At 26.3% G+C, this 113,414-nt stretch overlaps 3 protein-coding genes across 6 annotated transcripts; all 3 read left to right on the forward strand.

The window, feature by feature from the left end:
• Positions 1–553: 553 nt before the first annotated feature.
• On the forward strand, positions 554–43,214 carry LOC145835445 (carnitine O-palmitoyltransferase 1, liver isoform-like). Of its 3 annotated transcripts, XM_082943037.1 has the most exons (18): positions 554–692; positions 6,336–6,410; positions 9,926–10,068; positions 10,780–10,942; positions 11,057–11,157; positions 12,061–12,210; positions 12,720–12,894; positions 13,149–13,233; positions 16,630–16,841; positions 17,109–17,278; positions 21,222–21,450; positions 21,648–21,812; positions 22,222–22,356; positions 22,607–22,759; positions 32,705–32,830; positions 33,719–33,832; positions 36,221–36,313; positions 42,421–43,214. In XM_082943037.1, exons 1-18 carry the CDS (start codon positions 627–629, stop codon positions 42,493–42,495), a joined length of 2,430 nt encoding a protein of 809 aa, XP_082799163.1. In that variant the 5' UTR covers positions 554–626; the 3' UTR covers positions 42,496–43,214. The 3 variants fall into 3 exon arrangements, with proteins under 3 accessions (XP_082799163.1, XP_082799165.1, XP_082799164.1); XM_082943039.1 differs by lacking the exon at positions 32,705–32,830; XM_082943038.1 differs by lacking the exon at positions 33,719–33,832 and having other exon boundaries at positions 42,421–43,211.
• A 10,636-nt stretch (positions 43,215–53,850) lies between these two features.
• Positions 53,851–64,427, forward strand: LOC145837211 (F-actin-capping protein subunit alpha-2-like). The gene is made up of 4 exons (XM_082944985.1): positions 53,851–54,048; positions 55,913–56,016; positions 59,356–59,611; positions 63,203–64,427. The coding sequence occupies exons 1-4, from the start codon at positions 53,869–53,871 to the stop codon at positions 63,524–63,526; spliced, it is 864 nt and encodes a 287-aa protein (XP_082801111.1). The 5' UTR covers positions 53,851–53,868; the 3' UTR covers positions 63,527–64,427.
• A 31-nt stretch (positions 64,428–64,458) lies between these two features.
• On the forward strand, positions 64,459–99,758 carry LOC145837209 (WD repeat-containing protein 1-like). Of its 2 annotated transcripts, XM_082944984.1 has the most exons (16): positions 64,459–64,508; positions 65,897–66,018; positions 66,286–66,432; positions 69,812–69,903; positions 74,120–74,300; positions 74,858–74,968; positions 76,793–76,935; positions 84,296–84,381; positions 86,322–86,435; positions 86,955–87,037; positions 87,963–88,053; positions 88,911–89,020; positions 89,229–89,333; positions 90,919–91,116; positions 99,232–99,376; positions 99,565–99,758. In XM_082944984.1, exons 1-16 carry the CDS (start codon positions 64,490–64,492, stop codon positions 99,687–99,689), a joined length of 1,872 nt encoding a protein of 623 aa, XP_082801110.1. In that variant the 5' UTR covers positions 64,459–64,489; the 3' UTR covers positions 99,690–99,758. The 2 variants fall into 2 exon arrangements, with proteins under 2 accessions (XP_082801110.1, XP_082801109.1); XM_082944983.1 differs by lacking the exon at positions 64,459–64,508 and having other exon boundaries at positions 65,866–66,018.
• The last annotated feature ends 13,656 nt before the right edge of the window (positions 99,759–113,414 follow it).

Here is a 113,414-nt window from a genome sequence, read left to right on the forward strand (position 1 = left end):
GTTAAATAAGTTCTTCATGAGAGGCACAAACTAAAAAAGGCTAAATTAGATTATTTCACTAATTATCTATATCCTCCTTCAGTTTTTGATCAATTAATTTATAACTTTTTCAGAATAATCTTTAACAAGTTTTCAATAAACTTGTAGGAAACAGGTTTTTTTATTTTATGTTAATTTTTTTTTTCAAAAATTTGCTTCCTTTAAGTTGTTTGTAATATTGAAAGAAATATATCCTGAAAAATTGAAGTATGTTGCTTTAAAAATGAAGAAGGAAATAGTTTTTGTTTTAGTTTTCTAAGAATTTTGAGAAAATAGTCCTTGAAAATTTTTGATTCCATATAGTTAGTTGTATTGATTTTTTTTTACAAGACTGGTTGTAATTCACAAGTTTTAATTGATTTTATTTTAGATTCTCTTAAAAAATTTTGTAGTATGTACTTTAAACTTTCAAATAGAAGTCAGTCTTAATTAAAAAAATGTTGAACTTTTCCTATTGCCCTCAATATAGTTTTAATAGTTTAATTTGTCTTATGCTAACTATTTTAAATTTTATAGACTAAAAGAACTTAATAAAAATTTTAATGTACACTACTCTTCACTAAATCTAAACATACATAGTATCAATTATGGCAGAAGCACATGCTGCTGTTGCTTTTTCATTTGCAGTAACTCCAGAAGGAGTTGATGTTCAAGTAAGTTTTAAATTTAGAATATTTGTTATGATTCAAGTTATATTTACACAGTTGGCCTGAATCGTACTGAAATTGATATATGGAGTAAAATTTTGTATCATTAGATAGTTTTTTTTATGTAGGAAAAAATTATTCCTATTTAGCCTTACAAACTTAGTGAGAAATTATTTTTAAAACATAAGTTATCTTACTTTATATAGTAACTTCTAAAAATGTTTTTTGTGTATATATACTTTTTTTTATTTATTTAACTTAAAATAAAACAAGTTGAACTCATGTTGTTTTTTTTTGGGTTTTAAAGGCTACTTAAATATTTAGTAGATACTTATTATAAAGTTGTGATTATAAAAATGAACTTATTCTAATAAGATTAAGCAATAAAAGTTTAAAAACAAGTTTAATAGCGTATTTTTGAAGAATATAGTGGCTAAAAATGTCTAAAAAGTTAGAAACTATATTTTATGGATTACCTCACCAAAGTTTTACAGCTTAATTGAAATTTACTAAATGTAGCTTTGAAAAAAAGAATATATATTTATAAATATATATATATTACAGAGTTTATAAAAAGTTCTCGTCGATAGTGCTTGAAAAATTGAATTGGAGCTAAATGTTTATCTAATTATAAAAACAATAGTTTAGACAGCTGTTTTGTACATGAAATATAAAACTTCATGTACTCCTCAGTAAGCTACAGTTTATTACAATAGTAAAAATAAATTTAGATTTTCAATTTTTTTTATTATAACTATGATGTAGTAATGATACAGTGTATTGTACAGTTAACTGAATTTGAAAAATACATAGTAGTTGTTAATTTATTCATTTTGGAAAGTATGGGATCATTTAACGGAACAGAAATCTGCTATTTAATAAGGGTTATTTTTACTAAATTTAATCAAAAAAAGTGAGAATTTTATAGATAATGAATTTGGATTTTATAGAGATGACGGACTAGAGATAATAAGAAGCAAATCACCGAGATCAGCTGAAAACACTGCTAAATATTTAATTAAATTATTTAAACAAAACGGCTTTAAGTTAATAACAGAATCCGCATTTTTCCAAATAAATTTTTTAGATGTATCCTTCAATATATTAAACTCAAGTTACCAACCCCACAACAAACCAAACTCACCAATTTTTTACATCAACTACAACTGCAATCACCCCTCACAAACACTAAAACAAGTACCTGAAACAATAAACAGAAGACTAATAAAACTATCTAACAACAAAGAATCCTTTAACAATGTAAAAAGTGAACACTAAAATGCATTAAATTCAGCCTATAATAAAGACACCTTAAAATACAATAAGACCACTTTACCAAAAAGAAATAAAAGACAAAGAAAAAGAGACATAATATTTCAAACGCACCATTTAGTCTAAATGTAAACAATTCTTAAATCTGATAACCACATCAATTGACAAAAACCATCCATACAATAAAATATTCAACCGCAACATAATTAAAATATGATACAGTTGTACAAGTAAATTCAGAAGTAAAGTAAAAGCACACAACAATAAAATATTAAACCTAAAAAAACAGTATAGACGATAAAAGCATCATAAAAGATAAATTTTGCAATTGCAGTAAAGAACCTTGCCCTTTAAACAACCAATGCCTAGTGTCAAATATTATATATAAAGCAACAAAAACATCAAATAAAACAACAAACCAGTATTTAGGATCCACAGGTAACACTTACAAACAAAGATACAGAAACCATAAATCATCATTCAACAATACTAACAAAAAACACACAACAAAACTACATATGGAATTTAAAAGATAACACTACAGACTGCAAAATTAAATTCGAAATATTAAACAGGACAAAATTAAATACTAAATTCGGCTGCTAACTCTGTAACATATAAAAAATAGTACTTGATAAATCAGATAACAACATAACACTAAACAGGAAAAGCAAAAGACAAAACATATGCATTCTTTACCAAAAATATTTTTTTAGCAAAATTAAAACCGACTAAAAATGAAAACAGAGTAAAATTTAAGCCGCAAACACGAGTAGTTTTAAACATTTTTCTAACAGTTAAAAATATATTTCTAATAGTTTTAAGCATTTTTCTAAAATAACCTTTTCAAAACTTTCCAAAATGTATAAATTAACAACTACAGTGTATTTTTCAAATTAAGCTAACTGTATCATTACTACGTCATAATTATTATAAAAAATTTCAAAATCTAAATTTCTGATTACTATTGTAATAAACTGTAGCTTACTGAGGAGTACATGAAGTTTTATATTTCGTGTACAAAACAGCTGTCTAAACTATTGTTTTTATATAATTAGATAAATAAATAAATATAGATATATGTAACTAGCTAATGATTAAAGCTTTTAGCTTTAAGAAACGTATTTACTAGTATTTTTAAAATTGTATTTTTCCAATAAATTATTTAAAAGCCCTTCAAGTAGGCTCTGAAGAAGGTGTTCAAGTTTGAATAATCACCTTAATATATATATAATAATATATAATACTTAATTCTATAAAAAGGTTTATTTAAAGATGTAAAATTCAAAGGACTTGAGTTTCACACGGTGGGCTCAGTGTGAAAAAAATTAAATTATTAAGTTAAATAACTTAATTCTTTATATATATAATATATAGCAGAATTGTCCAAAAACTATCTTAATTTCCAAGCTTTACTAGATTAGCATTTTTTTTTCTTCATTGAAACAGAAACTTTTTATAAAACTACTAATTAAAATTATTAAACAAACTTTACAACACTTTTTAACAATATAAACAATAAATAAGATGTGTACTTATTGCAAAAAGTAGTTTCATTTAGGTTTACAGGTTTGGTTTTTATTAATAAAACAATAACATTTTGATCTGTGCAAAATCCCTTCGAATTGCCTTGCTAACTGGGATATCTTATGTTGTAAACGAAAATTTTGTTTGAAGCTCTAACTGAGTTAAGAATCTTAGCTTTCTGGATATTGTTTTTCCCTATGTCAAGCCCTATGTCAAGTTACTGGCCCACTGTGATTTATTTATGATATTTTTTATATTAAAAATTATTTCGAAGTACTAAAAACTTTTCTTAAAGCACTTAAACATTTTTTAACTAAAATTTAAACTCTAACATCAAGTTTTTTACATTCAAATAAAAGTCATTTTGATGTATTTTATAAATATTTTAAATTTTTTTTTAGTTTTGTTGTTGATGACAAAGTTGAACTTGAATCAAATTGTATGTTGATTTTCTTTATTTCTTTGTTGTTACATTCATATAATATTTAAGGTATAGAATACTTCAAAGGTTGTCTTCTTTTATATATTCTAAAACAAGTTGATACCCTACTACAATGGGTTGTTAAAATGTAATTACAGTAACCTCTCGCATCTTTACGCACTCGTGACCTTATGCACTCTCGTTTAGTTACGCATTTTAGAATTCTAAAAATTCAAAAAATTAAAAATTTTAACTTTTTTCAATACTGCACAAAATAGGTTTATGGTATATTTCAAATTTAAAAAATGTTTTTAATTGCTAAAATACTTCTCTATTTCTTTAGACTTTTTCTATATTTCTTTAGACTTTGTAAACTTATGTTCCTTGAATAGTTGATAAACATTAAGTTATACTTCAGTATATCAGAAATTTTGTTAATAATGACAGATAAATTCTTATACTTTTGTTCAAAAGAAGAAATCCCATTACAGCACCAAATGCATATTTTTGTAAAAGGATATAGAAACAAATTTTAATATATCACTACACCATTTCTTAGTTGTAAACAAATAAGTCACATATAAATAAAGATAAAATCTACTTATTATTAAAATAAGTAAAAATTTTCTACAAGTATTATTGTTTTATATAAATTTAAATCTTTCTTTTAATATATGTATAGTTTTATCTTTTGTTTTCATATTTATTAGTAAAGTAAACAAATTGTTAAAAGTGGGAAAGCCCCCAGTTTGCTTTTAATTAGAAGCAATATCAAAAAACAGCCATTATAGTAAGTATATTTGGTACCTCTCGTATCTTTCCGATCTCCCGTATCTTTACGCATTTTTTCTGTGGACACAATGTGCGTAAATAGAGGTTACTGTAGAGTTTAAAATAATTTTATTTTGAAAAATAAAAATTAAATTTCACAATACTCTTTCTTTATTAAATCAACATATGTTTCTATATGTTAACAAGTAAACGCAAAACAACAGAGCTATGAAAGTTTAAGAGCTACTGAAAAAATTGTTTTTTTTAAATATGAATAATTGTAAATTTTCCAACACATTAAATAACAGTCTAAACTAAGATTATATCTATTGATTTTTTCAAACTAAATAAATTATTTCTCTAAAAACAGAAATAAACAACCTTAAAATAGTAGCTTTCTTAAATGATTTTGCTAAGTGCAATTTAAAAAACTTTTTAAACTAAAACTTTACCCCAAAAGGTCACTTTGATACTATGTACTTTAGCCCACTTGGTTAGACCTCAACAGCAGTTTCTCGCAACTATACCTGCCTGATGAGTCTTTATAAGGATGAAACAGGCCGTAGGTTGCCTTGGATGCTGCTGCTGTTGTTGGTCATGTGGTGAAGTTTATTGTTTATTATTTTAAAACTAAAAAAAAAGACATGTTAAACTACATTTTTGATTTTTATTTTATAAGAAATTTTTGATGTTTATTAAGTGTGAAGAAATATTAAGCTTCTTAACCAAAAAGTACACTCTTATTATATAAAACGTTATACCTGAAATTTTAGAAAAAAATCTGTTTTTATATAAAAGAAACATCATATGTGGTCTATCAGCTTTTAATATTATTAACATATACAAAGAATATAAAAAGTTCTCATTTATTCATACATTTATAGAGTCTGCATTTGTTGTTTTATCACAAACTTTAAATGATTACCAGTTTAAGGACCAAAAAGGTGTAAAAAATACATAGAAATTATTTTTTATTTGTATGAAGTATTACAATTTTAATTAAAATACTAGTTTAGATTTTGTAAGTAAAACTTTGATAAATTTTTTGAAAACTATGTAAAAAGGAAAAATATTTTTGTTTAGAGGAATCCATTATTTTTTATTTTTTCAGAGTGGAATTTTATTTTTTAGATTATCTAAATATTATTTAAGCAAAAACTAGTGTTTATAGATCAGGTTGGATCTGGCCACAACTTGGCCAAGTTAAGGATCTAACTGAAATTTTATTTGAAAAAATTTTTGTATCCAGTTTTGGCTGGATCTTGATTTAAAATGGTTCTATTTGGATGTGGTTGAAGGTAAATTTAGATTAAAGTTCCAGATCAGCTTTTTTTCAAATAAAATTCTGGTAAGATGCAGATTTTTGCAAGTAATGGCCAGATCTAGCGTTTGGATCAGGTAGAACACTTGGAAAAACCTTTGAAAATGACCTTGCAACAATTTTCATAACTTCAGTTGTAAGTTGTAGATGAACTTTTGAAATTTCGTTTGAAGCTCCAAAAAAATTAGAACTTCGGCTTTCTGATATATTAATCTTGAAGATTAGTTCAAAGATGACCTTTTTTTCTTATTTCCAGTTGCATATTGCCAAATGTGATGAGAATAATAAGTTTGTTAAACTTAAGTCTTAAATCTAAGTTATAATTTTATTTTTATAGGTTTCTCAGGAAGCAATTAATGCTGTCTTCTTTTCTGGAGTACGGTCATGGAGAAAGCGCATAACCAGATTTTTTGTTAGTAATTTGTTGTAGTAAATAGTAGAAGACTTTAAGTTTTTACAGATAAATATTGCACGAGATAAAAACTCAAGTAAACTAAATAAAAAATTCTATATAGCCATACTTGGTTTTTAATAAAACGTGAGTTGGCTAATTACGTTTTAATATAAATGTTTAGGGTTTAACTAAAAATGTAGACACTAAACTATGTTAATTCAAAATATTTTATGTACAGTACATTATTAGAAAAAGAATGTTAAGTGGTATTTTTGTTATTTTACTACTTCAATTAAACTAGTTTAGTCTGACTTATTTTTAGTCAAATTTTTAATTTAAGGGTGGGCAATGTTTTGCCCATCAAGTAGAAGTTTTAGATGGTTACATATTTTTTAGCTTGAAACTACTTCTGTAAAACAAATAAAACTAAGCAGTTTTGTTAAAAAGAATTTGAAATATGCAATATTGTTTGCTTTTCAATACACATCAATGTTTATTAAATGATCATTTCATTACAATTTTTGTTGTTTTCTAAATTAAAATTACATTACCTGAAATCATAGAGCAAAATAAATTTTGCTTTTAAAGATTTTTATAGTTTTTTATATGTAATTTTAAATAGTATTTTTAATAAATACTATTTGTTTTTAATACTTTTAATAAATAGTAATTTTTAAATGTAATTTTATAAACTTTTCCTTCCTCCAAAGAAGAAAGGTTGCCCACTGCTAAGTCAATCAGATAGTTTTTTAAGTTTAAAAGCATAAGAGGGTTCAAAATTTTTTTTTAATACAAAAATTAACAATTACCCTTTTCTGACAACTCAAATAATATAATATAAAATACGTTTTATAGGAAATAAACATTTTTATTAACCATTAGAATACAAACAGCAAAAGAAACATAAAAAAAAACCTAAGTATAAGTTTACTGTTTTTTTTTTTTAGATTTATTTCTACTCAAAGGTAAAACGATTTCTACAGTTGAATTTTTATCATTAAATTTGAATTAGACTAACTAAAAACAATTGATTGTGAACTATAAGATTAAGTATATTGTTTTTGAAATTGTCCTTCAGCTTTTTACTTTAGTTATTCTATAAGATACTTATTGAACTCTCAAATTTAAGCCCTTAAATCTCAAAAAATAGTTTAAAATTTAAGTAACAGTAAAAAACAAGTTCTTCCTAAGATAAAAATCTTCACAATAAAATCAATTTGAAAGAAAATTGCCTTACCCTATATGGACTTGGTTTAGGTTATAATTTTACTCAAGATTTGTCTATCACTAAAATTAATATTCTACTTTAAACCTACTGACTAATAACTTTAAACCTACTGCTTAATTAACTTTTTCTAACAACTTAAATATCTTAATCTAAATTTTAAGCTTTTCTGTATTCGTTCTTTGTAATTAACTCTAAAAGTATAGTTGAGAGGTAAGGAATTTTTATAAAAAAACTAATATTGGTTCTTACATGAAAGTTCAGTTTCAAAAACTATAAATTTTTCAACCAACTTTTTTGTGATATAGTCAATTTTGTACATAAATGTAACTCGAGCAAAATTGACCCTTGGTGCAAGATTGTCTTTGTGCAATTTTGTTCCTTCATGCAATTTTTTGCCCTCCTGCAAATTTGCCTTTGTGCACTCGTGCAATTTAGACCTGTTTCCATTAAATATATATTCTCTTAATAAACTTTATAGCTAGTTTTATAAGAGGTACAAGTGTATGAAAAGATAGTTTTAATTGAAGATTCCATTGGAAGTTTTAGGTATAAATTAAATATTTATTACAAATTCAGACACTTGTAAAATTTCACCACAGAACAGATTATCAAACTGTGATTCTTGTTCAACTAGATAGGTTTTTGCAAACATTAAATCTTACTACATTAAAAAAAAACTTATCTGGAGTTTTCAGCAAAATTTTCTTAAAATATTTTGAACATTTTGTAGGAATGTAGTAATTATTTTAATGAAAATAAAAGCTTATAACCGTTAAAAAAGTTGATTTTTATCAAACAAATCTTATAATAGTTGAAAATTATTTTAATAATTTATTCCATTTATTATTATGTCAAAAAACCTGGAATTTGACAATTTAAGCTAAAAAAACCTGAAATCTGAAAAATTTGAAAAAAATCTGGAATTCTGAACAAAAATCACAAAAAAACTTGAAGTCTTGAACAAAAATCACTGAAAAACCTGGAATTTTAAACAACTTTTACATGTTAAGTAGTAGAATTTAGACTTGATGCAAAAAATCTTCTGTATAAATAATTTTTTTGTCATCAAAGTTTTTTCATTAAAAAACACATTTAAAGTAGATTTAAGATATCTTTTCAATATTGATATACTATTTTAAATAGTTTTTTTACCTTAAACTTAGTTTTAAACTTGAAATAGACCCTAAAACTTGTAGTTTTATAAACCTGGAAGAAATTTTGAAAACCTGGAGAAAATTTGCCAAAAACATTTTGCAACCCTGCAGTCACATTGTGTCAAAAACAAAAGTGCGTAACTAAACGAGATGTAAATAATATTCCTACTTTATAGGCTGTTTTCTTACAATAGATTTGATTAAATACAGTTGTGGACTTTCCCACAAATTTTTGTTTACAAAAATTGTTTTCACTCAATTTACATATATGCAAAAATAATTTAATAAAAATTGTTTATGTGTAGACAAAATAATGTTTTTTCTACTATGTTCCTTGCCCACCTAAGATTAAGTTTGTATTGTTTGGTATTATAAAAAAAGATCTTTTTCTAACACCATTCAAGACAATATTATTTTTAGCTGGGCAGGGAACAAATTAGCCCAAAATAAGAGATTTATTGTTGAAACGAAACTTTATGCCATTAATATTTTGAATAAATTGAAAAAATGTACCTTTTTTTGATTTAAATTTATAAAGAGGTGCATAGACACTTGAAAAATAAAGAGCAAAGCCATAGAGTTCTATAAATTTTTATGAAAGGCACAAGCTAAATATGCAAAAAACCCTTTTTTTAAAGTTCATCTCCTCCTATTATTAGCATTTAAAATGAGATATAAAAAGTTAAATATATTACTAACTCAATACACACAAAAAATGTTTAATATTTTTTTTGAAAGTTCTAAAATGTGTACATAAACGAGAGTCCGTAACCAAACGATAAACGTAATTGTACAAAAAAAAATTGAAATCAACTGGTAGCTAGGTTTTCTAAAATATAAGAGTAGATTTGAAGATTTGTGGTTTACCCCTCCATTCGGGCTTTGATTTTAATTAAGAAAACTATTTGACAAAAATTATTTTCAATCACAGTTTTATTCAATAATTTTTGTGAAATAATATGAAATAATTCGGCCCATTTTATTTTTTATTGAGATACGGCCCATGTAAAACCTTAAGTTTAAACTAATTTGATTTTAGTTGTTGTAATTTTAATTGTCATGTAACCTAAATTTATACCTATAGTTGTAAAAAATATAAAATAGCACTAATATTTTACATAACTTATAAACATACTTTTAATTTTACACAGAATCGTTTTAGCACTGGTGTGTACCCAGCAAAGTTTTCAAGTTTAACTGGCTTAACATTAATAGCTATGCTTTCAGAATTTATTTATGGGTATGACCTAACCTATGGAACAAGTAGCTACTATGAAAAGATTCTTTTTAAACAGTTAGTATATATTTAATCCTTTATTTATATTTGTTAAAGTGAGGTGTCCAAAATTATAAAAACATACTTATATTCCTCTCTTCTATTTCGTTTAATTTCGTTTTTATTGCCTTTTTCTGCTAAATTTTAATTTAAAATATAAAAATTAAACTTATCTTATTTGAAATCAATTAAATTGTTTTACCACTTCAAAGTAGTATAAGTATTGAATTTATTATATGTAAGTTAGCTTATTTTTAGCTAAAAGATAATATGACAGTTATAGGTTTTGTGAAGTTAACTCTTAATTACATAGATAGATAAATAATACCTACGTAATATTTTTTTATATATACTTTAGTTTTTGTATGTTTTAATAAGTTATTAAGTCTTTTGATTAAAAAAATTAAAAATTCTACATAAAATAGACATACTAATTTTATATAGTTATTTGTCTACTAAAAAAGATTGCTCAATTTACTGGAATGTAAAGAGCTTATTAAAATAGAGGTGTGCAAATTAAATATTTTAATTAAGACCCGGTTTCAGTGACAGAAAAATTGCGACCTTTTCAAGTAGAATAAAATATTAAACTGCACATAACAATGTTAGTTATCTGTAATACTAAGACTTACTAATTTTAAAAAGTTAGTTAAAAAAAAATTTTTCGATAATTTAATTCAATATAGCCTTAATATTTTTATTTAAAAACAGTTAAAATTATTTCTTTAGAAATTCAATTATTGCTACTGTAACATCAAATATGTTGGCTTGTCTTACATTGTGGCTAATTTTTGTGATCGTAGTGAGACACACACTGAAGGTGCTGTTGTGCTACCAGGGATGGATGTATGATCAGAGAGGTAAAGTATCTCTTGTCACTAAGTTATGGAGCGTAAGTATTTTTTAATTTAATTTAATTTTTTTTTAATAAATTTCTAGTAATTGAATTTTATACATTCTTAAAGTTTTAATGGTTTATTTAGTTTTAAGTAAAATTTAAATATAGTTAGGAGTAAAAGTCTTTGGAGGAAGAAATCCTCAACTGTACAGCTATCAGGCTTCTTTGCCAAGGCTTCCTGTTCCTTCTATCAATGATACTGTCAAGAGGTTTATATATATATTTAATTCAATAGGTGTTGGTAATAAAGTTAGTTTTACATTCGGTTTTTAAATTTGTGACTATAAATACAATGATTTGAATTTACTTATAACAGCCATTTAATACAATTTACAAGAGCTTTTAGGTTTTTACAAAAAACGTTCCTTTCTATCTCACATGTTTCATTGCGACTAAGAAATTTTTATTACTAACAAATTAATTTTTGTAACCTTTATTTATTAACTTAGTTTTTATGAAAAGTTCTATTTGAAAATACTAATTTAATAAATAGTTTGATACTTATTTTTTGTCAGATTGATTCTAAAATTGTTAAAAACGATTACTTAGATGATCTTGTTGAGTTTTAAAAAGTAAAAAATTATGAATAAGTTTAGATTTTGTCAAATATTGAATAATAGAGAACGGGCCTAAATGCACAGAGGGTCACTTTTGCACGAGCTTAAATTGTTATAATTAATGTTTTTTTAATATTGTTTTTCAAAAAAAAAAATCTAATAACTAATTTAAAGTTTTGAGTTTTTGACTAAAATAATTTTGGTTGGTGCAAAAGTGTCGCTACGTGCAAAATAGATGCACTGCAGTGTGTTCCTGACACCTACCCTGAATAATAATATACTTTAAGTCATATGTATTAACTTAATGACAAAGGATCACTTATAGTTACAGTTATATAGTTAATCTTGTCTTTTTAAGAATGTACTTGATTGATAAGTCATAATAACTAAACAGCACTGGTTCTGAATTCTGATTATTGATAGTGCCTTATAGTTACAAACTTCGATTTGTTTTTTTTTTGTAAGAAGTTGAAGATAAACTATTATATACAACATGAAATCACGCTTAATGATACCCACATCAACTATAATCTAGTTAGCTGTTTTGATGTCTAGATACATGTTGAGTGTTCGTCCTCTGCTTGACGATGAGAACTATGAGGAAATGAACAAGCTAGCCGAAGAGTTCCGAACTTCAGTTGGTCCAAATCTCCAGTGGTATTTGAAACTGAAGAGCTGGTGGGCTTCTAACTATGTTACTGATTGGTTGGTTATACTATTTTAAATAAAGCATCAAAAAACCTTTTGTTGTTTGAAATGTATTGACTAACACGCAATTTTGTACATTACTATTGTATTATTTGGCGAAATCTTAAAAGGTCTCTTAGACATCTTACTTATGTATGGATTTTTGTTGTATAGTTTTGCATTTATATAAATTCGTTTTTAAGTTATAAGCTCTTCTACTTCTGAACCAAAAGTTAACGATTCCAAAAGTCTGGTTATATCATTTTTAAATTTTCTTTATCAAAACTATTTTTATTTAAGCAAGAATTAGTTTTCTTGAACTTTTGTTTTGATAGAACTATATTTGTTTTTTTCTACTAAAAAGTACTAAAAAACTTACCATGTTCACTATAAATTTTAACAATTTTTGCAACAAGTAGTTTCATATTTATTTTTCCAGCAACATGAAGATTATTTTTAATACCCTAATAAGATAAATTTTATTATTTTCCATAAGTATTTCTTTTGTAAAGTATTGATATAATTAGGTGGGAAGAATACGTTTACTTAGCTGGAAGATCGCCTATTATGGTTAATAGCAACTACTATGGAATGGATTTACTTTACTATGTTCCCACCACCAGCCAGGCTTCTAGGGCAGCTTCAGTAATTCATTATTTGTTCAGATTCAGGAGTAAATTAGACAAAGAACAAATCAAACCTGTTAGTGTTTTAATACAAGTGTATAAGACTATAGTTTTAAAATTATTAAATTTAAGTCAAGGGTTTATCCCTGTTGCCAAAATTATATTGATATAATTTCAGTTAGTCTAGTTGTAAGATGTTTATAAAATTTTTGCATTACTTTTAAAACTTTTTACTTCTACTAATTTAAACAATTGTTTTTAAAATAATCAAAACTAAAAAAAATATTTGTTTTAAATATGCAATTGACTTAGTTGTAGTTTTGCCTATAGATAATAATGCAAGGAATGATTCCCTTATGCAGTGCTCAGTACGAAAGAGTTTTCAACACTTGTCGAATTCCGGGCGTCGAAAAAGGTAAAATTTAATATTTTATTGAAAAAAAACTTAGTATTTAAATTAAAAATTAATTTTTTTTCGCAATATAGGTGTTGCTTATTGGAACTAGGGGATAGAAAGGGTATAGAAACACATAAATTAGTATAAAAAGCAGATTAAATTGTATTTTATTTACAAGTTAGAAGACACAAAGAATAAACGCATACTACGAAGCACTAAACTAATACTATAAATTATAACAAAACGATTGAACACAAATGAACAACAATGGAGGATTTGAAAAATAATAAGTATTTAAAAACTAAACCAAAAATATTGTATTTAAGTTCAAAATTTTGTTTATACAAACCGAATTCAAAAGCATATTAAGACACTCAACTTGCCACCTTTTTACTGCAAAAAATTATAAGTAAAGTGTTGTTATATCAGCATTTAAAATTCTTTTATTTAATTTTTAATCATCTTTTTTAATAAATAAGTTAATTTATTCTTTTAATTTTTGTTTACCATATTACAAAGTGATAATTTAATGTTATTTATTTTAAGAAAAAAATCTATATTTATCACATTCTTTACATTTATAAAATGAAGTGTTGAATTCATTTCACTATTTTACTTTAATTTTTCAAATTAATGAAAAAAGCCTGGTTTAAAACTATTAAAATCGTTAAAAGCGCGGATCAAAAAAGTCAGAAACTGTATTAGTTATTATATCAAAAATTACATAACATTCAACAATTAAGATAACATTTAACATAAAATTAGAGTAAATGTTAGATTCATTCAATTTTTCTTGATAAATCTCCTCGGGCTTGTTTTCTTCCGGCATCCTCTCTTCCAGCTGCTTCTTTTCTGGTGGTTTGGTAGGCGCAGGAACGATTTCCTACGAACTGGTAATCTTCATTGGAATGGAAAATAGTTATATTTTTTTAGAAAACAGTACTTTCTGCTTCTTGTCTTCCGCCTTCCTGTCTTCGCGCTGGTTTTGTTTAATAAGCAAACGACCGCATTGATTGGCGTTGAAAAAAAAGACGCATACTTGATTTTCTTGATCGTGACGTCTTATTTGAATCGAAACACAAAATCTTCATATCGTCTATTGTCCATTATCGTTTAAAAAATAACCTACATTTTTTCAAAAGCAGACGGTGGTGCTTATTAAACGACAAATAATTTTTAGTATCAAAAAAGTTGCAAAGATAGAAAACGCAGCAATTTCTTTAAGGAGCGACTACGAGGTAAGTTTAATAATCTTAATGTTCTTATATAGGAAAGATTTTAATACAATTTTATACTTAAACTTGAAACGAGTAATAGAAAATTGGAATTACTACTTGCCATTTTACTAGTAAAAAAAGACTTGAAATTCACTATTAACAATTACTTTAAGTCTCAGCAAAATTTTGAATAAAAAAAAAACCTATATCCTATAGCAACCAATCAGTAAATCAAAAGAATCGAGTAGTTTTTACTTTAGAGATTACTATAAAAGTTATCGACCTAAAAATAAGGAGAATAATGTCACTTCAAATTTATAAATTTATTGTCAAAATAATGTTTCACTCGTGTGAAATGATTCAAACGAGATGCTCAGTTGAATAATATAATATGTAAATTTTATATATAAACATGAAAGAAGACATTAGGCTAAGCTGAAAATAAAACTAGCAGTTATGTGTAAAAAACAAACAAAATACAACTTATAGTTTAAAACTATTAATTTAGCAAGATCATAAAATTAACCGGTAAATTCATGCTATGGTTAAGTTAAAACAAATAAACATACTTACAATTATTTGGCTGTAAAATTTGTAAACAAGCAAAACTCTTGTAACTATTACACTATAATAAATTGCACTGCTTTAATCTAAAAAATCAATTATCATATTGTGACGTGATTGTAAGTTTTGCTTAATAAATCTAATGGTATTGTAAATTGATGGTTGCTTTTGTCAATTTTCATATTTACTTATACTAGTTAAAATAAGAATGTATTTATCAATATTTGAATATTAAAATAAAGTGTTTTAAAATTAACACAGAACATATTAACTCATAATGAAATATTTAAAAAAATATTGATGTAGATTTTGTTTATTTAGAAGTTACTTTTAAAATTTGTCAAAAATATTATAATTTTATTTTTTTTGCCTGCGTGATGATTATATAAAGCTTGTCAAATTAGTCTTAATTTACATTGGAATTCAACTCTCGCAAGGTTTCACTCCTCAAAGTCCGAGAGCTAGATGGATGAGCAAAGTTATACACGATCTTACAATAGTTTTGCTATCAAAACAGAGCTCATTAAAAAACATTTTTGATACCTATTGTTTAAAGAAACTGAAACGTTTTGTTGTTTTTTGCATAGGATAGGTAGAACGTACTAAACCTCAAAATAAAGAATAGTTCAAGAAGCAAACTACTGTGATTTCTTTTACCTTCGTTTTTAATAAAAAACTTTAACTCTCAACTAATACTTGTGTTAAATGTATTTTATGAACATTGAACACTATCTATGTCTAGAGTCAAATCTATGAATAATTGTTTAAAAATATTTTTTAGATAAGTAATAATGTATTCTAAAAGTTATTTTAATAGCAAAATTAAACAAAAACAATTTAGTAAAAAAAGAATTGACTCTCTTTCCGAAGATAACATGAAACAAAGTTTTCAAATGTTACTAGAACTAATTAGCTAACAGCTAGGAAGATAATTTTTTTGTGTTACTTTTTTTATGTGGTTTGCCACATAAAAAAAATTGCACTAAGCTCTACTACAAGATTTTCATTTTTTAGGGGCAACAGGTGCACCCGGAACACAAATATACATTTCAATAAACTGATAAGCACATACTTAAAATTTAAGTACATCTTATATATAACCGTTTCAAAGTTTTTTTAATTGTTAAGCTCACAACGCACCACCTGACTGCCGAATGCCACTGCTTTCAAAATGTTGTCTGTTTTATATAGAAAGCAAAAAACATCTCTCTTTTTTTACGTACAGACTTATTTTTTATTTTAACAATAAATTATATCCGTCAATAAAATGCGCTTTTTTTTACATATTTCTGTTATATAATTCGTTTTTTTTTCCATTCAATAAAATTAGAGTCGCATATGAGCTACAATTTTATTTATAGTGATTATATTTTCTAAAGTGTTTAGTTTATATTGAAAGTTGGTAATTTATATGTTTTTTAAAACGTTTATTACAAATTTTATTAAATGTACACAAAAACTACTTTTTACAATTTTTTCTTAACATAGAAATCTAAAATTTATTGATTAGCTTTGAGTAAAAAAAGAAATATATTTCATTCTACTTAAATTCAAAAAACCTACTTCATAGTTTAAAAGCACTTTATTTAAATAATCAAAATATTTTCAGTTAAGCTATTCTTTATTTTTTCAGACACGATCGAGCATTTCGATGATTGTAGACACGTGATAGTAATTCACAAAGGAAGATACTTTAAGCTGATTTGTTATAAGAGTGGAGTCTTACTAAAACCATGTGAGCTGGAGGGTGCAATAAAACGAATAATGCAAGATACTTCTGAACCTAAACCAGGTGAACTTCACCTTGCTGCATTGACTGCTGGTGATCGTGTTCCGTGGGCTAAAGTAAGTTAAAACAGCATATTTACTTGTTAACGACTATGCTTTTAACTATTCATTTAAGGTTTATCATTTTACAACAGTAGTTTTATAAAGTTATATCTAACTCTTACTTAATATCTTGTTTCTACTTTTTAAATAAATAAGTTGCGTAAGTTGTAAATTTGAAAATGAAAAGTATAGTAGATGAACAATTCTTCTGTTAATAGTAACAACAAGTTAGCAAATTTAATTTATAAGTTTCCAAATGCTAATAGTATTTATTTTTACAAGGCACGTGAAAAGTTCTTTAACAGCGGGGTAAACCAAAAATCCTTGCATGCAATTGAAAAGTCAGCGTTTATTGTTGTACTAGATGACGAGTCGTTCCAACTAAGTGACACGGATACCAGTAGTCTGTCTGCTTGTGGTAGAAGCTTACTGCATGGGAAGTGTTACGACAGGTTTTTTTTATTAATACTATAATTTTTGAAATTAACTTTTATTATTTATACTACAATTTTATTATTAAGGGTTTTTTTTACTTAGTTGATTTTTATCTTGTATTTCTAATTAATTCGGTAAATCTTGAAAACGGCATGTATGGGTTTTTATTATTAATATTACTATGCTGTTACTTGAACTGATTTAGAGATTTTGTAAATTTTAAACTAGTTATTCTTATTCAAGGTTGCCATTAAACATAGAATTTCGGATAAACCTTGAATTTTAAACAAAAATCACTAAAAACTTTAAATTTTAAATAATGTTTACATGTAATATAAACGATTTACTTGTGATTAAAGTTTTTTTGCGAAACTACGGTTTCACAGTGGTAACAATACCAGTGATTATCAGTTACAATAAACTTGCTCTTTAAGAATTTTTAATAAACAAAGCTCTTTAATTTTAAATTGAGCAAAGTTTTATTAGCTATTAAAGTCATTAAAAAAAAATCCATGTAAGATAATAAAATTTAGATTTGTATCTAATCAAAACATACAAAAAATCTATCATTTACAATACTTTTTTGTTTAATTTAGACTGTTTTTATTCTAAAAAACATTTAAAGTAGCATTACAATATCTTTTCAATGTATCTATATATTTAAGACAGCTGTATACCTTAAATTTTATCCGATACTAAAAGTTGGCAAAAAACTTGTACTTTCAAAATAACGGAAGAAATTCAGAAAACCTCAAAAAACAATCAAAAAGCCTATGACAATGCTGTTGATTGAAAAAAGGTTGAATCTATCATCTTAAAAAAATTTGTCATGATATTTGATATTTTTAAGTTCTATCATTGAGTCATAAAATTTTGTTCACGTTATATTATAGGAGCAAAACGTCTAACTTCTGAAGACTAATTTTAATTTGAACAAACTATGTTAAATTATTTATTTATTAAAAATAATATTTGTAGTGTTTTTAGTTTGTTTTTAACTTCTCGTATAGATTAAACCAGGGACGGCAAACTGCAGCTCGTGGGTCACATGTGCCCATTAAAGGGTAATCGTAAGCCTCGCGAGCATGTTTTTGTTTAAACTGGATGTGGCCCTCAAAAGATTTTTTTTAATTATATTAGATACTGTTAGGGTTATAGTGATGAACAAAAAAGGTCTGTAATAAAGTATAGGGTAAATTCTAAGTTTACACTAGATATTTTGGGTGTGATATAAAAGATTACAAACTGAAACTACGGCTGCGTCCTGCGAATATTTTTATTTTTGAAATTTGGCCTGCGACCTCCAAATTCCTACCCGCTACCTCCATAATGCCTGGAGTAAACAAACAAAAAGTAAAGTCGGTACAAAATAAATCAATAATGATTAGGTTGCTGCAAATTTGGAAAAAGTATTGTGGTATTAACTAACAGTAATCACTAGTAGTAAGTAATAACTAATTTAGATAATTCTACTGTTTAGTCTTTTTCTATTACTTAAAAATATGATGACCGAATTTTTGAGTAATAAGCTGTTGTTTGTAAATAATGTTTTCAGAAGTATACAATACATAGAGTTCATGCCAATATTTAATGTTCATTAGTATTGAAACTTATAAAATATATAAAATTTACTGTAAAAGCAGACCTATAAACTAAAGACTTAGAGAGTTATGGGCTAAACTGTTTTGCTGTGATACATGATGATTATTAAGAGATTTTTAAAACCTTTTATTTTGTTGTTTTTAAATAAACTACTGTATAGTAGTTTCATTTCTGTATTATTATGGTCAGTTACTTTTTATTGTTAAATTACGGCATCTATACAGAAAATCGAAAATTTCAAAGATTTTATTTTAAATACAGGGTTGCCACACACTCAGGGAAACTCAATTAATTTTCAGATTATAGAAAATATCAGGAAAACTTAGGGATTTTTTTTTTAATTCAGGGAAACTCAAGGCAGTTTTGATTTTTTCTAAAAATTTCAGGGAAGTTTTTTATAGATCTAGAATGAGGTTTAGTTAATCCAGTATCAATATTTTGTTCAAAAAAATATTTTGTAAAATTATTTAAGTGCTTATTTAGAATTTTTTTAGCCTTGCGGCTAGTTCTTTAATATTCTTAGAATTAACATTGCAGTTTTTTTTAAGTTATAAATTTAAATTTATTATGACTAAAGTTAAGCAAAAACAAGCAGTTTAGAGATATGAAAAGTTATGGTTAACTATGCATTGAAAAGTTCTAATAAACTTTATATTTTTAGTTACTTATGTAGTTTAATAAAACTATTTTGTACTATAAGTCCTTATTTTTAAATAAAATTATTTGTTATTGGTTACAACTACTTGTTTTCAGTAAAAAAAATCAAAAATGAGTTTAGATTAGTGTTGTCTTACTTTTACATTAGAGGTTAAATTTTTATTTGTGATTAATTACAAAAGTAGCTGTAATGGTAATAAATTTTTTAGTGTGAATATTTTAATATATTTTACAGTTTTCAGTTTTAGAAATTTCTAAAATATGAGTAAAAAACACCATGGAGATTTTAAGAATTGGTGTAATAATGGTGAGGATGTAATAAAGAAAAATTTAAATGTAAGTCATGTGGTAATAATACAGCAATTGCATTATCAAACATGGGTATCAGAGCATTGAAGTTTCACAGTGTATCAGAAAATATTTTTGAAAGACTCTAAAAGCAAAAATAATGCAATCACTTTACACTATGGTGGGGCTAATAGTTCAACAAGTTTATCAGCTACAGTTTCTTCGATAGCTGCTGAAATTTATTAGGCTCTGAAGTGTACTAAAGAAGACTGGTCAGAAACTCTTCTGAAAATAATAACATTTTATTCACTACCATGTTTCCTGACAGTGAAATCACCAAAAAGTTTTGTATGTATAGAAACAAGTATTCATACGTAACAAACTTTGGCATAGCCCCTTTTTTTAAGATGTTTAAAAAAAACGGTTTTTTGCTCATCTTTTTATTCAATATCATTTTATGAGTGCTTTAATAAAGTTTTGCAAAAAACTCAGTTAGATCTTGTAGTACAATGCATGAAGAACAAAAATTACACTGCCAATATTTTACTTATTTACATTTATAATAGTTTAAGTACTGCCGATAAATTGAAAAAAGTTTACACAAACTTGTACAAAAATTTTGTTTTTTAATCTCAATTGATTTGACCTTTCAACATTGAATTTTTGAAAACTTTTTTTGATAAATTTAGTAAGCATCTAATACAGAAACATACACATACAACCTTCTTTTTATTATTAAAGAAAAAAAATGAGCATGAGTTATTAGTAATTTGCGCCAGAAGTAAAAAAAGTTATGGATTTGAAAAAAATCAGGGAAGTTTAAATTACTCAGTGAAATTTCTGGTCACTCGGGAATATTTTTTGACTCAAAGAGTGGCAACCCTGTAAATATTTGAATAAGAATTTATGAAGTGTTCTTTTTTTACTAATTTTCTAATAAATTAAAATGGCTCTGTTTTTTTAAAAAGTTTTAAAACTAATTTACTTAGTCTTATAAACACTTGTGAATATTGATTTAATGAAAATAAACATCATAGGATTGAATAAAAATCTCATTAATTCACTTGATTGATGTAGTTTTGCACCATTTTTAGACCACAAACTAAAGTTATTTTTTCAGAAAAAAAAATTGTTAGAATATTTTAGGTATTTTAGTAGTTTTAAATGTACTAAAATTATAAAGTCCATGTTAAATAAAGAAATTAAGTCTTAATTAGATCAATAATTAAACTGTTTCTAAAATGATTTTTGTTTATGGAAGTACGCCTGTTTTTAAGTAAATACTCATAATACGTATCTTTTCTTATGAATATAAACAAAGAAAATAAATAGTTTAGGTCTGCGAAGAAAGTTAATTTGCAGTTTTTGGTATAGCAAAAATTTTTTGTCAAATGTGTCTTTTGAAAAATATAGGTGGTTCGACAAATCATTCAATGTGGTAATATATGGAAACGGAAGATTTGGTGTAAACGCTGAACACTCTTGGGCAGATGCTCCTATAATGAGCTACCTTGTGGAACATGTTCTAGGTGCCGAGTTTCTAAACGAGCCATTCGACCAAGATGGTAACTGTAAAGGCACTCCCCGTTTTCATTTGCATCCTTTTCCACCTACAAGATTAAATTTTGAATTAAACGAGGAGGTTAATAAACTTGTATTGTATTTTTTCTAAACAACTTTTTGATTACTTTTAATATTAGGGGACATAAATTACTATAAAATAAAGCAACTATTATTCTTTTAAATACTTCAAGTTATTGATTTTTTTGATGTGGTACGATAAACTACTAAAGTAATATTTAACAACTTAAAATACATCAATAAGTTTTAACACTGTAGTGTCAACAAGTGATAGAATCATCACTCACAACAGCATCGAATCTTGCTAATGATGTTCACTTGCACGTATTTCCATTCAAGCATTTCGGTAAGGGACTAGTAAAAAAATTTAAAATGTCCCCAGATGCCTTTATACAAGCTGCTTTGCAAGTAGCACATTTAAGGGTTAGTTTAAAACTACTTACACTATTTAAAGTTAGTATAATTATTATAAATATTCAAAATACCAAGCTAACGTTTGTTATAAAAGATCCATGCGAAGCAAGTTCACTAAAATATATAATAAAAAAACTTTTACAGTACCTCTTATTTATTGAACTGACATGTGTTTCTGCGTGTTACCTCGCTCGGCACACAGAAACGTATGCCGGTTAAATAAATAAAAAGTGCTGTAAAAGTTTGTTTTTATTATAGAATTATGTTTATTTTACAATTAAGGAATGCAGTTTACTTTTGAACCTAAAAACTTTTAGATGTTTTCTGTAAAATAACGAAGAGGGTATTTTTCGTCCTACATTTAAATTATGTTAAAAATATTTTTAACTCTAAGCCTGCAATAAATACTTTGATAAAGGATAAAGGACACTTTTCACTGACTTACGAAGCATCAATGACAAGATTATTCAGGGAAGGAAGGACAGAAACAGTGAGAAGCTGCACCAATGAAATGGCTGCTTTCGCTAAATCTATGAACGATGATAATGCGAATGTTTGTAATTATTTTATTTGTAAATTTTTTACTAACAACAATTTTTTTTACATATGTTATTAAAAGTTATAAGATTATAACTTAAAACAGTGGCATTTAAAAATTACCTTCAATTGATTAATTTTAGTAATTACGTTCGTTTTAGTAACAGTGGTTTAAATCAACCACCTAGTATATAAAGATGTCAAAGATAAGACATATTTCAAATTCTTTAGTGTTTTTGTGGTTCATCCTTATTAGTTTTTGATAGGGAGAGGAACGTTTATCACTTCTTCGCATGGCAGCAAACCGACATACTATGATGTACAAATTGGCAATGACTGGACATGGAATCGATCGACATCTGTTTTGCTTATATGTAGTGTCTAAGTACAAAAAAATTGAATCTCCCTTCTTGCAAAAGGTTACATATATTCTTACTTATGCATTTTATAGAAAAAAGTTTATTTTACCATTATGGTTTATGCTAAATCATTAAAATAAAAAAGGTAGTATGATAGTTTTATATAAAATGTTTAAATTGTCAAATACTTCTAGATACAAATCCATAGATACAGCTAAGCTAATTATTGTAAATTATCTAACTTGAAGTTAAAATAAATCTAAAAAACTAAGATACGATTTGGTTTAATGAAAGCTTTTTATTGGATCTATAGTTATTATTACTAGTGTTATAATAAATTAAGAAAAGTTAGCAAATTTTTGAGAAATTCTAATACTGCTAGTTTAAGGCCATATTTTATGTAGGAATGCTTTTTCAATTTGGTATTATTTTGCAGTTTTTTATCATTATATAAATGTTTTAACACTTTTTCAATGTTTATTTTTAATTCAAGTGCAATTTAAATAAAATGTTAGTATTTGTCAGTACAAATGCTTGTTTTTTATGACTTGAAATCAAACCACGCCCTTCAACTACTATTGTGTTTAATAAAGGTATAGAACATAATATTAATATTTATTAAAGATTGGTAATAGATACTTCATAATTAGTTTAAATAAAAAATGTGAAATAAATACTGTCTAGATAAGAATTTAGTAAAATTAAGTAAAAAAGACCTTCAAGCATATTTAAGTAAATAGAAACTTAAGATGTTAAAAATATATTACAATAAAGTATATACATACAAGTTTCAAAATTATATAAACGTAAATAATAATAGTAAAAAGGCTATGAAAACGTTTAAAGTAAAGCACAATTATCGGAATTTAGTTAATGTACCTATTTAAAAGGTATAAAGCTATAGACAGGGTTGCCACTCGGTCAGGAAATCAGGAAAAGTCAGGAAAAATTAAAAAAAATGACAAAAGTCAGGAAATTTGATAAATTAAAAAAAAAGTCAGATTTTGTCAGTTAAAATTTACAAAATTTATTGTTTTCCAAAGCCTTCAAATGGTAAAAATTAATTAAAAGTCCTTTAAAATCAGAAAAAAAATCCAAAATTTTCCTAGAAATTTATAAAAATATTTAATTTTATTTCCAATGCTTTCATCTGGTATAAATTAGTAAAATATCCTTTACAAAACTGCAAAAAAAAATTATTAACATATTGAACAAGCAGATTTTGTAAGCTTTTTAGTATTGATGATCTGTAGCAAGGACACTTCCATAGTAAACTGTGATATATACACAAAAGTTTATCTAGCATAATTTTAGAATCAAAGTGTTTTTTGTTTAAGTAAATAATTGAGTTCTTTACAACTAAGCAGCTAGTTTAGTATTTTATGTAACAATTTAATGTGTATACTTTACCTCTTTATAATTTTTTCAAAGTTGTTTAAGTTTATAAATTAAGTTATAAGAGAGGTATATGCCAAGATTAAGTTTACTTATTGTTTGTATTTTTGTAGAGTAACTTAAGTTTTTAAAGTAAATAACAGTATACTTATTTCTTACAAATTTTATACTAAATGATAAGAGTAAATATTTTATAAATGAATGTAAAAATAAATGAGTGCCAAAAGAAAAGAAATGAAGCCCATAAGTTGTGGCTTGATTTAGAGAAAAGATTCTCTTCAACAAGTGTAGGGGGTGCAGATGAAAGCGATTTAAATAAAATGAGGCAAATGATTTTAACTGCCAAGAAAATGAAGCGGAATGCTGTTCAGATGAAGTAAACCATATCTTCATTTGATGAAGAGGTTGAAGTGCTAATAAAAAAACGAGAAAATAAATTTTAGTACATACATTTAAAAAAACAGTATTTTGTTAAGTTCTTTATTGTTTTGATGTTTTAACTGTAAAAGTTCGTTATTGTTTTATTGTTAGAGTTCTAAAAGTTCCTTATTGATTTTAGGTTTTAATTGTAAAATATCCTTATATGTCGTTTCGTTTATTTAGATACATTTATGCTAGGCAATGCTAAAAAATTGTGTCTTTTTTCAGACAAGCTCTGTTTATAAGGTAATAATATAAGTATTTTGCTGATAGAGCTGTTTATTACTAACATCAATCATACACAGATGGTTTAAGTGGTATAGTGGAAGTTTGATGATACAATTCAGCGAAAAACTGTTGTTTTTAACCTGTATTAAAATTAGATTGAAAGCTTTATATAGTTTCAAGTGTTAGATTATGTATTTTAGAATAAATTTAATTTAAGAGTTTGATTTAGAAAAGTCAGGAAAATTTTTGTAAAAAGTCAGGAAATTTGTCTCAACTTGACCAGTGGCAACCATGTATAGAGTTAAAGAATTAAGATTTCAGAACAACTACACTAAAATAAACTTAAGCGATTTGAAAAAATATATAAAGTAAACTGAATAAAAATATTGAAAATTAATTAAATCGAAAAATGATAAATAACTATAAGAGTTTATACAAGTAAGTTTTGAAAACAAACTTTTGTTTACAATGGTTATAAGCTTTTAGGTTTAAACAAAAAGAACATTAGGTTACCCAACGGATATTATCAAGAAAACGACTGACAAGAGCCAAAAAAGTGTACAATGTACCTAAGACTTCCCTATTTAGTTAAAGAAGCTAAGTTGCTGGAAAAAAATTAAGTACAACATAAACAATAAATAGTACATCTAGAGCAGTTAATCTTCGAATTAGTTACTTCACTAAAAAACCTTTCAATATAATATTTAAAGATGTTACTCCCGATCCTGAAAAAATAATGTTAACTATCAATTTAAATGTCACTGTAACAGTGTATACATCGGGAGAACTTCTCAGAGATTCCATCTGAGAAGGATCAGCGTGTATCAAAATCCCTCAGAAACTGGATGGCCAATAGAGGTAATAAACCTACCAAAAGTCCTTCGGCAATTGAAGATCACTCACTAAACTACCCGGAATGCTCCAAACATTATAATAACAAAAAATTTACAATATTAAACAAAGGAAGTAACATATATTATTTAGTGTTTTAGAATCTCTTTTTTTTAAACCTATAAGTCTAACCATTGTAAACTAAAGTTTGTTAGCAAAACTTACTTGAATAAACTCTTATAGTTATTTTTTATTTTAATATTTTTATTTGATTTACTTTATTTTTATTTTTTAAAATTGCTTAAATATATTTTAGTGTAGTTGTTGTGAAATCTTAGTTCTTAAACTCTATAGCTTTATTCGTTTTAAATTAGTACATAAACTAAATTCCGATAATTGTGCTTTACTTTAAACGTTTTTATAGCTTTTTTACAATTATTATTTACGTTTATATAATTTTGAAACTTGTATGTATATACTTTATTGTAATATCCTTTTAACACCTTAAGCTTCTATTTACTTATTCTTAAAAAGTCTTCTTTAATTTTGCCAAATTTTTATCTAGACAGTACATGTTTCACATTTTTATTTAAACACATTATGATGTATCTATTATCAAGCTTTAATAAATAAAATTGTGAACTGGTCAAAATTGCACGAAGGCACAAAATTGCACGAAAACAATTTTGCACCAAGGGTCTATTTTGCACGGAGGATCATTTTTGCACGAGAGTACAAAAAAAAATATATAAAAAACAGAAAAAAAATACTAAATAATAAATTAATAAAAAAGAAAAAAAAAGTTCTTGACTGAGAATAATGATTAGGGATAACAATGATAGTAAAAGTAAAAATAAAACAACAAATAATAAAAATTGTTTTAAAAAAAAATGAATAAATAAAAATTAATTAATTAAAAAGAAAAAAAAAGCTACAAACCGAGGGAAAGGGTTAGGGGTAACAGTGATAGTAAAAAAAATCAACCCGTACAAAAATGTCTTAGTGCAATTTTATCCCCTCGTGCAAATTAGACAGCTACCCGTTTATATTTTTATTCTTTAGCTTAGTTAAACACAGTAGTAGTTGAAAAGTGTGGTTTGAAAGTTTTTTTACTTCAATAAAAATGTAATGTATTTGTCGATATTTTTATTTAAAACTGTTTGAAATGGTTTTAAGTTTTTAAAATTTCGACTAGTAATTACGTTACAATATTGTATTCGAAACCATCATATATTTAAATGCATATTCATTGCATCGTAAGTAAACCAATTAGAAAAAACATTTGGGCATTATAATTAAATAAAGCATTTACAATTAACTTGAATAGAAAATAAATTAATAATTTATGTTTTTAAGTCCAACTGTTTTAATGACCGGTTAAAAATAATCAAAAAGTTGATGCAGCCAGATCGTTCACAGCCTAACGTCTAAGACATTGTTAGCTTATTGTAATATTTAAGTCAACGCGCTTTAGATCAGTTTTAAACAATATTTATTTCCGCCTTTATTTTTAAATTTATATGCCAACAAACGGTAATTTGCACTTAAACCTCCTTGGTTAGAACTCAACAGCAGTTCTTCATGACTATGACTTCATGATGAGTACTAGTAAGGACGAAACCGGTCGTAGGTTGTTTCGGATGCTGTTGTTGATGGAAAAGTGGTAAAGTTCATTATTTATTAATGATTAGATAAAAGTTATAATCTAAGTAAAATACAAATCAAAATATAAACTACTTACATGCAGAAACAAAAGATACTACAGCACAAAAACTTAAACTGTTGCTAAGAATTTAAAATTATGACTGATAGTTATGTTACAATATTGTGTTAGTTTATCAAACGAAAAGTACTGTGAAAATTTGTATTTATTATAACTATTTTATAGTTTTATTTTGCTATCAACAATTTTATCCTATAATAAATAAAAAATCTTAATGTGCATTTAAAAAACAATTTTTAATGATGTTTTAATGAATTTTACCTACAATTTAAGCTGACAATGTTACTACTAGCTTCTTGAAATTCATCGAAAGTTTGTTTTTAAAAGAAAAAAATCGTAATGTAAAAAACAGAAACTTTAAAGATATCTAAAAATCACAACTAGGTAGAAATACTTTATATCAATGAAAGCTTTAAAACAATTTTTTGTATTGACAAAGAATAAAAACTTGACTAAAAATGCAGGTTGTAATGGAATGAAAAACATAAGGTAGCTCTACAATATCTTTTAAATAATTTAAATCTTTGAAACCACCTCTTTACTGTTAAGTTTAAATTTACATCAAAAAAATAAGCCTTGTGTTTTTAAAATCATGAGTTATAAGAATAAATCATGGAAATTCAAAAAAAGTCACCTAGTGTATAATAATTAATTTTCCATAGCAGTATTTCTTTAACTTAAAATAATGCTGTGCTAGCTATGTATTTTTGACCAATTTAAAAGTTATTTTTTCTTAGTTAATATAAATACTTATTTAGTTTTTTATCATTGCATTGTTATAAAATGTTAATTTTAAATAAAATCTACTGAAATGAATATTTTTCTTTAGTTTTAAAATATTTTACTTGTGTTTTGCACTACATGTTAGTGTAAAACGATTAAAATATAGTTAAACGAAGTAAATTAGTTATTTGTTATAAGAATTATTTATAGCTAAATATTTATCTATGTTTAGTTAAACGTTTAACAAGCTTAAAAAACACAATTGTTTATTGTTTGATATATCATAATATATCTTTAAATAAGTTTTCAAAAAAGTTTTGCAATTTTTTTTCTTAAACGTGTATCATACAATTTAACTTGAAATGTTTTACATAAATGTTTAACTTCTTGTCGACCAATGTAGGTTTTTTGTTAGTATTTCAAGAAGCTGATCTTGTCTTTTTTATTTTCTTAAAAAATATTGTTTTAGGGTGGCCTCAAAACCTGGAATTTTGTACAAAAACAGTAAAAAGACTAGATTTTTTTTAAATTTTAGTTTTTTAACAACTTTGTTCAATAAAAATTGTAAATTTTGCTATTTTTACACTAAAAAATATTACAAATATTTAATTAGTAATTGTTAGATTATCATTAAAACTATTCCTTTAATTCATTTAACTAATTTTTTACTTTTGTTTTCATTGTTCTTATTGTCTTGTAAAGCCAGTCAACAAGAACCTATTACTAACTGATGCAACTTAAGGGTATAGGAAGATGGGTCCGACATTTTTTTTACTAAAAATAACATTGGATCTTATATGAAAGCTTTAAGTACAAACTACAAGCCAGTTTTTATAGAATAAAAAAAATAATTTAACTTTTAAATATTGTAATTTTTATAAAAAGTTTCCGATACAAATATATGGACTGCAAACTTTTCGAGGTCAATTTTCTCCTAAATTTTAAAAAATGCTAAAAATCTTCTAAAATGTATCTTCTTCCCTTCATTTTTTGAGCTAGAGACCTCAAAATTTCAGGAAAAGTTCATTTTATAGTTTAAAAGACTTTGAATGTTGGAATTTAAAAAATATTTAAAAAAAAATATTTTCTAAAATTAAAAAAAAGTCCTGCGTTCAATATTTTTAAAATTTAGTATTACACTTTCTGTGAAAATTTGAAGAAGATTGCTTAAAAATGAAGGAGGAGATAAATTTTTAGTGAAATGGTCTTTTTTCGTCTTTTAAGTTTGCGCCTTCCATTAGGAACCTATTGAGGTCACCGACTTTGATCGCTCATATCTCAAAAAAATACTTTGAAATTTTTCAAACGTTTAGAAATATTTGACAGCTGAGATAAAACTCTATAAAATAAGATAAACTTGTTAAAATCAAGGTGGACCCCCCAATGCCCTTAATAGAGTTTAGATTAAGAGAAAACTTATGAGCAAGATCAAAATAACAGCAGAGCCAAATAAAAATATCTGATTCAATGTTTTATGCCCAATGTGTTTAAAGCAGCTATAATAAGTCTTAACTTTTTAGTACTAGTATGAATTATAAGTCATTAGTTGTGCCTATTTTTTTTTGAAGTAGCTGTAATAAGTATCATTTATTTAGGTTTGATGGTTATATGGTTAATATAAAAATAAATATGGTTCATAGTTTAGATTTAGACTATGATAAAACCATCAGGGTTGCCAAAAAACCTGGAATTTTAAATAAATTTTACATGTTAAGTAGTAAAATTTCGATTTGACACAAAAAAATTATTGTATAATTAAAAAAAGTTGTCATCATCAAAAGTTTTTTTCATTAAAAAATATATTTAAAGAAGCTTTAAGATATCTTTTCAATTTCGTTATACAATTTAACACAGTTTTTTTTCCTTAAACTTTATTTTAAACTAAAAATAGACCCTAAAACGTGTAATTTAAAAAACTTGGAAGAGATTTTGAAAACCCGGAGAAAATTAGCCAAAAACATTTGGAAACCCTGAACCATACAAGTTTTTTAAATTTAAGTAATCTAATATCTCTGTGTGGTTATAAGACTTTTTGGTAAAGTGCTTTTGTTACCTTTTGTTGGTTAATTTAGTTTTTTTAACTTTGTTTCATCTATACATTATACACTTTAAGCTTTGTTGTTTTCTATTTCAAAAATTGTATTAGTACATGTTGCAATAAAATGAAACAAAGGTTAAATAATAGTAATAATGTATCGTAAAAGTAGTTTTATCTTCTTCTTTATTTTTAAATTTTGAATTTAGAAATTTATAGAATATAATAAATAAATTGTTAATTCATACATACAATAAATTTACAGTAATAATTATTTTCAAATTATTTTTTTATTTTTGAGAACTCTAAAATGCGTAAATAAACGAAAGTGCGTAAACAAATGAGTGCGTAGATTCGCGATAGGTGACTGTAATTGTATTTTTTAATATAAAACAAGTTGTTCCTGGACTTAACCTCATAACCATCTCTTTGCATAATTACTTTATTGTGAAATTAAAATTCAGAACATCTACATATTGAAAAAAAAATTAAAATGTTTTTTATTACTTCTAATGCTATCAAAAGTCATTTTAGTCCTCCTGGTCTGGTGTGGGGTACTACTGTATTTTTTTTTTGAGTGTGTATAGTACTATCGTTGCTTATCAAAAGAGTTTGATTACTGCTTATGGGTAGGATATTATCAGACTTACCTGTTTTTCGCTTTCCAGTCAAGCACTTCGAGCGTTTAATAATACAGTAACCTTCCAACTAGGTACGAACTGCAGGTATAGTACGCACTTTTGAACCAAAAAAAAGCAGTGTTTAAAAGCTATTTTTATTTGGTTTGAAATTAAAAATAAAAACTTAAATTATTAATTCAAAAGCATTATTTAAAAAATTAAGTTTACTGTATTAAACTAGAATAATTTCAATTTAAAGGAACTAGAAAATAAGTTATAAACTTACGACCTGTATATCAAATCGATTATCTTAAACAAACATGTTAAAGTTCATTTATTTAAATAAAATACCGAACAGTGCAATTTAAATTTGTATCTCCTATGATTATAATATATGAATAAAAACACTTAGAAAGTTGTAGAAAATTTAGATAAAGATAATAAAATAATGAACAGTGAAGTTAATGTTTACATACCAAAATTGAGTCATAAATGTAAAAAGCGTAAAAAAAGGATACTATATAAAATAAAGAGCATTACAATTGACACTTATATACCCAGTTATTGAAACATAAATTATAAAACTGGATAAAAAAGCAATATTGATGAAAACAAAGATTATTTCAATTGAGATTTATTTAGAACTAGATGCATTTGAAAACATTTCAGTTAGTGTAGCTTGTCTTTTGGGTTTAGCAGAATTTTTTGTTGTTAAAAATATATATATAACCCTAAACCAGCATTTTAAAATAAACACAGTTTAATAAAAAGCATGATCAATGTTTTCATAAATATTTGTTTATTTGAAACTATTACTCACATTAATAATGTGTACTAAGTTAATTTTAAAGGTACAAAGAAGTACAAGATAGACTAAAAAATTGTGAATTGAGTATACCTTACATGGAAACGGGTCAAAACTGCACGAGGGGACTAAATTGCACGAAGATACTTTTAGACGAAGACAAAATTGCATGAAGACAATTTTGCACGACTAACAATTTTTGCACGAGAGTAAAAAAAAACAGAAAAATAAATTGATAAAAAACAAAAAAAAAGTTACTGACCGAGGGTAAGGGTTAGGGGTAACAGTGATAGTAAAAATAAAGAAATAACTACTACAATATATTTTTTTTAAAAGAAAATGATTAAAAAATGAAAAAATAAAAAGCTACTGAACGAGGGTAAGGGGTAGGGGTAACAGTGATAGTAAGAAAAAATAATTAAGTTACCGACCGAGGGTTGAGGGTAAGAGTGATAGTAAAAAAATAATTTAATATGAATATAAAATAAATAATTTTATGCTAAATTGTCTCCGTGCAAATTTGTCCCCTCGTTCAATTTTATCTTCGTGCAAATTTGACAGCTAACCACCTTATAAACTTAATCAATATTTAATTTTTTTCGAAAATTTAAATATAAAAAGAACAGAATATATGTTTTATAAAAACAAAACAATTGTTTTTAATCAACAGTTGTAGGTTCTAAATGAATTGCACTTTCCTAAATTTAAAAGTTATACAAAAACATTGTGACGAAATTATGAAATTTTGTAGAGTACAAATTTTCAGTGCAAAAATTAATCTTCGATCTTAACAAATAACTAAATTCACAAAACTACAATTAAGTGACTATGAAAAATTTAAATACTTTAAGAGGAGCTTTTAATATGTGGACTAGACGATATAAATTCACTTCTTTTATTTAAGCATCCATCTTTTTTCAAAGCATACACAACGGCCATAGATTCTCTTAATAACAGCCTAGAAGTAGGGTTATTACCATCTGCTATAGGCTGGTGCTCTTTTTATCACTTACCAAGTTAACCTAAAATCAATATTTTTGCGCTTTAGGTCACAAACATTCTTTAAAAGCTCAGTCTTATTTTCATAATTAACAAAAGGCTGTGCTTAAAAGAAACAACGGCAGTTGTGTATGCGAAAAATTTTATGTTTATCAACAAACAAGTTTTAAGACTAGTTAGTTTATTGACTAATGTTTAGAATATTTTTATTATAATGTGTGCAAAGGTGCTGCAAACTCCTTGGAGGCTCTCTACTTCCCAAACACCAGTGGATCAAGCTGGTGTGGTTCGCTCTCTTCCAAACGATCACAAGTTTAAAAATGCTTCAGGCATTGGAGGCGGATTTGGTCCGGTGAGCAAAAATATTTTATTGTAACATTTTGCCTGGGTAAAGGGTACTATTTTTATGGTGATTTGATTTTTACTAAACTTATGATTTCATTGTTATGTACTGTTGTTGGCTTTTGTTGTTATTTTTTTGGTTTGTTTTTCTAATGTTTGTAGCTATTAGTTGTTTCTTGTCAAAGCTTTTTTGTTAACTTACAATTTTTAAAACAAGTATTTTGTGGATATTTGTATTCACAAACCCTATTGTGGATATTAGCTTATTCAAAATTATTGTTTTGAACCTGACTGTTTGAGTAAATTTTATTTTTGTATTTATCTTATTATTAATTTTAATGAAAAAAGATGCATATTTATTAAGAAGGAAGGATCATATGAGAACTGGTGTTCATCCTGTAGATTAGAAATATCCTGTTGATTCTTGATTCAGTTGGTTGGTCTTTTTTAACATATGCATAAGTATGCTAAAAATAAAATAATCCATTTAAAGGTTGTGACTAAGAGTTAGTTTATCTGCAGAAACTATCAAAAGTAACTTGAACTAAATGTTTTAAGCTAAAAAAGAGACCGTCAATCTATTCAACATAAGCTTATAAAAAATAATTAGTGATAAATATCTAAAAATTAGTAAGTTCTTTTGCTATAGAAAGTACTTTAAATTTCACTATTTAGTTCAAATAGATAATAGCTAGCATAAATTATAACCATAAGATTATCTAAAATAACCATAAACTAAAATGTAGTCACGCTACTAGCTGTTATTAGAAGTTTTGAATTTAAGTTATTTACTATTTTTGTTTTAAAATCATTGTTAAGTGTCACCGTAAATGTATTGTGGCAACCCTGAAAGTTTTTAAAAGTTACCGCTATACAAATGTGATTGGTTCATTTCTAGGTTCTTCAAGCTCCGTGGAGACTTTCAACATCTCAAACTCCTTTACAACAAGCTTTTATTGTAGATCTCAACAAACATCCTAAACTATTTTCTGCTGGAGGAGGATTTGGTCCGGTATGTTATTTGACGTCTTTCTTAAGGCGCTATGAAGTTACCAAAATTTCAAAACTTTTTACTTCCTGCATGTTGTGCTGTTGCACTTTATTTAAATATTATATGCTTGAAAAGGTCGAAAATCTGCAAAAATGTGCATCTCTATTGCAGTGTGGAGTATGCAAATGTCTTTAGATTCTTGACTTTTAATTTTATAACTTTGTTGACAATGTTGTTTTCTGTAGCTGTTCTTAGTATTAATAGTGTAATTTTTTACATAATTAAGTCAATATTGTAAAAACTGAATAGTATTTTGTGACTATGGTAAATTTAATATTTTTCATCAAATGTTACTTTTTTAATACCATACTATTTCTCTAAAGAACGCGTTTATAGTACGAAGTTTACACTTGTTTTCGTTAGTGTTAGTCGTTGGTTAATAATTGTTACCTATAAAATTTAATATATTTGTTTTATTTCTGAAAACTTAAATACTTTTTTAATACTTCAATTTAATAATTGAGTTATATTAGTTGTTTATAAATAGTTTTCTAAGTAACTTATATTGTGATTTAATGTTTTAGAACAATTTTTGCATGGTACTCCTTAATTTGCACGCATCTATGCATGTTTAGTTTATTACCGTATGATTGTTCCCTTAATTCTTTACTTTTAATTGAGTAATATACCAAATTAGTTACAACATTAATGAAAACGTTGACAAAGCTCTATCAGAGCCAAAGCCTGGACTTACCTATGCCGTAATACAAGCTTAAGTTAACAAACTCTTAAGATTATACCACTTCGACTTGTCTCACGGCACATGTAAGTCTAGGTTTGGCTCTGAGTCGAAAAGGTATGATCGAACCTTTATCTTAATTACAGCATGATTAATTTTTAATACCTTATGCAATCTACTTATATTAAAAATTGTTTCATAGTTTTATTTTAAAACATACTTAAATTTTATTTCAAGCTGTTTTTTAAGTGTTAATAGATGTTTTGTTTTACACATTCTCTTAAAATCAGTTTTATAAATGTTATATTCATAAGTATTAAAAATTTTGTTCAAAAATTATTTTTATTATAAAGAAAGTTTGCAAGAAACAAATAATTTTGATTATTGAATGAATGTGTGTTTGTTTTACATTAAAATGTCATGATCGGATAGTTTTTGGCAGTTTGCTCAAAGTTGATTTAAAGTTATTTGTTTCATTTCTTCCTATTTTAATTATTACGTTGAATATTTATCAGGTTTAACGGCTAAAACTTTTTTAAGTCAACTATTATTATAAAGTTAAAACAATTTTTTTTAATAGTTAAGGTAACTCTAAGTTATATTTTTTTTTACAAAATTGCTTTGATTTATTATTGTTATTAGTGTTTTGTAAATTTTCTCTATTTATTGTATTGTTTTTAATAGCTATAAGTTAGATATACTTCAAAAGGTATTATGTTTTTTACTGGTTTACATATCTCTTGACTTTTTATGATTGTTGTAAAGTTTGTTTTCTACAATTTGTGCGATCTTGTAACTTGATTAATTCTATTTTGTCAGTTTAATTTTTGCTAATTGATAAAGTCTTGCTCTTATTTTTTGATTAAGTTTTTCGATGATATTGTAATTTATTGCTAATTTAAACCATAAAAGATTCTCAACTTGTATACATATAATAAGAAAAATTATCACTTCGAGATCAAAGTATTAGAGATCGTAACTGAATTAAATCTGAAAATAAAACTGACTACATCTTGAACATTGTATTGCTTTTTATTGTCTGTTGAATAAAATGTTGATGATTTTTTTTAATGGGTAATGGTACTGATGAAAGTTGATAAGAGTTCAGTACTTTGGATTAAGAAAAACATTCTGATTTGTTGTTTTTTAATTAGATTACTTATATTTATAAACATCAACTAAATCAAAAGATTAAGTTTAAATATGAAAGTCTTTGTCAAAGCTTTGTAGTATATTAGTCTTATGTTAAAATTGAAATTTTTATTGAAAGTGATTTTTTTCTGTCTTTTAATTAAAGTTCTCTATAATTTAGATGTCTTTTATCCCTAAAACCTGTGCAATTAAAAAACAAAGTTGTAATTTTTTGTCGAGTTTTGTCGTTTTTAATTAATTTGATTTTAAAACAATTTTGTATTTCGAATTTAGCATGGATTTTTTTTCTACCTATTTAAGTAATTTTTGAATTTAATAGATGTTTTATTAACATTTTTAATTGCAACTAAAGGTTTTTAGATTTTGTATCTTATCAAAGTTTAATGAAAAAAAGTTAAATTCCAGTCAAAGTTTTCATATACTTTGAATTTTTTAATATATCAAACTATTGTGATTTTTTAATAAAATATATATAATAATTCAGTAAGCAAAATATGTAGAAAAAACTTAACTATCAGGTCGCGGACGATGGATACGGAGTTTCGTATATAATATGTCATGAAGATATGATAATGTTTCACGTTTCCAGCAAAAAATCTTCTCCTGAAACTGTTAGTTTACTAGTAAGAATAAGTAAGCTGCCTAATAAAAAAAAGTATCTACAGTAACCTCTCGCTTATTTACGCACATTGTGTCCACAGAAAAAGTGCGTAAAGATATGAGAGATCGTAAAGAAACGAGAGGTACCAAATATACTCACTATAATAGCTGTTTTTTAATATTGGTTCTAGTTAAAAGCAGACTGGGCACTTTCCCACTTTTAACTATTTGTTTACTTAATTTATAAATATAAAAACAACAGATAAAACTATACATATACTAAAAAAAAGGATTTGAATTTCTATAAAATAATAATACGAGTAGAAATAGTTTTACTATTTTAATAATAAGTAGAAATTATCTTTATTTATATATGACATTTATATTCTTTTCTACTTAGCAAATTCAATTTATACTTAAGCATTTCAATTATAAGATGGTGTTTATTAATATATAGGGCAAAACTGCTGTATTATTTCTTTGTTTTTTAAACTCTTATTATTTTATTATACTTTTATTATTAAACACAGTCATGTTTATTTCAGAATTTTGATTTAATCTCTTATTGTTAACAAAATTTCTGATATACTGAGGTATAACTAAATGTTTATCAATTAGTCAAGGAACATAAATTTACAAAGTCTAAATATAAAGAGAGGTGTTTTAGCATTCAAAAAAATACATTAAACCTAATTTGTGCAACATTAAAAAAATGAAAGTTTTTATTATCTGAATTTTATAGAATTCTGAAATGCGTAACTAAACGAGAGTGCGTAACGTCACGAGTGCGTAAAGATCCGAGAGGTTACTGTACTAATTAAATAAGCTGTCTGTAAACATTGTAAACCCATAGGTGTAGGTTACTTAAATAAATAATAATATTAACCTAACTAATACTGATATTAATTGATATTAAGGCTACTCTATATAAAACTAGGCATGACAATGAATGGACATATTTTATGTTAAAGAACAATTGCAAATATAAAGAACTATGTACAGTATAAAATACTTCATGCTTTAAAAATTACTTTAAATGTTATTAATACCTTTAAACACAATTCAAATCTAAAAGATTTATACTTATAGAATGTATAAAATAAAATTTAACTACTTATAAGTAAAATAAAAAACACTTATTAAATAATATTGCTAAATGAATACTTTATATACATAAGAAAACAATATAAATGTCTAACTGGAATTACATGTTTACTGCAGCAAGCTGTGGCTAGAATTCTCTCTACCACTCTCTGTGTCTGGTTTATATAGCTTTATTCAACATTACATCAGGAATTTTGACTCTTTATTTCCTCCTTACTTAAACTGTATTGAGATTACATCAGTATTTGCATGCATTTCATTCTGGGATTTTCCTTTAAACACAAAACTGTTTGAAATACAATTTGATGTACCATTACAACATTATCATTAATAAAGTTTGTTCTCAAGTTAAGAAATCAACAAAATCGGCGAAAGTCTGCAGAACAAGTCCGGACTTTCGTTTGCCGTGAGACAAGCTCAAATTTAACAAAAGGGTTGATCATGCCAATTCGATCATCAGACCACAAGTTTCGGTAGACTGAGACCGGTTTCGTCCTTATTAGGACTCATCAGTCAGTCACAACCGAAAAACCTGTAGTCGTCAATCTACAAACGGTTTATCATGCAAAGACATTGCTGACGCTTTTGATTTTATTATTCACTTAGGCGGCTGAATCCTAAGTAATTTTCAAATTAAGATCCAGGTATAAAAATGCATTATCCGGCCAGATCCTGGATCCAGTAGATCACCAAAGTTGTAACTAACTGAAAATAAACTTTGTAAGCCCCTTTATCAAATCAAACGCTGATTATAATATCTTAAACTTAATGTAAAACTGTAAAGGATTTTCTCTATAAAATTTTGCATAAAAAAATTATGTCCACTTTTTACATCTAAAATTTTTAGTTGTTAAAAGTATCATCAATAAGTAAGCAACATTTTTATAAAAATTTAAATCAACAAAAATATAATTATAGATTAATAATTTTCTACTAGTAAAACAGCTCAACTATTTAAAAGTATAAAAGTTTGTTATATTTTAAGATTAATTATAGATTTTTGTTTCTTGAAAAAAATCTTGAAACGTTAATTTTGTTTTTGTTATTAATTTTGTTATATGTAATAAGTTATTTATATTATATTATAATGAATTTGTTATTTATAATTAATTGTAAGATTTGTTTTAATTTTTTATAACTGTTCCCGCTGATAAAAATATTTCAAGAAGAGCTTAATACGTAATTATATAAACTGCATTTAATGAGAAAAAGCAATTGTATAACCATTCCACAATCATTTAATTATTAAACTAAATATAAAAACTTTAAGTATATATTTTTTCTTTTATTTAGTTTTCAAAACCATTATATTTACACAGTAAAACCTTCATTTCATCAAGTTTTTAGCAATAAAATAGTAATGCGGAAAATAATAGTATAAATTTAAATAAACAGAAAGATTAATAAAAAAATACACTCTTAAAGCGTAATGATAACAGTGCATAACTAAATAAGCAGTATACATGATTATATTTAACAAAATGAAGAGGAAAAAATGGCTTTTGTTTCAAATTCTTAAAACGACGATGTTTTTTTCTTTTTTTCTTACAGAGCTCTAGCTTATACAGGTGAATCTTGATTGCTACCATTTTGGTATGATAAAACTTATTTGCTCATTGTTGCATAACAATAAACATTGGTTTGTCATTTAATTACGCACATTTGACTATGTTAGTTAAGTGCTCAATAATTGCAGATCTTTATAACTCAACAGTAGAGCTCAGTGATATACTTTTATTAATTCATTGTACGATAAATAAAACGTTGATATTAAATGAGTTTTTTGAGCAATGGTGGTTTCTAGGTGGATTGTGGGTAAAATATTAAAACTAAAATTAAAATGCAATCAGAAAAAGAGAAAGATTTTTCTTAAGTTGAAAATATCTAATAACATGAAGATTGGTGAATAGAGGGGTTTATAAATGTTTTCAAAAATAAATTTTAATTAGTTCATTGTGAGAGATAAAATATTTATTAGAGAGATAACAAAAACATAAACAAAACACTTAAATTAAAGAAGAAGATAAAGTTAAATAAATTTAAATTTGGGTTTCTTGGAAAACTATACATAATGAATTTATCCTTCTATGAACTGAAAAAACAATGCGTAATCTTTTGCGCAAATTTCTCTGTTCCACCAAAAAATGTTATTAGAGAGGCAGTATTTTTTATATTTAGAAGTTAGAAGCAAGTTAAAATACAAAACTCTGGAATACGAATTAAGAAACAAGTTTCATAGCAAATAGTGCAGCTTTAGCGCATAATTATTGCTTGGTTAATCCTGATCATATAACACCAAAGAGGAGATAGTAGAGGTTGTGCGAAAAGATAGAGAAGAATTATAATAGTTAATCGTAGTTAAGGTTCTGGTATAGTGATTATGTTTAGGCATGAGTTCTTATATAAATTTAGTAAGTAGTATAGTTTAGAATAACTTAAAATTTAAAGAGCTTGGGGCTATAAGTGGTTTTAACAACACTTGGAAAGAAAATAAATGATATGTTCAGAGAATTGATTAGCAGTGATTAGCTTCCGCAAGTAGTTGTGAATTAATTAAAACATAGAGGCTCAATAAGACTATATGGTTTGCCCAAGCTACATAAGCCATATAAACTTACGCCCAATATTGTCAGTAATAAACTCCCTACAGCATAGGCTAGCGAATTTTTTTGTTATGATTCTGAAACCAGTTTTACGCACTTTCAACATTTGTGGTAAAATATTTGTTTGGAATTGTTCGTAAAATCAAAAACAAATTTATTATCTTGTGGTATAGGAAAGTATTTTAAAAGTTCCTTCACAAAAGAATATACAATTTAATTCAGATATGTTATTTAGTATACAAAAGCCAACTATTAAGAAATTAAGTATACAGGTCTTCTTATGTACGCCATAAGTGAAGTTGAGTTAACCTTCAGCAGATAATGAATAGCTAGATTATTGGAGTCGCTATGGGTTTCCCATTCGGCACAACTCTGACAAACATTTTTATGTTGTACTTGCAGTGTCAAGTTATCCCGAATCTATTGAATCAAGCTGTATAAAGCACAGCATTAAATAAATTGTAATAGATAGTTTTCCTTTGTTTTAAAAATTTGAGTAGTGATGATAGTAAGCTTTTTAATAATTGCATAAAAGAAGTAACATTTTAGCAAAATGATAAAATATTTATTACTAAAAACAGTTTTTTTTAATCTAGATGCGTTTATTACTTATTCAAATTTATTAAAACCAAACTAATAAATCATCATTTGCCTAAGAATAACTAACAATCATAAGTGAGATGGAAAATTAATTACCTACTATACATGGATGATTGTATAGTAATTTCAAAAAGTAATGACACTTTATTCAATCAACTCAACAGTTTTTATGAATAAATATCATATACTAAAAAGGCAGAAAGTAACAACACTACCGTTTTTTAACATCATATTCCCAACAAAACCCAGAATAATCGTTTTACCTAAGCTTCAACGTGAGGACTCAGTATCAAACTATGACAAGAGTTGTATTGTATACAAATTTAGTTGTTCCTATGACAGGGACTAGATTTAGTCAAGTCACTCGTTGATTAAAATCAATTTTATTTTTAACATATTCCTAGCTAGTTCAAAAATTTTACAAACAGACAAAATGTTTAAGATTTCAAAAGCAGTGATAAATGTTGCAAAAAATATGTGCAGTTGTAACGAATTCGATTCTCGATTTCGTTGTTTTATACTTTTCCGCCAGTTGGCGCTATATTCAGCCGAAATTGTGTACTTATTTCAAGATAACGATAAGAAAATGCTCATTAGCCTGTAGCTCGCGCACTACGCACAGCTCGAATATGTTGTTAATTATTTTGTTTTTGGCTCAGTTAGCCATAAGATCGTGCAAAACGCACACTAATTATAATAAGAACTTAAGACACTGATTGAATTTAAGAACTTTGTTATGATTGTCATTTATAAGAACTTTATGTATATTTGTATAACTGTATTGTATTGGCTCAGTTAAGCCATAAGACCGTGCGAGAGGCACAAAATTGATTATAAGAACTTTTTATTATTTTTGTTTTATAAGATCTTGATGTTTATTTGCATTATCGTATTATATTGTGCTTAGTTTTGCCATCGTTGTTCATGAAGCACGATATATATTAAGACTCTGTATTATTAGTAGTATTTTTAGTAAGACCTATTTTGTGTTTAAGATTGTGTCATTCAGACACTTTAAGAACTTTTTTAAGACATTTTAGTTTGTAGAATTTGGTGTTTACTTGTTGTATTTAAATTCGCAGTTTTATTCTACTGATAAATTGGCTGCTTTATTATTTCTACTTCCTAATTTTCACATTAACATCACGTTTTCAATAAACTCACTTCATTAAAGAAATTGTATATATTAAGTTTATTACATACTTATTAATTACTAAGTTAAACCTAATGAGTAAGGTAAATTCAGTAAAAACCTTAAAAGCTAAACGCGCTAAGCGTTTAGCACAAAAAGGGGACTTCCCCAAATTAAAGGTAGTTCCTACCTCAGGCCCCGGAGGACTACACAGTTAGTGAGCACTTAATAAACATCGCAAATTTTGCCGGAAAATATGACAACTCGATGTACAGTGTCTCATGCAACAACGTGAAATAAGTTTGATCTGATTAAAATGGAAGTAATTAGGATTCACCTGTATAACCTTGAGCTCTACAAAAACATTATTTATTTTTTATAACTGTTTAGATAAATTAAGTAATATAATAATTTTTTTCAATTAGTTATACTCTATTATTTTTACGCTTTAAGTGTATATTTAGTGAATTTAACTTGTAGTTTATTTAAATATAAACCATTAGTTTTCTTGTTATTATTTTACTAGTAAAAACCCCGATGAAAAGGAGAGAGATACATGTATTCTGAAATCAAAAAAAAAGTTTGGTTTCATATACTTTTTGTTAATTTGAAAGAACTTATGTTTGTATTACTTATTGAACTTCTTTTTTTTTTCATTTGATAAAAAATATTTTTTCAGGACTCTGAAAGATTTGCAAAAAATATAGAACAAGCAATGTTAGATATGCGTGATGTGTGCATGAAAAGAAAATAACTTTGCGTATAATTAGGAAAGCTAGCAAAAATTATTTTTTCAATTCTTTAAATGTTAAATAGCATCCTTATTTAAAAATTTATTTTTACTTTGTACTATATAAAATGCTCAATTTTTTTTTTGCTTTTTTGTTTAGTTTTGTGTAAAAGAAAACAAAAAAGTAAGCAGCTGTACGTTTCAACTATAGTTAAACAAAAAACACTAAGTTAGAAAATTTAATAGTATTGTAAATTTTACTGTTATGAAACCTATACTTTCAAAATATTAAATATTCTTAGCTATCCCTTTAATTTTACTTTTTTTTACCTGGTGATCTATGATTCGTAAGTTTTGTTGAAAATTTTATATTGTAAACTTTTCATACATCTTTTTTTTTCTGTCCAAGTATACTTATAATCAGGGTTTAAGATAATATCATAAATAATTATTTACTGGCATTCGTATTCAATATACATTTACAAACATTTTTATTGTATAATGATAAATATAGTTAAAGGTTTAGAAAAATTTCAATTGATAACAGCGGTTCTAGTAAATTACTTGTTTTAAACAGTGTACTTTTATTTAATTCTACTTATAAAATAGTAATATTTGTATGTTTTTATTATTCTGTATACACAGTTATCTATATTAAAACAACCTATCAAGTACTTATAAGTTTCAAGTCATTTTTTTGAATTTTTATTCGTTATTTAAAAAGTTGTGTGATTTGACTTTTAATCACTCTACTGTATAAACAAACTTTTACTGAATTTTTTTTTGTTATAAATTTATAGTTAACAAAAAACGATAATACTTATAAGCAATTATTTAACTATCTCTGAAGCTTAAGTGATATATTAGTAATTTTATGAAGTATTTTCAATTTAAAAAAGTTAGAATCTTTCTTCAACTTCGTGTATAAAAATGGTGTACGAATTGTTTTTACATCTATGAGTTTATACTTATTATGCTCTGATACTTTGTGCATATTGCTTTCATTGCACATGCGTTTTATCTGTTCTGTTTTTATTAGTTTCTTTATCATTTATGCACCAGTTTAAATAAAAAAATATATTTAGCTAAATTTTGTTCTAATCTTTTACATAAATACTTATAGATGCAAGAATTTTTGCATAAAAATGTTTCACTCAGTTATACAATAAGATAAAAGAAATCCTCAGTTACAATTAAAACAAACATATAAAAAGACATTAAGACTTGAATTAGTTTACAAGCTTTATTTCAACAGATAAGAAAAAAAATAACGAAAACTTGTGAAAAAGTTTAAAGCTACCTATAAAAATAAATTGTATTTGAAAATACATTAAAGATCTCATACTAGATAATGAAAAAAATCCAAAGTTGTTCAGAAATAAAAAAAAAACTCAAATAATCTTACTAAATAGGGTCAGTAAAACTTATTAATAACACTTATGATATATTTTATCTAGTAAACTAAATTCAGGATGCTCTATTTGTATTCGAATTTATTTTTATCATAAATTTACGAAAATATTCTTTTTCTTCACGTTAAAATAATTTAGCTGAAAATCAAAAACAAATTATACTTTAAAACAAACTATTTTAGCAGAAGTGAACAATTAATTTTTAAATTTGATCAAAAAATAATATTTGTTAAGCTACGGTTTTTCTAATGTTGTAAAAATAAAAACTTTGTGATTTGGTAAAAAGTTAAATATGAAACCCTCTTAGTTCTAAAGTATTCAAAAATAGTTTTTTAAAACACATTTGATTGGCTATTTAAAAAAAAAGTTAGATTTTCTAATATAAAATCATAAGTGTTCAGTTTTGAAGTTTATACAATTTTTCTACGAAAAAACTTTAAAATTGACGTAGTTCTTTCAAATATATGAACTTTACTTTGTGTCGAAAAATAAATATAGTGGTATAAGTATTTAGTAAAACATTTCAAAAGAAATTTTTTTTCTCAGGGGTCGCACAGAAAACCAGTTAAAACACCCCCTGACATAAGCTACCAAAAAAGTGTCTGATTATTTAAAAATTAAAAGCTAGAGTTCAGAAATTTTTGACGCAAATGTCACATATAAGTATACCTACTCTGTAGACAGATCTCACGTCAAATGTTTAGAAGAGTTTCTGATCACAAACGAAATGTGATTCTGATCACTTGCATCAGTATACAGTGAAAAACTCACACAAAGATAACAATTTCAAAGTCCTAAAGGAGTGATCTCGAGGTGTGCTTTATAGTTTAGATTTAATGCTCATCAAAAAAGAAAAACTAATGTTGTACACGCAGGTATCTGCAAATGTAAAGAAATCCCTTCCAACAGTATATTAACTCAATATTGTTATCAATCTAGTTTGAACAGCCTGTTTTTATCCTGTATAATAACGTCATGAACAATTTAAATTCAAAACTTTAACAATCTATAAAACTGTTTTACATTTCGTTTACTTTCTGACGAAAAAATCTAAGATAACATTTGAAAAACTGTAAATAAATAAAAAAAATAAATAAAAGATGTAGTTATATTAAGTTGTAAATAATATTTAATTTTTTTGCTACAATAGAATAATTGTTTTGCGTGATATATATTTTAGTCATTTTGTATCAGTTGTTTTTAAGCTAAAATATACATCGCGAGCAGTAGTTTTTACTTGGTGGACCGTACGTTTTCCATTTATAATCTGTAACTAAATCTAGTTAATCTTTAGCAAAACTTTTAAGAAAATTATATATTCAAATTTTGGTTTAATTATTTCAAAATAAATCAATTTTTTACATAGAATAAGTGTGGACAATATACAGTCTACAGGTAGGGTCAGGTACCGAGTCACTATTATTTGTATACATCCTTTAATACATCATGAAAATGACACAGTATTTTGATTAGAGTAGAGGTTCGTAGTAAATTTGAAAAAAAAAGAATTAACTTTAATTAGTTTTGGCATCTTCTACTAACAATTTCTTAAAGCAGAGCAGTTATAAATAATTTTTCTACTTTATGAACTTTTTAAAGTTTTTTAGTCCTTGATTTGTGAAGACTAGACGCTAGACGAATTAATATAAGAGTCCAATCCAAAGATTTAAGAAACGATTGATTGATGCCACATCCAAACTTTAGCAACTCTGGTGCAGGGCGTGTTTTGACTGGTTTCCTGTGCGATTCCTGAAAAGATGGAGTAAACGTTACATAAAGGCAATTGAATATGATTTTTTTAAATACTTTACTTTTTAATACTTAGATTTTATTATTTAAATATGAAGTAAAGTTTGTTTCATATTTTAAAAAGAGAAACGTCAAAAACGACGTAGTTTTATAAGTGTTTTTAGAAAATGTATTAACTATGTAAAAAAATCTTAATTACAAAACCTGCAAAATTTGAGAAATAAAACTTTTTGTTCATAACTATCCAATCAAAGTTGTTTTAGAAAACTATTTTGAATGGTTAAATAACTCGAAAGGTTTCGTTTTTTAGTTTGGAAATTTTTTAACGAGATCTGATACTGTTTTTTTTTTTTGCAACATTACAAAAACCGTAGTTTTACATTTGTTTTTTTTTTTGACAAATTTTAAAAGAATTATTCACGTCTGCTATTTGTTTGTTTCCAAAAATTTAATAAGTGATTGATTTAAATTTGATTTTAGCTTATTTTTTTTAACTGAAGCTGTTTGTCTAAGTGATATATTTACATATAATTGTAATTGTTTTTATTTTATTAAGACAAGTTAATTACTAATTTTGATTAGTACCTCGCTTCTATTTTCTTAAAACTTTAAAAGGTATCCATGGTGTATGAATCGATAACCGAAAGGTGCTTCGTGCACCAGGTCTAACGACAAAATACTTTGAGCGCTTTTTTTGTCGTTCAATAAAATAGTATTGTGTATAACATTTTATTATTTATGTTAGCTTCACAATGTAAGGCAAAGTTTCCACAATGTCAATAAAAACAGGACCGAGGTTTGTATTAAAATTATTTTACTAAAAATGAATTATCTATTAAGATGTTGCATTCTGTTTTGCTGGTATTTTAAAGCTGTTTATTTTTTGTACCAAAGAAATTTTAGTCAGTTATGTAGTAGAAAGTTATGCAATTTTCTAAGGTTTATCATCTAAAAATACTTCTTATCATTAGACCAAATAAAAAAAGTCAAGGCACGCCCTTGCAATTGTAACCGTCTGTACTCCGTAGTCCGTTCCGTACTACAGTGTTTTATAATTCAAAGCATGCTTTAGTGTGCCAAAAAAGTTTTATTTTCAATCAAAAGTGTGCCAAAAAACCATTAACAAATCACTGTAAATATTTTTTATAAAATTAAGAGCCTAATTGAAAGTTTAAGTTAAAAAAAAAAAGTTTATTTGTTTTCAAAAAGCATGTTAGTAGCTGAAAAGTGTATCGTAATTTGCAGGTTTTCGATTTGACGAAAATAGTTTGCTAACCCATTTTTTAGATAGTTTCCTCGTCTAAAAGTTAGTATTTTAAAATCAACTTGAGAAATTACCGACTAGCTGAGACGAGTAAGTGTTGAAATTTAAAACAGAATAACAAAACAAATGGTAAATAATATTCATTTTTTAATTTATAAGTTTACAACAAAGTGTCGCCATCTATACAAACAAAAGTATTATCAAAATAAATTGCATATTTCTGAATTTTGATCTTAACTGCTGATCATAACACACACCTAAATTAAATTTACTTCCCTCTTCCATATATGGATTTGCTGGTAACAAATCACTTCTCTTAATTGTTAGATAATTCAAGCTATCAAAAAACTATCTTGTTCATTGTAGGTATCAAGATATTTAAATTTTTTTTTGTAGGATTTTACAATATAAGTTTTAGCTTTTCGAACTCCAAATAATCATTATAATAGTGACTATAGTTTTTACTTGAAAATTAAAATTAACTTAAAAAACTAAACAGTGAAAAATAATATTATGGAAGTATAGTAACAGTAAAAATTCAATATTCCTTAATCTGAACATTTTACATTCTATCAAAAAGAATATAATTTCATTGTTGCAGGTACCACAAGAAAATGAAAAAAACACAACATATATAAATTAACATCAAAATGCACAATAATTAACTCTTATGCTGAGTGATAGATCTCATTAATTTTGTTATAAAATTGTGTAGAGTTCTATTTGAATAAGTTGTTACAATACTTATAGTTAATTGTGATATTAGTTTAATTAATAAACATAACAACAACAGTTCTTGAAAAGTACTCAGTTAGTTGAAGCTAACCTTGTTTCTTTGTGCTACAAATAGCACATTTCAACTAAATTCTGAAAAAAAAAAAAAAAAACTGAAATAAAAAAGTCCTTGAAAAGAAAAAATGTGTTTTCTACAAAATTAGTTCCAAATAAACTGTATGTTTCACACTTCTAACCAAAATAATAACTAAAAGAAATGATAATTATTATATTTGAAGAGTAATATTTCAAAAAACATTAATTAAAATTATGTGTCATGACAGGGTTACCACACACCAGGGTACTAAAGCTAACTTAAACTTGTTTGAAGATTTATTTAAAAAACTTAGTCTGGTATTGATACATATTTAATCTAGTTTTCATATTTTTAACTAATTTTAACTTTAAAAATGTAAATTGTTCAAAATAACACATTTTTTTATAGATAGCCTGATGGCATAGGGGATTTAATGACATTTTTGAAAACTCTTTGTTTTGAACATTGCAAGATCAAAACCCATAGCCAAGCACACACAAAAAACAGATTTAAGTACTATTTTATCATTGTTATTAAGTATTTATCACTTCCTAGATGTTCTTATATTTCTATAGATAACTTCTTTGTTACAAAAAAATGTCTGGAATTTACTTATAATCTTAGTTCTGGGCCAACTTAAAATTATGTTTACATATTTATTCATAATAACAAATTTGGAAAAAAAAATCTTTATGTAGCTTTTTTCAAATAGTATAGCTGATAATTGTGCCAAAAATCTACATGAAAATTATGACTATTTTTTTGAACTTTTCTTTTTAAAGTAAATTATTTAAACGGTCTTATGAGCTGGCTAAGTGAAAATAGACTAAGTTAATTAAATCTTATTATATTTTATACATATAGTTAAACTGTTTATAATACTTGTTAAACAAAACATGGTTTCCACACATTCAGGCTACTCCATAAAGCTTTTATTATATGCTATAAACTTGAATTTGAGAAATTGTGAAAAACCTGGAGTTGAGAAATTAAAAAATAAACTGAAAACACCTGGAATCTGAACAAAAATCACTAAAGAACCTGTAAAATCCTGAAATGTGAAGTAGTAAAATTTTAGTTTTACACAAAAAATCTATCATAAGACAAAAAAATTGTAATTATCAAAAATATTTTTTATTAAAAATCACATTTAAAGTGGCTTTACAGTATCTTTTATATGTTGTCATACTACTTGACCCAGTTTTAAATCTTATACTTAACTTTTTAAACTAAAAACAGACCTAAAAATTTAAAAGAAATTCAGAAAACATGGAAGAAGTTTCTCAAAAATTAGTGGCCACCCTCTAAATATGGGCAGTCATGCAAAAAACCTAGAATCTTGGAACTTAACAGTTTAGACAAAAAAATCTTGAACAACCCAGAACTGCAAAAGTTTGTAAAAATCCAGAAAAACCTAAAATATAGAACAGAATACACTAAAATATGGAATTTTTTAAACAATTTTTACTTGTTAAGTGATGAATTTTAGGTTAGATACAAAAAGTCTAACATTTAAAGTTTTTTTATCCATTATGAAATATATTTTTATAGTTCAGGATGTTGTGATTTTTTTCAACTCAGGCTGACTAATTGAGGATTGTTTTTTTTTTTGTTTATTAAATCCGGATAGTTTTAAAATTTCCAAAAATCTCAAGATAGATTTCTTTCTAGATCTTGAATGAGATTTATTTGATCCAGATAAAATATTTTATATAACCAATTTTGATAATGAAGAACAAGAATATGATTTTAATTGCTTTTGAAATGCATTTTAAAAATATTTTTAGCCTCACAGCTAGCTTTTCATTTTATATAAGCTTTTAAGTTTTGTTTTAAATTAGAAATAAAAATTAATCATAATTTAAATTTGTATTGAACAGTAACTGTTTAGGGATAAATAAGTTTAACTATGCAGCATGTAGTTTTGTTAAACTTCATAACTTTAGTTGTTTTAAAAGTTAAATAAAATTGTATTGTTTTATATGTTTTTAATAAAAACTAAAATAAAGTTAAAAATATAACTATAAAGTTTAAATGTAAAATCTACAAAAACAGTATTTTTCAATAGTTTAGTAAACATCAAATTAAGAAGTTATGTTATATGTACTGCTTTTTTTATTTAGGAGGAAATTGATTATGAGTTTTAAGTAGTTTGCAGCATAGAAAAAATGTTTTTAAGATTTTGAAAGACTTAGGATAGTGTTTTGACTCAAAGTGTGACAACCCTGCAATTATCAAAATTAAAAGTAACTTTCCAGATATAAGTGATTAAAGTTGGTGATATCAATAGGTTGCTAATGAAAGGCAAAAACCAAAAACGCAAAAAAATATATTTTTACCTAATAGTTACTTAATTCATTTTTAAACTAATTTTTTTAAATTATTACAGTAAGTTCATCATTAATCTTTAAATCTTTTCAATATTTGAACTTGTTTAACTAATCTAAAAATAAAAATCTTAAAAAAATAACCACTTAAATATTTAGTTAGTTTAATTAATTAAAACAGTTTAACTTTTTAATATTTTTAAAATTTAAATGTTCAAAGTCTTTTAAACTATATAGAGAGTGTTTTCTGAAAACTTTGAAGTTGCTGAAAAAATAGATTAATAGCAAGTGCTTCAATTAAGGTTTAGTTAAATTTTTTTTTTAAATGTCTTTATCTCAAAAGTTGAATATATTTTAAAATTCTGAAAAAAACTGACTTGACGTTTTTTCTTAAAGCTTTCCATTAATATAAATACCAATTTTAAATTTTATAATTTTTTTTTAATACCCTATGCTATTTTAGTAATAATTTAGTTATTTATACAAAATAGTTAATATAAATAAAAATTTATTGTTAAAAACATAACTTAGATTTAAAACTAAGTCTTTTGAAGCTCTTATTTTTTGAAATGTTGTCAAATTGTTTTATATATATAGTACAAAGAAACTCTGTTAGTATTATCAGATGGACTACTTTTAAAGTTGGTGTCTTTATTTTCCTACAAACTTCTTTTGTTTTGATCTTGTATTAGCAAACCCTATCAATGAATAAAATTTTAAACATTCACATATCTTTTAAAAACATAGTGGAGGAAGTAGGGTTGCCACAAAATCAGGAAAAACAGAAAAAAAAAGTCAGGAAATTTGATATAAACATGCTATTTTAAGAAAGTTTATCATTACTAGAACTATATTTTGCTAATGATAATTAAAAAAAAAACATTAATAAGCTAAAAAATCATCCATTTTCTTAATAACTTTACTGCGACTGTGAGTGTAAACATTTTTGTGTATGTTGAACATCATTATTGTCTTTAACCTCCTAATCAGTTTCTTTTTCAAAGTCACCAAAAATTTGTGAAACAATGCCTTGGTCGTCCAAGAGTTCATAACCACCACCATACAAACTCATCCAGTTTTGGATGTCATTGTCCGTAATGTAATGTTTAGTGCCAAAAGCTAAAGGTTGCCTCATGCCTGCATGTATATACAGTTTGTAGATTGATGGCTTTAAGTTTTTTGGTTGTGACCGACATATGATTCCTAATCAGGACAAAACCTCAGTCTATCAAAGGCTTGTGGTCTGATCGACCCTTATGTTAGCTTTTTTTAATCTGGAAGAAATTCCAAAAACCTGGAAGAAATTTCTTAAAAACCAGTGGCAACCGTGTAACTAAATTAAGAATTTAATTGTAAGCTTTTACGGCATGAACTTTTTGTTTTATCATTTTTGAAAAATATTTTTTCAGCTGAAACGTATCCTGCAGACCTTATTTGGTTTTTGGGAGGCATTTTTGCTGATCACTGAAATAACTGGTTGAAATAGAGTACAATAGGCTCCTTGTGAGGGGAAAGTAAAATAGTTAATAATTAAAAATTACTGATAATCTATCTCATTTAACATTTTTAAGGAATGTACCTCAAAAGTTATAGATTTTTGATTTTTGTTTTAATAATAATTTTTTTTTGGGTCAATTTTCTTGGAAATTTGAAAAATCACTACAGAATACAAATTAATTTAAAATTACCTTAAATCTTTCCTTCAAGCACAGTGTATTTTTCTGTATTGGATTTCTTTATCTTGATCTTATTTAATTATTTTGGAAGTTGTACTTCTAAAATTATAAAAGAATCACTAAAAATCTATTTTTTCTTTCATTTTTTGAGCTAGAGACTCAAAATTTCAGGAAATGTCCTTTTATAGTTTAAAAGACTTTGAATGTTGGAATTTTACAAAAATGATAAAAATTAAAACTTGAGATAAAAAAACAAAAAAAATAGATAATTTTTTTTTAATAAAAAAAAAAATTTTTGAAATTAAAAAAAATCCTGCGTTCAATCTTTTTCAATTTAATTATAGACTTTCTGTGAAAATTTAAAGAAGATTGCTGAAAAAATGAAGGAGATAGATTTTTAGTGAAATGGTCTTTTTTTGCTTTTTTAGTTTGCGCCTTACACTAGGAACCTATTGAGGTCACTGACTTTGATTGCTCATACCTCAAAAATACTTTGAATTTTTTCAAACGGTTAAAATGTTTGATAGCTCAGATAAAGTTCTATAAAATAAGATCAACTTGTAAAAATCAAAGTGGACCCCCCTATGCCCTTAACTAGCTATAAATAAAGAATAGTTTTAATCTTAAAAACCTGTAAAAAACAACTAATAGCTTAAGCCACAATTGGGTTCACCTTGTTTTTTACAAGTTGATCTTAAATTGTAAAGTTTTTTTCCTAGCTATCAGCTGTTTTTTTTAACTTCTAGAAAAAATTCAAACTAACTTATGAGATTTGAGTGATGAAAGTTGGTGAGCTCAATAGGTTTATAATAGAAGTTGCAAAACAAAAATGCAAAAAAAAATACAAAAAAATTATTTTCACCTTCATATTTTATTTAATTGTCTTCAAAGTTTTACAATAAGTCCATAATTAAGGGCATAGGGGGGTCCACTTTGATTTTTACAAAGTAATCTTATTTTATAGAACTTTATCTGAGCTATCAAACATTTTAAACTGTTTGAAAAAATTCAAAGTATTTTTGAGGTATGAGCAATCAAAGTCAGTGACCTCAATAGGTTCCTAGTGTAAGGCGCAAACTAAAAACGCAAAAAAAGACCATTTCACTAAAAATCTATCTTCTTTATTTTTTAAGCAATCTTCTTCAAATTTTCACAGAAAGTGTATTATTAAATTTAAAAAGATTGAATACAGGAATTTTTTAATTTTGAAAAATGAAAATTTAATTAATTACCTATTTTTTTTATCTAAAATTTTTATTTTTTAATATTTTTTAAATTCTAACATACTAAGTCTTTTAAACTATAAAAGGAACCTTTCCTAAAATACTTGAGGTCTCTATCTCAAAAAATGAAGGAGAACATAGGTTATTAGTGATTTTTTAAGTTTCCGAGAAAATTGACCCCAAAAACTTTTATACATTTGTATCGGAAACTTTTTATAAAAATTACAATATCTCAAAAGTTAAATTTCAATTCTATAAAAATTGGCTTGTAGTTTGTACTTTAAGCTTACATATAAGATCCAATGTTATTTTTATTAAAAAAAAATGTCGGACCTCTCCTATGCCCTTAACATTTATATTTTTTCAATTGATTTTTTTTTAATTTTGAAAAAAAAAAAAAAAATGAAAATACTCACTTTTTTTTTGTTTTTTATAGAAAATAAATGTCTTCAATTTTTTTTAAATATACATAACAATGTTAATTCAAATTGTATTATTTTCTACAACAATTTCTTCATAAAAATTATAGTTACTAGCTAAAAAATGAAAAACACAGATTTTAATAACTTTTTAACTTTCCAAAAAAGTTGACAATGAAAATTGGGTGTCCATATTTTCGTATTGAAAGTTATTAGAATAATAAAAGTATATCAAAAAATAGATAAAATGATTTAATTTAAACTAGATTATAGATTATGTAGGTTAATACTCTATTTGTACTTAGATGCTTTCGTATATAAGCTAATCTTAATTTTTGTAATAAAATTGGGCCCCTATGGCCTTAAAACTGTTTAAATTCAGATTAAGTTGTTTAAAAAAATTAATTAAGTCTCTCTTGGCTGATTTCAAAAACATTAAATAAACTTATATATGATGGAAAGTTGAAAATTTTTAACTAATATAAATTATTAAAGTTCTGTAAGAAAATTGTTAATATGGAAAGTTATGAGGAAGAAGAGCTCAGTCTTCAAGAAAAGAAGGAATTAGTTACTAAGTTTATATCCTATGCTCCACCTGGAGAGGTTGATGATGTAACTCGTGGTCTGAAATGTATCATTAATAAAAACTCTGATATCAAACAGGCTATACAGGAAGCTCGCCTTGCTTATGATCAGGTAGTGTTATGGGAATTTTGTCAATTGGTTTATAATGAAGCATTATTTGTTTTATTAAAAATTTGAAACTAAAATTAAAAAAGAAGTAGTATGAAAGATAAAATATCATGTCAATAATTTTGAAACAAAATATAAAAACATTTTATTGTAGAACTTAAGGCCTATATTTTACATTTATTATGTACAGATATAGGATTCTACTTGAAAAATCATAGTTTATGAAATAAGAGATTAACACTTTTTTACAACATGATCTATATTTGAAAAGTTTTAATGAAGCTAAAAGTTGCTATTTACAGATTTATACTGTTCAGAGTAATTTTAAAGATATAGTCAATAAAGTCAGAGAATAATTTGGGCTCCTTATGGTCGGAGAAAACTAAAATAGCTAATAAATAAAAATAACTAAAAATATATTTTCTCCTATGTTTTTAAAAATAGTTACCCAAATTTACACGAAATGTTCCTTGCAATATTTGAAAAGTTATGTAAAAACATAACTTTTTTTATTTTTTAAAATGCTAAAAAAGGATATTATTTTGTTTATTTTTGGCACTAAATTGTTATTTTTTAATTCAAAAAAATATTACAACAGATATTTATCTCAAAAAAGCTAGGAGAAAAAATAGTTGTAGTTAAATTGTCCTTTATCACCCTCTAGTTGCCGCCTCCTGTAAGAGACCTTCTGTATTCTTCGAATTTAAAGGGCTGGAACTCAAAAACTATTTCGAATATTATTAATCTATAAAAAGTAATTTGTAATTTAGTATAGTATCTCTACAAACAAAATCAACTTTTGAAAAAAGTTACTACCTTCCCACTATGCTCTTAATAATGTATAAAATAGGTTTTTAAATTCTTTTTAAATGTTTTGTATGGAATTGAGATATTTTTAAATGATTAATTTATATTAAACATAGAATTTTAGTTATTATAAGTTAAACAGTAGACTTGAAAAATCTAGTTATTCTTAAATTTTAAGTTCTTACTCTGACCACTTTGGTTTAACACTGACCATGCAAAATTTATTTTAAGCCTTTTTTATGCATTATTGTATCCATTATTTCCATTAGCGTTTAAATTAACATATTCCTTTTAAACTTTTTTATTAAAAATATAGACATAAGTGGAATATAGAAGCATTTTTTTTGCAAAAAATTAAGTGATTCTAGAATAAAAGATATGAGTATAAATTAACTGTTAGTTATTTTTTTATAATGTTAACACTTAAGTAAGATTTTTGCAAAGTTTTTCCCTTACATATGTTTAGACCACAATTTTTTTGATGTTATATTTCTTAGAAAAATTAAAAGTCACAACATTTATATGTTTCTTTGTTTTAAGCAATTAGTCTCAACTTTTTAAGAATTATTTGTTGAATTATAAAAAACAATTCTATTGTACCAATCAAATAAATTGAGTTTTTTATGATCAGTAGAAGAAAACAAATAAAATATTTACTTTTTAAAGAAAAATATGTTTTGAATTAAACTTCGTTTAAAATTCTACAATAGGGTTCTATCTAATATAGTCATTATTAAACTAAAAATTCAACAACAATGCTCAAGAATTGTAAAGGATTGGTTTTTAATAGAATAATATTTTTTGCCTTATTTAACTAGTCCTTTCATAAAAAAATTATTTAACTATCCTACCTTGTACCAACTGTAAAAATAGTATAAAACATTTTACTTGCTTAAATAATAAAATAATCTCAAAGAAATAAAGCATTTACCCTCTATGACCTTAATTTAATTTTATAGAGTACAGTTTGATTGTCCTAATGAAGGAAAAATTTGTGAATCATAAGTTTTTTAATAATTTTATTTCTGACAAAATTTGTAGTTGACTAAGTTAAAATTAGGTTCAATTCGAGCCAGTTCAGCTGATAGATGATTCAAAAACTTTACTAACTAGTCATGGATTATTGGATAATGGTCATTTTTATGATCCTACAACAAGTAAAGAGTTAGTATATTTACACAGCTGTTGTATTTTTTCATAATTATGTATGAGTTAAGTTTTTAATTGTTTTGTAATACTGTAAACATTTTTATTACACTGTATATGTTCTTATGTAAAATGACTCATCAAAAAAATTTTTTGTTTATAAAATAATTATCTAAAATATTTTATTTTGAACAACTACTAAAAACATAACTGTATTACGTGTATCCTTAATTTTTTTTGGTTCAATGTTGAAGAGTCTAATATAGTTAAGTTGAAACACTTCAAAAAAAAGTTTAATGAATGTTAATGTCATAGAAGTTGTGTCTAAATTGATATTTATTCAAAGTTAACATTCATTTAGTTCAGTTATAAAATTTAAAAAAGACTGATCTGCTAAGGCCATAATAAAATTAATAGACTGAAAATCTATTCGAAAGTATAAGTTTAAGCGTTTTTTAACAAAGATCTGAGCGAAACAAGTTCACTGGGTGTATAATAATAACAAATTAAACAGTATTCTTTCTTTTTTACACTTACACATGTTTCTGTGTGTTTATGGGTTAACACTCTTCAACGGATTCAACGGAGCTTTTTAAAAAATAAATACTGTAAGGAAAGAATAGAAGCTAAATTAGGTAAATATATATATGTATATTAGAAATAAAAATAAATACTATAGATTATTGTAGAATTATGGTTAATTGTAGATACACTACATAATGTTAAATTTGACTGTTATAAAACTATATAATAATTGTAATTATTAAGTATAAATTAGATAAAGTTATATACAACAATAAATTAACAAATCATAATATTATACCACTTACACGGATATCGAGAAATTACTGATTCATAATATTAAAACATTACTATGGTTGAAAAAAACATATAATAATTACGTCACAATACTACGCTTTTATATATTAACACTTTAAACAAGTCGATTAACTATAAACTAGATAATTTATTCTTTATGTTTGGGAAAATAGTAAGAAACTTGAATTTCAAAGAGTTTTTTCGCAATTATTTTGAAATAGTAAGTAAACTATTGTAAATGAAAAAAAGTAAAACAACAAACATTAATTACTGAATTAAGGGCATAGGGGGGGTAAACACCCTTTTTTGGTTTTTGATCTTATTTTATATAGTTTTTACTAAGCTACAAGATGCTTTTTACAGATTTAAAAAATTCAAAACAGTTTTTAAGATATAGCCGGCCAAAGTCAGAGCCAACAATAGATTCCTTATGGAAGGCGCAAACTAAAACGACAAAAATAGACTATTTCACTAAAAATCTATCTTCTCCTACGTTTTTTGAGATAACTACCTCAAACTTTTAAGAAGTGTTCCTTGATATATTTAGAAAATTCTGTCGGAAGGAATTTAAAAAAAAAAAAATAAAATAATAATTATATAAAAAAAAACAAAAAAAAAACAGTTTTTTTTTTGTTTTTTTATTATAAATTATTTTTTAAATAATTTTTTTAAATTCCTTCCGACAGAATGTTCTAAATACTGCAAGGAACATTTCCTGAAAATTTGAGGTAGTTATCTCAAAAAACGTAGGAGGAGATAGATTTTTAGTGATTTCTAGTTATTTGCTGTTTTAGTTTGCGCCTCCCATAAGAATCCTCTTGTTGCCTCCAACTTTGACCGGCTATATCTCAAAAATTATTTTGAATTTTTTAAATCTGTAAAAAGCATCTTGTAGCTTAGTAAAAACTATATAAAATAAGATCAAAAACCAAAAAATGGTGTCTACCCCCCTATGCCCTTGATAAATTAATCAATAATTAAGGCAATTAAAGGTATCGAAGCTTGGGATAATATATTTGTGGAATGTTAGTAATGTTTAAATCTATATTATACCGAAAGTAAAGTTAGATACAACTTAAAATAACGAATTAAGCTTAAATTTTAAAAACAAAGCACAAAAAAACTAGAATTGTTATTAAGCTTTCAAAGCCCTGACCAATAATTAAATTACTGCGCCAGACATAAAAACACCACAACTTCAATGCATATATATTACATATAAATTTAAATGACTAATTAATGCTTTTGAAAAGAGCAGTCGGGTATTATAATTAAAAAGGTCTTTTACAGATGCTTAAATATATAGTTAATTAAATTCTGTAATAATTAAGAATTATTGTTAAAGTTAAAATGTAAAACATAAAACAACAAGGTTATATGCTAAGTATAAACTTACAATAAAAAATCCTCCAGCCGATCTACTGGGCGTAGTAGGTAAAAAAGCACAGTTTGTCTGTGATTTGAATACAGGTTTTCAATTAAACTTGGAACTTAACACATAAAGGAATATGAAAAAATTATAGTCGAGTACGAGGCAAAAACAGTGTTTGTAGGATAAAAAGTGAAAATTATAAAATTAGGTATATAAAAAGTATGTATTAACTTAAGTATACAATTATATTAATATATATGCAACGAGTGTGTGTGTGTTCATGTGAAAGAGAAATGAAAGGTGAGAAAGCGCCAAATTGTTATTTGAAGTAGAACTGTCGGTTGTATACACAGTTGTTTGGAATATCACATCTTTTTTTAGTAGTTGTTTACTATCTTCTGCTACAATTGCCATTCGTTCAAGGTTGAATATTTGGCATATCTTACTCGCCCTGTTGATGTTGGCGTGGTGAAGGATGCTCCATTCAATCTCTAGTTTGGTACCATACCTATCAAAATACTGGCAAACGAAATCTGACAATCTTGCGCTGCACTTTTTATTTACATGCTTAAAAGTATACTTATGCCTAGTGTACCTATATAATAAATAATCTTTTAAAAAGACTTGACTTGACTAGACTGAAAATCTTAATTTAGTAAACGTTTAATTTTGACACAAAGTAATAGGAGTTAAAACTAAGTTTAGTATTTCATAAAAACAGAAGTATCTAACATAAACAATCGTTAATTTTTTGTGCACCAAAAAATTATTTTTGAAAGTTATTTTGACCAAGCTTATTAAGTTTAAATTTTTAACTTCACCATAAAACTAAAGTTGTCAACAAGAAAATTTAAAAATAATTTTTATCAGATTTGTTGATCATTATAAGATCTTAATTGGACTTATTGTGTACAGTAGATTTATTTAACGTTTCTATCACAAAAGTATGCACTAAACCTTGTGCAATTAAAAGACGTTTCTGTAAGCATATATACGCCAAGTTAATAATATAGAATATTAGAATATGTTTTGTTAGATTGTATCTTAAACTATAATACTGAAACTCCTTTTGTTACTGCATGATAAAAAGGTTAATTATTTAATATAGATATTTGTTTGTAATTTAATAAAAAAATTAATTTTTAATCAATAATCCTTAAAATTAGGTTTTCTTACGATCCAATAACAAAGAAAGTCAAGGATTTAGGAATTAGTGATGATCCTTGTCCGAGTGATGTAAAAGAATACAGGAAAGAGGTTGATAAGGCTATACAAAACTATATTTCTGTATACTACCCTGATGGGGTAGCATGTGTTTATGGAAAAAATGATGATAGTTCACCAATGGTTGTAGTGTGCATTGAAGATCATAAGTACTCCCCTAATAACTTCTGGAATGGAAAATGGCGCTCTGAGTGGAAGGTAATGTTAAAAAATTTATTAACAAATGTCGATAATAATATTAGTGCAGATTATTATTTTATTCACTACTAGGTTTCGGTGGCCAAGAAAATTTATGACCTTTTCAAATATAGTAACATAGTATAATAAGTAAATTAAGCAAAGTTTTTTAGTTAAGACAAATAAATGTACTAAAAATGTTTTAAAAAATATATAATTTCAGTGAATATTTTAGTTTTAATTTAAGCTTTTAGCTTTTAACTAAAGTTAATTTCAATAAAATTTAAATACTTAAATTAGATTTTGGATAGTGTTAAGGCCATAGAAAGAAGAGTAAAGAAATTTATTGTCCTTTTTACAATAACTAAGTTTCTAGTTGCCTATAGCTTTTAAAAATTTACAGAAAGTATTGAGATATTGGCAATCAAAGTTTAAAAGTTTTATAGGTTTCTTTTTGGGAGGTACAAGCTTTGAAAGTTAAGAAAAGACTATTTCACTAAAATATTTTTCCACATTAAGTTTTTATGTATATAAAAAAAAATCTGTCTGATCCTAACAAATTTTTAAAATTTTTTTGAGAAAAATCTTTTTGTTTTCCTTTAAAAATAAATAAAAGAATTATACAATATTCAATTTTATCAATAAAAATTCCCACTGTTTTTTTCAAACATCGCTAAAATTTTTGGAAAGTTTGTCTAGATCAGGGTTTATCAAACTTTTTTTTCATAAGGCCCTCTTCGAAGAAAATAAAAAAGCTATGACCCACTCCGACAAAGTTTCTTAAAAAGTTCGTGCAATACCTTTTTTTACTCTTCACCACCAACTCCAGAATATCTAGTGTAAGTTTCAAATTATCCCTCCCCCTTTTAGCCCTTTGCAGCTTATATCCCACTTTGAGAAACCCTAGTTTAGATCAAGAAATACATTGATTATGAATTTTAATAATCCATACAAAATAGAAATAAAATAATTTCAGTACATAAGTTTGTATGTTAAACTTGAAAAAAGTCAACTATATATAAAATAATAAGTATTTGCACAGTGCTTGCTTTATACAGGGTTGCTAAAAAAACTTGAATCCTGGAAAAACCTAGAATTTGACAACTAAGGCTACAAAAACCTGGAATTTGAAAAATTGTGAAAAAAAACCTGTTATATTGAACAAAAATCACTAAGTAACCTGGAAAAATTATATGGAAATTTTTTTAACTATATTTACATGTTAAGTAGTAAAAATTTTATTTGACACGAAAAATCTAACATATAGAATATAGATGAACATTTTTTGTCATCATCAAAAAAATTTTTTATTAAAAAACACATAAAAAGTAGTTTTACAGTATCTTTTTAACGTTATTATACTACTTAGCATAGTTTTTAACCTAAAACATAGCTTTAAACTACTACTTTAAACTTTTAAAATCCTAAAAAAACCTGGAAGAAATTTCTCAAAAAACAATTGGCAACCCTGTTCATACAACTGACCACGTTCTCTGTTTATCACAATTAACTCAGTTGCAAGGAGTTTTGTTGAAAAAAGTATTGCAAAAAAGAAAAGAAAAAAAATTGAATATGAGTAAAAAAACTATAAGTCATAATGTATATTTATAATTTTATCATAAGTTGAAATTAATTAATTACAAGTTAATAATATAAGCCATAGATAATAACTATGGTTTATATTATTTAGGCTTATATGTATTTGCGATATATATTGATAATTCACAGTGTAAAAATGGAGTAAGTGTAAGTAAATTAGCAAGCATTAAATAATAGATCAAAATATTGTGATATTAAATATTGTATGTGGATCGCTTAATAACACTTTAAATAAACATTTTGATAAGTAAAGCAGTAAATGATAAATAGTAAAAAAACAGTTTTAATAACAAAAAAAGGTAGTGATAAAAATATAGTAAAATTAAAACAACTATACCTACATTCTATAGCTTTCCAAAGTATCTAAAACTTAAAAGATAAAATAGTAATTAAGCAATAGGTTTTTTAAGTAATAATTTTGTCGTAACATTATGCCGAAGTTTTGAATACATTTATAAATAGGTATAGATAGCTATAAGCTTAAACAGTTTCATTCTCTAAAACTAAATAATAAATGAACTTTACCTCAAGATCGACAACAACAACATTCGAGACAACTTAGGACCGGTTTCGTCTTAATTAGGGACTCATCAGCCAGGCATAGTCGGGAGAAACCGCTGTTGTGATCTTAACCAAGCGGGCTTAAGTACGAAGTACTGAAGCGACCGTTTGTGGACAAAATTGAAAAAAAAAATCGGTTGAATTCATTAATTATTTTTGATGGCTCGAAACATCTCAACTCTGTTGATGATGGCCGTAATAACTATTGGTTAAAACTGATCAAACGAGCACAGACTATAATCTCAGAATAAGCTGACCATGTCTGAGATGTTGGGCTGTGAATGATTTAGCTGTGTCAATTTTTCAACTTTACACACAAACGGTTGCTCCAGTACTTAAGCCCGCTTGGTTAAGATAACAACAGCGGTTTCTCGTGACTATGCCTGCCTAATTAGGACAAAACCCGTTGTAGGTTGTCTCGGATGCTGTTGTTGTTGATTCTGCGGTAAAGTTCATTAATTATTTTTGATGGCGCAAACCATCATGATGGCCGTAATAACTACTGGCTAAAACTAAATAAACAGATTAGATTATATAAAGATTATACAATTTATCTGCGTGTTAAGTGACGGGCAACTATGTGTCCGTTGAAATTGCAGTAAAAAAAACTTCTCGCTGATCTTAAATTTTAACTTTTAAATTGTTTCTTGAAAGTAAAATTGTAATAGCTTTAAGCTTTTTATACCTATTCGTAAATAAATTTAAAACTTTTGGCTTAATATTATGACAAAGTTTTTAAACAAAAGCCTTCCTTAACTATTATTTTATTTAGATTTTAGATAATCTGGAAAGTTTAAGAATTCTAGTATAGTTTTTTTTATTCAGCTTTTTTAATAACTTGAATAAGTTTTTTTTTAAATTTTGACATTGTTCTCAACTTTCATAGCTTTAAATAGTATTTATTTAAGTTGTGTTAAATAATCAATATATAATCTTTTAAATCATTATAGTTTAACTTAATGAAATAATTTTTTTAAGTTTATTAACTCTTACTCCATTTTTATATAGTAAATGATAAGTATATTTTGTAACTACTATTAATTATTAATATTTTGGCTTATAATTAGTTTGTACACTACACATAATTATCTTCTTTTTCTTTTTTCTTTTTTTGGATTACTTATTTTTTCAGAGCTCATGGAACTGTGACACCTGTTTAACGCAGAGAAACGTGTGTCATTTGAATAAAGGAATTATTTTGCAAATTATTCTCATTAATGTATAGTTTAACGAACTTGTTTCGTCAGGATTTTTTTAGCATGGAATTTTTGAACATTTACTTAAAAACTTATAGTTCTTACTTCAATCGTTTTAAGCTTTGGCTTGGGAGCCTTTATCGCACAACTGGTTTAATGTTTTATATGGTTACAGATTTTCATTAAAACTTTTATAAACAGCGAAAATTAATAAAAATATGATCAAAGTAATATACTTTTTTTTTTTTAAACACAGGCTGTGATTTCTGGTGACCAGGCTTCCCTCACAGGAGTTATCAAGTCCCAGGTTCACTATTATGAAGATGGAAATGTTCAGTTGGTTTCTTCTAGAGAGTGCAAGGATACTATTACGTTCAGTGGCGGGGAAAATTTTGCTGATAGTCTGGTGAATTCTATATCTAAATTTGAACATGACTACCAAACAGCCGTAAATCAGAACTACACTGACATGGGTGATAAAACGTTTAAAGCTTTGAGAAGACAGCTTCCTGTAACTAGAACAAAAGTTGACTGGGACAAAATTTGCTCATATAAAATTGGGTCAGAATTGCAAGCTTAGATACAAGAAAAAAAAAAACACTTTGGCGTATTTCTATTGAATTAAGACTTTTAATACTATTTTTTTTCAGCAGTTGTAGTTCGATAATTTAGTTTTTAAAACATAAAATTCTTATTATATAACTGTTAATTGTTCTAAAAATTATTAAAGTTGAGGGCTAAAATTGTTAAAAATACTTAAATTTTTAAATCAATATTACATAAATCTATATCTATATTGTCTTTTTTTTTATTATAATAAATATTTTTTGTTAATTTTTTGAAAAAAAGTGCTTAGTAGAAAAGAATTAATCTTTTTATGCAAAATATTACAACTGGATATCAAGTTTGTTAAAAGCTCAAAAAAGTTACACTCATGACCAAATGCAGATATCTTAATTGAATCATCTGCTTATATTTTGCAGTTTTTAAGAAACCAATTTACTCTTCAATTTAATATATATATATATATAATGTTGTATTTTATTTAATACTTAATACAAATAACTAGTTTTAGCTACTAAATTCCATGTTACCAAATATTTTTGTATGATTGCGATTATAGTTTTGATTTTCATAGAAGCAATTTAAAGTTGTGAGTACAAGTATTGTAAAATTGTTAACTTATTTTTGTTTGAAAAATTAAAAAAAAATTATTAGCCTTTTGTTATGACATGAGTTTGATTATGTATTAGTTATATATAAGTATTCTAGAAAAACAAATAAAAACTAATGTAGTTAAAAGTCAATGTAAGCAATTTTTGATAAATTAATATCCATTCAGTAAAAGTTTTCTCGCTACTAAATAAATATGAAAAATAAATTAAAAAAATAAAAGAGTTTTTACGGTGTTACTGGAAATATAAATACTCAAGTTCAATAAGATATTTTACCATGTTAATTAAGTGATGTTTTTATAACCATAAAATGTTATTTTCTAATACTTTTATTTACAGTGTTAGTTAAAATATACAAAACGTAACAAATGGGAAAAATTACTAAAAGTAAGTCTAGTTAATTTAAGTATGTTTTTATTGATTATGTATTCAGCTTAAAGTTTTTTACACTGCAAGTTCTAATTATTAAATAGTTTTTTTTTTAAATTCCGTTTTATTTTTTTTAACATAATGATTTTAAGCTTTTTAGAATGCATTTGATAATTTGTTAGTAAAAAAAAATTTAATTTAATCTTGTAGATTATAATATTATGCCCTATATATCAAAGATATATAAACATAACTTTTTTAAGTATCATCGTACTTAATAGTATATAAGAGTTAAATTTTTTAGTCGACTAATCGATCTTTAGTTTTTAGTTGTGACATAATGATTTTTATTAAACAGTATAGTAAAATAGGATATTTTGTTAGCGTATACTTTTTTTAACGAGTTGCATGATTTATACAACTTCTGAATAAACAACTTAGTTATGTTTTTATTTTAATTAAAAATAGTATTAGTATAATTACTGCTTGAAAGTTTATTTATTACATGTTAGTTGCATTACTTGTAATAAAAAAAAAAAACAAAAAAAACTTGTAAAGCAGCAAAAGATTGAAAAATATATACTACGAATTAAGACATTTACTAAGACAGTTTTAATAATTTAATTCCAAATCAACTTTATTTATTTTTTAGTTTCTGTCCTTAAGTCAGACTCCAATTGCAAAATTTTCCTAGAAATTTACAAAAATACTTATTTTTTATTACTTACATCTGGGAAAATTAGTAAATTATCCTTCAGAAAACTGCAAAGTATTTCTATAAATATATTAAACAGATTCCCTACTTGAAAAAGCAGTTTTTGTATGCTTTTTAGTATTGAAGATCTGTGGCTAGGACAGTTCCATAGTGAAGCTGTGATATATACACAAAAGTTTATCTTGCAGAATTTTAGAATCAAAGTGTTTTTTGTTTAAGTAAATAATAAAATTCTTTATAATAAAGCCCTAAGCTTAAGGTTTTTTCTTCACATTAGTTTTATAGTATTTAAGCTCTTTAAAAACTTTCAAATACTTAAATATGCATTAAAATTTTCTTATAGTTTTATTTGATAACCGTGGCAACTTGTAGTCAATTTGGTTCATTTTGTCTTAGTGAGTTTGTCTAGTTAATTTTTTATAAAGAATGGAATAATGCTATATAAATAAATTAAAATAACTTCGCCTGCTGAAAAAGCTAACCTAGTTAATTAAATAATCTAATATTTTATATTATATTCAGTACTTGTAAATAAGTAGAACTCAATCCATATATTAAAGCACAATATATGTTATCATGTTTAGCTCCCTCTTAGAAAATAAATTTAGTTTAAATAGAAAATATAAGACTGGTTTGTATATCTCGGTTTTTGAAACATGAATGAAGCTAAATAGAAAATTTTTCTACGCAGTCGAAAGTTTTCCCGGACTACCTGTTCCTAGTAGAGCAAAGTCATATGTTATGGGTGCTGATCCAAAGGGCCAAAGTTTCCTTTATTGTACAGAAAAGGCAGTGATTATCAGAGATATTGTGGTTGGTACTTTAATTTCAAGTCAGCATTGAATTAAAACTATTATTTTGAGTTGTTTTAATTATCTTATTTTTTAAGGTATCTTTTACTTCAAGTACTTAACAATGTTAAAATATAAAATGGGATTTAAAAAAACTTGGGCATTTAAAAGATTTGAAAATTTAATCATTTTGGTTAATGTAATTTTATTACTTTGAATTAGTTGTGATATGATTATTATTTTTTTTAACCTCTTTGTATAGTTTATTTATTTATTTTCAAAAAAAAAGGATATTAAGAAAAACTTTCAATACACTGAACATCAAAAAAGACCTACAGTTGCAAAGTACGCACCATCTGGGTTTTACATCTGCAGTGGTGATGCAGGTGGAAATGTCAGAATCTGGGATACAACGCAAGAAACTCGTATATTAAAAGTTAGAATTACTTATTTTTGAGCAGAAAAATTATGAAAAGAAACAATTTAATTAAGTTGATATTTAGAAATAAAGCTCGAGTAGTTAACTTTTTATTTTTAGTTTAAGATATTTAACTAGTATATTTTCTGAGAATAATTTATGATTTATGAAAGTTTTCGATGAATTTAGAACTATGTATTAATAAAGTTTACTTTCACGAGATAACAAGCTGCAATAAACAAAGCACAATTAATTACAATTTGCTTCATACAACAACTGTTAGAAATTAAAAAATCTGGTGAGGTCATAGAGCAGGGGTCGGCAGACATTCGGTTGTCGGTGGCCAAATTTAAAAAATAAAAATATTTTCAAGTTTTTTAGTTAATAATCTTCATTACAATCCCTTGAGTATTTTGTGTAAATTTTGGATTACTTGTAGCTAATTGTAGCTATAACTTTTTTTGCTCTTCATTTTAAACCTCACAGTATATAGCGCAATTTTCAAAGTTTTCTTTCGCGGGCCACATTTGCATGTTCTCAGGCCTCATCCCGTTTAAAATAAAATCATGCTCGCGGGCCGTAGTTTACCCTTTGCAGGCCACAGTTTGCCGACCCTGTCTTAGAGTGATCCAAGAAGTTGAAAAATATTGAAGGTTGTTACATACAGGGTTGCAACTTTACCTGGAAAAACCTGGAATTTGACAATTTAGGCAAAAAAAACCTGTAATTTTAGAAATTTTCACATGTTCAGTAGTAAAATTTCGATTTGACTCAAAATAATCTATCTTAAAAATAAAACATATTTGTCATCATCTAACTATTTTTTTATTAAAAAACATATTTAAAGTAGCTTTACAGTATTTTTTCAATGTTTATATTCTATTTAACACAGTTTCTTACCTTAAACATAATTTTAAACTAAAAAAAAGACCCAAAAATGTGTACTTTTAAAAACCTGGAAGAAATTTGAGAAACCTGGAAATTTTTTTTTTAAATGAGTGGCAACCCTGTAAATAGAAAAATTAAAGCAAAAGCTTAAACTAACTTTTAAAAGAGTATAAAAGTTTGAATATATTTTTCAAATCCAGTAAGTTTTGCAAATAGGACTTATGGCCTTTAAGTAGAATCAAGCCTGCGACGAAATATTCAATGATAAAAATATGTACTACACAAAAACTGTTGAATAAAAATTTATAAGTATAATATAAAGTAAACTGTGAGTAATAAAGTGTTGTAACTTAATTGTTAAATGTTTTCTATTCGGTACAAAGACAAATTAAAAACTTTTTTTAGTAAAATGTTAAAAAGAACAACTCTGTACAATTTCAAACCTAAAATTCAATAAAATACACAGTTTTTCATGAACTAGACCAGGGGTCGGTAGACATTTGGTGGTCGCGGGTCAATTTTTGAAAATAAAGCTTAAAAATAACTCTCAGTTAGTAATTTCATATTTTAAAACTGCACTTAAAGGCATAGTTTAGAAGATTGTTTTTGTAAAAAAAAAGTATATATATATATTAAAAATAGATTTCAATATTACTAAAAAAATTATATCTTAAGTTTATTTAAGCCATATCTCACAAAAAAAAAAAAAGAAGTTTTAATAATAACATTATGGTTGTAAAAAAATTAAAATATAGTTTTTATAAGGGATAATAACACGATGGCCAAAAACCTAAAAAAAAACTGGAACTTTATAGTTAAGGCAAAAACTAGAATTTTGGAAATTAAAAAAATCTGGATTTTTTATTAGTGAAAAAATAAAGTTGTATATGCTATCATTTTTAGATTAAAGATAAGTGTATACAAAATTTTAGTTAGTAATTGATAAATTGTTAAATAAATTATTACTTGAATTAATGAAACTGCTTTTACTTGCATTTCCATTGTTTTGAATGTCATGTAAAGTCAATCAACAAAACCGATTTCTGACTGATGCAACTTGAAAAGTTTAGATTAAAAGAAAACTAAGAACAAGATAAAATTAAGAGCAGAGTCAAATAAAAATGTCTGATGCAATGTTTTATGCCCAGTGTATTTATAGCAGTTATAATAAATCTTAAATTTATTGTAATTATGTAAGTTATAAGTCATAAGTCGTTTAAATTTTTATTAAGTATCTACAATAAGTTTCATTTAATTAGGTTTAATGTTTTTAGTTGATTATGGTTAATATTTTGGAACTATACTATGATAAAACCATACAATTTTTTTTTAATTTAAGTAATCGAATGTCTCTGTATGGTTATAAGACTTTTTAAGTAAATGTTTTTTTTACCTTTTGTTGGCTAGTTAAATTTTTTAGCTTGATGTCATCTACACATTATACACTTTAGGCTTGTTTTTTCTTTTTCATTAATTCTATTAGTTGTCCAAAACGCTATAAATTAACAAAATATATATTATAAGTTTATTAAAGATAGAACTAGAAATAATTTTAAATTTGTTTTTTTAAAATCAATAAATATACTTCTTAAAATTGTCAAAGATAAAGTATTTTCAAAAACCTGGAAGAAAGTTTGGAAATCTGGAAAAAATTAGCCAAAAAACATTTAGAAACCCTTTATAAGCCATAACTCAGATTGATAAGAATTTGGAATTGAATCGCCAGAGTTTAAGTTGACGTGCGTTCGTCGATTTTTTTTGTTACAGTTATTTTTTTTTTAAGTTTTAAATTGTCGTCTAGTGTTCGATGGTTTGACCTGATAATTTCGACGTCTAAATTTTGCTTAAATCTTAAACTAATTACAATGGTGTTTCTTTTTAGAATTATTTCAAAGAAATAAGTTTTAAGAAGGTTTCTATTAACTGGTTAAAATATTTTTTTTTGCTTATATTGGCTTAAATTATTTAATAATATATAAATTTCCTTTGTAACTTAAATAATAAACAATGAACTTCACCGCAAGATCTTCAACAACAGAATCCGAGACAATCCTACGACCGGTTTCGTCTTAATTAGGACTCGTCAGGCAGGAATAGTCGCGAGAAACCTAAGCTGTGTCAATTTTTCAACTTTACCCACAAACGGTCGCTTCAGTACTTTGTACTCAAGCCCGCTTGGGTAACTTAAATAAGAAAGCTTTAATAAGTTATGCATATATATTTTTTAAAATATTCAATATGTGCTGTTTTAAAAGTTATAAAGCTTTTGCAAAAATGTGTTTTACAAAGTTTTTGTGAACATATAATGTAGTACGTAAATACTGACTTGATCCTAGTAGTTTAAAAATTAACTACAAAAATAGAAAAGTGATTGTTATTATTAACATACCTTGTAAAATTTTGATAAACTAAGACTAACTCAGCCTATTTTTGACCATCAAAGATAAGAAATCCATGAAAAGCTTTTAATAACTTAAGTTTTTAATATACTAAACTTAATTTTTTTTAGTACAAGTATCAACCAATATCAGGAATAATAAACGATATAGCATGGACTGAAGATAGCAAGAGGCTAGCAGTATGTGGTGAAGGTAGACAAAGGTTTGTTGTTTAATATTTTTAAAAATTTATTCGTTAAAAAAGGAATCGTAGCAGAATTATCTAAACATACTTGCTAAAATTTTGTTATAGGTTTTGTTGTTGAAAAAACAATAAAATGTCTCTACTTTGCAAACAAAATTTCATTCAAAGAGCTTGTATGTGCTTAAAATAAACTAGAAAATTCATATTGAATAGATAATAATTTTTAAGTTTTTAAGCAATGACGAGTTCTTTGAGCAAAAATTGGTCTGCCAAATAAGTCAAGTAAAGTTTTGAAAAATAGTTAGTAAATCACAAATATTTGAAAAAAGTCATGATTTTAACTGTCGCAAGCCACATAATGTTAAATTATACTAGACAATTGTTAGCCTAATTTTAAACTTGATACAAAAAATTAACAAAGTGTACTTATTGTTATATGAATTTTAGTTGTTAGCAGTAACTTTACTTTATAGAATTTATTACGTTATTAGATTGATAAATTTATAAAGTAGATATTCTTTTGTTTAAATTAAACTGGGTGCTTTACACGACTAATATAAATTATAGTTATATGAAAAATGTATTCAAATACTACAGCACCCTTGATAATAAATTAGTTTTTACAGTAACATAAAAATGTAGCAAAAAATTATTTCTTTGTTTTAGTAAATGATCAAAATATTTTTTTATCAAAAAAAAAAGAGTAATTTGTATACTAGTTTTACCTAGATATTATTGGTCAACTTAGTATTTACATAGAGTAGAATGAATAGTAAAGTTTTTATAATGAAAATTTAATAATTTTTTTTATAGTTGTGAATTAAAATTTTTGTATTTTTCTCCTTTTGAAAATTCAAGTTGAAAACTTTAGTTGGTTATTTAATATTAAAAGTATAACTTTTTGAATTAAAATATAAAAGAGTTTAATAACTTAAATTACTAAATTTAATTGTACTTATTAAATACTTTTAATTACATTATTTTTTAGAAGGATAACTTACTAGTTTGAGGAATTTTTAAGACAAATACACAAGTTATATTATCATCTATGAAGAAATACTTTTAAAAAGCTAAACTGTGTGTTTTTTTTTACTTTTTTTAACCTAGAAACTAAAATTTCCATCAATCACTATTGTTTCTGAGGATGAAAATTTAAACTAATCAAAGTTTGGTATACTTAAGATGTAAGTTTTGTTTGGCAACATTTATCTATATCTTGTAATTACTACATTCTAGTTGTAAGCGTTCTGCCTGCTCACCGAGAGACTTTAAAGGAAAAGAAGAGTTTTTAGCTACGAGAGGATGGTTGATTCATTTTTTGTTGGGGCTGACTATTCTTGTAGGCGAGAATTAAACCTACAATTAAAGCAAACGCTCTTTTTAGCAGGCACTTTTTGATTCTTAGTGAACAGGACTTCACTTTTTTTAGAATCTGTTGTGACTTGGTAACATACGAGATCTAGAAAAAATTTACCAGAACGTGTTTCGGTCTAGTTGTAAGCATCACCTAGATTGTAATTTAGCTTTTATACGCTTTCGGCTTCTGTTGTTTCTGGCGAATTTTTCTCAAATCATTGCACTTTTATTGTAGTCAACTGACTTCAATAAAACCGCTGAAAAACGAAAGCAAGTGTATTTCTATAAACTTTTCGGCGCTTTATATACTTCTATATACTATTTTTGGTCACTTTCAGCCGTTTTTTGAGCGTTACAATTCTACTGTGGTTCAATTGACTTCTGTAAGATCCGCCGAAAAACTAATGCAAGTGTATATCGATTGCTATTTGTCTTCCAGCTTTCGTTTTTTTTTTGACAACTGTTTCTAAAGAGAAGTTTCTACTGTTGCTCAACCAAAGCGGATTTTTAGACGTTTTATACGCTTCAGGTCCTAGCTTTGCTCTCACTTCAGTAAGAATCAATGAGAACTGAAAACAAATCTAGTACATCTTGTGAAAAGAACAGTGCAAGCAAACCGTCGAGCTCGGACATGCACGTGTGTGAGAGTTTTTTTATATCGCTTTATTTTTAATTGTAAAATAAATTAGGAGTGCTGAAACTCTGTTTCAAGTATTATCTGTAGAACGTAGATAAGTAAATTTTACATTGTTAGAACTGGTGTGTCGTAATTAATTGTATATTAAGATCAAATAGTATATTTACATCAAGATCACTGAAGCTAAATTAAGTAATTACTATTAGTTTATATTAAGACTATATATCAAGTTATATATTAAAATCACTATAGTCTAGGTCAAATAAATACTAGCTAGTATTTATCAAAAGTATACATTTAATAATATCGTAAAGTAATCCTTAGTTTAACACAGTCCCTGGCCAACAAACTATGTTATCAGACAATACTGTAGTAGCAGAGGATTATATAGAACTTGTTTTTGGGCCACAGTTGGCTGATCCCTGATTTATAAGGATAGTATAGAGTATGGATAGGTGTCAAATATGCATGAAGGTACACTTTTGCACGAGTTGAAATTTATTTTTTTAACTATCACTGTTACCCGGTAACTTTGATTTCTTCTCATTAACTTTTTGTATTTCTTCACAATTTTTTTATATTTTTTACTATCTCTGTTACCTCTAACTGTTGGTCGATATGTTTTTTTCTATTAATATTTTATATATTTTTTTTTTGCCCTCGTGCAAAAGTGACCCGTATTGCGAAAGTGTCTACGTGAATATTTGACCCGTCTCCATAAAATGAAGTCTAAAATATCTTTTGTCGTACGAATTTACGCTCTTTATTTTCTTTGCTTTAATGATTAGTATAATGAAATTATCAAATAGTGAACTGTCACTAATTTATAGTAAGTATACGCTACTTTGTGCTATCATGTAAGTATAGAATCATCATTAAACAACTAAGAAGCAACAAAAAGCTTTTTTTTTGATATAATTGAAAATTGGTACAATTAAGACGATTATATTATGTTAGTAATCTTTTGTAGTGCATTCGATAATTGTAATTTATAATATTTAGGTTTAATAATGTTACCGTAGCATTAGATTTCAGTGATGCTACCACGATTTCAATTGTTTACAAATAATCAAAGATATATTTACACAGTTAACGGAAATAATTTATTTTAAAGTATTTTTAGGAATAAATTTTTTGTTAATTTTAATCTCCAGCCGATTTTTTTAATAACTTAAGCAGTATATTGATTTGCAAAACTATTTTTACAGACTTAGTTTTTAATTTAGTTAATTATATTTATATGAGTTTCTATTGCTAAAATGACAATAGAAACAACATTTTAGCTACATATTATTAAAATCCTCAGATTTTGTAGGACTAACAAAAGAAAAAAGCTAACAAAACTTGTTCTGAGTATGCAGTTTAAAAAAAAGAAGCATTCTAGAAAGAGTCGGTTGACGAATACCTTGAAAATACCCTACAAAGCCTCTTTTTTTAGTTTTAATTAAATAGTTTAAATAGAACGAGTTCTTTTTTGTTATTGAAACTTTATATTTAGTAGCTACTAAACATATACAATCTGTTAAAAAACAAAAATAATTTGAATGATATTTTAGTTTGTCGTATTTTATATTTTAAACATGACATAATATTAAAAGTGCTTAGACCGAAGCTATCTTATAAGAGCTACTACTTAAAGTCCAATAACTTTTGTTCTATAAGGAATTATTTTGTTTAGTTTGGAATGTTCAATATATACTTTAGACTACAATATATTAAATGTTTTTAAGATTTACAAATGTTGCTTATGAAAAAAAATATTTCCTATTTCCAGTTTAACGCAATTTGGGTCCACCGTGACTTAGTATTTTATATCGTGTAATAAATTGTATAAAAACGTTTTTAAAAATACTTAAGTTAATATAATAAAAAATGCTGTTTATATATATTACCGAGGTTAGCTCTAGATAGTAATAATTACTTTCTGTAATAAGTCCTCAGGACCTCTATCACTATGAATTGTTTTCCAACTTCTTGTATTCTTAACGAATATTTTTGAATTTTGTTTATTACTATTTAAATGAATTTCGTATTTGAATTAGGTATTTATTAGTATTACTTATCACTTAACCAGAATGAGGCTCTTCTTAATTTGATGGTTAAAGTCAAGAGTTCGGATCCTTAAAATCTTATGTAGTTAAAGAAAAAGTTATAGCATGAATTTTACTACATTTTTTGATTTTCACTAACTAAAGTTTTTTAAATCCACAAGTTGATATATTTTCAAATACTTGATTACAGTTTTGCATCAGCATTTTTGTGGGACAGTGGGTCATCAGTTGGAACATTAGATAAGATGGAAAAGCATTGTAATTCAGTAGCTTTAAAGCAGAAAAGACCATATAGATGCGCTGTTGCATCTGAAGATTATTCTACTTACTTTTACCAGGGTCCTCCATTTAAGTATAATAAAACTCTGGAGGTTTAAATTTATACTTAATATTAGTATATAACTTAATTCATTTAACAGTTTTTTCAAACTAAATTTTTATAAGCACATTAATTTGTGTTAGATCAATAGTTTTATATAAATGATAAGTTATTCGCATGATGATTTTAGATTCGTAGTCTAAGCTTCTTAAAGTAAAAGTCTTACTAGCTAGTTTCAGTTTTATTAAAGTTTTCTTACTTTTTTAACCAATAAGTTTGCACTTCTATAAAATACCGTTTTATTAGGCTTCCTTTACGATGTTTTGTAACTACCTTTTTTTTTGCGAAAGTTATTGATAATTTCTTATTGATATAAACTTAAATATGCGATGATACATAATATTTATAACTATTACATTTTCAATTATTACATTTTGCTTTCTTAAATCGGCACCATAATGTTAATTTTTTTATCAGTTCTCATAAAAACTATTAACCTTACACTATATAACATTTACTGTCTTTTTTCATGCTAAGCGTTGAATTTCGGTTGTTGTTTTCCAGTAATATCTTTCGTGAAATATGTTTTTTGCAACCTTTTTTTAACAGGAAGGAACAAATTTTTGTAATTGTGTAAGATTTTCGCCTGATGGTAAGATTCTCGCTGTTGCTAATTCTAATGGCCATGTGTACTTGTATGACGGTAAAGAAGGTGAACTGGTTTGTTACATTTTACAATTCATTATTAATTAACACATGCTGTGCCTTATTTATGTATTTGTATTAATAATAAGTAGACTGCTATAATACGATTAAATGTTGGTAAAATTAAGCATAGAAAATATAGCTAAACTTTATTTGTACGTTATTTTTTCTTCAATTTAGAATTTATTACATTTTATATATAAGAAAACTACTTTGCTTCAAATCCTTATAATTTAACTAAATATTATCCGAAATAAGCTATGCGTTTTGTGCTTAAAATATTTAATATTGTACAAGGTACACAACAATAAAAAACGATTTTAAAAACAGTGGAGTAACAAATATGTAAATAAAAATAAATTAAGTTTATTCTTATTTCTTCTCCTACTTTGGTTTCATAAAATGTTGTTTTCCCTTTCTTTCAGTCTTTTGCATATTGTAAATCGCCGTTTGTCACTACCATTTGCGAGCACCTCTTACTCATCGATAACATTCAAGCTCTTTAAATTGCGCTTGCAGACGTCCTTTAAACATAGTGCTGGACGATCTAGGTTGCTTATGCCAACGACCAACTCGCTATACAGCAGAGACTTAGGATTTTCTCTTAGCCCATCATTACATGACCAAGCCTGCGCTGGTTAAGGTTAAAGTACAAAGTGGTGAGACAAGTTCGTCTCACTAAATCCTCAGTTGTACTTTTGTTGTTATTTAAATTTGAGTATACGACAGAGGATGGAAGATGTTGATTTTTTTTCTGCTGTACTCCATAAAACGTCCACATTTCGCTACCGTATAGCATATTTCTGCTTACTCAGGCACAGTAAACGTTAGTCTTTTAGTTATCCTCTACTATGGCAGTTAAACAAGTGCCTGAAGCCTCACCAAATTAGACTATTCTATGTACAATGATGCGTTATTTTTTTTTCTTTATCCGTTATTTTTGCCATTGACATTTATTGGAGTGAGAACATCTGTTCCTTGGATCAGAATTTTATTTATTTAAGACTATATGTAAGGCTGAATCCTGAGCATACTGACAAAAACTGACTCAGTTACGTCTGAAGATCTTCGGGAGAGTGATTTACGAGTGCAGCATTATCAGCAAAAAGAATATCACATAGTGTGATATTTTTTAGCTTTTGCTTTGCTAAGGAGAAAAAGGTGACCATCAGTTCTCGTATTGAGCTTAATTCCTATAATTAATGATCCAAAATGGCGCTTTAACAACATTGAAAATAAATTTTTGAAAAGAGTTGAAAGAAGTATGCAGCCTTGCTTTACTCCACTACTTTTAATTTAAAATAAATCAGAAATACTACCACTATATTAGATGGTTGTACTTAGATTAGTATTAAAAGTCTTAACAAAATTAAAGAGATTTAGAGGACATCCAATTTTAATAGCAAAAAGACTTTTCCTTCCTAAAAGTGTAAAGCTTAAGTAAAGTCAATGAAAAAGATATAAAAAGACACATTCTGTTCTTTATATTCCTCATTCATGTTACTGTCATACATATAAGATATGTGAGTGGTAGAACATTTAGACCTAAATCTACATTACGACTCAGGTTATACTCTTTCGACCAGCTTTTGAAGTTGAGTAAGAACTACACGAACAAAAGCTTAACTAGCTATCTCAAGAAGAGAAACTTCATTGTAGTTGTTGCAAATTTAAACAGCAATAAAAAATAACATAATTTGTTTCTTTAAAGAGTTTTATAGTATATGATATAAATTTTATGTATATTTTAGCCTATTTACCTTGATATAATTAATACTAAAGTGCTACTAATCATATTTATACTTTTTATTAAACATTATATATTAAAAACCAATACAGATAGGAGAATTGTTAGATGGAGAAAAGGCACACAACGGAGGCGTTTACAGTTTGGATTTTTCACCTGATAGCACTCAAATTGTAACTTCTAGTGGTGATAAATGTGTTAAAATTTGGGATCTAGCTACTAAATCACTGTCTCAGTTAGTTGGTTTTGTAATAATTTAATAATATATTATTTTACACATCACTTAGACAATAAAAGTTTAATTAAGTTCTAAAAGCATACACTTTTATATATAAATTAGTTGTTTTTATGTCATGATGTTAATTACATGGCCAATTTTAATTTTATAATTACTAAGCTTCTGTCTTATATAGTTTTCAAAATTCTTAGAATTATCTTTCTTGTAAGCACAAATACAATTGTAGAATATGAAGCTCATTGTATTATGTTTTATTTTGCATTTCTAGATCTTTCATTTTTTATAACAAACTAAACTTATTGAGTAAAAAGCTACAAAATTATTGTTTGTTTTGTTTAAATCCTAGAAAATGTTACTTCTTTCTTATATACAGACTTAATTATTTTTGCAGTAACTTGCTTATAAAACTTCTAAAAATGATTAGTTTACCAACAAAGCTCAAAAAGTATCCTTTTAAAACCTAGTTCTGCTGAGTATATAAGTTTAAAATATTATATTTGTTAGATACCATTAAAATGTCAACTTTTTGTTATTAATATTTTTGTTTTTATTAAATCCCAAAAAAAAACTTTATACGATATAAATTAAAATAACAAATTATACTTAAGAAATATTTAAACAACATTATACTCAGAAAATATACAATTTTTATTTTAATCAAAGTTCCGAAGTCTTTGTGTTTATTTTAAGTTCAAATTTTAATAAAAAAAAGTTGTCAAACTTTCACAGATTTGTAATAACATTTCACCATATGTCCATTGTGTGTACAGCAATTTAGTATGACTTTTTCTAGCTCATATTACTGAGCTAAAATGTTTTAAATTTATTTGTTGTTTTATTTAAAATTTTAAAACTATTGAATAAAACAACTAATAAATTTATTTACAATAAAATTTCATTCTCAAAAGAGGTCATTAAAAAACTTTGCCCCATATGCAGGAATCAGGAAAAGATGGGAGTTTTTGAAAAAAAGTCAATAAATTTGACTAAGTTTGAAAAAACGTCCGATTTTGTCACTTCAAATTGACAAATTTCCTCATTTTTTAAAGCCTTCAAATTGTAAAAAATTAACTGAAAATCCTTTACAGTCAGAATAAATTTGCAACTGTTTCTCGAAATTTACAAAATTACTTATTTTCTATTACTTACATCTGGTGAAAATTAACATATTAAACAACTACCCTAATTAAACAAGCAGTTTTTGTATGCTATTAAGTATTGATGATCTGTGGCAAAGACAATTCCATTGTGAAACTGTGATATATACACTAAAGTTTATCTTGCAGAATTTTAGAATTAAAGTTCTCTATAATTAAGCACTAAGTTAATTATTTTATGTAACAAGTTTATGTGTACACTTTACCGCTTTAAATTTTTTTCAAGATGTTTAAATTTGAAAAATAAGTAAAATTAAATTTTGTTATTAACTTCTAATGAATCAACTGCATTTTACTTGTTTTTTCATTTGTTTTGAACTCTAATGATGTAATGGAAGTTATATGATTGAATTCAGCAAAAAAAAAGTGTTTTAATCTGTTTGAAAATAAGATTGAAATCTTTATATAGTTTCAAGTGTTTGATTATGTATTTTAGAATAAGTTAAATTTATGAGTTTAATTTGAAAAAGTCAGGATGTTTTTCTCAGCTTGATCTTTGGCAACCCTGCATATGATATTTACAATGAGTAAACACTTTGGCCATTTAAGGCCATAGGGGGTCCAACACTTTTTTTTTACAAAAATTAACTTAGGCTTTTATATGAAAGCTTTAAATACAACCTACAAGCCAGTTTTTATAGAATTCAAAAATATCATTTAACTTTTGAGATATTTCATTTGTTGTAAAATTTTTCCGATACAAATGTATGGACCGCAAATTTTTCGAGGTCAATTTTCTCGGAAATTTAAAAATTCACTAAAAATCTATCTCCTCCTTCATTTTTCAAGCAATCTTCTTCAAAGTTTAAGGAAATGTTCCTTATGTTAAAAGAAAAAAATGTAACTTATGAATTTTAATAATTTTAAAAAAATGATAAATTTATGTAAAAAATTTTAAAAAAAATGTTTTTTTTTTTAAAGAATATTTTTACAATTTTTTTTATAAATTCCAAAGTAAAGTTGTTTTGTTTTTGTATAAAGATTAGACTGTGAAAGTTTGAAAAAGATTGCTTGAAATATGTAAGAGGAGATAGATTTTAAATAAAATAGTCTCTTTTTGCTGTTTTAGTTTTCCCTTCCCACAGGGAACCTATTATGCGGCCCGACTTTGACTGGTCATATCGCAAAAAATAATTTGAATTTTTTAAACGATAGAAAGCATTTTGAAGCTTAGAAAAAATTCTGTAAAAAAGGATCAATTTGTAAAAAACATGGTTTACCCACCCCTATGGTCTTATAAAGTACCAAATAAGTGAATATAACAGGGTTCGTGCGCGTCAGGCTAAATCAGGCTAAGTCAGGCTAAATCAGTTTTTTTGAAAAAAGTTGAAAAACGTCAGGCTAAATCAGTTTTTTTATTTAAAAATTTGAGAATCTCAGTTTTTCTCAGTTCAAATGCTTCAAAATTTTTTATAAAAAGAATTGAGAAATCTTTTTAAAATCAAATTAAGATGTGAGTTTATTTCTAAATAATGATTAAGTTATTAGAGACCAAATCAGTCAGTATTTGTAAAAATAAATGCTTCAAACCTTTTGTTGAATCTCTATCTTCGTTATTTTGTTTTGAGTAGATTATATACGTCATAATTATGAAAATTCATAAAAAAAATACAGTTTAAACGTTAGAGTTTAGTTCAACAACTTAGCTGTTTGTTTGAATTTCAATACTCGTACAAGCATTTCATTTTAAATTTTAATAAAACACGACAATGCACACGTCGTTTTGTTAAAAATCTTCTGTTTATAATGTTTTTACTTAGTGCTTAATTAAATTGAACAATTGTTTTTAGTAATATATATTAAATTTTTACACTAGTATTAGATATAACACTTGTTTTAAAACTTATCACTGAATTTGTTATGTTAAGGGCATAGGGGGGGTCAATCACCTTTTTCACAATTTTCTTATTTTATTAAGTTGTAACTAAGCTATGAGTTGCTTTTTGCAGATTTTTAAAGCTCAAAATGTTTTTGAGATAAAGCTAGTTGAAGTCGGAGACTACAATAGTACTAATTAAGACCCCTCAATATCTAAAATGACTTCTAAAGGGGATTTTCCTTACTTTGAAAAAATGTCAGGCTAAATTGGTCCCAGTCAGGCTAAATGAAAAAAATTTCGCGCACGAACCCTGATATAAGACTAAAATACTTGCTCCTTGTTTATCACAAAAACATTAGTTATTTGTATTAAAAACTAGTGATCTATGGAATCAACAAATTTTGGATCCGGATACTTTTTTCAATCTAAGATCCGGATGGATCTGAACCCTGATACAGATATTTTTATAATTTGAATCCTTAAGGTTAACTTGCTTGTAATGTAAATTAAGCATCAGATTTGAATCCCAATATTTTTTTTCAAATTAAGACCCGGCCGAATCCGGATATTTTTTTCAAATTATGATCCGAATATAAAAAGGATCTGAATCCGAAGACTTTAATCCAGTAGATCATTAATTAAAAACCTACCAAATTATTCTAATTACTTTGTAAATCTTTAATTATTAATTTAAAGTTGTAAAAGAATTAATATTTATAGTTTATTTCTTACGCAGCTTGAAGTCTAATTGACTTTTAACTTTTCTCGTTTATTATAAATTAGACACCTTTTCCAAAACGAAAAACTTTATTTTTTAAAGATAAATAGCATACAAAACGATTCCTAATTCTTTGTTGATTTAAATTGTTGATTTGATTAAAAAACAGATACTCTGTTTTTAGAAAGTTTAGAGTCAAGCCAACTTGTTCTTTATATTTCGTAATTAAGTAGATTTTTCTTTCTAAATTAATATTTAGTTTTTTTTAATAGACTTTATTAATATTTTTTTCAAGAACATTTCTGATGTTAGAAAATTAGTTGTACCTAAATAAATATATCTTTCTTGGTTGAGTTTATTCACAAACTAATTACAAGAATGATAAAGTCTGTAATACAAAACATAGTTAAACTAGGTAAATACTTATACATCTCCCCCAGATTTTATCTACGAAGGAGATAAAACGAAAAACTTACCTAGAGAAACAAAATTATTTTAAAACAATTTGTTACAATTTAAACACATTTTTCAGGTCTAAAATTCAACGAAATTAAACTCAAGAAGACAAAAACATTTAAAAAATTACGATTAACTTAGTTCACTATTAAATGATTTGTTAATACTCAACTTAAAAAAACAAACAGTAACAAAAATTTGAGACTTAATCTTTACTTTTCTTCACTTTGCTGAATACAAGCATTCAAAAACTTAATTGCTTCACCGATTTGAACTTTTCAGCTTTGAAGAACGAAACCACACGCCACTCATCTTATTAACTTGAAACTTCACTTAATTTGCCGATAAACATCTTTATCATAATTTAGACTTCAAACAAAGCAGAATGCGCATTACTGATGGCATTAAACACTGAGGAAATACTGCTACACTTATTTTCCAAATACTCGATACCAACTAATAGTTCGAATTTTTGAAAGTCAATCCCTGCGTCCTCATCCAAGATTACTTTGAACAGATGGCTGTTAGACAAGTCTGCTGCAAAGTCAACTATAAACTTTATGGCGTCACCATTAGACTGAAACTCATTCATTAGTTAGACCATAAAACATTAATTTACAGTGAACATTCCAACTTGAAAATAAATGAATATCAGCAACATCGGTGTCACGAAGCTTTTGAAAAGCATCATAAAGTCTTACACGGAAACGCTGCAAATAATCCGATAATTTCACACACTCAACCCGGACACATTATTGTTTGCAAGTAAACTTTGGTGGTCTGTTTGCCTTTCTGTATAAAATATAAGTCAAGAAAATATAGATCAAAGCAAATCCGAGCCATTCCAATTCAACATCAATTTTGAAGAAAACCATTAGTACAGAGGGAAATTACACAATGATTATTCAAAAAGAATCTTCCTTCTGGAAACACAGAACATCAAAAATTTTCTTGACATCTTTTTTTTTTTCTCAACTTTACCAGAAAAGACAAACTTTTACATTGGTATGTCTGCTTTTCTCAGATAAGGGATACTACTTAGACATTGCAAACAGGAGGGGTAAATCTTCTTAGAAATTTACGATTTTGAACAGTTCCGCGACTTGATCCATCAACTTTGACAACACATTGTTGACAGTCCTTCACTTCAACCACCACTCCACTTTTCCCCCACTTGCTAGGAAAGTTACCTGTTTGGCTTAGTATCACGACATGATCACCGCAATTCAAAGGTGGCAAAGATTTTGTGTTCTCACTTATATTTTCTAGAGACTTAACAAAACGAATAATGAGAGATTCTTTCTTTTTATTCCAAATGTCACGCCACATCTTTGAGATCTGCGGGTTATTGTAAGTCATAACACTCTTTCTGACGTAAGGTAATGACTTCTTATCATTTGGAGGTAGGTGAGGATTGCTTTGGGATTTTTGCGGTTTTCGTCGCCATCCAGTGTGTAGAAATACATTTTTCTGTCCCTGCACCTCCTTTTTCTTCTTGACGTTTTTACGCTCGAACATATTTTTCCTACGACCTTGGCTGCAAAAGTTATCAAAGTTTTGTGTATACAATCCACCAACTACAAGTGCATTTGACTCATCAGCAGAATTTTGGTGACTTTGATAAACTTTTTTACGGGACTTTTTCCAGCATTGTTTGCAGGCAAAACACTCAATATACCTCATACTTTTACTGCTCCAAACAAATTTATCAGTTGTTTTATTACATATGCCACAAGTTATTTTATCACTTGGTTTTGGTGTAGTTTTCTTTAAGGATTTGTATGAAAAAACTGAGGCTGTAACAGCGGGTTTTGACATTGCATCACGTGCCATCTCTTTACCTTCAATAAAACCGATTGTCTCATTGACATTTTTCTCATCTAGATTTTCCCATCCTAGTACCTCTTTACGGATATCCTCATCAGCTAAACCTGTCACCATGACATCTTTTAGAATTATGTCTGTAAAATCTATCATTTGATTACAGCCATCCTTTGGGCATTTACATGTGTACGAGCATGTACTGGCTTTTCCCTTTAAACGTGCAGCAAATGATCTAGTGTTTTCAGTCAAATCCTGTTTTGCACTAAGAAAGTCTGATCGTCGTACAATAACTGAAACAGGAATAACTGCAAGCTGCTTGATCATCCTTAAAAGCTCTTGCTCACATAAATTTACTACATCTTCATGACCCTTCAGAAGAGCATCGCCTAAATCTTCTTCACAGCACTGGTACAGTTGACGGCCTTTTTCTACTTCTGTCATCTCCATGCTATCTTTGAAAATAGTCCACTTTTGTACAAATATATTCCAACCCTCTTCATTGCAGTCTGTCCCTATTCGAGGACGGTCCATCTTTGGAGGCTTTGGTTTTGAAGAATTTGCATAAATGTGAACGTTGTTGTGAATGATAAGCAAAGAAGCAACTACAGAAGCATCGACGTCTGGTGTTTCATATGTGCAACTCTCAAGAGGGCATTTAATCACAGGCATTGTTGATTCAATTTAGTTAGACTTTATCATAAATAAATATATCTTTCTTGGTTGAGTTTATTCACAAACTAATTACAAGAATGATAAAGTCTGTAATACAAAACATAGTTAAACTAGGTAAATACTTATACAGTACCCTTTTTATAAACCTAGTTCTGCTGAGTATTTCAAATTTAAAATATTATTTTTGTTAGATACCATTAAAATGACAACTTTTATTATTAATATTTTTGTTTTTATTAAAAATCCCAGAAAAAAACCTTTATACGATATAAATTAAAATAATAAAGGATACTTATTAAATATTTTAACAATATTATACTCAGAACATAAACAGTTTTTATTTTAATCAAAATTCCAAAATTTTTGTGTTTATTTTAAGTTCAAATTTTAATTAAAAAAAAAAGTCAAACTTTCACAGCTTTTTAATAATTTCTCACCAATGTCCATTGTGTGTACAGCAATTTAGTATGCCTTTTTTCTAGCTCATATTACTGAGCTAAAATGTTTTAAATTTTGTTTAAACAAAGATGATGATCAAAAACGAGGTCGAGTTTTAAGTTTTTATAGTTTAAATAATTTCTAAATATTTAAAAATATTTCTTTATAGTATTAACCATATTATATATAAGTAATATATTTTTAATGGTTTAAAGTTTACATTTAAATTAAAAAAAATAACAATTACAAATGAGGTTATGCAAATTTTTTTAGAGCTTCACCTAAAGGTACTTCAGTAGATGACCAAGTACTTAGTTGTTTGTGGGTGGAAGACAATATTCTTACTGTCTCATTATCAGGTCTTTAAATAAAGTCAATTTAATGATTTATATATTTGTTTTATTAGCTATATTAGTCTTATTTGTCTTCAATTTTTTTTAGATAAACTTTTTATATACAATAAACTTACTTAAGAAATTTATATAAATTACTCACTGTTTTTTTGTGATTTCAAGTAAAGTGTGTTAGATTATTTTTTTCAAAAGTTTACTGATTTAAGCTTTAATAGCTATGAATACATTTCTAATTTTTTTTTCTGTTGGTTGACAAAGTTTTTGTTTCGCTTCCTAAATTATTATACTTATTAATTGGTTTCAAAAAGCAAGTATGTATAAAATATTGAAGAAGCGTTTTAATTAAGAAACTGTTTTCAATGCTTACACAAAACAAATGTGTAGTTAAAGTCTTTTAAACTTAAATTTTACTTTATATAACCCATATTTTTGCACCTAACTTAAGTCATCTATTATAACTATTCAAAATTTTAAGTTAATCGTTTGCTAATAGATATTCTAGAGAAGCAACTTCACTGGAATATAAAATATAAAATTTACACAATACTCCTACTTAATTAACACTAAAATTATAATTTTTAGTTACTTATTAACAGACTTGCTTAAATATGTTGATAATACAAATTTATTTTTAAAAACATTGACAAAAAGCATTTACAAAACCGTGTCAGCACACTACAATCGAATATGTAATATAAGCTTTATTTAGTACATACCTTGAACGAATCTGCACAGCATTAATTAGGTTTAATAAATTTTAATCATATACTCCAGTGAAGTTTCTTAGCTAGGATCTCTATTTGCAAACAAAAAGTTTACTGTGTAAATTTGTTATTAACATCTATTATATAAATTAAATTCAAAACAACAGTTTAAGAAATACAGACGTATGTCTTGAAAAATGTTATTCTTGATACTCGAAAATGTATAGAATATTTAACAACAATTAATTCACTAACAAGTAGTTTTGTAAGATTAGTTGATAAAATGCTCACAAATAGTAGTTAATTCTTAACTTACAAGTTGTAAACTAAATAGTGGCTGTATTTAAAGCTGTTATTTAACAACGTAGATCAGAGATGTTAAGACTTTAGCTCGCAAGCAACATTATCATTAATTTAATACTTTGAACTCTTTATTGACTATTTAGTAGAAAAAATGTGTTTCATAGTTGATGTTACTGTTACATTTATTTATTTACATTAGTTTTTTAATTAATGTTCACTTATTAGGACAGGGTTGCTGAAAAACTTGGAATTTGATAATTTTGAATAATTAAAAACTGGAATTTGAGAAATTGAAAAGAATTTTCAACAAATTTTACTTGTAAAGTAATGAAGTTTCGATTACGTACAAAAATTTAATCATATGCGATAATTTTGATTTTTATAAAACACTTTAAAAGTAGCATTACAGTTTTTTTTCTACTATTATAAGTCAAATTTTTACCTTAAATTTACCTTTATACTTATAAAAAATTGTACTTTAAAAAACCTGTAAGGTATTCAGAAAACCTTAAAATTTTATTTAAAAACCTTTGGCAACCCTGTTATGAGAATAATTTATGGCCCTCGTAAATTTTTGTGGCGTGGCAGATAAAAAGTTTCAAGATCTTGTACCTATAATCTTAAATAAGGTAGGTCCTCTAATAGTGCTAAAAGTACTACTATCTTTAATTCTAAACGAGAAATTACTAATTCATTTTATCTTTTTTTTTTCGAAAACTGTACTGAACTAAATAGCTGTTTTTATTAAATTAAATTCGTTTTACTAAATCGTTTAGAAAAAACAAATAATGTTTACTATAATTAAAGATTCAAAAATATGTTTAAATATTTAGATAGAAAAATTATTGTAATAGGTTAACATTTAAACCTAGTGTGTTTGTACCCTATAGTATTTGTTCAGCAGAAAGTATTTAAGCTTTTTATGTTTAATTTTTACAGGAGATATAAAGATATTTAAATCAAGTGACATATTAAAAGCAAATAAGGTTTTGAGCGGACATAAGAAAAATATTACCGCTGTTTGCGTTGGAAAGGAAAATTATATTTATTCTGGTGAGTTTTTTTTTTTTTATAACTACATGTTCTACCTCAAGTTAACTAAAAATAATATAGTTTTAGATTCTGAGTTTAGTTTTTGTTTCCTATACAATTTTACATTTAAACTTTTTTAGACTTAAAATAAACATAAACTAAGGATGGAGTCAAGAATAATGATAGTTTAACAAAAGTTGAGTTCGTTATTTTAATAAATCTTAGAATAATAATTTATATTATAAAAATTAATTAAATGATAACAGGTTGACAAAAATCCTGGAAAACCAGAATTTGACATAAAAAACCTGGAGTTTGAGCAATTTCGAAAAAAAAAACCTTCAATTCCAAACAAAAATCACTAAAAAACCTGGAATTTTGATCTGTTTTTACATGTGAATTGATGAAATTTCAATAAGATACGAAAAATCAATAAGATTATATATATATAAAACCAGCCTTTTCATTAAATACCTTAATCATTTTGATCAAGTTGATCACGTTTTTAGAATTTTTTTTTTCAAATTAAATCATTTATAGCAAGCTTCGATGCAGTATTGATAAAGTGGAACTCCCTCACTGGAGAAACAACAAAATTTACTGGTCAAGGTCACAGTAATAGTGTTAGTTTGAAAATTTAAACTTCAAATTTTTAAACCTTGAAAATTTTGAAATAGTTAATGAAATAAAAGATAAAGTAGTATGTAAAGTGAAGTATAAGATTGTGATACAAAGTTATCTAATTGTATAGCGGTTTCAAAATATTATAATTTAGTTTATTTGTTTTTAATTTGAATTATAAGTTGGTAAAAAACAAAAATACAGCAATAAAAGTTTGTGTAGTTTTTAAATAAATATGTATGAAGTTAAAAACTTATTAATGAACACATTTAAGTTTTAAATACAAGTAAATTTTATTTAATAAATTTACAGTAAACTGCGTTATGTGAAAAATGTCGAAATCTAGATACTTGGTAGTGGTTACAGGTAATGTATAGGAATGAGTAATGAAAATGGGATAAATATTGTTATCCATCTCATATTGTTTTTATTGGATAGTGTGGCTTTTTCACGAAGAATCTATTTGCACGAGTCGTCACTTTTACACAAGTGGCCTGGTCACTTTTGCACGGCGTTACTTTGCACGTATTCATCCTGACCCTAACCATGACTCTAACGCTGACCCTAAACCTAACTCTGACGCTAACCTCGTGCAAATTTGACGCTTGTACAAAAGTCACAGCCCGTGCAAAACAGACCTGTCCCCCACTTTTGTATATCAGTTACTATTTTCTTAGTTGTAAATAAAATTGATAGTTGTAATAATATTGAAGATGATTTATTAACTAAGCCTTAAATTTCCTCGGTTGGCAAGTGTACTTAATTCTATATATTTTAATGAAACTTTTAACTAGATTTGTTTTAAGTATTTGTAAACTTGATCTATAAATAAGAATCTTCATAAGTTGAGTAAATTTCTTGAAGACTAATCTAAATGTTTAATGTCAAGTTACTTGTCACCTGTTATGCACTAACATAACTTAACAGATAGTAGCAATGGAATATTCAGCCAATGACAATAGTTTAGTCACTATTTCTATGGATGACACTTTACGAATTACTCCACTTGGTGATGAAGGTTATTTTCTATGGTTTATTTAAATTTTTATTAAGTTGCAAATTTTAAATTAAAAAATTTATATACTTTATTTTTGTTAAGTAATTACGAAAGTAAAGAGGCTCCCTACAAGAAATTGTAGGCGCCTGTTTATTTTTTAAATGATATAGATATAGACCTGTTTATCAAACAAAACATAAATCAAACTTGCACATTTTAAACTTAAATTTCTAATAAGGTTATTAAATTAAACACTTATAAAGCAGACTTTTTAAAATAACTCTTTAAAACTTTTTAAAATAACTCTTTTAAAAGTGTTGACAATTACCATAGAGTTCTTTTATTTAAAGCTAAGTTTTAATTTAACTTAGCATGTTTTTTTTCCCAAAAAGAACAGCCGTTTTTTAAACTTAAATTGTAAAATTTGAATTAAAAATTATCAGGAAACTTTAAGCTCAGACTAATGAGTTTTGAAAACTTAATCAAAGTTTAGCTTTAAATAAAATGAAAGAACTTAACGATAATTTTCAATTTTATTCTAAATGTTGTTTTGGTTGATTAAGTGTATCATTACTATAACTAAAATATTACCTTTGATTTTTAAATACAATAAGCTTTTTTTACAAAAAAATAAATTTCATTAAACATTAGTATTTATTAGTTGCATAATTTGTATAGGCTTAAAAAATTAACGTTTATTGACTTCAATAATTTCATTGCTACAATTTCTACACAAACTGCTTTTTCTGTTAATCATTTTTGATTTCTTGTTGAATTTTTTCAGACAAATAAAATAAAGTTTTTTTTGACGTAAGCTATTAACTTAAAGAATGATCATAGTCACTTAATATTAATAATATCTTTAATTTATGCAATAGATAAATGGAACTCAGGAGGCTCAGTGTCCACTAAACTAGCTTCACAGCCAAGCAGTTTAAGTTTATCTGGTGGGATTGAAGACTATGCAATAGTTGGATGCCAAAAAGAGGTTTTAGTCTTTGATGGGTGATTTTACATAATACTGAAGGCTTACTAATAAATACATTGTTTAATAAATATTCCATATACATGTGTGTTGGTGTATTTAAGTTTTTTGTGCTCGTAGTCAATATTACAGTTTATTTCAATTCTTGCATAAATTAATAATTTAGAATATTTATGTTATTGTTCAAATCAAAACACATACTCTACTACAGTTGTGCCTAATAGAAAATGGAAAAGTCGTTTCAACAGTTACTAACAAGTGCTTTCCAGTATACACCAGCATCACAAAGCAAGGCCATGTTGCTGCTACTACTGAAGTTTGTTTAACATAATACAAAATGTGTAGCATTTGGGAACGGGTCAAAAATGCACGAAGACAAAATTACACGAGGTTACTAAATTGCATGAGGGATCTAAATTGCCTAAGTGCACAAAATTGCACGAAGACAATTTTGCACGAGTTACATTTTAGCACAAGAATAAAAAAAAAAAAAAAAAAAATATTTATTAAAAAACAAATTAAAAAAAAGCTACCGACTGAGGTTAAGGTTTATGGGTAACAGTGATAGTAAAAAAAAAAAAAACAAGTTACTGACCGAGGGTAAGCGTTAGATATAACAGTGATTAAAAAAAAAATATATAAAAAAAAACCGTGCAAAAGTGACCCTTCGTGCAACAGTGTATTCGTGAAGTTTTATCCCCTTGTGCAATTTTGTCCCCTGGTGCAAATTTGGTAGCTAACCTTTACATTAAGATATATATATATATTAGGACTAAGCGTTTAAAATTATAGATCACTTTTACGAAAACTGTCAATTTTTATAAATTTTTATATTTTACTTTTTTAAACATTTAAACAAAGATTAAGTATTTTTATCAAGTGGTGAACAGTGTTTAAAATATCTTAAGTTTAAATTTTACTTAAAATATTTGTTTGAATCTTCGTCTATAATTTCCAACTCATAATACAAATTTAATTTAGTTAAGTAAAGTCTTGAATGTTCATGCTTTTGATTCGATATATTTTTAGTTTTAGAAATTAAGTCTGCCACAAGTTACGATACAAAAAAAAACAATTGTAATTAGTACAACTCAAACTGCTGCAATGAGATACCCTTCCCAGTGTCCACTCTCTTTATTAAAGTTTTCAATTAGTTAATTACCATAATTTGTGCTTAATAATATTAATAATTAATTTTTTTAATCAAGATATTTTTTAAGTTTGCTTAAAATAATTAGATAATTAGTTTTCAACTGTGTCTTCTAGTCTCGCTTAGCCTGAAAAAGATTATTTTTATTACTTGTATTAGTTTTAATCTCGAATTAGACTGCTTTCAGTAGACTTTATAAACTTGTGGCTTTTGATGAAAAACTGCCCTGGTGAAAATAATCTTAAATTGCATATACTTACACTATTGTCTGTACAAAGTTTAAGTTTTAGAGTGATTTCATGCCTGCACTGTAAGTTTAGTTTTTTACGAAGGGGAAAAAATAGTTCAGTAACTGTTATTTTATAACGTACTATATTTATAAAATTAGAACTTCTATTTCGTTCCCGAAACTAGTAGTTATTAAGCGTTACCCACTTGATAAAATTTTGTAAAAATTAAAGTCATAAGAAATCTGTTCGGTTGTCAGACTACATATAATCCTTGTACCAGTTGCTCTTTCGTTAGGTTTAATATCTTTGTTGTCTATTAATATGTTAATAACTCGATATTTAGTTTAGGTTGGTAACTGAAATTGTAACTAAAATTGAAATTTAGTGCCTAATTTTTTAATTACTTAGTCTTAAATAAGATTTAAACTTGTTTTTGTTGGGTTATATGTATTATTATAACACTTAAGTATATCTTCAGTAACTCAACTTTTTGACACATTATAAATACAAGTAATTCACAGCAAACAAGTATGGGAGGAATTGAAAAACAATCAGTAAAGTTGTACGAAGTAGTAGAAGGTAAGTTACAAGAATCGTCAGAAAAAATAGAAACTAACATGACCTCTATTGGAAGTTTACAATATTCTCCTGATGGGATGAGACTAGCGGTAGCAAACAACAAAGAAATTCTTATATTCAATGTTAACGAACAATACAAGGTTTAATTTTTTTACAAATTAAACTTTTAAAGTTAATTTTTTTAGATAAGTTAACGTTTATTTTATTTCAAACTATTGCAATAGTTATAACTAGTGATCTACCGGATCCGATTCCGGATCTAAATTTTCAAATTAAGATCCAGATCCTAAATGTTTTAATAGATAATAAACATTAAACTTAACCCTAAGCAAAGGACTTTGAACATATTTGTATTCTTTAAAATACTAATAACAACTTTGATAACAGCTTAAAAGAAAAAGGTGTTAAACATATCTAATAGTGACTAGTGATCTACCGGATCCTAACCTTTTTTAAAATTTAAGATCCGGCATGAATTTGGATCCTAAATGTTTTAAGTTTCGTGTAGGTGCGATAGATAACAAACTTATAAAAATTAATTATTCTAATACCATTAATTAGTAAAAATTGTTCAATACAAATAATTTGTTAATGTCTAAATGTTAATGTCAGGGTTCGTGCGCGTCAGGCTAAATCAGTTTTTTTGAAAAAAGTTGAAAAACGTCAGGCTAAATCAGTTTTTTATTTGATAATTTAAGAATCTCAGTTTTTCTCAGTTCAAATGCTTGAAAATTTTTGATAGAAAAAATTGAAAAATCTTTTTAAGATCAAGTTGAGATGTGAATTTATTTCTAAAAAAATATTTAGTGAGTAAAGACAAATCAGTCAATTTTTGTAAAAATAAATGCTTAAAACCTTTTGTAGAATCTCTAAAAATATTAAGAATCTTCATTATTTTGTTTTGAGTAGATTATATACGTCATAATTATGAAAATTCATTAAAAAAATACAGTTTAAACATTACAGTTTAGTTCAAATACTAAGCATTTTGTTTGAATTTGTTTACATCAGCTATATTTCTCAGAGCTTAGTTGGTTGAACTGTTTTAATTTCTAGTTTAAAGGCTTTATACTAAATAGTTTTTAGATTAAATCTCTTAGTAGTTGATTCATATATTTTACTGTTTGTTTAAAGTTATTAGAGATATTCACAGCACTAAAACTTAGTTTTAAGATATAAGTACTAAGTTTTGTGGGAGTACAAATTTTAGGTACAACTCATTTTTATTTACAAGAACAAAATATTAAAGGTTATTTTTATTTAAGTTTAAGCTTTTTAAATCTGATATGACATCAACAATCACTGTATTTATCTATAGTTTAGGATTCATAATTATGTATCAATTTTAAGTATCAGTCAAAGTACTTTAATAAAATTTTTTTACTTATTTTAATACTAATGTAAGCGTTTCATTTTAAATAAAACACGACAATGCACGTCGTTTTATTATAAAGCTTCTAGTTATAGTGTGTTTACTTAGTGCTTAATTAAATTGAACAATTGCGTTTAGTAATATTAAATTTTTACACTAGTAATATATTACATATAACAATTATTTTAAAACTTATCACTGAATTTGTTATGATAAGGGCATAAGGGGGTAAATCACCTTTTTCACAATTTATTCTTATTTTATTGGGTTGTAAGTAAGCTATGAGTTGATTTTTGCAGATTATTATAGCTCAAAATATTTTTGAGTTAAAGCTGGTTGAAGTCAGTAGCTATAATAGTACTAATTAAGACCCCCCAATACCTAAATAGACTTCTAAAGAGGATTTTCCTTACTTTGAAAAATGTCAGGCTAAATTCGTCTCAGTCAGGCTAAATAAAAAAAAATTTGCGCACGAACCCTGTAATGTGGAAATGTTTTATTTAAACACTAGGAAAAAGAACGTTGTAAAAAATCATAAAATCCACCTATACGAAATCTCAGTTTGTTATTTAAATTTCAAGCTACTTAAACGACTAGTTTTATCTTTGTACTTGTATGAGATAAAACAAATTAAATGTTACAATGCTTTAAAAATTATGAACTTTTTTTATGATAGGCATTATATTAGACTTTTACTTAAAATATTATTGTTTTTCAAGTTGTGATTTGTGGTTGCTGAAAGATACCTTCTTCCAAACCTGGCAAGATGTGCGTATTTTTTCTTGTTAGAGTTCCACCAAAGTAAGACTTCAGCTTCTTTAACAGTTTACAAGTTTTGATCATGCCAATTTGATCATCAGACCACAAGCTTTCGGTAGACTGAGACCAGTTTTGTCCTGATTAGGACTCATCAGTCAGTCACAACCGAAAAACTTGCAGTCTTCAATCTACAAACGGTTTATACATGCAAGCATTAAACATCATTTGCTGGCATTGATCAGTGACGTCAGCATTGTCTTTCGGTTGTGACAGACTAATGAGTCTTAATCATGACGAAACCGGTCTCAGTCTACCGAAAGCTTGTGGCAGGGTTGCCACAAGGTCAGAAAAACACTGAAAAAACTAAAAAAATATCAAATATCAGGAAAAAATGGGGGTTTCTGAAAAAAAGTCAGGAAATTTGACAAAATTAAAAAAAAATCAGATTTTGTCATTTTAAATTAACAAAATTCCTTATTTTCCAAAGCCTTCAAATAGTAAAAAATTAATTAAGAATCCTTTATAGTCAGACTAAAATTGTAAAATTTTCCTAGAAATTTACAAAATTATTTAGTTTCTAATGCCTTCATCCAATAAACAGGGTTGCCACTTTACCTGGAAAACTTGGAATTTGACAATTTTCACATGTTCAGTAGTAAAATTTCGATTTTACTCGAAAAATCTTTCATATAAATATAACAGTTTTGTCATCATTAAAAAGAATTTTTTTTAACATACTTAAAGTAGCTTTACAGTATCTTTTCAATGTTTTTGTACGATTTAACACAGTTTCTTACCTTAAACTTAATTTTATACTAAAAATAGACCCAAAAGTATGTACTATTAAAAACCTGGAAGAAATTAAGAAAACCTGAAAAAAAAAAGTTGAAAAAACGAGTGGCAACCCTCAACAGAAAAGAAGCCCAAAAGTTTTGGCTAGACTTAGAGAAAAGATTCTCTTTGACAAGTGTAGGGGCAGCAGATGAGAACGACTTAAATAAAATGAGGCAAATAGTTTTAACTGCCAAGAAAATAAAGCGGGATGCAGACCAGATTAAGTAAACCATATCTTTATTAGATGAAGAAGTTGAAGTGCTAATAAGGAGACGGAGAAAATAAATTCAAGTACATATATTAAAAAAAACAGTTTTTGATTAAGTTCTTTATTGTTTTAAAGTTTTAGTTGTGAAAGTTTGTTATTAATTAAAGGTTTTAATTGTTAAAGTTCCTTGTATGTCGTTTCGTTTATTTAGATACATTTATGTTAGGAAATGCTAAAAAATTGTGTCTTTTTTCAGACAAGCTGTGTTTATAAAGTAAGAATACAAGTATTTGCTGATAGAGCTGTTTATTGCAAATACATCAATCATACACAGATGGTTCAAGTGATACAATGGAAATTTGATGATTGTATTTAGCTAAAAAACTGTTGTTTAAACCTGTATTAAAATTAAATTGAAAGCTTTATATAGTTTCAAGTGTTAAATTATGTATTTTAGAATAAGTTTAGATTAAGAGTTTGATTTAGAAAATTCAGGAAAATTTTAGTAAAAAGTCAGGAAATTTTTCTCAGCTTGATCTGTTGCAACCCTGTTGTGGTTTGATGATTGAAATGGTATGATCAAACCTTGTAAACTTGAGCTTGTCTCACGGCACTTGTTAGCCATTTCTATATTTTCTGTCACATTTGTAGAACTAAATTGATCAAGACCTGGTGGACTATTGACTTTATTTTTTTAAAACTTTTTCAGTACTGCTGCATGCGAGATTAAACTATTGTTTTTACTACACTTCTGCGTTATTATGTAAAAAGATTCGAGTAGTTTATTAAAGAGGCTAACAATTTTCCACTCATCAGCTGTAAGAATATTTTCGGGTTTAAATTTTTTGTTAGCCACTTAGTTTTTAATATTTTTAATCTTATCAGTATTAGGTAGGTTGAATTCCACTTTGTTTCAACATGTTGCACAAGTAACAAGGCTTTTTGCATTGACACTGATGATTCTAAAGTGACCGGGATTTTTTTAGTTTTTCGCACGCTGTAGAAGAATGGTAAAAGTGGCCAATAGTTTGACGGGCCTTGGCTATTAACGCATTTAAGTTACTTTCTGAATACAGTGTATCTTTAATTATCAGTTGAAGCGTGTGAATGAAACAGGGTGCTGAAGAGGGTTCTAACATCAAGATACCAGCCTTAATGTTAAATGCGTTGTCGCGCAGAAAAACGTAAATGCAATTCATATTAATATCCTAATTTTCAAGCATCTCCTTTATGTTTTCACAAATGTTAAGACCGGTGTGAGAACCTTCTATTTCCTTACAGTGCAAAGTTCGGTGTTTGTACTCAAGCTTTAATTTAACCAATGCACTGTCAAGGAAAAATATGCTGTCTTGTAAGTTTATGTAACCTTGATCGCTAGTAATTGAAAATAGTAGGTTTATTGGATGATGATGATTTTTAAGCCTCTGAAATTTCTCTTTGTTGTTTTGAACTCAAATGCTATAGTAAAGAAGAAGTGCTGTACGAATTAGTATTACCTCTTTTAATGAGTTAATTGCAAAGACTGCAAATTGCATAACAAGGGTTTTACTCACTTACGTTGAAAAACTTCCATGCAATTGACGTTAATTAAGGAAAAATAAACTATGTAACTGTTAGAAATTGAATGTATTAAAGATGATATGATTAGTTTTATATTTCTACAGGGTTGCCACTCTTTTTGACAATGAAACTGTACTGAGTCATCTTAAGTTTTATCATTAGAATGTTTTTCTAACTTTATAAATTATTAAAATTCAAGCTTTTATCAAGAAATATGGTTACAAAAAATTGAATTAAATCTTACTTATACTAAAAATTAGAATATATATTTTCTGAAATTTTAAAAGTTCTTAAATTTACAAAACTATTTTGATTCCTGACCGTGTGTAAACCCTGTTTCTAATTACTTATTTAAAAGAAGAACCAAATCATATCTCCATAAATTTTTATAATGGAACTAAAAAAATATTTTCTACTCCAAAATTTTTTTAATTTGCATCAAAAGTATATTGAATAGTGGTCATAATTAAGATGAGAACTTATTAACTTTTTGATAAACTACTGTATTTACCTGCATTTTTACAACAAATGATTGATTATCTAAAGCAGGTAAAGTGGGCTATGACAGATACTCACGGGGCCATGAGGTCATAATTTGAAACTTACACTAGATATTATTGAGTTGCAGATGAAGAGTAAAAAAAAAGAAAAAGGTTTTGGGTGTTTTTTGTGGTAGTTAATGAGTAATCTTGTTGAAGTGGACCATGGCTTTCTTAATTTCTTTTAAGGGGGCCGTTTGGGAAACCCTGATCTAAAGTTAAAATAGTCTGTTTCGCTTGACTAACTTTATATATATATATTATTCAAACCACAATAATCTAAGTAAAACTGAAAGAAGCTGATCGCGGAAAACAAAGTGTTTCCAAACTGACTGGATCTGGACCCGGCCAAATTTTAGCTAGGATCCGGCCGGTTCCTGTTCCTGATCACTTGTTATAACTTTTGGTGGTTAATCAACTGTAACGTTGAACACTGTCAGTGTAAAAGAGTGATGTATTTTTTGCTCATTTTAAAATTCGATTGTTACGTCATTATTTAAAGGTCTGAGTCTACCGAAGCTTGTGGTCTGATAATCGGTTCGGTATTATCAACTTTTTTGTTAAACTTGAGCTTTTCTCACGGTATACGAAAGTCCAGGCTTCTGCTCTGCAGACTTTCGCCCATGTTTTTGTTGATTATATTAAATACGAGCGTACCAGATATCTTGCCTAGTGGACAATGTATTAAATGTTGCACGGCAAAAGACAATACTGACGTCACTGAGCAATGCCAGCAAACGGTTGCTTCATGTGAAAGCATCATAAACCGTTCTTAGATTGAAGATTGAAAGCTTTTCGGTTGTAACTGACAGATAATTCCTAATAAAGACGAACCGGTCTCACTCTACCGAAGCTTTTGGTCTGATGATCGAACTGGTATGATCAACCCTCTTGTTAAACTTGAGTACGAAAGTTCAGGCTTCTGCTCTGCATTTTATTATTAAAAGAGTTAAAAAAATAAAATTAGTATTGAGGTAGTGTTTGGTGCAGGTGGTTGTGAATGTAACTTCTCTGGAAAGTGGATTATTTGTATTGTTGTAAGTACTTCATTTTATTATTTTTACTCTTTCTCGTTTTATTTTATTTGTGCCAATTAATACTAACTTTAATAACTGAACAAGCAGCCTTTAACAGGGTTCGTGCGCGTCAGGCTAAATCAGTTTTTTTTGAAAAAAGTTGAAAAACGTCAGGCTAAACCAGTTTTTTATTTAAAAATTTGAGAATCTCAGTTTTTCTCAGTTCAAATGCTACAAATTTTTTGATTAAAAAAACTTAGTAGTCTTTTTAGGATTAAATTGAGATGTGAATTTATTTCTAAATAATGATTTAGTTATTAAAGACAAAATCAGTCAGTATTTGTAAAAATAAATGCTTAAAACCTTTTGTTGAATCTTTAATAAATATTTAAGAGTCTTCATTATTTTGTTTATAGTAGTACGTCATAATTATGAAAATTCATAAAAAAATACAGTTTAAACATTACAGTTTTGTTCAACAACTTAACTGTTTGTTTGAATTATAATACTCGTTTAAGCGTTTCATTTTAAGCTTTAGTAAAACATGACAGTGCACGTCATTTTATTATAAATTTTCTGGTTATAATGTTTTTACTTTGTGTTTAATTAAATTGATCAATTGTGTTTAGTAATATATATTAAATTTTTTATACTAATAATAGATTCGATATAACAGTTAATTTAAAACTTATCACTGAATTTGCTATGTTGAGGGGGGAGTCAATCACTTTTTTCAAAATTTAGTCTTATTTTATTGAATTGTAACTAAGCTATGAGTTGTTTTTTGCAGATTTTTAAAGTTCTAAACACTTTTGAGAGAAAGCTAGTTGACGTCGGAGACTACAATAGTACTAATCAAGACCCCCCCAATATCTAAAATGACTTCTTTAGGGGATTTTCCTTACTTTGAAAAAATGTCAGGCTAAATTGGTCCCAGTCAGGCTAAATGAAAAAAATTTCGCGTACGAACCCTGCTTTATTGTAATAAATAAATGAAAATTAAAAAGCTAGTAAAGTTTAAAGGTTATTGGTTATCTAACCCTGTTAAAAAAATTTTAATTACTAAAAGTTTTAAAGTTACAAGTATATTAGTAATTTAAGTTAGTTTATAAGTAGAATTGAAAAGATTATAACGTTATTGCTGTTGATAGTTAATGTGTAATCTAAGGTTGTTTATAAGAGATAAGTTGAATAGTAACAGATTATGAAATTATTTCAGTTAATAGTTTACTTGTAATATGAGTTGTTTATAGGTTATAAGCTAGATTTGTAGTTTTTATAAAAACAAAGTTAAAGGTAAAGTTTTAATCTCAGTTTGTTAACAAGTCATAAGCTAGCAAATAATTGGTTCGGCACAACCTTCTGATACATAATTAAAGTCTACTGGATTCAAAATGAACAAAATTTATATCGAGTACAGTAGCAGCTAAATTGCTTTGTACTGGGGGTTGGAAAGAAAGACAAATTGTAGGTCATATTTTCTAACCTAATTAATACCCCAAGCCAGTATAGCGCAGTGCTAGCTTTCACAACTAAACTTAAATCATATTTTTCTCATATTAGAAGTACTAGTCTCTACTACAAGACCTCCTACGGGTAACAAGTTACGTTCTTACTTTAAACTTGTCAGATGGTAATGACAAAAGCTAAATGGGACTACTTTAATTTTTGACTGTAGTAACAAATACTTTGGATTGTGATTTCTTTAAAGACTTTCTCCGTTAACTTCTTATTATTTATTCCTTTCTTGCTTAATATTAATCCTAAATAAAGTGTGAACTTATTCTTGATTGCAAAATGATTGTTAATACTCATGTAGTTTAGTCTAATTGTTTTCAATATTTATTCAATATTCCAAACTCATTTAAAAAAAAAGTTCTTGAAAATTAGTTTATATGATTACTATCTTTCCTATAATTATAAGCATCTTTTAGGTGTTTTATTTAATTTTAACAAAAATTTAACAGCAAGTCCAGCGTATACAGGGAAGTTCAACACGTATAACTGGCATTAAATGGTCTAGCGACAACAGGCACTTAGCTTCATATACAATTGACTGTTCTATTTTCGTTTGGGATGCAATAGAGGGTAAACATAAGGCGAAAGTTTCGTGTAAGTTTATGTAAACTTGTACTTAAGATAAGCTAGTTCTTAATAGTACTTTTATCTAGGCTTAAAAGTTATCATAAAAGTAGTTAATTTTGGTATATATATTAGTGATTTTCAAAGAGTTCTAAATTACTTGGGTTTAATTTCTTAAATCAGTTTATATAGCAAAAATTATACTTTTTTTTTACCAGCCGCTCACACAAAAGCAAATGTATCCGCATTGTCATGGATGAGCTCTGAAAACTCAGATATTCAGGACATTATTGTATCTGTTGGATCGGATTGCTGTGTAAACCAATGGAAAGTGGAATACTAAAAGTTTTCTTAGTACTTCAGTGTTCACTTTTTTTACATGCTGTTATACAAATAAATGGAAGAGATTTTATTAGTAAAAAAGTTAAAAAGGATTAAATTTTTAGGACTCTATTCTCTTTTAAATAAAAAAAATCATTTAAAAAATACAAACTTTACGCGTTCCTTTTTTAAATATAAGATTAAAATTATATCTTCATTAACTTCTCTTTTTTTATTGCTTATTTTCAAGTATATGTTTATAAGAAAAAAATGCATGTTTTCATTAGTGATTCACTGAATTCTTTTCCAGGTGTAGAACTGAGAGCATAAATATATTATGACTTTATATTTTTTAAACTTACATAGAGCTACAAGTTTTTGTTAAAAATATTTTAAATTGTAAATCACTTAGATTTAGTACATTGTTTTTTGAGATATTTAAATATGCATAACTAATTATTTGTAAAATAATTAGGATCTGGTAGAACACTAGGTTTTATTACTGCATCAAAAGTTTTTTTGATTAAACATAATTGTAATACTTTAATCTTTTTTATTATCCTGAGAAATTAAGTTAAATTTTTTTTAATTAATGTCTTAGTATGACTAAAAATAATTTAATACTAATTTTACATAACGCTTTAAATTCTGAATGAAACAAAACACGATAATATTTTTTATTTTTAATAGCCAAAAATTTTTATTTTGTATAAATTTACATTGCTTTGAATATTTGTTTAGCTCCAAACTTTAAGAACTACTTGAGTACAATTAAAATGTTTACAGTCTTTGTTAATACTCTTTATTAAATAGTTTATTTCAATCTAACTAAAGTATTAGCCTATAAAGTTGAGTAAAAACAAAATTTACATTAAAAGAATTTCAAGAAATTAACTGAGCAGTTATTGTGATGGGTATTTACAATATATTTATTTTGCTTTACTTAAGTGATTGTCACTTAATAACTAGTTTACTTCTAATTTTTATTACTAATAATTAACTTTTTTTTGGTTTGTTTGTCATTTTATTTATAGTGTTTATATAATTTAGTATAATACAGTTAGAAAATAGTTCAAACTAAGAAAATACATATAGTGGGATAAAAACAAATTATACAGCAATCTTCCTTTATTGTACCAACATATGTTTCTGTGTGTTAACGAATCAACACACTTCAACTGGGTTCTGTAAGAAAAAAAATTACTGTCATGTAAGAATAGAAGCATAGAATAAAGTAGGTGTTTACATGTTTTTATTAAAATAATTTCTATAGAATTTTACAGGTTAATATTTATGATAGGTAAAATACTTAATGTTAAATCCGACTGTTATAAAACTATATAGTATTTGTAATTTTTAAGTAAAGTAAACTGAAATACACAACAAATCATAATATAAACAAACCACTTACTATAATGAAAAAAAAAACTGATTCAAATTTATAGTAAGTGTTTTGTTGTGTATTTTAGTTTACTTAATATAGGCTTAATAATTACAAATATTATATAGCTTTATAACATACGAATTTAACATTAAGTATTTTACCTAATATAAATATTAACCTGTATAAATTATTTCATTTTAATGAAAACATGTATACACCTACTTTATTCTATTCTTACATTACAATAATTATTTTTCTACAGAACCCAGTTGAAGTGTGTTGATTTGTAAACATACAGAAACATGTTGGTACAATAAAGGAAGTTTGCTGTATAACTTGTTTTTATTTATATTCTTGTGAACTGTTTCACTAGGATCTTTTGTTAGCAAACGATTAAATCTACATTTTAAACAGTTATAGTGGAATATAAAGATTATAAACAGCTACAAAGAACATACTTCGTTTTGAAGTGCTAACCTTCACAAGTTTGCCAAAAAACCTTGGATTTTTATCTACTTATATATTTAAAGTAACGGAATCTTGGTTAGATACAAAAACTAATCATAAAATCTAATTTCATACAAAAAATAAGCTTGAAAATCACAGAAAACCTTTAGCAGCAGTGACATCTAAACATGTAATCTGAAAATATTTTCTAATCGTTAACACTGTTCTGAATACGATGTATACTTAATAAGTAAATTCAGTTTTACATCTTTCATAGATTGTTTTTCTTTTATTCATTCCAAAAAAGGTATGACCAACTTTATAAATTAGATTGAAACCGTCCGTTTCCTTATAAAAGTCCGTAATATAGTGTATTATTTTTTAATCATATAGATTCAATACTAACTTATGTAACAGTGAGTTTATTAGTCACAGTTCTAACTAAATTTGTATTTCAAAACGTTTATTTTATAAGCCTAAAAAATTGTGTGAAATAACAAGCATATCTACTTGGATCAGAATTCCCCTTGGGGGTCATGAGGTCAGAATTTGAAACTTATACTAATGAATTGCAGATGAAGAGCAAAAAATAAAAAAGGTCTTAAGTTTTTTTAAATGGTAGTTTGGAAACTTTACTAGATATTCTCGAGTTGCAGATGTCTTAGGTGTTTTTTATGGTAGTTTGTGAGTGATCTTATTTAAGGAGGCCCATGGCTTTTTTTAATTTCTTTAAAAGGAGCAATTTTCAAAAAAGTTTGGAAACTCTGGTTTAGATAATACATTTTTCAAAATCACCTTGAGTTTTTAAATTGCAGTTTTGAACGCTTTATCTCCTTTCACAGCTTTTAGCCATTTTAGGCTTTTATTTAGCCATAGGTCTATATTTTAATGTTTACATTCCTTTCTACTAATTAGAAAATATTGCAAATTCATTTAGAAAGGGGTTTTCCAAACTTATTTTCTAAATCGCCCCCTTTTCAGAAGTTTGAAAAAAAATCGCCCCCCATGATTTTATAAACTAATTTATTTCATCTTGAGTACGCTCTTTTGAGTCAAAAAAGTTGCATTCGAAATGTAATTTAGTCAATACTAGTAAATGGTAATTCTTATGCATGTACTTTTGGGCTGTTTTCAAAGTAAATTACAGGGCTTGAAAAAATAATTTACAATTTTTTTCTTATAAGCCCAGTAAAATACTTGAATATTAAAAAGCCTTTTGTAATCTGTAATCAATTCTGTTTAAATATGATTTGCTATGAAACTAATGAAACCTTAAGGCTAATTGTTGACAAATTTTGCAGTCAGCAAGTCATTTTACTAAAAAATCCTTTCTAGTGTCGATTTGTTAAAAAACGTACTTGCAGGCTGCGTAATTTAAAAAACTAGCATATAAGAAAATTAAAAAACTCGAGTAAAATTGTAATAAATTGATTTACTATCATTGTGAACTAGGAAGTACTATTGTGAACTGAAAACCATATTGAAAGCGTATTTCATAGTATGAAGTATCAAAAAGCTAAATTTTATTTGTTTTGCACAAGTAGTTTTCAAGTTACTTAGCGGGCAGAAATTTGACTCTATCTGGACCATACGTTACTCATATAAAATCTTAACTGAAACCTGACATTATAATAATTTCTTATATAACGAATTTCGGACATTTAGAAGTGAATGTTAAGTAACTCATTGAAGTCGCACAATATACTTTTTTACACAATTTTATAAATAGGCATATTCTAAAATTACTTTACCATAGATTAAAAAACTACAAAATAATGAACAGTTTGTTTATGAATAATATTATAATGATTTAAATATTAAAACATAATTGCTGATCTAGTTTTAGGAGGTTTGACCGACTAGTTGTTTATTTCACATGAAAAGTGGTTTTATTAATAGCTTCTTTTAATACAAAAAAATATTTTCAATGCTAAAAGATATTATAAGCAAATTAGTTGTAAAGTTAAAATTTAATTTTCAACTTTTTAAGCTATATGTTTCGTAGTAGAATACCATGAAACAGTATTCGACTTGAATAACCTTTAAAAAACTAAACATTAATCTTAACAGTATTTTATTTTCTTTATTTTAATTTAAAACAATAAAAATAAAGGTTTTATAGTTAGTTGTTAATAAAGATGTTGCTACTAACGTAAATCGTCAGGGAACGCATTATTTTAGTTCAAAATTGCAACCTATTAAGTCGTCAAATGAGCGCAAGTATTACTTTGTTAAGCATAAAAACGTAAGAACCGCATTAGAATTTATAATTACAACAGCAGAATAGTTGTTCTCATTAAGACTGAGTTTTAGCTGATAAAACAATATTTTTTATGTGTTTACTACTACTACTTTATTGATTTGATATGCTGATTGATTGTTCTAAAGTATAGATTGTGTTTGTTTTAAATCAGAATTTAGCTGAAGTCTAAAAATATGTTTAAATGAGTTTTCATCTTTCTTAGTCGCAAAATGGCAAGTCATTTGCCACATTTTATTACTCGTTTCAAGTTCAAGTATACAATTGTGTTTAAGTTTTTCCATTTAAAAGAAATCAAAAATAAATTCCCTTTAATTTTGGCAGTTGTATTTTGTTAAAAAAATTGCTGCTTTTGCATCTTTGTGAACGTTGTTTGATACAAATAATTATTTGTCGTTTATTAAGCACAGCTTTTAAGCACACCTAACACCTTGCTACTGCTTAGAAATGAGTATATTGTTTATAAGTACGACGATGAACAATAGAGGGTATAAACATTACGTGTTTCACTTTATTTTATGAAGTCACAATCAAAAGTTCCTGCGGTCTTTGTTTTTAAAGTTAATCAATGTGTTTGTTGCTGATTCTACAAAACCGGTTAGAAGACAGGAAACCGAAAAGTTTCCAAGAAAAATAAGATCGTTGTCCATACCAATGAAGATTGAAGTTTCACAACAAATCGTTCTCTCCCTAATTAACCACCGTGTCATTTTGTCGCTGTGCTAAAGTGACCCTCCGTGTCATTTTGTCGCTGCGTCAAAGTGACCCTCAGTGCCAAAGTGACGTACCGTGTCATTTTGTCGCTGCGCCAAATTGAACCTCCGTGCCAAAGTGACGCACCGTGTCGTTTTGTCGCTGTGCCAAAGTGACGCACCGTGTCATTTTGTCGCCGTGCCAAAGTGACCCTCCGTGCCAAAGTGACGCACCGTGCCAAGGTGACGCACCGTGTCATTTTGTCGCTGTGCCAAAGTGAAGCACCGTGTCATTTTGTCGTCGTGCCAAAGTGACCCGACGACAAATTTTGTCGCTGTGTCATTCTGACCCGCTACCGATCAGTATACAATGCTGTTCTAAAACAAACAAAGCCAAAAACTTGGTTTACTTACTCATAAATATTACCAAGGTAAGGAAGCTTTAAGTACACTGGCCACCTCTGAAGACTATTTATTTTTAAATCTGTTGAACTTCTTGGTGTATCACCGTCCACCGATAACGATAACTATTTATTAACAATAACTTACATAAAACAGTTCCTTACTAATATAGTTTTTAAATTAAAGTTTATATCGGAAAAGTGTTTGTTTTTATATTCATTTCATTTGGATTTACTTTTATATACAAAAATATCATTATAATGTAAAAAATCTTCTAGATTTTTCGAATTTGCTTTTATACACAGTTTTGAATTACTACGTCATAATATAATTTTTCACTTTCATTTACTTAGTTGCATGAATGTGTTTCAGTTCTTATAGTTTAACATAAGTTCACTGAAGACGGACTGTTGTCTGAAAGCGTTTTGAACTTGACTAGTATGCATTAAACTTGTAGATTTCTAAACCATCGTTAGATTTTTTGTCACTACTGGTGCTGGGGTAAAAATAACAAGTAATAAATTTACTGTGTCTGGATTGGTTTGAGAATTTTATATAAATCTCGTCTTTAATTTAGAATGGTTGTCGTGTAGTAACTATTATATAATTAAATAGAAAAGTTCGATTTAAGGAGATTGATATAAAAATAATAAGCTTTAATAAACAATTTATTTGAAACTATAACAAGCTTAAAAAAATTGATATTAAAATTATAATTTAAGTAGAAAAATATTAAAATCAAGTTTTGTTTGAGACAAAATACTTAAATTTCAATAAAAGTACAATTTTATAAAGTTTAGTTTGTTTTTAAAACAAAACCTGATTTTAATATCCAATAATAAACAAAATCTATTGACTAAGTTAGAAGTGATCGGGTTACAAATGATCGGGATATTAAAGCTTCGTTCACTGAGAGAATATTTAAGTGCCTACCAGAACAAAAATGTGTTTAGTTAACTTTAGTGTAACTTACTCAAACGTAACCTTAACAAATACCCGCAAGTGCAAAATGCGCTTGCAAAGAGATCTCAAAACTACTCTTGCTTAACGACAACTACTGCGACGTCCTTTAAAGTTGCTTGGTTTTAAATAGTCTTACGCTAGTAAAATTCTTTTTTAAGTCTCTCGGACAAAGAAGCAGCTAATGCTTACAACGTGCGACTTATAGCTAATTAAAATCTGGCAACTATGATGTAAAGTTTTAAAATATTTTCTATAAGAATACTCGAAAAAAAAGTTCTTTTTTTTTATTTAATGTGGCTGCCCTGTCAGCTTTTGTTATCTCAATTTTCATAAGGTTTAAAACAACAGAAAATTTGCAACAAAGTTGTTTAAAATGGAAATAGCTAAATATTTAATTAAGATATTAAATAAAGGAGACAATTACTTTGCTTGTGTTCTCATTTTAAAACACTTTATTTTAAAACGTATTATTTTGGTATTAACGAATTGTGATAATTATAAAAATATATGTCTATCTTAACAATGTCTAAGAAACTTTATGACTAGATGTTAAAACCAATAAGACAACGAAAGTACAAATTTACAAATTACGAGTTTACAATAACTTACAAACTTAATTTAATGCAATATCATTAGATGTAGACTATATTTACTTAAATTTTTGCATCTTAACAATTACGTTCTAATTCTAAAACAATTTTTTTTAATACATACTCTATACATTACAACTTAATACGATAACTATGCTGTATTCTATATTAGATACTTTTTCCATTTCTTAGTTTGTAAATCTTTTTTATCAATTTATGTTTAATTAATCTTAAATACTAAATAACTTCTTTTCGGTACTAACTTTATATAAAAATTTGAGACAACAATTCATTTTGCAGTTTATTTTATTTTTTGTGAACTAAAAATTTTTCAATCTACCCTTTTCAGTACTTCTTGAACATAACTAAATAGAGTTTTGTAAAATTAATAAAATTGTAAGATTATGCGTCATAATAGGTAAATAAAATTACATGTACTATGCGATACTATTATAAAGTTGTTTAACAAAATTTAAAGTATAAAGCTTAAGTACTAGAAATTGAAAGCATTAATAGCAATTTTAATAAGAGGAAACCGACTTATTTAAACTTTCTTTAAAATAAAATTAAACAACAAAAACAAAACTTAATGTGTAGTATGTTTAAGACTTTCATATTTACGAAAGGAAGCTAAGCTTTTTGAAAACCAAGTTTTAGAAACCGTAGATAACACTTTTGGGGCAGTTAATTTAAGAAATACTCATTCCACCAGAAAACCCCTTAATGGGATTGTTGAAGATCTCACTCCTGATCCAGAAAAATGGAACATAATCTATAAACACAAATGCCACTGTGATGGTGAGTATAATGGGAGAACTTTGCAACGATTCCACATAAAATGGGACCAACACGTGACCAACGCCTTAAGAAACTGGATGATCTGTGGGACTAATAAGCCAATAAAAAGCCAATCGGCAATAGGTGAACATTTGTTAAGTAATTTAGAATGCGCAAAACACTATAACGATAATATGTTGTACTGAAATCGCTATTTGTCCCTGCGTTGTGATAATAGTGAATAAGTTTACAAATTAAGTAGTTGTAAACACTGAGAAGTTTAAATTTATTAAAGCAGTATGACGTTTGCTTAACGACCAATGTTTAATACAAAATGCTATTCTTGTTGTAGCAACGGTCAATTACAGATGTACTCTGATTGATGACAGCACTTTCCATCTTTGAATTGAATCTCTGAGTGGAATTCAGTTAAGCGTTTGAACTTTTGTAAATTTGTTGCTTTAAAAGAAAGTACCAAATTATAGATTAAACTTTGTTGCTTATTAAAGAAAGTACCAAATTATTAAGTTATTCTTTAGCCTTGTTAACTTTTTGTACAATTTCACTTGAGTTAATACGTATTTTTAAATTACATTTGTTATTAAATTTGTATTTTGAATTATGCTTTGTAACTTATAACCAGTTGTTTTAAATTTAAGTTACTATTTAAGTGATTACTATACTATTAAAAATGATTAAGACTAAGAAGGGTTTAAGACATAAAAATAAGTTAACGGGTCTTGCAGATACTGAGTCATCAGTATCTGCTGACTTCAATGTTTTCAATTGTTTGTAAAGGACGTAACATGTATCATTTTAGTGTTTTAGAATCTATATTTATAAAAACTAATAAGCCAAGTTTATGCAAACAAAAATTTGTTTATAACTCTAATTTGTTTAAATTATTGTAAACTCGCTACTAAGTTTTGTTTTTGTTGTTTAATTTTATTTTTAAGCAAGTTTGAATAAGTCGGTTTCCTCTTATTAAAATTGCTATTAATGCTTTCAATTTCTAGTACTTAAGCTTTATACTTAAAATTTTGTTAAACAACTTTATAATAGTACCGCATAATACATGTTATTTTATTTACCTATTATGACGCATAATCTTACAATTTTATTAACTTTACTATTTTACAAAAATCTATTTAGTTATCTACAAGAACTATTGAAAAGGTAAATTGAAAATTTTTTAGTTCACAAAAAATAAAATAAACTGCAAAATGAATTGTTGTCTCAAATTTTTATATAATCTTAAATAGTTTTTAATTTAAAAATAGACCATTACGTTTCTAGTTCTATAAAGAAAATTCTCAACAATAACTTATATAACCTGTTAGTTGACTTTTAACATTTATTATTATTATTGTAAGTTTATTGTCATACGAAGGACCCAGGCATCAAAACCTAGGCCATTTATACAGAAAGACATACAACAAAAAGACAAAAATAAACCAAAATTGTACATTAAAAATGAAAAAAAAAACTGAGTTTAACTAATTAAAGTTTAAAAATTAACATAAAAACACCAAAAATTATAACACAAAATTTATAATTTCGGTGCTTCCGAAAAGAGAACAACAATATCCTACTTCAACTTCACCCGAACAGATGGTTTCACTCCAAAACTGGTTTCACTTTCATTCGAACGACTGGCTTCACATTATTTGAACAACTGGTTCAGCTTTCATTTGAGTAACCGGCTTAACTTTTATCCATACAACTTGTTTCACTTTTATTCGTATAACTAGAACCGCTTTTATATGAACAACGTTTTTCATTTTTCTTAGGAGAGCATGCTTCATATTTACTTTCAAATCTTTAATACTCAGATAACTCAGCGTTTGTTGGACTTTCGTAGTAGCTGATAAATGTTGAGAACACTGACTATAAACAAAACTTAAGAACCCAAGGCCTCTAGCACTTTAACAGCCCAATAAACTATGTATTAAGGAACAGGTTTTGTTATACACAGAGGAAAGGCGCCGCTAATAAAATAAAGCTATAGGTTAAACCAAATTAGACAAATACAACCAGTGGTTAATGAAGAAATAACAACAAAAAAAAAATCACTTATGAATTTTGCTAACAAAATATTTATTTGAATCAAACTTTTTAATCTTAACCGAAAATGCTTAACTTTTTTACAAGAAACTTATTCGTTTGGAAGCTTGTTCCATAATTCAACTGAACGATAAAAAAAGAATTATGCCAAACATTATTATTGAAATTATGTCTGCATGTAAATTTTCTGCTGTTACCTCTCAGTAAATAAGTACATTTATGAGGTTCAAAAATAGACTGTAAATTAATTGTAGTTTCACTATTAATCAGTTTGAAAAAAGTAATAAAGTCAAACTCAATCCTTCTATACTCTAAAGACTTAATACCAAGTTTTGAGAGTCTATCAAAATAAGATGTGTATGAGATGTTACAACGGTTGAAGACTGTTCTTGTATATTTTCTTTGAATGGATTCAAGATGGTTAATATCTTTCTTCAGGTATGGAGACCAAATTGGTGTGTTGTATTCTAACTTAGGACGAATGTAAACGAGATAAATTTTTTTGAGAATGTTTATATCTGTAGATTTAAAACTCTTTAAAACTTGAAAAGAAATAGTTGATGCAATTTGATAAACGTAATTGATATGGTGGTTCCATTTTAGGTTTTCAGCAATAAAAATTCCCAGATCTTTAAACACTTTAGTTGAAGGTAACCTTATGTTGTTTATTCTAAATTCAGAAGTGATACTAGATGTATTTTTTTGAATGTTTAGAACCTGACATTTACTGGGATTTAAAACTAGTTTTCTTTCTTTTAGCCAATGATAAATTTTATCCAAAGATTTTTGTAGAATTGTGTTAGAATGGCTAAAAATTTTTGTATCGTCTGCAAAGAGATTTATGTTGCTATCGACATCTACTTCTAAAGCTATATCATTGATATAAATTATAAATAAAAGTGGGCCAATAACCCCTCCTTGAGGCACTCCACTGAAAACAGGTAAAGACTCTGAAAAAGTGTTACCAATAACTACTTTTTGGGTTCTGTTTTCAAGAAACTCTTTGAACCAGCTAACTAAACTTTTATGAATTTTGTATTGAGTTAAAGTCTTTATTAGTTTAAAATGGGATACAGAGTCAAAAGCCTTTTGAATGTCTGTGTAAATAACTTTAGTTGACTTATTGCTTAGAAATGAAACCAACCATAAGTGTAAGCAATTCAACAGTTGATAACTAGATGATCGATTAGGTAGAAAACCAAACTGTTTATGTGAAATTAGCTTATTGAAAAAAACGTGATCAAGTATTTTTAGAGAAATTATATGTTCGAAAATTCTACAAAAACTGCTTGTTAAAGAAATGGGTCTGTAGTTTAAAGGGTTGTACTTACTACCTTTTTTGTGCACTGGTATGACAATGAGACTTTCCACTGGTTTGGTACAGAGGATGTAGCTAGTGAACAATTAAAAATTAGTGAAATTGGAAGAATTAGGAAATGAATAGTACGTTTAATAAAATATGAAGGAATGTTTTCAGGCGTTCTGATTATTTTATCTTTTAAATGATTAACAGACTTAATTATTTCATCATTGCTTATGAAGAAGTTTTTCATTTCCAAACACTTTTTACTAACAAGTGTAAAATTTTTGTCATCACAATCTTTAATAAATACCTTTTGAAAGGACCTGTTAAAAAAAGAGGCTTTATCAAGTTCTGATATTATTGGAATATTATTTTCATTAATTAATACAGGTAAAGAAGGTGTTAACTTGAGCTTTGATTTATTATTTTCTATTTTACACTGTTTTAACCTTGATAGCTTTTAGATGAAAACTCGTAGCATTTAACTTACTATTATATACTGTTTATTAAACATTGTTGACTTAGATATAATTTTCAAAATATATTTTGCTTATGACAATGATGACTTTTACAATTTTTGCTTTGTTTTTATTTTTATAATGTATGTAGGTCTAAGTGTACAGGAATCTTATTGATATAAATCATTTATTGTTTAGTTTTTTATTATATAAAGTTTTTTGTTTTCTTAGATGAAATAAACCTAATTGAAAAATTTCTGTACCATAATTTATAGTTAGATGCAATTAAGCTTAGTTATTTTTGAAAAGTAGATAATTTATCACTTTTACAGTTAAGTCAATATTCAGATACAATGTAGTTTAAAGCATTTGCATATGATTTTTGTATAACTTAAAAATATAATAGATTTGTCAAAAACTACACTTTTGTTTTTACAATCGTTACCATTCATGAACTACAAGCTAGTCTGAAAAGATAAGTTACTAAAAAAGCCGAATTCTGATTACCAAAAATAATTGCTCTGAAAGATAAGCAAGCCGAGCTCTGATTGGCTAAAAAACAATGATAAACTCAAGACACTATATGACCGCATAAATTTTGAGTAACATAAAAATTTAAGTTACGAAAAACTTCGAAACTTTAGCATTGTAGTATTTTTACAAACCAGTCTTAAATGATTAGTTAGTTTTGTATTATAAAACTTTATTGTTTATTAAACGACAAAAGAAAAGCGTTCAAAAAAATTTGGTATAAGTACTTGGTGTACGAAGCAACCTTTCGGTTTTCGAGTCGTACACCATGATTTTACAATATATTACGAGCTAATAAAAACTAACTTTCAAAATTTAAAGCTTTGAAATTTATTGTATAAAAAAAAATGATAAAAAGAAAACTAAACGAAAATATAAATAAACTATAAATGATAAGACATGTTAAAAAAATACTTGTTTTAAAGGTTTATATTTGAAATCGATTTGTAGTTTTTTTAAGTTTAATTCTGTTAGTTCTTTTAATTGTTGATAGTACTTAATACGAGCGTACCAAATGTCTTGCCTAGTGGACAATGTCTTAAGACAATGCTGACGTCACTGATCATTGCCAGCAAATGGTTGCATATGTTAAAGCATCATAAATTTTTTATAGATTGACGTCTGCAAGTTTTTCTGTTGTGACTGATAAGTCCCAATGAGGACGAAACCGGTCTCAGTCTACTGAAAGCTCGTGGTCTGATGATCAATTGGCATGAATTAGCCCTTTGTTAAACTTGAGCTTGTCTTACTGTAGTGCTTCTCCTAGGAAAAAGATAGGAAAGACATCGGGATAAATGTTTTGAAGAGTTGTGTTTTTTAAAGCCATTTTAAATTCATTGCATGAATGTATACCGTGTTAAAACTCAAACATTGAGAATAACTTGAAATTTTAAATGTGTGTTCGAATTTATAATTTACAATCAATGGAAATCCAAAAACAAAAAACGAAGTTTAAGACACAAATAGCAGCAAATAGAAAGATAGGCTTACTAACATTATATTAACTTACATTCGTTTCAAACTTTAAACTAATTACTTTTTTACAACCTTGTATGGTTTACGTCCTACTCGATCTTAATATACTTCCAAACAGTTTTACACTTCATTAAACTTTTAAAAAATAATTGAGTATAATTCAAAAAGCCTAAAGCAGGGGTCGGCAAGTAATTGGTGCTCGCGGGCCAAATTTCAAGTTTCAAAATCTTCCCGGGCCGCAGCTTTAGTTTTAGTGAAATTTAAATAATTTTATGGTTTTAGTCACATTTGAAAGTAAGTTTTAATTTTATCTAGTATATTTTTTAATGATTTTTAGCTGTACGTAGAATGCCTTTTTAAATTTTACTTATTTATCGGACTAAAGATTACGTTGACTAATAAAATCTTAATAAACTATTTACTATTTTAATCCTTTAATAAGTTTAACTTTATAATTTTGTTTATATATACTTACAACCTATCTCTGTATAAAAACCGAGATTTGAAAACATTTATGGTTCACTTTTATACATTTTTATATTATCAACCACCTTTTTTATTATTATTTACTTTTGAAAACAGCTTTTACGTTTTAAATGTTTTGCAACCTTTAAAAATTTTCAGTAATTAGTTAACTAAACAAAACTAATATCTTTTTGTATATAAAAAACTAGAGTAAATTTTTTAACATATTAATGCTAGACTACTTTAATAAAACACCTTATTAGTATTTAAAAAGCCTTTTACATGGTTGCCACATTTTAATTAAAGATTCTGAGTTACATCAAATTAGACTAAATTTATTCAAATTTTAAAAAGCCAAAAACTTGAAAAATAACAAGCTTTCATACTTCTCAACTAGCCTGTTTATTTGGCAACTCTGTTTAAAATAAAATTCACA

This window comes from Thalia democratica, chromosome 5 (genome assembly GCF_965202585.1).
Source record: "Thalia democratica chromosome 5, ktThaDemo2.hap1.1, whole genome shotgun sequence".
Lineage (NCBI taxonomy): Eukaryota > Metazoa > Chordata > Thaliacea > Salpida > Salpidae > Thalia > Thalia democratica.

Bases quoted from the DNA above. Each gene is read 5' to 3' on its own strand.
- LOC145835445 (XM_082943037.1), top strand. From the start codon at position 627: ATGGCAGAAGCACATGCTGCTGTTGCTTTTTCATTTGCAGTAACTCCA. The intron at 10,069-10,779 runs GTTAGTATATAT...TTATTTCTTTAG, and splicing joins GAAAAGATTCTTTTTAAACA to AAATTCAATTATTGCTACTG. The intron at 22,760-32,704 runs GTTACATATATT...ATGTGTGCAAAG, and splicing joins AATCTCCCTTCTTGCAAAAG to GTGCTGCAAACTCCTTGGAG.
- LOC145837211 (XM_082944985.1), top strand. From the start codon at position 53,869: ATGGAAAGTTATGAGGAAGAAGAGCTCAGTCTTCAAGAAAAGAAGGAA. The intron at 56,017-59,355 runs GTTAGTATATTT...CCTTAAAATTAG, and splicing joins GATCCTACAACAAGTAAAGA to GTTTTCTTACGATCCAATAA. The intron at 59,612-63,202 runs GTAATGTTAAAA...TTTTAAACACAG, and splicing joins AATGGCGCTCTGAGTGGAAG to GCTGTGATTTCTGGTGACCA.
- LOC145837209 (XM_082944983.1), top strand. From the start codon at position 65,866: ATGAAGCTAAATAGAAAATTTTTCTACGCAGTCGAAAGTTTTCCCGGA. The intron at 91,117-99,231 runs GTTTAATTTTTT...AAAATTTAACAG, and splicing joins ATGTTAACGAACAATACAAG to CAAGTCCAGCGTATACAGGG. The intron at 99,377-99,564 runs GTAAGTTTATGT...TTTTTTTACCAG, and splicing joins ACATAAGGCGAAAGTTTCGT to CCGCTCACACAAAAGCAAAT.